Genomic DNA, 116,151 nt, shown 5'->3' with positions numbered 1-116,151 from the left:
ACCAAGTAGTTCCGCTCGCATTTGCATTTGGTGAGAATGAGAACTTAGACAGTTGGTATTGGTTCCTTGAACGAGTGAAGGTTCAAGTTGTTGCTGCACGTCCAGATGTGTGTATTATTAGTGATAGACATGCAGGTCTGCTACAATCAATACTGAAATTGCAACGTGGAACTGCGACAACGCCTCCATTGTGGCCCGATGTCCAAAACAGGTGATGCGTTAGGCATATGGGTGCAAACTTATATGACCAATTCAAGAACAATGATCTTAATAACATGTTTAAGAGGTTGTGCATCCAAAATCAACAGATAAAATTCAATGCATTATGGCAGATGCTTGATCAGTTGACTGCAGAGCTAATGAAAGTAAGGGCATCAGGAACAAGCACGAGTCAGGCTGCAGAGGCTAGGGATTCAATTGAGAAGGCATTTTCACACTAGATTCGAGGTGCACCTAAGGAGAAATGGTCATTCCTTTATGATACCAACGGAATACGGTATGATATTCAGACAACGAATCATGCAGAGTGTTTCATTATGGTTATGCATTCTTGTCGTGCCTTTCCTCTTGTGGGAATTGTTGAGTTCATCATGTATGGGTGCATGAAGTATTTCAGAGAGCGTTACATGGCTGCAAGCATAAACATCAGCAACCCCCAAATTTAGTTTTGCACAAGAGTGACACAATATATGCAACAGATGATTGAAAAGGCCAAACTGCACCGCGTCATATCGACAGGTACAATGGAGCATAGATTTGAGGTTCTATGCAAGGATAGAACTGGTCGTGGTATCCGTAGAGATAGGGTGGTACATGAGAGTTTGATTGCAGTAGATGACAAAGCCTTCTGCTACTGCATGAAGCTTAAGTTATTGCATTTGCCATGCTCGCATCTCATTGCGGCATGTGCAGAGTCTGGGTTGCAGCCAGGAGTATTTGTTTCACCTTACTTCAGCAAGGAAGCAGCTGTATCCACCTGGGGACATGAGGTATACGGGATTGGAATAGTGGGACCTTTCATTCAGGATAATGAGGATAAGATGTTTATTCCTTATCCAGCCACTAAGAAAGGGAAAGGCCACCGTCAGACACGTCGTATTCGGAATGGTATGGATGAGTCCGAAGCAAGCAAGGCACAAAAGCGTTGCAGCCAATGTGGAGCATTGTGTCACAACTACAAAAAGTTCCTCAGATTGCACTTCACGATGCTGCTGACGTCGGTCCTTCCGGAAATCCCAGAGATGGAGCACCTCCTACGTTCAAACGATCATCGGCGAGAATTGCTCGTGGAAGTCACTCGGTGTCATGATTCACCAGTGTGCAGTTTGTACCTATATACTAATCGTGTGTGGAGTTTGTATCGAACATATCTGTAATGTAATATATAGTAATCGTGCGTCCAGTTTGTATGGAACATATCTGTAATGTATAAATATCGTGTGTGGAGTTTGTATCGAACCTATCTGTACTATGTAGTAATCGTGCGTGAAGTTTGTATCGAACCTATCTGTAATATATAGTAATCGTACGTGAAGTTTGTATCGAACCTATCTGTACGTAGACGTAGACCCATGGTCAGGGCCGCTGCAGGCCCACCGTAGCCTTTGCCTCCCCACTCTCCGGCGCGGCTGCCGGCGTTGGCTACGCCGTCGCCGCCACGCGGGGACCGTCGGGTCCGCACGGCACAGGACCTTATCCATCCGCGGCAACACCGGCTTGTTGGGCAGCCGATCGACCGAGCCGGCCCGCCCCACCCTACAACTACAAGCTAGGCGGCTTCGATTCGAGGAACAGCAGAGCATCGCGCAAGTTGTGTTTGTTTTCTTCCATAGAAAGGGCATTGCAGCTGCAGGCAACAGTAGCTAGTACATCTCAATTCCGGAAGGATCAGTGGGCCTCGACTCGACAGTGACGCTACGCTCATCTGTGCAGGTGCCCTGTCACATCCTGTCGCCGTGTGGCTGCCTTTGTGTTTTCAAGCACGTGCATATGTTACTGTTGCTTGCCTGCATATATATATATGTGTGTGTGTGCAGGGCAGGTGCCCTTTTTCCTTTGTACCCATACACGTAGAATTTGCCCTTAAAAGCATATGCTCTCGCTTTGCCAGTCCTTTTGCAGACTAGAGCAGGAGGGAAAGAGATTTTCATGCAAATTCTTGCAATGCACAAATCTAATGCAAATCCAACGTTGAATCACATAAGGGCACGTGCACTTAAGGACGATTTTGATTTTCGGTTTGTACCGTACCCGGCTACATAAGAATTTTAAATCATCTTGGGGTGCCCGGCCCTGCTAGGCTAGCTACCTACCTTGCCCACCACTTCTCTTGGGCTATATTAAGATGCCTGAATGAGCTTGGTTAAGTGTTCTCTCATACTCCCTCCATTATGAAAGGGTATTTTTGCAGATAGATTATGAAAGTAGAGAAAAGACGCGTGTACCACTCATTATTAGTGCATTGTTCAGTTAATCAATTGCTTAATTCTAGTGCTTGCACCAAAACCAATGAGATTAGCATATCTTTGTTACTCCACCGGCCCATCGTAATTGATTTTTTTTTTACAAAACTAGCACCTAAACCAAGAAGATTATCAAATCTTTTTGTTCAAAGGACTCTACGATGCCTTACATTTGGGTCCACATTTTAAATCCTTCAATGCCTTACATTCCAGGGCAGAGGAGGTAAACAACTGCGTGGCATTCTCAATACAACTCCACTATTTCGTTACGAATTGATCAAGGTAGACCTTATGTGATGTGAACGGTGAACCCTTGTGACCCATCGAGACACGTGCTACGTTAGGATCCATTCCTTGGCCATACCACCGCTAGAGAAAGGTGTAGCACTAGCTCAGTGAATAACTTTGTCTAAAAAGCTTTGTTTAGTTTCGGGGCTAAACTTTAGACCATGTCACATAAAAAAGAATTTTGATATTTATAAGTATTAAATAAAGTCTAATTACAAAACTAACTACAGAATCCTAGAGCTAAACTGCGAGACAAATCTAATGAGGTATATTAATCTATTATTAGCGGATAGCAATGTAGCATCACTGTAGCAAATCATGGATTAATTAGACTCATTAGATTCGTCTCGCGAATTAGCACTCATCCGTCAAAAAAGTTTTATAAATAGATTTTATTTTATATTTCCTAAATAATAATATTCTCTTTGATGTGACAGGAACTAAAAAGAAGTCCCTGCAAACAAACAGTGTAGAATTGCGACTAGAGAACCCATTGTTGCCCCCTAATAACCTATCCTACGACAAACTGAGCAAGGTAAACCATGTATATGATATGGACCACAAAAATTGAAACATGTGTCCATATGATTGATTTTATCGATCGAAAACAAAGGTGGTGCCATCTTTGCACCACTCAAAAGCGTGGACATATGTACGGACCATATTTGTGGATATGATTATGAGCTGTGCTTTTGGATCTTCGTTCCATGAGTTCCAAGATGCTAGAACATGTGAGAACATATTTTGTTTGAATCATCTTGAATTAATTCATCTTATTATGAGCTCCATGAATTTGGAATGTTTTCCCCTGTTCATCCCTCATGTAGGTTTCTTTGAAATTCGTGAAATCAGTGATGGTCCTTTTTATCTTGTTGGATGGACTTTTCTTCGTTCTATCTTTTTGCACAAGTTGCACTGGTCATATAGCTAGTGCTCTTTCCTTTTTTTTCCTCAGAGGAGATAGTTGATCAATTGGATTTATACTTTATATTTCAGATTAGATTGTGAGGATCTGAATTGGGATTTAACAAATGAGAGGTTTGTTGACGAAAAATTAGTGTTGGTCATTCAATAAATTGATTGGGACCTGTTAATAATTAATATATTAGCATAGTTACTTTGTTACCCCTCTTTCTTGCATGTACACGGTGATCACTTCAGGATTGGCTCGGCTAGTTTGTTGCTGTTCAATACCTATTAATGTTGTTCAAAGAGAGTGGTTAGAGCCGAGCCAATCTAGATGAGATCGCCATTCCTGTACTCCGCACAATGCATGCTCCCTACTTAGACTAACAAAAGCACGGTCCCTAACCAGGGTTCAACGCTTCCCAATTGGTTGCTTCAAAGGAGCTACTATATATTCATCCCAGTCTAGCTGCTTGTTGCTCTTTGTTGTATACTCCCTCAGTCCCAGAGAGATTGTTCATTTAGCCTTGAGAATTTGTCCCAGAAAGACTGTCCATGTAGCTTTCAGATCTGTCAACAGTCCCACCTGTTGATTCCAATAAATTGAATACTCCTATATGGGTACTTAAAAATAAAAGCATTCTCCCACCACAAACACTGTGTCATACCTTTTCCCAGGTGAAGTTAAACATATACTATGACAAGGAAAAGCACCTTTTTGTTTGCTAAGCGCCACTTTAATTAAGAGCTTTGGTTGGATGACCCTTGGGAGACTTTTCGGTGCCTGTCACCCATCAAGCACGCGTTTGGCCTGCACGAAAAGATCGCCGTCAACAGCCGGCCGGGACACGCACTCTGCTCAGGCCTCCGCCGAAAACGACGCCCAAGCGCATACGCCTCCACATGGGTACGGAAGGTTAGTTGCCGGCCAGTCTCATTTATTTGGCCTCTACCGCTAGTTTAAAGAAAGCTCAAATTACTACTCTTCGTTCCAAATTGTAAGATGTTTTAGTAAATTTAGATGCATAATTTTTACTATGAATCTAGATATAATGTATATCTAAATTCATTGTAAAATCTATACATCTAGATTTGTCAAAATGATCTTCATTTTAAAACGAAGTGAGTAATTAATTTATCTGATTATTATACAGCACAGTTGCACTCAATAATCAACGCCGGCAGTTGGAAGAGATTCCGGAGCCCCACGATGGAGCGAGCCGGCACACGGCACCAATGGCCGCACTGTACGTACGTCACCGTAGCCAGCATGTCTCCTTTCCTACTTTGGAAAGCACACAGTTAGCTGTAGTATGCAACTGCACTTTGATGTGCATGCACTTAGTGTGTGTCGGCGGACTGAGTCGAATTTGGAGTTGTATTATTTAAAGGTGAGTCTCAAATTTTAGCCTAGATAATCTAAAGATAGGATTCTAAAAGGATTAGATTCCTACTTATACTATTTTAAGTTAAAAATATATATGAGCTAAGTTGAACTGCGGAGAGAACACTAGGTCATGATCTATTACCGTTCCTCTTGCTGTCTTGCACTGATACTGTAGAGCTGTACATTTCGATTCCGGGACGCACACGGTCATTTGCCGGCGGTAATTGGTGGAAGTGGCTTCAAATTAAAATAATACAAATAAGACAATCGATCATCTTTGCTATTTTTTTTGAGAAAAAGGTTTCCCGGCTTTATACATGGACAAAGTGTACAAAGTTCAGGTAATCCACATAGAGTTCAGCGTAGTTCCGGTAATCGTGCAGCTAAAAATCATCTTTAGCATAAGATCCTGGTTTGCACTACTTCTTTTGTCACCGAACTCTCAACACCAAGTGGCATAATCAAGAACTCTCCACTTTGTGTATATATGTATATGTATGTATGTACGTACATTTAATTTACTGCTCATCACGACATTTAATTTCAGTTGCATGAGACGAATGTACACTACTAATTCAGCTCCACAGAAATTAAACATCAAATTATTCACCGAGATCGATCCAATATATATGCACAGCACAGGTAGCTGAAACCTGACCTGCGGGCAGATGATATATAGTAAGGTAGCTCGGTAGCTGCTAGGTTACAGCTGTGTGTGCTAGCTAGAGGACGGCGAGCCGCCGGCAGCTGGGTCGTCGGCAGGAGCGGCGGTGGCCTTTGCCTGCAGCGACTGGAGCTGCGCCTTGCCGGCCAGGCCCCGCTGCCGGATGAAGACGCGGTACTCGTCGAACGTCATCTCCGGGTACAGCGCCGGGCGGCCGGGCGCCACCAGCTCCGGCATCGGCGCGATCGGCAGGTCGCTCCGCGGGTTGTAGAAGAAGGCCATCGACAGCCGCTCCTCCGCCGCGCTCACCGCCACCCGGTGCTCCACGCTCTTGTACGCCGCGTTGCTCAGCACCTGCAGGCATATGCATGCGTATTTTAATTAGTGCCAGTGACACCAGCAAGTCTGCAACTGCCTTGACATACAATAGTATTAATTAGGGGGCGTTTAGTTCTAAAAAAAAGTTTGCGCAGTATCTGTCACATTAAATTTTCGGATACATGCATGGAGCAATAAAGGCAGTTGAAAAAATAACTAATTACATAGTCTAACTGATTCATACGAGATGAATCTAATGACACTAATTAATCTATGATTGGACATTAATTATCAAATAACAACGAAATGTGCTACACTACTCAAACCCAATTTTTTTCACCAACTAAACACCCCCTTAACTAATATTGCTCAGCATCTGAATACATGCATGGGTGCTTTTGCATACTTGGATCTTTAAATTAAGCTAAATACTTAAAAATTATAGCGCATATGATGGATGGGTTAATATTATTTATTTGGGACTTCAATTACATATTCACCGACGACAGAGAGTTAGGCCGCTATCTGCGATTTGTAGACCACCGGAGTGCTGGCAAGGAGAGCTGCCATGGAGGACCTCTCGAAGCTCTCGCAAAAAGCCCCCTCGAGAACCTTGTAATCTTTTGTTTATTTCTTCTGTTTTGGCATATCTTTTGTTTGATTAGAACTGCCCTTTTACTCCATGTAACATTTAAACCCCTATTTCGATATCTTTAAATCTCAATCATAACCGCTTAATTGTTTTAACTCTGTTTCTATTGCAATAGATTCGTATTGATGTAGCTACAAGATAGCGGTGACATATATCATGGTACATGTCTTTTGGATTTAATTTAAATATAATTCATTGCATATTTCGAATTAGCTTTTCGAATTAAAAGCTAATTAGATTTTTTAAATCACGTGCGTGTCGCGTATGCTTCTATGCTAATATCTCATCTCAAAAGAGCTAAAATTGGTGAATTTTCTCAACTTTTATTGAGCCACGTCATTTTTTCCCCCTCACCGTAAGATCTGAGGCCAACGGTTGACACTGCAAGCGCGCTAGGTCCTCTTGCGAACTGCGATTGCCACTAATTTTTGATCGCTCACCACACAATTACCTATACCCTATGAGAATCGTTGCATCAGCGGAATGCTAACCGACAAGAGAGTCCATCAGACTAGTCCGCGAGGCAAAATAATTCAGATATCTCGGTCTTCAGATGGATGATGGACTGATGGGTTGAGCAATCAAGGCTGCCGCCTGCCGGTAGTCCACTAGTCCCACGTGCACGGACCAGCATTTTTGTAAGGGAATCGTGGCTCAGGGCCTCTCACAGATCAGCTACCTGATCTATGATAGCAACGGCACTCGGATGGCGGATGCAAATCCAAACAGACACACATCCAGTCTAACAAGATGCCGTACGTCTCTGGCTCCCCTCCCTAAAAATTTTACATCCCAGAATCTTGCTATTTATGAGCATTAAATAAAATCTATTTACAAAATTTCGTACACAAATGAGTTGTAAATGGCGAGATGAATCTAATGGACCTAATCAATCTATCCGTGCAAAAAGTTTTGTAAACAAACTTATTTAATATTTCTTTATTCTTTATTCCTTTTGTAAACAAGTTTTGCAAAAAGCAAGATTCTTTTTCAAAAAAATTAAAGAGGAACTAAACACAACTAACTCAAGCTAGGAGACAAGTAAGTGTCTCACCCTCACTCCCACTCTCACCTTTGTCCATGGACCATGGTCCATGGGTCCATGGGTGTACCGTGTACATGCTATGCATAGTGTTCACCGTCTCACAGGACTGCTGAATCTTCATGATACAGTTGGATAGTCCATTAGCTATGAGTCCTTGCGTTCCATAAGCCCGATGTAAATCAAGGATTATGAGAACATGCACGTGCATCGGGGATCATCATCATGGTTTCCTTTTTATTTAATTTCAGCAATTAAAGGACCGAAAAGTACCTACCTTTTCTCTCTTGGGGTCATCAAGATGGTTTTTTCCCAAGGAAAGGAATGAGATTTATGTTCTGATTTTTATAGTATGTAGAAAGTTAATCCCTCCACCAAAATGTAGAAGGTTTAGTTTCCCATAAGTTAAACTTATCTAATTTTGATAGCGGTTATAGGAAAAACAAAAGGCACTGGTGCCTATAAAATCAAAACTAGTTATTAGTCCACAATTAATTATGTTTTGATGAGTAGTGCATTCATTTGGTATGGTACGTGCATGTTAGTATTTTTTTTACATTTTGAAACTAAAACCCTTCATACATCTTACATGTTACGGAAGTACATGAGGTATCAATTTCCCATACATGGGTGAAAAAAATGAAGTCATAAATGGTGGTACCATTCAAGGATGATAAAAGTCTTTATAGATATAATATATGAATGATGTATACTGTGGAAAAAGGTGGCGTTTTTGGTTATGTATAGTCAACATATCAGATGCTGCTTAGGTGTATATTGTTATGATTGAATATCTGAGAATGTATGGGCATATTTATTTGTTTTGTAATAATATGATTTTTCTATGGTACTTAAATGTATTATAGCATGAATCATCTTTTATATTGGAAAAAGTAATGTTATAAATGATGGTCATGTGTTTTGGTGTGATAGATGTTGGTACTTTTCTCTATACCTAGAATAATTTTACTTAATACAACTATCTATATGTATACTTTTTTTAGATACAGGGAGCAGAGACCAAGTTTAAAATGTCTTAAGGGATGCTGCTACTTTACTTTGAAAACAATCGGCTTATACAGTGCTATCTGGGCGCCCGAGATGCTCATGTCCCTTATGGAGCCATTGACGCGATCCATGACAATTTGAACCAACTATTCTAAAAAAAAAAGACAATTTGAACGAACTCGATTGGAACCGGACACTAGCTAGGTGTTATTTTGCGCCCGGGTTAGGATCCATTTGCTAAGAATAGGAGGACACAAGGGCATGCATATGGCCGATACTTTTTATTATTTTATAAGGGCATGGATATACTAACTTATAGCTAGATACGGACAGGTCTTCTATCGGCTATCAGATTTTTTTTGAACGAAATTATCCTGGTCCAACATTTTTTTGGAATATTTGCACTGCGAGGTTTCATGCAATAGAAAAACAACCCTTATCTCTATGGGATTCGTCCTTTTGTCGTGAGTCGTCCTTGAGTCCTGACACAATCAACCAGATTCGGCGACCCTTTGAATGGATTCTTGTTCCATCCAGTGGATGCTAATGGTCCAGGGACACGTGTCGACGCCCGGCACAGCCTTGCGCCTTGCATATTTATATTTCTCTTGTTGTTTTTTTGTCACACAGTGCTTTGTTTTTTTATTTCTCTTGTATTCCGTTTGCTTCTTACTTTGCTCCAAAACCACATGTGTTTCTTTTTTTTTTACTTTTAGCAAATAAAATGTCAGCAGTGATGATCTGAGCAGCAGTTGTTAAGTTGGAATTTATTTGTACCACGTGCAGGTACGGTTCGTATCGACGTGTAGGAATTGAACGTCGTACCTGGATCTGGTCGCCTATGTTGAAGATGAAGGCATCGGGGACGGGGTCGACGGTGATCCACTTGCCGGCGTCGGGGCTCCTCACCTGCAGGCCCCTGACGTGGTCGTCGACCAGCAGCATGGTCATGCCGCCGGGGTCGGAGTGCGCCGCCACGCCGAGCGTGAGCTCCGGCTGCGGGCACCGCGGGTAGAAGTTAACGCGCATGCACGCCCCCTCGCCGCCCTCCCCGCCGAACGCCGCCTGCAGCCTCCCGGCCTCCAGCCCCAGCCCCGTCGACAGCAGCCGCATCACCCTCCGGCACAGCTGCACCACCTCCTCGCCGTACTCCTCCGTCGCCTCCCTGCAACACAAACCAACCACCATGTCCCGTCGTGTTCGTGTCCCACATCAACTTACCATCGGCGCGGCCGATGTGCTTCGTTCAACAGAGCTAGACGATGATCGAGGTACCGTAGCGAGGCAGGGAGGGACGGCCACTTGTCGTGGCTCTTGAGGGACGGCGGCAGGAGGTGGAGGAAGTAGTAGTCGCCCCAGTCGAGGGGGCCGCCCTTGGCGGTGCCGAGGCGGCTGCCGTAGCCCTCGTACGTCGCCGGCGAGTTCGCGTAGCGCTCGCGCACCTCCGCGGGCTGCCGGAAGAAGCCGCGCCACGCCGCGCGCGCGCTGCGCAGCAGCTCCGGGCGCACGCCGTGGTTCACCGCCTGGAAAAATCCCCACTCCCGGCACGCCGCCGCCACGGCTTCGGACGTCGCGTCCGCGTCCGGCATTGACAGGTCTACCACCGGGATGTTCGGGCCGCCCCCGGCGCCACCGGCGGCGGCTGGCGAGAGCGACGGCCGCTCCGACAGGGGCTTCACGTAACGCTCCGGGATCGTAGCGCCGCAAGTGTCCGACACGGCCTGCACGCGCACCACGGGCTCCGGCCAGCCGGCGCCGCCGTTGAAGCAGCTAGTCATCGTCGGAGCTAGCTAGCCAGCTGCTGGTGTAAGACGACGACTACTAGAAAGACCCGGCCCCCTGCCTGCAACTTAAGTAGCTTGCTTACACACGCATGGCATGTGATGATATATAGTAGTTGCAGTAGTTGAACATATATGGCCCTGATGAGATGAATGGTAATACCATAATTTACCCCCTTTTTATAAAGGATAAGGGAGAGACGACGCCTTTCCGATCATCATTGGAGCGTGGAATATAAAATTGCAGCTAGTGGGCTTGAAAGCAACATGCATAGGGAAAATAGAAGCACGTGCTCAAAAAATAATAGCGTGGTACAACATGAAAAAGGATTAGCTAGAGAATAGTAATTATATGCTAGGATCTTGTGGACAGAGCTACCTCAGCTATCATGTTTAATTCTTGGCGTGTCACAATGTATTTATGTACTTCATCTAATTTCAAGTATAAATATAATAATTAGGACTTTTTGGCACCTTTGACCATCAGCATTTAAAATTTCATATTGACTGCGCTCTCTTGGATTCGTCATGAAAAACAGTTTCAATATATATATAAATTTTATTATAGGTAATATATTTTTAAAAGGGAAATTTGTCCACATCACACCGCGAATGCGTGATTTTGTACAGCACACATCCCCAAACTTGATTTAGTATCCAGCACATCGAGAAAGAGTACCTTGGTCTGTTACACACCACACTAAATAAATTAAACATTTATAGCTCAAAGAAGGATGAAAAGATCATTTTACCCTTGGGCCCACATATTATCATTTTCCACACACTCATTTGCTTCAACCTCTCTTTCCCTCCTACCTTTGCAGCTGCTTCGCTTCTGTCGGCGCGAGGGTGGAGGCATGCGACGGCTACGGGAGTGGAGGCCGCGACCACGTCGCCTGTGGAGGAGCCCATGACGCGCTCGCCCGTCCGTGCCCATTCAGCTCCATCCGCCTGCGAGGCACAGTTCGGCGGCGGCGAGGACCGGCAGTGAGGCAAGGGCCGGCGGCGGCGCGGGGCCACTTCATGTAATCAGCATAGAAGAATCACTTCTCTCTAAGAAATTGTTTGGCAGAGCTCCTGCTGAATTCCGCAGAGAATCAGTTCTGGGAGCTCTGCTAAACACACTCTTAATTTCATCGCTTGTTCAGCCGACAAAAAGTGCCGGAATCTTTAGCTAGTTTCACATTGACGTTAATTTGAGAGCAAAAAGGAAGGCATGTTTTGCGTTCTCTTGCACCATATATATGCAAGAGCATTTTCAGCACGGCAACAGGGCGAGTGTTACTAGCGTGCTATAGCGCTCTCACTCGCGACTTTTAAGAGCACAATATGCACATAAAGCAAGTATTCTAGGTCACACATTGGGCCGAACAACAGCGCTTTGTTTGCAACACGTACGACGACAACCCATACTGAATTGTGACGTGGAGTGAAAAGTCCTGCCTTCTTCTTGGACGGCAGGTCCTATCCTAGGTTAGAAATATATATTATTAACTTTTCAAAGAAATATATTATTTGGTTTAAAAACTCAAACTTTGAAATTTATTTACAGCTTCCATATTTATCTACCTGGCAGTTTATTGCTAGCTAGCAATGATATGTCATGTTTGCTAGCATAGACGAATAATAATTCTGGCATATTTAGCTGTAGCTTGCATATATTATTTTACGTTTTATTCATAATAAACTGTGAACACTAATTCAGGATCCAAGTTACCATATATAAAATGGCCATCCATACCTCTATCAAATAATAACATGACACTAGAATCGTACATCAGCTCTCTTCTTTCAAAGCATTAATTAGATGTACGAAGTAAAAGCATTGCAACATATATAGCTATGTTTTGGTATCCTTAATGGACAAAGATTATGGAACGTATTACTACCTGAGGTTATAAAAAAATAGAAAAAACGAAGAAGCATTATTAAATTCAAATTGAAGGGGCACAGAACACCTGCTCTTAATTAGTGTGGTTTTAGAGCGTCTCTAGCAGATTAGTCATCTCTCATACACTATATATTTTCTCTTTCCATTATCACCGATAATACTTTTTTACATTTTTGGCAGCCAGTGTTGTAGCAAATTACTAAACGGATAGGGCAGATGAAGGAATTCCCCTACATTTGAGTAAGGAAGAGGGGTGTTATGGTAATCACTAAAAATATTTTAGTATTAGAGATGGAATTCGTAATATGGTGGAGCACCTTCTATTACCAAAAGGACAGTTTTATAGTATTGGAGAGAGGAAGAGTAATATGTTGGAGATGCTTTTAGCGAGGTTAGAAAGAATATATGCACTCACGAGTGTCTGGATATGGTATTCGTGTGTGTGGCAGTGACGTAGTGTGCTCCATCTATCTGTAATAGAAAAAAAATAAAGGGGCACAGCACCATCATCGGTTGCTGCCTCCTTGACTCCTTGTTCCTCTCTGATTGGTTGTTTTATTTCCTTACCTGTACAGTAGCTAGCCCGTTTGGTTAGACTTCTCCATCTCTTTGAGCCACATATGCACGTGGGCTAAATAAGGACCCTTTGGATCTAGCTAGCTAGCTAGCTAGGTCAAATATACGGAACCTTAGTTAATAACTTAATATATATACCGATCTACTCCCTCCATCTCACAAAGAGTACGTTTTAGCATTTAAATTTTGTCCAACAAAAGAATACTATTTTTTTGTAATGAGATTCATTTAATTAAAGTAATACTAAGTACCAAGAAAGCATTGCATAGGAAAACACATAGAGTGAATCAAATATTTAGTAGATATTAATTTTATAGTTCCAATGCATATGCATTCATTGAGGATAAAAAACAAATAAATAACACAGTTTTCAATCATAATTGGTAGAAGTAATTAGGGGCAACAAAGTCATTTCTTTGGATGAGTAATGTGTCTGAAATTTTCTAAAACTATACTCTTTCCGTGACGGAGGGAGTAGTTAGCAATCAAGAAAAATGACAGAACGATGGGAAAGATGTTCCCCGAGTGTTGATCATTAAGTTGGGTCTGATCCTCGAACCAGGGTTTGAGTAGATGAGTTAATTTTGTGCTCTCAAACCACGAGAGACACATGGGAGCGAGGGCCATAGATAAACTACACATCTTTATATTAAGAACAGATAGACGAGGACACAAAGTTGAAAGGTTTAGACGTACACATCCGCACCCCTCAACCAACGTAGTTATATATAGGGCTCAGTTCCTTTAGCTAAGATATGACTTTCTACAGAGTATGTATATTTTTTGCAATTAGCGTCGTCATGATCACTGATGTCTTCCCCTAGATACCATGAGCAATCTTTCTTTCGTAATATATATGCAATAATATAATCGATGGATCATTTAGGTGTCACACCTCTCTCCACAATATTTTCACATGAATTATCAAGTTTCTTTCTCTAGAAGATCCACTTTTAAAAAGGAATTTAATTTATTAAATTGCAGCCTGTTGCATCATTTAATTTCCATCGATTTGATTGACAGATCAAACAGGGTGGATATGTGTGTGTTAGTTGTACGTACATGTGAGTCTTACGACGCTGAAGAGCTAGTAGGAGGGCTGAACTGGTACTCCTAATGGAAGAAGGTCAGACTCAGAGCAATATATAATCCTTCAAATTGGAAACCTAAACGTTTCCTTTCCGAGAAATTTTAGAATGATTGAAAAATAGGAGCCGTCCATCTGATAAAATCTTACGGTAGTGAAGGTAGAAAATATCTAGGATAAAGTACCTGGTACTTCCAAAATATAGGACCAAGTACCAAAAGGTGGGGTCAAATACTAATTTATTTTAATTTTTACAAATACTTTCCATAGATCAACCGCTAGAAAAGAGTTTATAAAACACATATAATGAATTTATAAAAGTGGGGTAAAATGACTATCAGATCAAATCTAAATTTATAAAACCTTTTGGAGGGATATAATGAATTTAGATGAATCCATTTTGCGTAAAAAGACATATGTGACATTTAAAATCTTGGAATTAAAAAATTCATCAAATAGGCTACTTTTGAAGATTATCTGGATTTGTAGTGCACATAAATACTTTCCAACTATTATACAAAAGTACACAATATTCCTACATTTTGATGACATAATTTATAAGATTACTTTACATGATAAATTATAAAGAAATATAACTTCTTTAAGAAAAAAATTAAAGTTGTTTCAGAAAAGTAAATTTTGAAATAACTTCAAGATTCTCTAATTAACTTATGATTAAAGATAATTTTAAAGTTATTTCATGTCATGATAGGATTATCAGGTATATTTTTATATTTGTTTGGAAAGTAATGGTGTGTCATAAAAATTTAGATATGCTTCAAAAGTAGCATATTTTGGTGAATTTTAATTTAAATGTCAAATATGTGTTTTTGTGCAAAATGGATTCATCACCATATGTTATATCCGTACAAAAAAGTTCATAAATTTTGAAGGTTATTTAATAGTCGTTTTAGCCTAGAAAAAGAGAGGGAAGAGCCCACATGTACTGTTCATGTGAGTGAGCTGACAGAATTGATGAAAATGTCAAGTAGAATGAAAGATCAACTTAGTGCCAAATAAGGAAGTTGAAAATTTTTAGTGTCAAATAAGTAATTCTCAACTTTACCAGTGTTAAATAGGGAATTTTCTCTTTCTGTTTTGCACGCCATGATAATTAACTAGCTAGTTTTCTATCCTGACGACAGTGTTAAGAATTTAGTAGGCGTGACTGGTCACTTGAACTACTCCCGGCCCATTCACGCATGGCAGGCTGCTGCTAGCTAGCTGTGTATAATGATCCACGTGTTTCGAGTAATCATCGCATTAAGGTTCAGGTCATGAGATAATTAGAACTAAATGACCTTCTGTTTGAAAAGGATAAATAAATTATATAAAAAAAATTGGCATGCCATATTGCATCAACTTTTCCCCCAAAAGCTTAGTATAGCTAATATGCATATCATTAATTAACGTACAGAACATCATTTCTTGTCAATCTATAGCGTCTCTTTGTGGTGCCAATAGATATGTGCCACTATTTATGATCGGCGATGAACATTATTTGACACGAGCAATTCATTAATTGTAGATGACGAGGTCGAATGATGTGACGCTGGAAATGTGGCCGACACATGATTTTGGTTTGCAGCTATGGATGCAACTCCTAGCAAACGCGTCATAAGCCATAAGCAACAGCTCGATTTCTGGTCTCTTCGTCAGTACTATGGCCCTGTTTGGATACCCTATGTTAGTGTTAGTTTGTGTTAGATCAGAACAAATTAACACTTAAATATCCAAACAGATATGTTAGTTTGTGTTAGATGCAACTAACACCCTCCAAAAAACTAGCAGCTCTAAGAAATATTTTTTGTGTTAGTTTTGATGGGGTCCACAGAAAAAAGGGGAAGTCCCACACACTCTCTCTCCTCATTCAGATCCCTGCGCCCACACCCAACCCCCCCCCCCCCCCAACTCGTTCGCGGCCGCTTCCTGGCATGCGCCTGGCGCCGCCCCCAACCCTCCATGGCGTGACCGTCGCCGGCGCCGCCGCCCCAACCCCGCCACCGGCTCCCCCCAACCCCTGAAAGCATCTAGGCCCCTAATTCGAGTTTCGGTAATTAATGATAACGGTTTGTGGATTAACAATTTCATTTGAGATAATGAGCATATGTTGATCCACGGATGAAAGGGATTTGATTGTGAACGTATGGAGTTTTGGAGATGATGTGCAAAGCTCGAGCTCAAGGCAAATGTATCAAATAGGGCTTTTGCAATTTTACCGGTCATAAGGTGTTTAGTGGATGAAAAATGACCGGATTTGTTGGATAGATAGTCGTACTATCAAGAGGGGTCGTGTACTCGTGCTTGACGGGTCTTTAGTGCCATTTTGCACAAAATGTCTAGATGCATGCATGAGGGCTAACGACGTTTTGAAAAAGTTTGAAAAAGATCAAGTTTGAGAGCTGACTGCCTAAGTGCGGACAGTCCGCCCCGGGGGCGCGGACGGTCCGCCCCCGTACCAGAGAGCATGTTTGGCTCTGGTGAAAATTAGTTTTGCTGGCGGACAGTACGACCCAGTTGTGCAGACGGTCCGCCACTCTAACTCAAAAATGTATCAGAGAGGATGTTTCTCTGGTTGAAATGATGATCTGTGCGGCGGACAGTCCGCCCCTGGGGTGCGGACGGTCCGCCGGCTCTTTAACAAATTGTACCAGAGACGTCTTGGTCTCTGTTGGTTTTCAAGGTTGAACGGCGGACGGTCCGCCCCTGGGGCGCAGACGGTCCGTCGGTCTTTTTCAAATGTGACCAGAGACGATGTTTGTCTCTGGTGGATTGGAACATATAACCGCGGATGATCCGCTAGGGCTCCAACAGCTAGTTTTGACACACAATGATTGCACTCTGACTCACTGGTTTATAACAACGGACAGTCCAGTTTTTGAACCGCGGACGGTCCGCAATTTCACAGAAAAGAGTGTAACGGCTAGTTTTTGAGGGGATGGCTATATATACCCAATGCCCGGCCATTGGGTGACTCTCTTGGCCATTTGGACTACATTCTTGACACTATAGAGCTAAGCCACCCCTCTCACACACACTTGCTTAGAGATTGCATATTTGAGAGTGTGAGAGCATCCTAGTGCATTGCATCAAGAGTTTGAGCGTTGTGGCAATACGGAAACTTCAAGCAAGCGTCATCGACTTGTTACTCTTGGGAGTTGCCGCTGCCTAGACGGCTTGAAGAAGAGGATTTCGAGGAGCACCTCCAAGGAGATTGTTGAGGAGCCCCGATTTCGATTGTGAGAGGTCTTGTGCTCACCTCACCGGAGTGGTGAAGAGCAACTCTAGTGGAATCGAGGTGTGGAGCGGTTCCTTAATTCAAGCCGGCTCAAGATCAAGAAGTTCTTGATAGAGGAGCGGTTGATTCTTGGAATCCACCTCAACGTGGATTAGGGGTAACTGGCAAGTCATCGATACCACGGGATAAAATCTTGTGTCGGATTATTGGGTGACAAGACAAGTTTGGTTATTTCTCTTGCTCATTTCAATTCTTGCATTTACCTTGAGCATTTTACTTTACTAGAGCTTGATTTGTATCTTATCACCCTAGGTTTTCAAATCCAAACTAGAGATAATGTAGTATGACATAGGGCTTTCCTTTGTTACTAATTAAATTTCTCTAGTATTTGTGGTTTTAGTTTTTAAACCGCCTATTCACCCCTCTCTAGTCGGTGTTCTTAATCCTACAAGTGGTACCAGAGCTAAGTACTTCATTAATTGTGGATTTAACCATCTTGGAGAAGAACAATGACAAGTGATAATGAGATTCATGTTAGGAAGCCACCGTTCTTTGATGGAAATAATTATGATTATTGGAAGACTAGAATGTCGGCTCACCTCAAGGCCATGAGTAAAAAGTTATGGAGAGTCGTAAGTGATGGATATGTCATTCTAGACACAAAGAACTTGACTCCCCTAGATGAGGAAAATGAGATACTAAGTGATCAAGGGGTAAATGTGCTATTTAGTGCTCTTGATGCGAGTGAATTCAATAGAGTCAAGAGCCTCACAAATGCAAATGATATATGGAAGAAGCTCATGGAAATTCATGAGGGCACATCAAGTGTAAAGGAGGCAAAGCTATATGTGCTCAAGGGCAAATTTAGTGAATTTGCAATGAAGAAGGATGAGAGTGTAGCCGAGATATTCAACCGGCTAAATGATATTGTGAATGAGCTCAAGGGGCTTGGATTTGAGGTGCTGGATGCAGATTTCAATCACAAATTTTTTAGAGTTCTTCCGGAAAAATATGACACCATTGTGACCTTGCTTGTGAGGTCAAATATGAAGACCGCTACTCCCACATAAATATTAGGAGAAGTGCTTACCCATGACATGTTCAAGATGTCTCAAGATGAAGCTCATGGGGAAGACATTGATGAGAAAAAGAAAAGTGCGGCTTTCAAAGCTCAAGATAGCAAAAATGAAGAAAAAAGTGGATGCCAAGAAGAAGAATCGGATGAGGAGATGACCCTCTTTTTCAGGAGATTCAATAAAATGATGAGCAAGAAGAACTTTGGCAAGAGAGGACAATCATCAAGGAAAAATCCTTTTGTTGACAAGACTTGCTTCCAATGTGGTGAAGTGGGTCATATCATTGTCAATTGTCCAAACAAGAAAAATGACAAGAACAAGAATGACAAGAAAAATGATGAAAAGAAGAAGAAGTTCATCAAGAAGAAGAAGAAGAATGGTCAAGCTTATTCTGTTGAGTGAGATTCCGATGCAAGCTCCGATGATGATGATGATGATGATGACAAGCTGTGACATCCCAAAGTTTTAAAATGCTAAATAAGAAATATTAAATATGATTTCATGCTTAATAAATAAGAAAAATTCAAATTATGCATTTCTTTTGGAAAATAATATATGTGTATGTTTGAATATGCATGTGTATGTATGTGTGTCTATGTGTATTTGAACACAGGTCAGAAAATCTAAATAATTTTTTAAATGTTGCTCAAATGGACTTTTGCCCAAAACCAATGTTATAGGTTTTCGAATGACGAACAATTTTCGTGTTCAAAGTTTTTTGAGTTACCACACAAAAATGGAAGAAACATTTGAATTTCGAAGCGTATAGGACATTTTCAAATGCACTCAAGTTTCAAATTTTATTTTTCAAACCATTGCTCAAATGAACTTTTTCCTAAAATGAAAGTTGTAGATCTCGAAATTTTAAGCAAGTTTGGTATTCAAAAGTTTTTCGTTTGAAGCCATGAAGGAGAAAAGCTAAGTTTACGAGCTGGATTTTGGAACTTTGAGTTATTTACAAACCTGCCATCACCTCCATCTCCTCTGCTCACGCCGTGGTGACGCTGTTCGCGGCCGGCGCCGGCCACTAGTCTGCCACGCACCGTGCCCCAGCCAAATCCACCTCGTGCGCCCCCGGTTCCTCCCCGAAGCCTCTCGACCTCGCCACGCGGCGCCGTCTCTCGGCGCGCACGCCGAGGACGGCCGCTCGCTGCGCCACGGCAACGACGTGCCGAGCCGGCTGACCTGCGCCCTCGCCACTCTCCTTCTCCTGTTGCTCGCACATCACGCGTTCCCGATCTCCCTCTCCACTCCCTTCCCATCCCCGAGCCGAATCGAGATCTCCCCGGCGCTCAGGAACGTCGCCGCCGCGAGCCATGGCCGCCGCCCCTTAGCAGCTCGCCGTGGAGCTCCCCTTTGCGACCCCCTCCTTCCCAAACAGAGAGCACCACCACCTCCTCCGACTCCCGCTGGTCCTCCCCGTCCCGACCTCGCTCGCTCTTAACCGCCAAAGCGCCGCCGCCGGCGTGCGCCACCCCCGTCGGAGCCCCTGCTCCGTGGCGCCGCCTCTCCGCCCAAGCACTGACCAAATCAAGTTGCCCACGGCCTTCTCCACTCCGCACTGAACCTTACCGGCCCGAAACCCCCACCCATTCACCGCCGGTGAGCCACCTCCGCGACACAGCATCGCCGCCGGCGCTCGTGGTCCCGTCTCCTCTGGCCATCCCGACCCCAACCGCGACCACCGGGAGGTAGCTCTCGAACTCCTCTTCATTTTCCCCAACCTAGCCCTCACCGCCGGTGACCTTGCTCACTGGAAAAGGGCCGGCCACCACTCCTCTGTTCCTGGTCCGACCAGGGACCTCCAGTTAAAAGAAACAAAAATTCCAGGGTCTAGTTTGTAAAATGTACTTGAACTTCAGACAACAAACTTTGAAAATTTGTATAAAATCGTAGAAAAATAATAAAAATACAAACTAAACTTTTTTGGAATCCTTAGATCAAAATCTACAACTTTTGTTACAGTCACATGTTCATATTATGCTTCTATTTTAATCTAGGATAAAAATTAGATTAAATAGCACATAAATGTATCTCATGTTGTAGTCATGAACCAAGGCTAGTTTTTGGACTGAAGCTACAAACATGAAGGATGAGCTCCATGTAAAATTTTCATGCCCATAAAATAATTTTAGCTATGGGTTTTACCTAGAACTTGTTCTAGGCTTGATTAGATACTACGTTTTTGTTAATGTTGTTTCATACTTGTGCTAGTGTTGAGTTTGATACAGTAGAGTTATGTTGTCTCATAGATGTCCCAGAAAAGGTTTGAAACTTTTTTTTACCCCTACTTAAGCTGCTCATATGATTTTAGACATACATAAATACATTAATTCCAGATAAATGGTATATTGCTCAGAAAAATATGAAAAAATTACCATTGGCTTATCTAAGATAGATGTTCATTCTAGTAAATTTTTAACTTTATATTCTTTACAAAACAGAAGTTACATACAAGTTCTTACTATGATAGATCTAAAATATTTATTTTGTTTCTGATGTTTTGCTACACATCTTACCATGAAACTTATACAAGCCTTGATATGACAATATAAATTCTACACAAAAAGTTTAGGATGTTTTATTTAACAATAACTAGCCCAAATAATGATGCTTATGCTAAGTTAAGTAAATGCAATACTAAATTTTACTAGTTTTCACTAACTAATTGTTTGCGATAGATTAATCAAGATAGCTTGATGTGCTCATTCCTATGAGATGCTTGAGTGATGATTGCGTTAAATAACTTTAGATGCTTATGTTAGTGTGTTGTACCTTATGAATGCTTTGAGTGTTGCACTTCTATGCAGTCATGCATATGCATTGTTGCATTTCATTTAGATACGATAGATGAACCACATGAAGGATGTGACGTTGGAGCCGAGCCAGAAGACGGTGAATGGTGGACACATCTAGAAGATGGACGGATGGATCCCGATGTGCACAACCAAAGGAAGATACTCTCCGAGTGGCTATCCTCTAACTAACACTGACCTAGTGTTAATCCCAAGCAAGCCCCGGAGCATGTCCTATCTATTTTAAATTTATGCAACTTATTATTCCTATCTACTTGCGCATATAAGTTTAAAGGAGTTACTTGGAACCTTAGCTGCATAATTCCTAGGTACCTATGCTTGAAGACTAGTATGTGTAGGTCGCTAGATGGCTAGACTAATGGTTCGGTAGAAGTCGAGTGATTTCCTGTCACTCGCGAGAATTATAGGAGTTGAATGTCTACTACATACTGCAACTATAAGGCTCACGAGCGGGGCTATGGTACTTGTGATGCCCCGTCGGTTTAGTGAAAGATGATAAGGCCACAGTGTGTGGTAGTGGTGGTTAAGATTTTGAACGTACTAACCACATGCCGAGAAATATGGTAATCGGTAAGCTTAAGTACCTGATCGACCCGGCGAGTAGACTTTACTTTCACCCTCTTTGAACTGGGTTCACATGCGGCCACATGCGGGTACAAGAAGGCGCATGCCGGGCATGGATTCTTGTAGTCGAGGTGGGTGACCCTGATCCACAACCCGGAAAGAAAGGGGAAATGTTGCACGTGTGACTCTGGGAGTAACCACGTGATGTGTGGTTAGGTCTGCCTTGCAAGGTTAACAAATTCGATTCGAATCGTCCGCTTCTCACGGTTTGGGACTGCTTAATACTTCTGCCACATAGAGTAAGAAGTGAAAGATGGTGATGATGAATATGGCTGGTTGGATGATGAAAGATATTTGTTTCCATCATGAATGCTATTGGATAGATTCTCACATAGAATGGTTAATTGAACTAGAACCTGAAAGCTAAAATCAGAAATTAAGGATCTACTTAGCCTTAGTCGGGTAAGCCTTGCTGGGTATTAGTATACTCAGCCTTACTTGTGGCTTTGTTTTTCAGGTGGTACATCTGAGGCTGTGGTTGACATCATGTATGGGCTTCATCATGACGTCTTGTTTCGTCGCTAGACTATCGTTCGTTTTCCATCAAAATCGAATTCTGTTGTACTTTTATAGTTTCAAACTCGGTTTGTAATAATAACAATTCAGTTTCATACTCTGTGCTGTAAAATTTGCGGAATGTTACACGCTCTGGACTGCTTTGTCGATCCTGTTTCAAGTGGTTTAATCGGGATTTTACCCGACAGCACTGCCGGATTACTCCGTTTTAAGTGCGTGTTAACCCTGGTTGCCATTTCGGTGATAGTTAACGCACTTAAGCCGGATTAATTTAGGCGGGGCTGCCACACAAGCCATCCAAGGAAGTTGCCGGGATCGCCATCAAGGAGGCTCCATCACTCTTCTCCACACCACATTGTCTTATGGCAAAGGGTGGTGCAAAAGTATTACAAGATGATGATGAACTTGAAGAATTTTCATATGATGATCTTGTAGACATGCTCAATGATGCCGGTGAACTTGTGATCAAGGAAAAGGCAAAGTTGAAGGACTTAGAGTTGAAATATGGTTCACTCCAAGCTTCCTATGAGGAGGTAAAGACCTCTCATGAGAATCTCAAAGAAACTCATGAGAAGTGTAAGGAAGCTCACAACACCTTGCTTGATCACAAGGATAAGGCTAAGTTGAGCATGGGAGCTAGTAGTGAAACTTGCAAATCTTGTCATATATCTAGCTCTACTAACCCCTCATGTAGTACAAGTGAAAAATCTTCTTGTGATGAGTCACTTGTCTTGGAGAATGAGAAATTAAAGAAGGAGGTGATTTGTTTGACCAATGATTTGAGCAAGTGCTATGATAGTAGAGCCAAATTCAACCATTATTGGTCAAACCAAAAGTTCACCTTGAATAGGCAAGGTCTTGGTTATATCCCAAAGAAAGACAAGAAGGCCTTTTATGAAATCAAGACCGTGTTTGTTAAGAAAGATGGACGGCCATATTGTGAGAAGTGCAAAAAGTTGGGCCATAATGAAAAGAATTTCCCCAACAACAAAGCCGTATCCTTTGATTCAAGTTATATTCTTATGAAGGATTCTAAGGGTTGTGTTAGTGCTAAATATGTTGGGTTGCCTATATATAGTGCTAAAAAATGTCATTTGGGTACCTAAAACCTTGGTCACTAACATTCAAGGACCCAAGAAAATTTGGGTACCTAAAAGAGTTACTTATCTTTTGTAGGTCAGTTACAAGTCCGGAGGAAGACATTGGGTGCTTGATAGTGGATGCACTCAACACATGACCGGGGATCCAATGATGTTCTCCTCTCTAGATGATAATGTGGTTGGTTATAGTGATATCATCTTTGGTGACAATAGCCGAGGCAAGGTCAAAGGAGTTGGTACAATTCCTATCTCAAGTGATCATTCTCTCTCAAAAAGTATTGTTGGTTGATTCTCTCAAGTTTAATCTCTTAGCGGTCACTCAACTTTGTGATTTTGGCTATAAGTGAAGTTTCACTAAAGATGATGTTGTAGTGACTAGCTTGGATGGAAAAGATAATATCTTTACAGGATTTAGACATGATGATGTATATCTTGTGGATTTTGCTACAAGAGAAGCAAACTTGTCTACTTGCTTGTTCTCTCAATCATCTTTGGGTTGGTTATGGCATAGAAGACTTGGTCATGTTGGCATGGAACAACTCAACCGACTCTTGAAGCATGATTTAGTTGTTGGCTTGAAGAATGTGAAATTTGAAAAAGATAAGCTATGTAGTGCATGTCAAACCGGAAAGCGAGTTGCAAATGCTCATCCCACTAAGAGTATCATGTCAACCGAGAGACCATTTGAATTATTGCATATGGATTTATTTGGTCCTACAATATATAGAAGCATTGGTGAGAATTGCTATTGTCTTGTGGTAGTGGATGATTATTTAAGATATACATGAGTTTTCTTTCTTCATGACAAGGCCGATACATATGACATATTCAAGAAATTCATGACAAGGGCCGAAAATGAATTTGAGCTCAAGGTGAAGAAAGTGAGGAGTGACAATGGAAGTGAGTTTAGAAACACAAGAGTTGAGGAATGGTGTGATGAGAAAGAAATCAAGTATGAATTCTCAACCAAGTACACTCCGGAACAAAATAGTCTTGTTGAGAGAAAAAATAGAACCTTGATTGATATAGCAAGATCAATGCTCTCCGAGTATAATGTTTCGGATAGTTTTTGGGCCGAAACAATCAACACGGCTTGTCATGCTTCTAATAGATTATATTTCCATAGATTTCATAACAAGACTCCATATGAGTTGCTTATTAGAAGGAAGCCAAATATCTCATATTTTAGAGTGTTTGGTTGTAAATACTATATTCTCAAGAAGGAAACTCGGTTATCCAAGTTTCAAAGTAAATGTAATGAGGGTTTTCTTCTTGGATATTCATCTTGTAGCAATGCTTATCGGGTCTACAACAAAACTCATGGCATTATTGAAGAAGCCTATGATGTGGAGTTTGATGAAACCAATGGGTCTCATAATGAACAAGAGAATCTTGATGATGTGAGAAGTGATGATTTGAGAAATGCTATGAAAAATATGACAATTGGTGATGTTAGACCAAGAGAAAAGGATGAAGATGGTCCTTCTATCTCTATTTGGGTAAATCCTTCAACTTCTATCTCAAATGATCAAGCACAACCAATTGTACAAGACTCAAGTAATGATGATGCTGAAGTACAAGATCAAGTGGGTTCATCTAGTTCACCTTCTAAATCAACTCAAGAGCCCATTGCTCCTCAAAGAATTCATCATGTTCTTGCAAAGGATCACCCGGTGGATCAAATCATGGGTGATATTTGTAAGGGTGTCCAAACTCGATCTCGTATTGCTTCATTTTGTGAACATTATTCTTTTGTATCTTTTCTTCAACCTAACCATGTAGATGAAGCATTGAGAGATCCGGATTGGGTGAATGCTATGCATGAAGAATTGAATAATTTCACTCGAAATCAAGTTTGGGATTTAGTGAAGAGGCCCAAGAATTACAATGTTATTGGTACTAAATGGGTCTTTAGAAACAAGCAAAATGAAGATGGAATGGTTGTGAGAAACAAGGCAAGATTGGTGGCTCAAGGCTTCACTCAAGTCGAAGGTTTGGATTTCGGTGAAACTTTTCCTCCCGTTGCTAGATTAGAAACTATTAGAATTTTATTAGCTTATGCTTGCTCTCACAACATAAAACTCTTTCAAATGGATGTGAAAAGTGTCTTCTTGATTGGCAAGATTAGTAAACTTATTTTTGTTGAGCAACCTCCCGGTTTTGAAGATCCTAAGAAGCCAAATCATATATACAAACTCTTAAAGGCTCTTTATGGTCTTAAGCAAGCTCCACGAGCTTGGTATGAAAGATTGAGAGACTTTCTTATTTCTAAGGGCTTCAAAATTGGTAAGGTTGACACTACTTTGTTCACTAAAGCAATTGGTAAGGATTTATTTGTTTGTCAAATTTATATTGATGGCATTATCTTTGGTTAAACTAACCCAAGTTTATGTGAGGAATTTGGTGAAATGATGTCTAGGGAATTTGAGATGTCCATGATTGGTGAATTGAGTTTCTTTCTTGGACTTCAAATCAAGCAACTCAAAGAAGGCACTTTTGTGTGTCAATCTAAATATGTGAAGGATATCTTGAAGAAATTTGGTATGAAAGATGCAAAACCAATCAAGACTCCTAAGGCCACCAACGGGCATCTCGACCTAGATGAGGGAGGTAACCCGAAGGACCAAAAGGTTTACCGTTCTATGATTGGTAGTTTGCTTTATTTGACCGCATCTAGGCTCGACATCATATTTAGTGTTTGCATGTGCGCACGATTTCAAGCCGCACCTAGAGAATGTCATTTGACCGCCGTCAAAAGGATCTTGAGATACTTGAAATACACTCCAAATATTGTTTTATGGTATCCCAAGGGTGCTCATTTTGATTTGGTTGGATTTTCGGATTCGGATTATGCCGGGTGCAAGGTTGATAGGAAAAGCACCTCCGGTGGTTGTCAATTTCTTGGAAGGTCTCTTGTTTCTTGGTCTTCAAAGAAGCAAAATTCCGTGGAGTTTTGGTGTGCACAACTATTATGGATGAAACAAACTCTTCTTGATTTTGGTGTGAAGTTTGATGAGATTCTATTATTGTGTGATAATGAAAGTGCCGTGAAAATTGCAACTAATCCGGTGCAACATTTAAGAACCAAGCATATTGATATCCGTCATCATTTTCTTAGAGATCATGTGAATAAGGGTGATATCAAGATTGATGGTATTGGCATGGATGATCAATTACCGGGTATATCTGCAAGTTGAGAAATGAATCTCAGTTTTGCAAGTTGAGAAATGAGCTCAATATCATTGACTTCTCAAATGTGGCTTGAAAAACTAGTACATATGGCATGTGGTTCTTCTATGCATCACTTGGTTCATTTTTTCTGAATTTTTGGGGCTTTTTTTAGCCATTTATGAGTTTTCATGATTTAACTCGATTTATTTTTGATTTCTTATTGATACTCGCTCATTTGAGGCTTTGGAAGGTTTTCATGCAAGTTTTGAGATTTTTAGATTTTTATATGAGCAATGATCCCAAATTGAAGTTGAAATGGTGAAAATTGGCAGAATTCAGACTTATCAGATTTTTGGTAGCGCGGACGGTCCGCAGGTAAGAGGCGGACGGTCCGCCGTTCATGGCATTTGTTCACCAGAGACTCTGCAGAGAAGTTTTCAGCCGCAAAGTTATAGTGGCGGATGGTCCGCCAAAGGACCGCGAACAGTCCGCAGGTCTTCGGTGCATCCGGTTGGCTTCGGATACACCGAAGGTGTGTCCTCTGAGCAAGTCGCGGACGATCCGCCATTGGTCCGCGGATAGTCCGCAGGTGTTGAGAAAAATTGATCAGAGACTTTCAGTGGGGAATTCAGTCGAAGATTATAGCGGCGGACAGTCCGCCTGGGTATCGCGGACGGTCCGTGCCAGCGCAGAAATGTGGGGTCGGGCTGCCTGACTTATATTTGGATGTCCCTTTCTCCTTCCCCACCAAACCGCACATATCCACCCAAAAGCTTCCTCCTTTCTCTCTCAAACACGTGGAAGGAACCTTCAAGGGGGAGGCCTTTTGTCGTGATTCCCGGACGGTCCAAGCTCATCCCCGGACTCTTCTCAAGATTCTCCATCATGTCCTCTCGGTATTCCATTGATTCCTCTCATTATATTTATGGATTTCATCATGAAAGAGGCTAGGGTTTGGGGTGCTCTGATCTATTTTTGGGCCATGGATTCTTGAAAACACTTGGGGGATCTTGTTCCTAGTGATGAGGAGATGCTATAGTTAAAATTTGGTTGGTTGGTTTGAATCAAAACTCAAATTGTGGGTGAATCAAGTTTTGGGGCGATTTTGTGCTCTCTGCGCATGAACAGATCCATCGCGAACAGTCCGCGTTAGGCTGGCGGACGGTCCGCGGTTATGCAGATTCAGCACAAAGGACGCAGACAGTCCGCGGTATTCTTGCGGATGGTCCGTCATTACATAGAGTTGCTGAATTTTGTTATCTTGTGATGATTTGATGTGACAATATTCTTATACTTAAACAATTATGTCTTATGGTTAATTCTTAATCTCAGACCACCCAGGAAGATCCAACAGGCCACTACATCAAAGATCAAGAAGGCTAGTGCATCCAAGAGGCACAGGGACAGTGATGACTCAGATGATGTGGACTATGCTCCAAATCCCAGTGACTTAGCGGCAGCATCTTCAGTGGGTGATGTTGGTGATGAATCTTCAGAGGAAGATGCTGAGGGAGTTGAGGATGATGTCACAGATCTGATGGGGCTAGATCTACCTAGCAGACAGTGGACAGCTGAAAGTTATGCAAATGCAAGAGCAGTGAATCAGCTCAACATGCCTCGGGACATCAACATTCTCTATTTAAAAACAAAGGTATAAAAAGATGCTTACTTTGGTCATCTAGTTAAGAAAAATTTATTCAAACATCAGAACATAGATATAGCATATATGAGATCACAGCCAGTTATGTCTGCTCTAGTTGATAGATTTGAGGCTATGGGGTTGGCAAATTTCCTTCAGCATAGATGTGATTGGAATGAGACTGTTATTCGTCAGTTCTATGCCACCCTAGAGATCAACATAGTAGAGGAAACCTTTTGGTGGACAACTGGGAAGAGAACCTATTTTGCTACATTTGCTCAATTTGCTGCTGCAAATCAGTTGGATTATGAGTCTATCACTAGTGAGCAAAGTGTGAATGTTGTTTTGGAAAATCCACTTGATGAGAATGAATATCCCATGTACTATAAGCCTGCAAATGTTGGTATTGCTAGGAGTTTTAGGGGTATTCAGGGTCTTAGACATCATTCTGCTGTCATAAACAAGATTGCTAGAGTCACATTCATGCCAAAGAGTGGCAACAAGGACAAGATAAGAGGCCTTTATTGGAATGTGATTTCTCATGTGATGAATGGGAACAGAATAAATGTCATTGCTCTTATTATGGATCAGCTGGCAGATCTGAGGCTCAACCTTGAGATGAACTTATACTTTGCACCTTATATTATGTCTATCATCACGGCCAAGATTAGTTTTAGAGGGATATGTGAGTGCAAGCACACTCCTTTCAGGCCGTTCAAGAATGACACTGCTTTTCTCTTGAGGCCCTTGACTCCTTTCCCTGGAGATGATATGGATGAGGGAGAACATGGGCAAGATGATGATGGTGATAGTGATGATGATGCCCATATGGGTGCAGCTGTAGCACAGCATGCCATGCCACCTCCACAGCCTCCAGTGCAGTAGCAGTGGGCTCCACCAGCTGGCTACTTTGATCCTTATTTTGCATCCATGCAGCAGAGCATGTCTTCTCAAATAGCGGGATTGGCCAGCCAGATGCAGAGTCAGATGACCCTTGGCTTCCAGAACATGCAACAGCAGATATTCCAGCCTATGATGGCTCAAATGCAGGGGGTTCAGGAGAGTCTTCACTCTGACATTGCAGACCTGGACTCACGCTTTGAGGATCTGCCGTCATCTGAGCAGTTTGAGCAACTTGAGCAGAGATTTGACACATTCAGCACAGCTTTCACTAGGTTCTCTGATCACTTCTACTCAGTGTTCCCGGCTCCAGTGCCGCCTCCGGAGTTCTACCGGCACCAGCCGTTCTACCCACCGCCACCGCCTCCGCCGCCGATGGATTGATCTTTTAGGCAATTGATGCCAAAGGGGAAGATGGACCTTTGGAGTGCTTGGATCTAGGGGAGCTCATGGACTTCGCATGGAGATTCTTCTATTTTGCTTCCGCTTGCTACTCTTGCTACTTGTGTTGAACTATTTGTCTTGCATTGCACGTTTGTTTATTCTCTTGCAAGGAGTTGTGGCTTGTGATGAACTATGTTGGCTTGTAATACTCTTATGGTTCATGTTTATCTTGTGGTTTGTTGAGGTTGTGCTAATCCTGTCATATATATATATATATATATATATATATATATATATATATATATATATATATATATATATATATATATATATATATTGTATTGTGTTGCCTCGATTTCCACTTATAGGGGAAACTCCGTCAAAAATTTTCAAATTTCATATATATGTGCTCTTGGTATTCATTCAAATTTATAAGCACATATCAAGGGAGAGTTCTCTCTACTCATCGAATTTAGGTGAATTTATTCATATCATATTCTGAAATTTTCAAGAAAAATGAGTAAGTTCTTCTAAAGTTCAATTCCAAGTCTACCTTATGCCTTGTGTATAAAGTTGACTTAACACTTTTTATCACTCCAAAATTAGTGTTATCATCAATTACCAAAAAGGGGAGATTGAAAGCATCTAGGCCCCAAATTCGAGTTTTGGTAATTAATGACAACGGTTTGTGGATTAACAATTTCATTTGAGATAATAAGCATAGGTTGATCCACGAATGAAAGTGATTTGATTGTGAACGTATGGAGTTTTGGAGATGATGTGCAAAGCTCGGGCTCAAGGCAAAGGTATCAAATAGGGCTTTTGCAATTTTACCGGTCATAAAGTGTTTAGTGGATGAAAAATGACCGGATTTGTTAGATAGATAGCCGTACTATCAAGAGGGGTCGTGTACTCGTGCTTGACGGGTCTTTAGTGCCATTTTGCTCAAAATGTCTAGATGCATGCATGAGGGCTAACGACGTTTTGAAAAAGTTTGAAAAAGATCAAGTTTGAGAGCTGACTGCCTAAGTGCGGACAGTCCGCCCCCATACCAGAGAGCATGTTTGGCTCTGCTGAAAATTAGTTTTGCTGGCAGACAGTCCGATCGAGGTGTGCGGACGGTCCGCCACTCTAACTCAAAAATGTACCAGAGAGGATGTTTCTCTAGTTGGGCTGATGATATGTGCGGCGGACAGTCCGCCCCTGGGGCGCGGACGGTCCGCCAGCTCTTTAACAAATTGTACCAGAGACGTCTTGGTCTCTGTTGGTTTTCAAGGTTGAACGCGCGGACAATCCGCCCCTGGAGCGCGGATGGTCCGCCGGTCTTTTTCAAATGTGACCAGAGACGATGTTTGTCTCTGGTGGATTGGAACATATAACCGCGGACGGTTCGCTCTTTGGGCGCGGACGGACTGCTAGGGCTCCAACGGCTAGTTGTGACACACAATGATTGCACTCTGACTCACTGGTTTATAACGGCGGACAGTCCGGTTTTTGAACCGCGGATGGTCCGCGATTTCGCAAAAAAGAGTGTAACGGCTAGTTTTTGAGGGGATGGCTATATATACCAAATGCCCGGCCATTGGGTGACTCTCTTGGCTATTTGGGCTACATTCTTGACACTATAGAGCTAAGCCACCCCTCTCACACACACACTTGCTTAGAGATTGCATATTTGAGAGTGTGAGAGCATCCTAGTGCATTGCATCAAGAGTTTGAGCGTTGTGGCAATACGGAAACTTCAAGCAAGCGTCATCGACTTGTTACTCTTGGGAGTTGCCGCTGCCTAGACGGCTTGAAGAAGAGGATTTCGAGGAGCACCTCCAAAGAGATTGTTGAGGAGCCCCGATTTCGATTGTGAGAGGTCTTGTGCTCACCTCACCGGAGTGGTAAAGAGCAACTCTAGTGGAATCGAGGTGTGGAGCGGTTCCTTAATTCAAGCCGGCTCAAGATCAAGAGGTTCTTGCTAGAGGAGCGGTTGATTCGTGGAATCCACCTCAACATAGATTAGGGGTGACCGGCATGTCATTGATACCACGAGATAAAATCTTGTGTCAAGCTTGGTTATTTCTCTTGCTCATTTCAATTCTTGCATTTACCTTCAGCATTTTACTTTACTAGAGCTTATTTGTATCTTGTCACCCTAGGTTGCAAACCCAAACTAGAGATAGTGTAGTATGACATAAGGCTTTCCTTTGTTACTAATTAAATTTCTCTAGTATTTATGATTTTAATTTTTAAACTGACTATTCAACCCTCCTCTACTCGGTGTTCTTGATCCAACAACCCCGCCGCCGGCGACCGCATCCCCGACGCCGGCCGTAGCCCCCAAACCCGCCGCCGCCGCCAGCAATCCGCGCCGTCGCCCGCATCCCCGCCGTCGTCCGCAACCCCGCCAGCGTCGCCCGCAATCCCCGCCGCTGACCCCAAACCCGCCGCCGACCCCAACCACGCCGTCCGGCGCGCAGTGGCGAGGCGGGCGTTGAGGTGGGCTGCAGAGGCGTGCGGCGAGGCGAGTCACGTAGCGCGGCGGGCGAGCACGGCGCGGCGAGGTCGGCGGCGGGCGGAGCTTGGCGAACGGGCAAGGCGCGGTGAGCTGGCGGGCGGGGTCGGGCGGGGGCGCTCGCGGCCGCTCACCGCCATGCCGCGTCGGCGGGGGCGGGCGGCGGCGCTCGCGGCCGCCCTGAGCTCGCGGCGCGCGCGACCGCTCGCTGCCATGCCGCGCAGGCGGGGGCGTGCGGCGGTGCGGCCAGCAGAGCGGGCGCCGCGGCACCTCCTCGCGGCCTCCGCGCTCTGCGCTCCCTCCGCGCGCGCTGCTCGACGGCGATGGAGGCCGGGGGCGGGTGGCTCCGCGGGGTACGGGCTGCTGCAGCGAGGAATGCGGCAGCGAGACGGCGAGCTGCTGGGCCGGACCGTACTGAAGCCTTTTTTCCTTTCTCATTAGTTCAGTCCATGATCTCTGGTCCGTGATGTCTTTTGTCCCTCTGGTGTACGTATTTAATCCTGGTTTCTGTAATCAGGATCGGGAGTCCGAGACTAAATGCTCAGCCCTTTGGAATAACTAACACTACTAGAAAAATAGCCATTCATCTTACTTAGATTAGTACTGGTTGCTTTAAACCCGGTACTAATACTAATTTAGTACCGGTCCTATAGCACAGTATCCTCCGGAGCCATTTAGTACCGGGCCATAACACCACCCGGTACTAAATGCCACAATTTAGTACCGGTTGGTGTTTAGATCCGGTATTAAATAGCTCCCAGGGGGCCCCAGCCATTTAGTATTTAGTACCGGGTGGTGTTATGGTCTGGTACTAAATGGTCATGGTCCAGTACTAAATAGTCCGTCTCGGTTACTTCAAAAGGATAGCGTCTCTTATGTACACACATGTGATGTGTGGGTGGAATGTTAGAGCAGACCATGCGCGAGGCCACAGGTCACGAGTTCGAAACCCAGCGTACACACATTTATTTGGGCACATTTTTTCAAAGTGGGGATACATTTAGCACCGGGCGGTGCGACCGATACTAAATGGATGCCCATTTAGTACCGTCCAGCTAGTACCGACTGCGGCAACCGGTACTAAGAAGGCTCGGCCCTTGGCTAAAAAATAGTCCAAACCAACCCAAACTCTGCAATCCATGAGACTTGAACCTAAGACCTCTCCCCTCGCGCACAGCTTGATTTCCACCTCACCTACACAACACATGTGATCTTAGTTGAAATACCTTTCTTTTAAATGAACCAGTGGATGACCCTTTAGTCCGGGTTGGTAACACCAACCTGGACTAAAGAGTTACCTTTTGTCTGGGTTGGTGGTACCAAACCAAACTAAAGGTTTGGGCTCTTTAGTCCCGGTTGGATCCACTAACTGGGACTAAATAGCCTTTTCATCCCCTAACTGTTAGAACCGGCACTAATGTCTATTATTAGTCACGTATCCAATACTAACCGGGACAAATGTAAAGGATCAAATATCCTTTTCTGTAGTAGTGATATACATACAAACCACATGAATGTAGGTGGAGATAAATACTGGCTGTCGTTGCACAACTGATGTATAAATTATTTTGCAGTTAACCGATCATCATGAGCGTTTCACACCAGGCCAGGTGGTAGATTCACACCAGCGCCCAGGCGATCACGTACTGAAGATCCACAACTGAAAAACAAGCGGCGCTCTGAAATGGCCGCAAATATGCCACTGGAACAATAAAATTTGCACGATCTATAGTGCCAGCAATCTCTTGCAATCTAAGTTCAGTCCCTTATGCCTCCTCCCTATAGATATATAGGGCAAATATTAGCTAGTTTAGCCCTTAAATTTATTAGGTCATGCACTCATGACTCATGCATATGCAATATGGTCTAGATTATCTGAAACAAATCAAAAAAAAGCTTAACATGTGGATCATATCAAGTGGATAATGTACTACTACCTCGTCCAATTGGTCCCTCGCAAGTGCGCGTGCAATAAGCCAATAACCAAAAGGAGCTAGCTAGCGGTAGCTAACTTTAATTTGAGCTTCTCTCTGATATGACATTTTATGCCAAACGGCTTAAACAATTTGCAATAATCTTGACGAGATCCTGCACGGAAGAATCTCGGCGCAGCTTCTTCGCTACCTTTCACCACTTCTCGTTTATTTGCGAAAATTCAAAGCCCCAGCTCACGCTAGCTGCCAGAGCCAACTACTTCTGCTTGTCGATGGTTTGTTTGAACTTTGAAGGGGAGTTGCTAGCTAGCTAGACTAGATTGTAGTTCGAACACTCCAACTGCCGCTGAACGAAGAGACACGTCATCAGATCAATGTAACCAGCACACGCATGGCATGCCATTCTTTGGTAGCAAAAAGTAGACGGAACGTGTCACACCAGGCCAGGTGGTAGATTCAATGATGAGGATCGAGATCGGGACACAAGTCACAGTGTCACACGGCATTTTGGGCGAGCACGGCAAATATATCAAAACGACAGGGTTGTTGTCACGCACATGTTTCAGACTTGGATGGGCGAAAAGAAAAATATTCAAAGGTAGAGCTATCTAGGTGTGATCCTCCCCGCGTCCTAATCTGGCCAACTCAACGCCTGTGCTCGCAGCCCAACTGGTGCCTCTTTTGACTCCAACCAGATGATCTCCGATGTCGACACCATTGACAGTAGTGCCGGCCCCAGTAAAATAGCTAGACACAGTATCATTCATGGTATCGTCCTTCTGATGCGATGCTCGTACGGCGGTTTGCCTTTTTACAACAGTGACCATGATTAGTCGTCCTTGCTTGTTAAAAGATAAGCTAATCCATCTTCTTCCTTTCTCATATTCATCATCAAACCACGCGAGCTGTTGATGTACGTACTACATAGGCCACGCGTAGCAGATTAGCAGGGTAAGCTCTTCTTTCGGCAAAGAACTCCAGCCAGCACCACATAGTCGCCACGCATACATTAAGCCTCTATGAGAAACTGAACCATATTGACAGCATGTACCATTGTGCAGTGGCATCGTTCAATAATTATGTGACGATGATTGCAAATGACATTATATTGCCGAGAATATTGGTTTTCTGGCTTTCTATATATGTTGCATGAGCATGCATGTTCAATTTTATGCATTTCTTTACGGTTATAACTGATGATCATATATAGGTGGAATCATTAATGGAGTTGAGTTTTGAGAGTGACACAAAAACATGTCTTTTTAGCTCATGAGGTGTAGGTGAACAGATGCTATACATACATGACTTAGGCGCTTAGACCATGAGGATCGGATGGCATGTGAAGTTATGGGCAGCCCACATTTTTACTTGCGCAAGCTGATAAAGTGAGCAACAAGAATGTCTTTTCATAACACGTAATAACGTACTGATCGATAGAATTTGCCACGGGCGTGCAGCATCTGCCCCCCGCGTCCAATACAAGCTACTCCGTGCTACGGATCGAGCGATGTCCTGTCTATCCCCCGGCCCGTTCGTGCGTCGGTAGTGCGCGCACACTCGACGCACGTTCAGGAACGTTTGTCCATCCATTCCCTTTCCCTAGCTCTACTAGAGTGAGTGCCCACTTCTGGCAAGAACGCACACGCACCGTCCACTCTAGAGTGCCCTAGCTAGCTAGCTACTAGCTGGTACAGTGTTACTAGCTACCAGTAGCTCGTAGTGGTCTAGCTCGGCGCTGACGCACGCCTTACGCCGCCCCCTCGAACGTGCGCCCCCGCGCTGTCCGCACGGCGCCTCGTGCGGCCGGCCTGCCGTCCAACTCCAGGGCATCACCATTCACCACAGTATGGACTATGGAGCAAGTGGTATCATCTCTCTCTCCTGTCCTGGACCAGCGCGCGAGAGCAACGCCCGCGGACGTCTCGCGCGCGCGGAGCCACACGACGGAGCCCGAGGCAGGGCCGGCCGGGAACGGCGCCATCGGGCGGGCAACGTGCGGCGCGCGCCCGCGCCGGGCGCGTGGGACGATTATTCACATGTCGACACGCCCGCCCGGACCGCGACACCAGTCGGCGACGCGACGCGCGCGCCGCTGGCACGGCCGCAGGCCACTCGCGGCGCACGCGGCGCGCTGCACCGAACCTGCCGCAACCACAACGTTTCCCCCGGCGTCCGAGATTTTTTTTCTTCAATTGGTCAGGCACGCCACGTTTCGATCCCCCAGGCCGGCGGCAGCTCCGATATGAATACACGATCCGGTTCCGCGCGCGTGCTACAGCGCCGAAACATGACGGTGCGTGACTAGCTAGGAACTTGTCGTGGAGCGCTACGACACCCAGGGCATAGGCTGTCAGCGCCGATATTCACTGTTGTTTGGTTTCTCCAGCCAGCCAATAGTATTTTTTTCTCCCACAGCTTCAGCACCAGCCTCCAGTCACCAGCCAACCAATAATATTTTTCTATCATACCACTCCAGCATCAGCCACCAGCACCAGCAAAATGAACAGAGTGATTGAGGTTCAGTTTCCCCCGGCTCGCAATTGCAGGACAGACAGGGACGCCATGCGTTTGCGTGCTCCTTCTCGCCCCTGTCAAGACAATGGCAGGTTTATTACTTTTAGATTGCACATGGGAAATGCGTCGGGAGGTAGAGAGGCACATACCGAATGGCGAATGCTCACGAGTCAATTTTCCTCCCTTTTTCCTTTAAAGATATTATTCTTTTTCCAGGGGGTTGTTTTCGGACCTTTTAGAAAGACCCTGTGGCTGTACTGTACAGATCAGTCCAACCAATCTTTTGGTCCAACAGGATGGACAATTGCCACAGCAAAGTAACTTGGAAGTAGAATTATTATTGGGCCCATTTGAGCATACATGACGAGTGGACAATAGAACAGACCTATTCCGACTAGTTGCATTGGTTTGCTCAAGCAGTACACGGGCTTCTTTTAGCCCGCCCAAAGATTCCCAAAGTCCTTTCCGCCTTCCTCAACTTTGGACCGAATTTATTTTTTCTCCCTAGATCACAAAACCGGTTATTTAGACTCCTCGAACTTCCGAAACTATTCGCGCGACCTCCTTTGAGCGGTTTCAGGGTGAGGTGGCAGCGGTTTTCTCTTTTTCTTTTATATTTATTTTGATTGAATTTTTGAAAAATCATAATAAATTATAAAAAATTATAAAATAGAAAATACAATTTTATTGGAATCCACATGAGTAGATTTATGCAGTGAATATATTATATAGTATAATTTAGTATAAATTTTTTACTGTAATTTTATATATATACTTTTCTGTAATTAATTTATAGATACAGTTTTCGTTGTCTAATTATGGTGAAATTTTTATGGTGGGCTAATCATTATATGGTGAAGCTGTAGTAAAAATTTTATGATTATAGGATCATGTATGACTGAGATATAGATTTATCTAAGTTTATCTATTGATTCGTCTAAATTTATCTAAGTTTATATAGATAAATCTATATCTCAGTCATACATGATCCCATAATTATAACATTTTTACTACAGCTCCACCATATAATGATTAGCCCACTATAAAAAATTTACCATAATTAGACAACAGAAACTGTATCTATAAATTAATTACAGAAAAGTATATATATAAAATTACAGCAAAAAATTTATACTAAAGTATACCATATAATATATTCACTGTGTAGATCTACTCATGTGGAGTCTAACAAAATTGGATTTTCTATTTTATGATTTTTTGTGATTTAATATAATTTTTCAAAGATTCAGTCAAAATAAATATAAAAGAAAAAGAGAAAGCCGCTTCCACGTCACCCTGAAACCGCTCAAAGGAGGTCGCACGAACGGTTTCGGAAGTTCGAGGAGTCTAAATAACCGGTTTTGTGGTCTAGGGAGGAAAAACAGATTCGGTCCAAAGTTGAGGGAGGCAGAAAGCACTTAACTCAAGAGAAACGATACAAACTGGGCTTTGTAGACACCACCGTCTCCGGCTGTAAACTTGCGACTGCGATGGATACTGGGATAGCTAGATAGCAGGCCAAGCCGGCCGGCCGCCTGACAGCGGCGCTTCCCGGTTCTAGTTCAAGCCTTGTTTAGATCCAAATTTCAAAATTCTAATTTTTTTTGTAAATCGTCTGCATGGTGTATTAAATATAGTCGAAAAAATTGCATTACACAAATGAACTGTAAATCGCGAGACGAATCTAATGAACCTAATTAGATCGTGATTAGACACTAAATTGCTATAGTAAAGCTATAGTAAATATATGCTAATGATAGATTAATTAGGCTCATTAGATTCGTCTCGCGGTTTACAGACGAGTTTTGTAATGAGTTTTATGATTAGTCTATATTTAATACTTCAAATATGAAAATATTCCTTTTCAAAATCGGGGAACTAAACACACCCAAACATTAGAAACGTTGCCGCGCCCTTTTGAGTATTGGGCCACTGTTTCTATGTCGATATGGCTTGTTAGCCTGTATTGGATACTGTTTTTAACTAGAAATACGATAGCATATAAACAGTAAGACTAAGATGTAAGAGTATATCACAGATAATACATTAGTAGAGTTAGGTCTGAGCATAGTTTATATTAAATTACATATGATGGATAATGGTACATGCAAAGTAGAAACATAAGTGTATATATATAACTGAACAATATCTTCATGGTCAGCTTATCATTATCCTCTATATCTTCTCGATCATTGGATTTTGCAAAATACGGATACAATGGAAATGAGTGATGGATTCATGATAAACATATTCAACCATTTAGACACTTCTACTTTGTGGCCATTTTGAATCATTCACAAGTTTCAACCATCGTGCCATTTTGGACTTCATTTTCAAAATTTTAAAGTACTTTCTAATATGATTAGGTGTTCACATTGCATTAAGGACTAGATGACAGCTACAACAGGGGGCTTTTTAAAGATCTAGAATTGCTTCCAAGTTTTAGAAACCGCACATTTTAAAATTCTATTTCAGAATCCTGATTAACATATACCATCATTTTGAGGTGTATGGAGCAGTGAACACTTGTAACAAGTTTTAACCCAAAACGATGTTACTTTTTAACCTTTCTCCAAAAATGTCTAGGTGACCACTCTGTTTTGTGTACATAACAGTCATAACATTTAACCCTAGTCTGAAGTCAGAAATAAATTCATACATCTGGAGTGCAGCGGCTCACTAGCTGCTCTCTATTTCATTTTTGTGGCCACCTATATACATGCCGGGGCCTCTTCTTGGTAACAGGCTAGCTAGATTATTTAAAGCGTTTCATGGTGACCTAAGAATCCTTTTTCTTGCCGCAGGGGTAGTGATCATGTTGTGTTTTTCTTCGTCGCTGCAACTCCCAAAATCCACAAACGCATGCGTACGAAGGATACGAGAAGAATACAGACCTAGTTGTAACTTCTGACTCAGTCTTGCCAGACGTAATCTGGATACGAGTCCCACAGGAAGACGAGATACGAGAGAGACTGCCAACGCAAGAGGCAGGAACGAGACATGGCTTTTTCAAAATCGGAACGAAAGAGGAAAAGTCCCGGTGCCGTGGTGGGCCTAAGGTTTTCCGCGGCTGAACAAGAAAGGTATTGAACGATAGATGTGTGTGAGATGTAGGCAGTAGGCTTTTCCCTTTTCATTTTCTATTGCGTGAAAGAAATGAGGACTACATAAAGGCAGTCGCTGTCGAGACGTATACGGAGCTCAGAATTCAGGTACACAAACTTACCAAAGGTACGGTGAGGTGACGAGGTTCAAATATACGGAGTACCTACTATTTCTATAGGATTGCAGCGATTCAACGAAGAATTGCTTCTTTCTACCATCGCCTTTCCATGTTCGGATAGTGGTTGTTCCTTGACCCAGAAATGGTCGGCCCGGCGCACGGCTCGCGGATCACGCGAGAGGCGTGTCCACCCAAAACTGGTCGCCATCCCTTCGTTTCCGATTCGACATGGAGCACTTCGCGCGCTTCTTGTTTCGGAGGGAGCGCTCTATTTCTGGCCGCCGTCGTGCGCGTCGCTTTGAACTGGTGCCTGAACCGAACGGCAGCCACACCACCACAAGATAGGGTGCAGATTTTTCAAGGGCCAGAGGAGCGCGCGCTGGATTGGATCCTGGCCAGTGGTCACTGGTCACAAACGACAGGACCCCACTTGGATTGGGATGGATCCCACCGGGACTCAACAGCAACTGCCACCACTACTCAACCTCACTGCTCACGAGGACAGCAAAACCGTGACAGCGATGGGGGGCCTTTTCCAAATGCTGGAAAACGATGGCTGCAGAGGAGGCGCGTCCGCTCTCTTCCCCTCTTGCCATCGGAATACAGTGTTACTGGTTCCCAGCAAGTATTAGCGTCTTGAGTATGCCAAGCAAGGCACCTCGCTATCGCATAATCAGGCTCATGTCGCGCTCGGGACAGCTGAAACATCAGAGGCACAGAAGCCTTTTTACAAAAGATACATACAGACACTCAGAAAGCCTTCAGGTAGCTAAGCTCTTTTTCCGCTCTTTACTGTAATATACCTCTTGTCCAAAGAATCACATGTTTGTTTTGTTACATAGGAGGTCGCCTCCGTCTTCCATCATTGGAAAGAATTACATTTACCCTCTTTTCTGCATGAACAATACTTTGCCAACTTACATTCTTGAATCGACATATCATTGGACTCGGGCACACCAATCAGAGGTCCCAGGAGGCTGGTCACGTCTTCAGGCACAGCCCCCTGAGAAAAATGAAGAATATGCTACTAGCTATGGTTTATATGTCAATCTGAATTTTGTGCAGAGGTGTTCATCATCTTGTCAGTTTGGTAGTAGACTACGTCTCCGGTATCGCTAACATAGTGGTCTTGCTTTAAGCTTTCCGACAGCACCCCAAATAGATGCAACGGTAGAGGACCTGACTTCTTTGGTTCTTTGTAGTACTTGCCAAGCACTGGTTTTGCTGCCTCAGTCTGCAGGTGATCCAAAAGTAACATGACTTATGGTCTAGCCAAAAAAAACTTAAAAAGAAAACAACAACAATAGGGCTGGCAGGCAGACTCTTACCGCCTCAATGAGATGGTAATGCGGGATTTGGGGGAAAAGGTGGTGGATGACATGAGTTCCAATGTCATGATGGATATTGTTGATCAATCCATAGTCCCGATCGAGCGTCGTCAGTCCTCCACGAAGATAACTCCATTCCTAATAGAGCAAAAGACAATGTGGTATCAATAAGCAATCATCAAAAGGAAAAATCAAGATAGGCTAATAAATGAAGAGCACTTGATAACCTGAAAGCAAGTGAAAAGTATATAATAGGCTGAGCTAGCAATACTCTCCGGTAGGCGACAAAAATAGGAAGTTACATCATTTCCCCTTAAAAGGACAACAGGAGAAACTGACATTTTTGTTCTATACTTCCATAGCATCCTCCAATTAGATCTTATTACTCCAGAACGTGACGAATGAAAAGCTAGACCTTTGATTCGTAAATGTCCACCACTAGGGTTTCTCTGACTCAAGGTTTCACGGCCACGTTGGCCACTTGCACACCCCCATCTTAAATATCAGGCTATCACACATGTATATACGAGCAATAACAGATAAGCTAAAGAAACTAAAGGCAGGTGGTGTAATGGGCAACAGCTGGTTTTATCCAAGATAAATCAAAAAGTGTGCAAGTCATTGCATATCTAGCATTTGTGGCAGGATGTGTCCTTACACACTTTCCAAATTTATAAAGATTATTGTGATTCTGCAATCCACCAATGCATGCTGACTGCACCTGTACTCCTTGCAAGAGTTTGCATCATCTCTAATATGCAAGATACTATTATAAAGGACCAAGCGCCCTGATTTAGTTGAGGTTCAGGTAAACATTTAAAAGCTTCTAACAAAGCAAAAAATGGTTTGTCCCCTAGTTTTTGAAGACTTCAATTATATTGAAACATTAACAAATTGGAAGACTGCATTGTTAATATTCACCTTTCCACGGTACCAAGGAAGCTTGTCTTCGTGGCCATGATGGTGCAAGTATGTGACCATATCCAGCCAAGCAACAAATACCTATAGACACCAGCGGCAACCACATAAGTTCTCCACCACCACACACACCCCACCCATTCAAATTATCATTTCACAGAACATGAGCCTAAAACTGAAGACACGTCGCTCTTACCAAGTATGGGACAGCGTAGAGCTTTAGCATCTGAATAGGCCCCATCACAAAGGTCAGACCAGCCAGAAGACCAACCATAGCCAGCCAGGATGCGGTCGACGTTATAATGTCCTTCTTTTCATTAGGTTGGAACAACTCACTGCTTGGGTTGAAGTGTGATCCTGTCTTCCCTGGACTCCTTTTGAACTGCATACCAAACATGAACCCGCAGAGCAGGAATTTAGCACCAGCACCACGTTACAAAGCAAAAACATCGAATTCACATGACATCGATAAACACGCTCTTAGCCTCACCAAGTATAACGGGAATGCGAGCAAGGGGAACGGCATGGTGAACCGCAACTTCTTAGTCATAAAGTCCAGGCTTTTGTACAGCCTCTCTGGCAGCTGCAAGTTATCACAATTGGAGAAACCATCAAGCACAATTCATCGGCATGCATCATCTGCATAACTGCCCTCCTGAACTCACACGAAGAGAAAGCAACAGGAAACCTACCGGGTGCCAGGACTCGTCCTTCTCGACGTGGCCGTGGTTCTGATGGTGCGTCCTGTGGCTAATCCTCCTGCAATTCCATTCAAAGACAGCATCTTCCTTAGCATCAAGATAATTCGGGCCGGAAACTAGCAGGCAGAAGAAACGTATGGGTAGCAAACATCATACCATCCGTGGTATGGGACAAGAATGGAGGAATGGAGTATGTGGCCGACTACGCTGTTGAGCTTGGGGTTGTTTGAGAAGCTCCCGTGTCCACTGCAAACACCAGGCATGCGGCAGAAGTCAAAGAGCCGAGCTTTAGGCTAAAACTCGCGTGAAAAATGAAATCTAATGCAATCTGTAGCATGGCGCCGTGGCGGTCGAGCCGTACCAGTCGTGGCCGAGGACGAAGAGCGCCCAGAACATGGTGCCCTGCGCGGCCCAGTAGAGCGGCCAGACGAGCCAGCTGTCGAGGCGCGCGGCGGCGGCGGCGAGCCCCAGGACGACGACGACGTCGCGGAGCACGTAGCTAATGGAGCGCCAGGGGTCCTTGACCCAGCAGTGCTTGGGGATGGCCGCACGGATCTCAGCCAGCCCGAACGGCGGCGGCGCCCCGGGGTCGAAGTCCCCGCCCGCGGCCTCCTCCTCCTCCACGAGCGGGGCGCTCCTCCTGTCCCCCTCGTCGACGGCCGACGCGAGGCGCGTGGGCGCGGAGACGCGGAGCGCCCAGTCGCGGTGGATGGCCGCGGCTGCGGGCCCGCGCGGCAGCGCCGCGGCGGAGAGCGCGGCGGGGGGCGCCGGCGCCGCAATGGCGCCCCGGCCGGCGCGCAGGCGGAGCGGCGCGAGGCCGCAGCACTCGGAGAGCACGAGCCGGGCCATTGCCGGCGGCGGGAAGTGGGGAGGAGGATACGGGTGGAGAGGCCTGGCTGGATGGAATGGACGGCTATTGGCTATGGCCTATGGGCTATGGCTACTAGTAGTCCGTCCAGTCCACCGCAGCCGCTGCCACGGGATCCGAGATTGGGTTCCCCGGGTGTGCGGTGGCCGACGGGCTTGGCTTGGCAGGGCAGGGCGACGCTGAGCCACAGAGCCAGGGTTCTTTATACCGGCGCGCGGGGGAGGCCCGTGCGACGCGCCGTGCGCGTGGTGGCGAGCCGGAGCTGGAGCCGGAGTGGGCGGGCGACGGACGGATGGATGGATGCGATCATGGTCATGTGCACGTCGCGATGGAGAGGGCGCGAGTCGCGCGACGCGGTGCGGTTGACTCGGACCCGGGGACTAGCAGTAGCAACACGAGCCGAGCTCAGACTCGGCACGTGTGAATCGTTGAGGGTCTGGACGGAGCCAGGGGGCTTCATCAGTGCCGGCGGCCGAGCCTGCTTTTTAAAATTTTAAATTCGTGTTGACTGGCCCCGCGATGGAGGAATATAACGTCGGTCTAAAAGTGTCGTGTAAAAGAAAGTCGTGTGCGCTCGTGTGGAAACCAGCACTAAACTAAGGTGATAGAGTTCAAGTAAGACGTAAGGTAAGCATGATTTTGCCTCGTAACTTCGTTTTTAGTTTCTCTGGCGGACGGAGGCTTTTATTTGTCAAAAGGAGTTTTTAACGACTGTGGGGTGGAGTCGAAGCCGAATCTAACGAACTGGTCAGTTGTTTCGGGCTACTAGTCTCAAGTCTGTCTGTGCGTCTGTGCGTCTGTGGGAGGTAGAAAGATTCTTCTTTCAGCAGTGCAGAGGCCTTTTTCTTGATCCATGGCATGGCAGTCAGTGATCCTCTCTACAGTAGTCCTGGTCCTGGAGGAGTCCATACCATGGCATGTCACACTACTTGGCTGGCATCGAAGGCTCATAGAGAGGCCATACCATGGCATGTCACACTACTTGGCTGGCATCGAAGGCTCAGAGAGAGGCGAAAGGGGGGCGACTCGTGCTCCCGCCGGCGTTCCTCTCCGCCTCTGGCGGCCTCTAGGCCCTCGGATGGGTGGGGGAACGGCGATTCTCTTCCCGGCGGTGTAGATTAGGTACTAGGTCCTCTAGGTCTAGATTTCCGGCGGCGGCGTCGAGACGGCGTCAAGGAATAAGGTCCTCTCTAGCTCTTCCCCGTCTTGGTGGTGCTTCGCTCCGGCGCCGTCAACGAGCGCGTGGAGGTGGGGGTTTCCCGTGTGGATCCCCTGTACAGGAGTTCGCGGCGGGCGGCTCGTCGGGAGGTAAGTCCGCTGAACTTTTGCTCAGTGGATCCAGGGCATGCTGTGGGTTCTGTGGAAGTTGGGTGGCCGGTTCGAGCTCGAGCATCCCTCGGCGGCGTCGGTTGTCGACGGCGAGCGCGGATTCGGGTGCTGGGAAGCTTGGGGCGCGGCCCCGGTCGATGGGCGAACGCGGAATGCTTCTTCTACTGCGACTCCACTCAAAGCCTCCGTGCGATGGGGCTTCTCCAGATCCATGGCGGCTCGGAGGTTTTCGTTGTCGGTGGTCACCGGCGGCGGCAATCTCCGGCGATGTTGGCAAGAAAAAGAGTTCGGGGCCTCGTTGTAATTTTCTTTTTCCTTTGGGACTCCTTTGCAGTTTGGTTGGGGGCAGTTGCTCCTGTATCTTTGTCATGCGTACTTGTATTCGTACTCGTATTTATATGTTTTTCTTATCTAGTAATACAGGTACGTGTTCTATAAAAAAAGAAGGCTCAGAGAATGGGCGCTCTTCAATGCACGCCTCCGTCGCGCAGACTGGTCGATGGTCAAAATCGGTCATCCCCCGACTCGCTCTCTGGTGGTGGTGGGCCGACCTACCACATCGCGTTCGGATTTTGAAACGATCAGTCCGCACTGTAAAGGTCTCTGTTTTTTGTTGGATCATGACAAAAGAGCTCCATTTCATCCTGTTTTTTTTCGTTTAGTTTAAGGGCGACAGAGCTTTTCAAAAGTTTAACGGCAACAGGCTCGCAAAGTCTCATTGTATGCGCAGCAGAGCAAGTCAGTCAAACAACTCCAAACGTACAACATGTGTCCATGCCATGTGCGAGCATAAAAGGCGTTGGACACGGCTAGTGGCCGTCTTAGTATCGAGTCCCCATTTTTCCCACTCTAAAAAAATCCCCGTTTTCTATTGGACCTGCGTTCCGTACAGGTTGTACCCGCCTGCGCTGATCAAGTTCCGATTCTTTTTTTTCTTTTGAAACTGGTCGATCTGCATGAACTGTGATGCTCAAAAAAAGAGTTCCATCAACTGTGTGGATAAATTATAATGCATGTGAGGTTTGTCCAGCAAGTTACACACGACTCGTGTAAATGAGGTCAATACCATTTTAAGAGTGTGCACTAGTAGAAAACACACCAAAAGTCCACTCTAAAAATACCAGAATAAAGATGAACCGGTACCTATGCGTACCAATACTTTTAGGGTGCATGGGACCTATGGATGAGCCTTAGGTACCGGTTGGTAACACCAACCGGTGCCTTAAGAGCTTTAGGTACCGGTTGGTAACGTGTTACCAACCGGTACCTTAGGCTCATTTATGAGTTACTTCAAAAGGAAAATATCTATTTTTTCATCAAAAGTGATGTGTAGGTGAGATGGTAAGAAAGATACACGTGAAGACGAGAGATCTTGAATTCAAATCCCACCCCCAACCACTGCTCCTGCTTGCACGCCCGCAATTCACTCATTCTCAACTCTCCATGCCTCGTCGTTATACGATAAGATGTGAAAGGCCAATCTCAGTGGGAGGGTCATTTAAGTCTCATGAGCATTAAATTTGTTGATACGATAGAAGAGAAAGAACGGGGAGTATCATAAGATGTGAAAGGAGTGTCATCACTATAACACTCCTCCGGCTTGGTTACTTAGTTCACAATCAGTCTAGGTAACCGTATCATAACACTCCCTACTGAGAATGTCCTAATAGTTCGTTGTTATACGCTATGGCTCAACTAGCAGTCATGTGCGCACTCAATAAAAAAAAGGCGGGAGCAATATGTTAGACTGATGGTCAGCTGGGAGAGCAATAGTCATGCGATGCTTAAAAGGAAGGAGATCTTTGTGTTTACATAGTTGTAGTCACTCATTATTTTGTGTTTTACTCTCAGCATCAATTCACTCTCTTTTGGATATTTTATGGCTGCAAACCGTGTTATTTCCTTCTTCCTTTTTTACTTTAGTAGTGGTTTTTATTTGATTCGATATTTCAAGCCACACCTACTAAAATATTTAATAGCATATATGGCTTGACAATATCTAGGGGTTGCAGATGCCATTCAAAGAATAGTACTACTGTTGTTAGAATATTTGCATGAGACATTGTCATAAATTTACGTAAAAAATATTGCTATACTGGGTTTCTAATTTATGCTTGGTATTGGTCAGCTTCTTCCCAATTTCCGCATGCTTGGGTCTTTTTTGTTTGAACAACCAATACTCGATGAGTGTTTCTATTGATATATCCGGAAAATACAAAGTTATATCTCTGGAAGGACATAACTATGCAACAAAAAGAAAAAACATATGAAAAATAAATACCGGCGAATTGGATCGAGATATCAACGTGCGCTGAAGAACTCAACTCAAACCACTCAGGTCGGATTGGAGTATCGACGCAAACCGCACGACATAACTCCACGAGATACCTCTGCTTCGTGCATGGTTGGGTCTTTTTATCTATACTTAGAAGATGTCTTTATTGTTGCTATATTAGGATTCTATATTTATGTATTTACACTTGCTATGTTATGCTATATTTACTGTATATGGATCTGTTTCAATTTAAATTAAGAAACTGATGATACGGTGCGCAAAGCGCGCGTTATGTTAAATTAAAAATGACGTGACCGTGAGCGGACGGGAAGCTCGTTGGGTGCATGTGGAGCCGTGGAGCAGGCGCGCCCACGTCGGTGGGCGCGGCGCATACGGTGTCGTGTGGAGATATTTTCGCAGGCGCAGCCCAAGTTGTTGGTCGTCGGGCGGGCGGTGCCGAGGCTGACACGGCCGGGCCCGCATGGGAAGGGAATCTGTGCATCGGAGCTTTCTGTTGCCATGTGGGCCTGGAGGTGGGCTGTGGGCTCGGACCCGGCCGGATCCTATTCCGTGGCCGGAGCAGGATCGGAAACAAATCCGACCGGTAGGGTGCCGCTTTGATTAGGCTGGCTCGTCTTCTTTTTGCGATTTGAGAACGTGCCTGAGCACTGGCTCGTCTCTGAAAAATAGCAAATAAATAAAAGTAGTATATACTAAGAATGTTTGAATTTAAGGTTTCGAAGATATTACTCCGTCTTAGCCCTACGACCAAGAGCACGGCTCGCCGTTTGCAAGGTGCCCGGCCGACTCCTTTCGCGGAGGTGCGGTGAATGTTGCCTGACCGCGACTTCATGGTACGTGCGACCAGAGCGCGGCTGGCAACCGGCGGACGGGCGACGGCGAGCGCCCGTACGCGCCGACGTGTCGTAGCACGGCGGACTCGTGGCCGCAGCGCCAAGCCCGCGATCCGTGGACAGGAGGAGACGACGTCGCGCTCGGTAGTCGGCGGCGTGGACTGGGATCGGGTGGTCGGCGCTGGGACACGGCGTCCGCTGGGCGCCTGGGCCCCAAACGCCCGCGGCCCCGGGCTGCAGAGTGCTTATCCCCCATGTGGCTCCGGGCGGCCATCTGATTGGTGGTCGCGGTGGAGGAGCCGGATTTTTTCGGATGGGGCTCGGCTCCGCTCGCCGGTTCCGCCAGGATTTTCGTTCTCCCCGTTGGCCCGTTTGCACTGCACGGGACACGGGGACAGGCAGCGAAAAATATTATAAGCGCCAAAACTAGCCTCTGTACTACGGAGTAGCTTGCTAGCTCTTTTTTTGTAACCTCAACATTTGTACATTGTTGTCTTCTTTATGCAATAAAATTCAGGCACCCTAAGGGGTGTCGTAGTTTCTTAAAAAAAAAGCCTCTGTGTCATGAGCCGAGCTCCTCTTCGTTTTACTATTCATTTATTTTTATGAGAAGAGGACTTTATATCTGTTCTGACTTCTGAAGTGTTGTCGCGTTTTGCCTTTTTGCGGTGCTGAAAACTGCAGTAGTAGGGAGAACCGTTTTGTTTCTTCTGTTCCTCTTTGTTTGTCAGTCGAAAGATCTTTTCTGCTGACCTTAGTGCAGGACAATTAGGTTAGGAAAATTAATTGTCGTCGCTTCTAGAATACGCGAAAGATCTTTTCTGCTGACCTTGCTTAGTGAACAATTTGAGGGTGCGTTCAACCAATTTCTCCACGCCCTATGCAACTATGCAAGCACACTATATATTCAATCTACTCCGTCCATCAAATTGCTTAAGACTTAAGAGTGAACGCCGCATGCAGATCCTATACGTACCCAGTTTATTTCTTCCAGTAAACAATCAAATTGCTACCGGCAGCTGCAAGAGTGAGCTGACGTCACACTATCGCTAGCTTGGCTTACGGCCACTACGCGCTCCGATGTTCATGTGGACGGAGAAGGGCCGGGATTAGTTGCGGCGGTGGTATAGCATGCATCAACATCACCGTCACCGTGCCCGGTGCGGCCTTGCTTTGTTCGGTTGGTCATGCCATTGTCCTTTCCCTCTCGGGGCGACCTGCATGCGCGCACCGGAGCCCCATTACACGCACCCACTAACCAAGCGCAATAATTTAAACATGGACTAATACGCAGGAGATGGACCTTGCTCGCGAGACGCGGTTGTGGCCGGCAGCAGCCACGCACACGAGGTCCTCGTGGTCGATCGGCGTCCGGCAGGAATATCTATATGTATCTATCGTTTCGGTGATTTGGTCCCCTCCTCCCGGCCCGTCACCTTCGATCAGCAGCGTGATACGGGGCAGTAGGGTATGACGAATTGACGACTAGCTAGCTAACCCAGTACCCTGATGAACCGAACCAGTACTGGTTCATTTTTAAGACCACCAGGCTACTAGTCACTCTTTTCCGTTTGGGAATTTGTTTGTTTGGGTGATGTCCTGGCCGGCCTTTTTCAGTGTAGTATGCAGGTTGGTGATTAGACGAAGCATGACTAAACCAATCCTATCGTCCCTGCTGTGAGAATTATCGTTTGCCTTTGCTTGCTTGTGTTTGTGTTTGTTCAGAAGAGAATAACCTGCGAGTCTGTCCGTTCATTCTTTACCTGGAAAAAACCAGCTGGGCCGCCTAGGCTAGGAGGAAGAGAGGAGACGGGCTGGGCCAGCATTCTCCTCCGACCGCAGACCTGACACGGATCCGTTGCCGCTGCCGTGTCCTCTCCCGGCGACATCCGTTCTACACTTCTACCGGCGATTTCCTCGTGGTCGCCTGGGGTTTAATGATGTCGCCGGCCGGTTGCCCGTAGCCGTAGCATCGGAAAGCTCCGATCCCGCGCCCGCGGCGAGTCCGGGGTTAGCCGTCGTCGTCCATCCATCGGGAGCCATACTGATTAGTAGTACTACTGAATCTATACGACGGCAGCGGCAGGTCACACTCACACCATCGGGAGGAAAAAAACACATGCTACTGCTGCAGGGACGGTGCGAGGTGTGTAATTGAACACCGCATCGCTTTTGCTTTCGTTCGGCTGGCTAGCTGCTACGCTACGCAACACCTTGAATGCAGAGCACAACGGATGCTGGCGGCGATTCAATGAACGTGACCGAGCAGAGAGAGATCAATGGCGACGCTGCTGCTCGCAAGTCAGAATGATCGTGATTATGCAGGGAGGAGCGATGAAGCCGACGGGCGAGTTACAGATGATACGTGGCGTCCCGCTGGCTGTTCATGACTTACCTACTCCCTCACGCAGCCAAGCAGACCGTCGTCGCGGACTCGGATGCGTTGCCGCGACGCCGATGAGTCGCTGGTGCGGGACACGCAGCTCGCGGGCCCACGTGCCGGCGACCCAACGTCGCGGCGGCGTAGCACCGAGCCGGCGAGCCCCGCTCCGTCGACGTCGAGGCGCTGCGTGAAGCTACAGTACAGGCAGCAGCGCGCACATCCACAGGCACACAGCCGCGCCGGCCGTGGGATCGTCATCACTTCCACCATTTCTTCTCCATGTTTATCCTGATCTGCTGGGCGAGGGTGGCGAAGTTCTCGGCCTCGCTCTCCAGCTCCGCGGATTGCTCCGTGATTCTCTGCCCACAGCGAGGATGGCGACGACGATGAGCTACCATGGCTGATAGCGCCCGTAAACACGGGGAAAGCAGAAACTTTCTACTTCGAAATGAATCATTTACCGCGAGTTTCTCCTGCCGCTCCATGAGCTTCTGTTTGGTGTGCGCCGCGGCGGCGGCGGCGTCCTGCGGCGTGCGACGGAGGAATTCAGTCAGAGACAGAGTCCGGTAATGCTGGCGAAACTGTGCTGTGGAGAGGAAATTACCCCTTTGAATTTGTACTTGGTGAGGATCTCCTGGGTGCTTTTCTTCCTCGGCGTGTGAACATCGCTTGATCCATCATCGAACAGCTGCTCTCTCTCCGCGTCTGGCGATTGTAGCAGGCACTGTGAGTGATTAGGAAACGAAAGGAGAGCCAGCCGTGCGTAGCATCACCTTCGCAACTGCATGCTGGGAACGAACCATTGCCGTACCTGCCTTGGTCTTGGTGTTCACAGCGGACGTGGACGGAGGTACTGGTTTTGTCGACGGTGCTTTGTCGTCGACCTTGGTGTCATCTGCAGCGAATTGTGGCTTGGCTCATTGGCTGAGTATGCGCCGGGGACAAGTACAAATCAAATCGAGATAGAAATTGCAGAGAAAGAGAGGCAGAACCAGTTGCCAGTTCCTGTGTTGGGTTGTTTCCCATTGACAACTCAATAGGACCGCGCCCTGGGCTGTTAACTTAGTTTTTGCACGGCGTGAAACTCTCGAGATCACGTGTTTCCTCTCTAATCCTCTTATGAGATCGCCAAGAACTCAAGCTGGTACATCCAAATCGTGCACAAGGACCAGCAATGAGTACAGAAATGATCCTCTTAATGGGGAGAGAGGAATGCAAATTCAGATCGATTTACCTGCAACCGAGGACGGACGCGGAGCAATGCGAGGACGACAGCCTTGTTCCGATTCGTAAAATGCCACATAACGGAGGTCAGTTTGAGCTCCTGATGCGGGTAGCAAAGCAAAGAGATGAAAGAGATTGGTGCAGTTTTGTGCTTGTAGCCACATTTAGACACCTTGAAATGTGGCCTGCCACAAGGGGTTGGTGCTCTTATTTTTGGGCAGGGTAGCACAATTCCAGCTTGCTCTTATTTCTGACGTCCATAGAAATAAGAAATCGCACAATGAAACGGGGAGGAAAGCGTTTTGACTGTCTTGTCCAATTGAGGTAAAAAGGAGGAAAAACAAAACTTTTCACAGTACAAATTTCGCCGATCATACAAAATAAAGTACATACAGCACTAATTTCTGAACTTTGCGCATATTGAAGCACAGAACAATCGAAACCCCGTTTTGCAGGCATGAATTTTAAAATAGCATCGCATAGCCTTTTTCTCTGCACACGTCGGGTTGCGAGACGGGCGGAGGTGTCTTTTTTTTAGCATTATCAGCCACCGCGGGAATGGTATTCACTTCCCGCATCATACAAGATCTTTTTTTTAGCATTATCAGTCACGCATGAATTAGGAGATACAGTTCATCATTATTCACATTCATATAAAGAACAAATGAACTGTGCAGTCTATTTTGGGGTTACAAATTAGCTTGAGTTTACAGGACTAGAACTGGACAGTCTAATATGTTGTTAGTTAACTGTTTACAATACCCGCACGCCCGACCTGACTCCTTATCCTTATTTAACCTACTCTTCCAAACAACATTCTAATCCTTTTTATCTCTAATTTCTAACATAAGAGCGATTTGATTAATGGAGAAAAAAAGACCAGGAATTAGATTAGACCACACAGACGGGGCCTAGAGCAAAACTGTTTTCCATTTGCTTTCACCAAGGCTACTACTCCCACAGTCAAGCCCGCACAGATAATGGAGGAGATCAAGTGTTGTGCATTGCGTCCAACTGCAGATAAGATGTAACAATGAATATAAGATTTTGAAGTATGTGCAACTAGAAATAATATGACCACAACTCAGGTAAGAAGCATGACACTAATGAAAACCTCTTAACTCTTAAGACAAGCAAAGCAGGCAAACCTTGACTGAGAGTGAAAGTTGTTGCCGTAATTCCACCAACTATGATTGCTGAAGCCACAGGAAGATACTGCAGTACGTTTTCCAACAATTGCAAAAGTTGAGATGAAGAACAGAGTTTTCTAACAATATATAATTCTTTTTCTGAGAGGATGTTGTTTAACCATATAATGGTAGTGATTCCCATCAGTGAAACAAAAAGGGCCATTACTAAGGCAGGGAAAATATTAGTTAATTACCGAAGCAGATTCAAATCCACCAGTGTGAAAAGGAGAAGAGCTGCCTTGGCTGACTGTATAATAACCGCTAATAAGGTCAAGGGCATCCTGAAGACAAATGATGAAGGATTAAAAAGGGCACAACATAAGTATAAATTTTGTCAGATAAAAAAGGCAAGATAAAGCAGGAGGATGTCGGCATGACTAATCTAGTGTAAGTACAGGGAAAGATAAATTTATTAATAGAAATGGCTGCAAAGTTGTATCCAAATCAATATATCTCACACTACATCCTTAAAAAAGGAAATGATGACATAACTCATGCTGCATCGTGTGAAGTTTAGTTACACTCTAACCGAGGTGCAACAGAAGTGCATACAAAATAGGCACAGAGGACTGATTGCTGATAGGACTAGAGCAACTATTTGGGAGCGATATAAGTTCCCTAGTAAAACTGCCACTTACTTGTCTCACTCCGTCATGAAAATTATTTAAATAATATCGTGACAGGGCACTAACGCCATCTTTAAGCAGTCCAGGTAATGTCTGCCTTCCATATCTGTGTTACATTGGCAGTTGCCATGCAAGTTAGATAAGTTCCACGCACAGCAGTGCCACAATTTACTCACAAATTATTGAGGTAGTGAATGCTAGAAATTACCTCACTAGATCCCCTTTCAAAGCATAAGAACCAGCATACTCCAGGCTTAGCTCATCACCATGCTCAACCCATACTGCCAGGCAAGATCACAAGATATGTAATTATGTAAAGAGCAGTCTAATTATTGACAATAAATTTTCATCGTAAGAATTAGCTTACACTTTTTGAATATGTCATTAATATCATCAGACATAGAAATGCTTTCAGACGATGATAACGCCTCCATCCGCTGCAATTGTGTATCCAATGATTTTCTTGCAAGGAAACTCTGTAAAGCAAAGAAATTAGTAACAATCATACGAGATGATGAAACCCATAGCTCATTAACACATTTTAAAAACACATGTGTAGTCTTTTTATTCTGTTGTCCGGACATGTGATGGCAACACCACTGACTTTCCTATTAACATAGGCCTACACCAGGGATCAGCATTGAGCCCTTATTTATTTGCTTTAGTGATGGATGAGGTCACAAGGGATATACAAGGTGAGATCCCTTGGTGTATACTCTTTGCTGATGATGTGGTGCTAGTTGACGAGAGTAGGGCATGGGTTAATAGGAAGTTAGATATGTGGAGACGCACGTTAGAGTCGAAAGGGTTCAGACTTAGTAGGACCAAGACCGAGTACATGATGTGCGATTTCAGCGCGACTAGGCATGAGGGGGGAGACGTTAGTCTAGATGGGCAAGTGGTAGTCCAGAAGGATACTTTTCGGTATTTAGGATCGGTGCTACAAAAGGATGGCGACATTGATGAAGATGTTAGGCATAGAATTTCAGCTGGCTGGTTGAAATGGCGGCAAGCTTCTGGCATCCTTTGTGACAAGAGGGTGCCACAAAAGCTAAAAGGCAAATTCTATAGGACAGCAATTCGTCCGGCGATGTTATACGGTGCTGAATGTTGGCCTACAAAAAGGCGACATGTCCAGCAACTGAGTGTAGCAGAGATGCGGATGTTGCGGTGGTTTTGCGGGCACACAAGGAGGGATAGAGTCTGGAACGAAGTTATTCGGGATAGGGTCGGGGTGGCACCAATTGAGGAGAAACTTACCCAGCATCGGCTGAGATGGTTTGGACATGTCCAACGAATGTCTCCTGAGGCGCCGGTGCGTAACGGAGTTTTTGAGCGGGTCGATAATGTAAAGAGGGGTAGAGGTAGACCTAAACTGACGTGGGATGAGTCGGTTAAGAGAGACCTTAAGGATTGGAATATCTCTAAAGAGATAGCTTTGGATAGGAGCGCTTGGAAACTAGCTATCAATGTGCCTGAACCTTGAACTTATTTCTTTCGGGTTTCATCTCTAGCCTACCCCAACTTGCTTGGAAAAAAAAGGCTATGTTGTTGTTGTTGTATTGATCATTAGCATTGCTTCCAGCTGCATGCTCTGCTTAGACCAAAGGAACTATTGAGGTATGAGTGTAGGGCACACCTTTGCCCTATTTTCATGTAGAGATGCTCATTAGGCAGTACTAGTTATGTTAAGACATAGTGGGAAAATACTAAGGTCTAACTAACATGTATCAGGAAGAAATAAATTGGAATAGAAGTACATGACTATTAGTGAAACTTGGTTCATCTTTCATGCCTGTGGACTCTAGAAAGAGCTGCTGTCTGCGCAAGTGGGGCTGGGAGAGGATAAACTGTGGAAGCAAGATAAGAATGGAACGTAATGATCAGATGGTATCTAAGTCTAGATGACAGGGCTCACTGACAGATGAGCTTTAGAAAAAAATTAATGCAGCATCGTGGGAGATGGTAGTGGAACCCTTTTCTGTAGCGATAAATGGTTGCATGGTAAATATGTAAGTGATCTTGCTCCTCTGTTTGGGCATGTGCCAAAGAAAATTGCAAATAGGAGAATATTCAGGAGGCATTATCACATTCGTGGTGGTTTACCAACAGCAGCCTTTATAGAGTATCTTCAGCTTTTGGATGTGCTATAGGAAGTTGAGATCACACCTGGAGTGGAGGATCAGCCAATATGGACACAATACTCAGGTGAGTTCACAAATCACAACTAGATCAGACTACACATGTTTCTTCGTGGGATCGGTGGAATATGAACCTTGGAAAGAAATTTGGAGGACATGATGTGGTTAGCCTCATTGAATCGTTGTTCGACTGCTGATAGCTTGGCTTGATGCTGTCTTGATCATCCTGAGCGCTGCCCACTTTTAATGTGCAGCATCTGCTAACTTCCTGTGCATCCACCAGGAGTGTCTGGCTTTCTGTTCTATCTTTGGTTGGGCTGCAGCAACTAACTCCAGGACCTGATGATCGGGTTTTCACCAAATGGTGGCATCAAGCATTGCAGCACATTCCTAAACATCATTGCAAGGGGTTTAATTCTTTGGCAGTGCAGGTGGCATCATGGATATGGAAACACAGGAATGGTTGCGTGTTTGAAGGGGCATCACAAAATCAATATCATCATGCAAAATATTAGAGACGATGCCATGTACCACATGGCGGGTGGCAAGGGCCTTAGCAGCCTTTGGCCATGAGCTTTTTGCCTAGTTGGTCGTGGGTCAAGTTTTGTTGGTCTGTAGCAAGTTCTCATGTAATTAGTATTTCCCTCTGGGCGCATGGGTGTAAGGGAGTGTGCGCACATGTGTATGATTGTTCTTCGTTGACTCTATTTTTATTTCTAATATAATAATGTACAGTTCTCGAGACAAAAAAAATAGTGCAGTTAGTGGGTCTGATTTGTAAGATATTATATATGTGTGAAGTGCTACCAAGATATACCCAATTAAACGTTTTGTGAAAACAAGAACATTACTTTCCAAATTAAAACATAGAAGTAAATGCGAACCTGTGTTACATTTGTTCGGTCCAGGCAGTCAATGCAATTGGACCTAACTACACCACTTTGCTCCAACAAAATCTCACCTTTAGAGTTCATAAGAAAATATCTGCTCAGCTGGCCCAGAAAAGAATCCAGAGCAAATTACTTGCCACAGTTAAACCTTAGTTAGAATCAATCTTAAAGTGGTATGTTGAGGAAAGAAGTTAAGCATGAAACGTTGGATATTTCAAAATTACCCTTGTTTCTGAATAGCTCCCTCAATTTGATTGTAGAGAACTCGCAAATTATCAAAGTTCCCTCCACGACAGACATGATGGAAATCAAAATGCACGTACCTGTAGATGGAATGGCCACATCCGGCATATATCTTATACACTTTATGTAAATGTTAACCCTTGGGGGGAAAAGGTAATAATTTCATTATTTGTAATATCTGAAGCCAATTGAGTGACACTTGTGATGGAGGGTGAGGCGTCCAGTGCTTTGACTGACAAGTGGGTCCACTAAACATGGGACCCGGGTGAAAGGCCAGACCATCTTAAGCTGCCCAGCCAGGAGGAGAGACAGGAACACAACTGAACTGAAATTGATCGTGCCTCTACTGTTCATCTTCTCCAACGGGCTCTTCTATTGTTACGGAAATTACCTGTGGCTGCCGATGGTGAGAACGTGGATCGTGAGGAAGATGATGAGCACTCACCGGACAGAAACCCCATGGCTGCCGATGAGGAATTGCCATAACACCAGAAAAGCACATTGGAGAAGACAATGGTAGAGGGGATTCAATTTCAGTTCAGTTATGTCCCTGTCTCTTGTCCTGTCGTCCTGGCTGGGCAGCTTATAGATCGTCCTGCCTTCCACCTGGGCCCCATGGTTCGTTAACCCACTTGTCAGTCATACCACTGGACACCTTGCTCTCCATCATGGTTGTTACACATGAGTAAGCATTTCCATGAAACATAAAATAACCTGACATCACGAATTCTGGCCATTTCAGCAGCAAATGCATTGCTTAAATCTCCTTCATCACCTCGCTGCAAGTAACAACGAATTAGATGAACTATCGTCTTTCCTCAATGGCCAAAAAGAATAATTGTTTACAGGATCCAAGTTAGTGTACCAACTGCCAGCTATCAGGTAGGAGGATGACTAAACTTCATTCTTAAATTGCCATATGGAGTACAAACTTCCCTATATTTCGGATCAAATGAAACTTGGATCTAGTATTACTTTTAAGAAATCGTAGAAAAATGTTCACATATATGGCATATGTGCTTTCCAGGAAGACAAGATGTTTTAATCACCATTTGTTTCAGTGTTCATTCTACTAAACTTGCATGAAATCAAGCAAAAGTTCTTCCCTTTAAACATAATGCAAGTTGGCACTAGTAAACATAACATAGATAATGTTTTTAATAATTTAAAATACCGATACTACCAATTTTCTTAATCAAACAATGGTGTGATACATCAGCTCGTATGCAAAACTTACTTTATCAGTCAAGTCAATAACAATTGTCTCGCCGTATCGTTGAGAAAGATCATGGAAGTGGCGTTGAATAACCTTTGGCTGTATGCAGTAGTAGTTTGAGAGAAGTCATCAGGCTACATTCAGAAAGTGGCCAGTATGTAAATCATTACAAATTCTTACAGTTTCTTCATGTTCGATAATACTGAGCCGTGGTTTGTAGCTCAAATCCACTATTTGCTCCCAGAGAAGTGGAATAGAGCCTCGAACCTAACACAGTAACATGGGGATTGTAAGCTTGTAAAGCATTGGAGATGGGACACAGTATAACTACAATTGAATATTTATTCATGATATATGCTACACACAATGCATTGTATATTTGTATCAAAGAAAAAAAGACTAATTATCAGATTTTAATGGACCAATAACCAATTTGAATTCTAGTCAAACTAGATGGACAGTGGAAACCCATGGCAATTTCTAGAGGTCCTATATCATTTGAACATAAATTGGAAAAAAACTATTATCCTATACTAAATTAAGGGAGAGAAAGGGTCTTTTCAGGGTGTAACAATTAGAAAAGTTTTTGACCAAACTTCAGTCTTGACTAGTTTAAATATCTACGATTATTTAGATGACGGAGTCAGATGTCATTTTTCATCTTGAGTTACACTTCATTAGTTTGCATGTACTGAATCCAAAAGGCATCAAATGACATAGCACTGGTGAAAAAAGTCACAAATCAACTGATAGGCTGCATTGTGCCTGCTCATCATCATCCAACAACACACAGTTTCATTCCTTATATCATCAAGCCACCTGTATAAATGAGGATGTGAGACCTTCGTACTCAACCAACTGTTCTGTCTCTACAAAATTTGCTGTGGCACCTTCAAGATTTGCACCCCTTCTCCACATTCTTGTTCCTTCAATGAGTGCATGACAGTGCAATACAATTCAGAAATATCATCATGTTCTATAAGTTACTCATGTTTCAAGAAATGGCAGCAAAAAGGGGGCAAAAGAAAGTGCAACCTAGACGCCTGTTGCATCTTCTTGAGAACAATGTTATCCTGACAGGTCTATCCTTCAAGGTAAATTGCGCTGACTGAAAACGTAAAATAGTTAAGGACAAACAAGTCCCTGGCCATGTTTATCCTCCAATGGAGGAAAAACAATGGGAATAGCATGTTACATCCTTCTAATTTGGATAGCAAGGTACATAAATCAATGTTATGCATGCAAAGCAAGTATACACACCACCAAGCAATAAAGATACGAAAAAATAGAATGTAATGAAATTTTCTGAATTTTTTGGATATTTCCTTGTATCAGTGGGATGATGAACTCATCAAGCTGCAACAAATTATCCAGAAAAAAGTGAGAACATAAGCAAGGAGACAAATCCACAAAACACATATTTCAATCCCTTAATAGACGTTTACCTTAGCTTCAATAAGCTCCTCTAACAAATTTTTGTTCCAAACAAAACGTGGATCAGCCTGAATAAAGTGAAAAAAATAGTAAGCACAGTGATACCTATCTGGAAATTGGAAAATCGACAGACTGGGACAAAACTGTAACGGACATCATTCCTTATCCGGACCATGTGCGCAATTGCAATAAAAGGAAATGTTTTCTTATGAATTTTTTGGTAGCATTTCTCATGCTCAATGCTCACTTCAAAATTCCTTAGCACATCAAATTTCAAACAATAATAACAGCAAAGCTTGCATTAAAATTTATAAATATAATAAAAATCATGTTTTCGATAAAGCATTGCAAATGCACAGATCAAGTCCATCAAGTCCTTTTCTAGTATTAGATACAACTGATTGAAAGGGCAGAGAGCCAGAGACCATCAGCAGCATGCTTAGATAAGCTCAATCAAGAATTGCTAGTGGTAGTTCACAATGCAGATGGAATACAGTGGGTAAATTCTGCTAGTATGTGATACATTTCAATGTCATATTTACACATCACAGGTCATTACACCATTCAAGCTTTGATTTCTCAAGTTACAAATGCATTTCTTTAAAATTGCAAATGCATTCTAGTCTACTAGTTGGATCACATTTCTATTAAAAAGTGCATGTCTAACTGTGAACAAAAACTAATTAAGCCACAAAGGTTTGGAGACCATGGGACATATGAAATGAAATCCGAACCTGCTTCCATAGTGGTTTATGTATCCTCCCAGCAGCCAACTTGGATGCCCTCTGCAAGCTACATAATGATAGTGTTCATCCCTACTAAATTTGGTGTCTAACGAAGGCACGAGAGTGGACAGCATCATCACATGCTTTCCATCTTCTCAGATGCCAATCCGGTGTAACAAAAAAATGACCATAGAGACCATCGGTGGATGATACAGTCATATATCTACAACCTATTAAAAGGTGCTCGACAGATCCTCCATCCAGAACATACTAGTCATTTGTAAGGAAAAATGAAACTAACAATCAATCAATTAGATTTGTCATCCATTAATATGAGCAGCTATGTACAAATTCCAAGTAGAGAACAGAATTGTCGTGACAATATAAGGCCCCAACCCCAATCCCAATAACTTGTATGATTTAAAGCATGTTAAGTGAAAAATTGTCATAGGGATGTGCAAAAATACTGCATAATTGTTATCAGCATGTTAAGGTGATAAGTGTTTCATAGCATTATTGAGATACATGCATGAAGTAGTACTTACTTTAGCGTCAAATCCCTGTCATACGAGTAGTACAGTCCACAAGTAGTTTCTGCAATTCTCAGGAGAGACATGAAGTACGCCTCATCCTTTTTCTGCAGGCAGATTGTACAGATACTTAAATACAGTAACCAAGTAAGAAATACAACCAGCATTAGTTTCTGACCAAACAATGTGAGTGGCATGCTAATCGATAATGTTTCCATACTTCCTGTGAAGTTAAGTACTTTATTGCCTCATTGCAGCACAAGAATTTCATTGAGTTCGCATGGTATACAGGAGAACCCTGATAACAGCCAGCATCTTTTCGGGAAGTGATGACGAGTACATAGCTTCCTGAACAAAGATTCGCAGAGTAAGAGGTTTACACCGTATAACTTTAATTCTACTTATAGGAAAATTAGCAGTGCTAAAGTGGAAAAATATATAAATAAGATACAAGCTTGATTATTCTGAGGTCCTGAGCAGCTCAAAGAACATCAAATCCTTGAATGGGTAGAACTATTTTATTGCACAGCCCTGTTATACTGTACTATACAACACAAAGTACAGTTAGTGCAGTGTAAATGATCTTTAATTTGCAGTTAATTTTTTGCTGGACCTAGCCAGTTTAATTTATCACTCCTTGTTTCCAGATTCTGTTGCTACTATGGCACTCTGCTGCCTGAGCAGTGTATAAAAACTATGTCCAAAAAAATTATAGATGGGTGTCAGTGAATGTGGCAATGATAGCATATCAGTTCATACTATTGGCAAATTTCTAGTTTAGAATATGCTACCAATTTATTGGCTTATTGCTAAAAATGAAATCATAGGTGCAACTGTGCAAGAGTACTATGATTTTTAATGGAAGCTTCCTTGAAATCCCAACAACATCTTTATGCATCGCAACTACTTCTAAACATTATTAATCAGCATCCGTTTCGAAAGAAAACATTAGCAACTAGCAAAACGGGATTCTGTGTTAACCACTAACACCAGTACACACCGTATAGTGTATGAATCCCACAGTGAAATTAAAAACTAATCAAAAACACATCCAGGGGTGTAGCCAATCACTCCATTTTGCCTCCAATAATTTTAGTATGCACAGCAGTGGACTGCACTTTATTCCTTTTCTGTTAGCTTTAGAACTTTCACATTCTGTTGACCATTAGATGCGTTGATTTGGCACTGTGCAGCAGGTGTGAAGTTGATTAAACCGCGTTATCAATCAATAGAGTTCAAAATCCATCTAGTCTAGCTGTAATGCAGCAACACATAGCAGAGTAGCTCATAGTTCATACAGCAACAAATTTCTAATTCAGAACACACTGAAATGTAATATATTGCCAAAAATGGAAGTTCGTCTGTGAAGCATCAAACAGAGCGGCGTTTCATGCATTTTTAACTAGGGCTACTGTACTACTTTACCTTAGGACTGAGTGCCTCTCGAGCCGTATAAACAAGCTCAGGTTAATAAGGTTGCATTGCACAATATAAGTCAATAACCATTTCAACGCTGAATGTGGGTAGACAGTCATTCCATGTTGTTGGTTCCTTGGAGCATAAGTAGGAACATAAGGCAGTTGAATCCGCTCCACAAGTGCTATTGATCAGTGATCACAGCAAATGAAAGCACTAGGCTGGTGCAGAAAGCACAACAAAAAAAGGGAAAAGTCCTATTTTCAACCCTTAACTATCACGATCGTCCGATTTTCAACCCTGAACTCCAAAACCAGACATCTTGCACCCTCCAACTATCGAAACCGTGCAAAATACACCCCTAAACCAAATCCACCCCGGTTTTCAGCCACGTCACCCGTCCACGTGGCGCCAATGGCCACGTTAGCTACCCTCTCTTCTCTCTTTCTCTCACAGACAGGTGGGCCACCACCTCTCCTCTCACTGCTCGCTGCCGTCACCTGCTCTGTCTTCCTCCTCCGCCATCGCAACCACCGTTCGCGAGGAGGGGGGAGAGGGAGAGGGAGGGAGGAGGGAAGAGGAGGGGGCGGCGCGCGCCATGGCCTCCGCGAGCTCGAGCCCGCCGCCGCGCCCGGCGCGCGCGAGCCGCGGAGGGGAGGGAGGATGGAGGTGCGAGCTGCCGCACCGGAGCTGAGCTCGAGCTTGCGGCCCGCCGAGGCCCCCATGGGACTGCCGCCGTCGGGCCCGCCATGGTCCTCCGCTGCGTGCCTCCGCCCCCGCCATGGCCGCCGCTGCGCGTCTCCGCCTCGTCATGGCAGAGCTCTGCGCGCCCCTCCGCGTGGCAAGGAGGCGGCGGCGGCGGCGGGCCGGATCTGACCACCGCGCCCGGCCGTCTCCCGCGCGCGGACCGGCGAGCCAGCTCCGCCACGCCTGGCGCTGCGCCTGGCCGCCGCCGGCGCGCGGGCCGGCGAGCCAGCTCTGCTGCGGCCCGCAGCCGGCACGCGAGCCAGCTCCGCCGCCTGCGCAGGGAGGAGAGGAGAGTGAGGGCCCGCCATGGCCCCGCAGGGAGGAGAGGAGAGTGAGGGCGGCGCCTGGCGCTGGCGAGAGGGGGTGCGAGGAGCGGCGCTGGCGAGGGGGGGTGCGAGGAGCGGCGCCGGCGAGGGCGTGCGCCGGGAGTTCAGGGGGTGCGAGGAGAAAGACAGAAGAGAGAGGAGAGGTGGTGGCCCACCTGTCTGTGAGAGAAAGAGAGAGGAGGGGGTAGCTGACGTGGCCATTGGCGCCACGTGGACGGGTGGGTGACGTGGCTGAAAACCGGGGTGAATTTGGTTTAGGGGTGTATTTTGCACGGTTTCGATAGTTGGAGGGTGCAAGATGTCTGGTTTTGGAGTTAAGGGTTGAAAATGGACGATCATAATAGTTAAGAGTTGAAAATAGGACTTTTCCCAAAAAAAATATATGATCGAGGTGGCTCGTGAAATTAGGTGACTCACCGGCGAGCAGCCTGATGATGCCGGCCACCCCGTATATCCTCGACACCTTGCAATCGCTCCCCGCCGCGGCTTCCTCTGCACGAGAACAAAAGCAGAGGTGACGATTAGGCGGGCCACCAGCACCTCGCCCGCTCGCCGATTGGCGAGCCGAACACCAAAACAACACAAACCCGAGAGCACGCCGCGACGCTTCGCGCGACGACACGCCCGGTTGAGGTGCTGCGAGGCTTAGGGGCTGACCCGGGGAGAGGGGCCGGATGGAGCCCCCGGAGCGGGCGACGGCGAAGGCGGCGCCGCCGTCGAGCGAGCGGATAACGTAGCGGTCGCGGAACTCCCGCAGCTCGAGCTCGCGGCTGCAGGCGCCCGGCCGGAGGGGCTCCTCGGCCAGCAGCGGTGCTTCGTCGGCGGCGGCGGCGGGCCTCGCCATCGGCGAACGAGCCGCGTGGTGCGGGGCGGGGACTTGGTCTCGGATCCAAACCGCGGGCGAGAGAGAGCGGGACCCCAGTCGGGTGAGGGAACGAACAGGCGTGTAACGTGTTGCTGATCTGGTATCGCATGTGGGCCAGCTCCGGAATTACTCGGTGGGGCCATGAGTAGGTAGCCCAGTGAAAGGGGCCCAGGCCAACGGCGGGATGCGAATAAAGTGCATGGCTGTGTTTGGGAGGGCTCAAGCTCCGCTTCCAAGACCGGCTTCTCCATGCCATTTGCCATTTGCCAGCTCTGCCCTCAGGTGGGGCCTGCTGAGGCGCGAGCGGCGGGGAGGAGGAGCCCGGCCAGCGGCGGTCACGGAGAGGAGGTGGTCATCGGCGGCGCGGTCTGCGAGGAGGTGTGGGGAGGAGGTGGCCAGTTCCCGAGCCGCAGCGCGAGGTGTGGCTCCGGAGATCCCTCGTCACCGCTGGAGCAGGTCGAGGAGGCGGAGGACGCGGCGGCGCCCAAGCCGACGCGAGGCGCCGGCGGCATCGGACGAAGTCGAGGCGGCGAGAAAGGTCGACTTGAGGAAGATGTGACCGGCGGCGGCCGCACGGAGGAGGTGGCCGGCGGTGGCCCGTGGGGTGCAGAGGAAGAAGCGATGGGATGAGGTGGCCAGCGGCGGCCCGTGGGGAGCAGGAGCAAGAGGCTATTAGGAGGAAAGAGAAGGAAGAAAAGAAAAATAAAAAGAGAAGAAAAAAGAAAAAAAATAAAATGAAAAAAAAGAAGGGTATTATGGACATTTCATCTTTTCTATGTATTTTAAACAATCCGAATGGGCTATTTTGCCAAACGTTTTTCAAAACAACTCCAGCTCCACTAGAGAAGCCGTTCCACCATAGGAGCCGGAACCGGAGCCGTTTTTGGAGGAGCCGGAGTCCTGCCAAACTGTTGGTGATATGCCCAAGTGACAATCCTAACAATATGGATTAAAAGCTCACATGGATATTGATCCATGAGCAATTAGGGGTACTAATGGGCCTACTGCTACAGTGTTGATCGGTAAGGAGGAGACGATATGTTCGTGACGTGATCGACTACCTCCTCTACCTCGACGTGCGACTATGTTGGACGAGTCTACTCCAACGCATCTTCCGTTGCGCTGCATGTCGAGAGGTAACATTCCAACGCATCTTCCGTTGCGCTGCATGTCGAGAGGTAACATCCATAATTATCTCATTATATGAAATTCATGATGAACGTGATAGAATTAAAAATTCTTACAAGCATAGCGTTTTCGTTTCCCAACACAAACAGACCCCAAGTACTAGAGGGTGTTTCGCGGCGGCGGACGAGCAGCCGTGCATCATTGCACGGTGCGCCGTGGACCCGTGCCGCACTCCGCACCGGACAACAAGCATCTCTTGGTAATTTGACGTGTTTAGTTCTTTTTGCAATTTTTTTTCAAAAGAATCTTATCAATTTGAAGCACTAAATGAAGTCTATTTACAAAACTTTTTGCACAGATGGGTTGTAAATCGCGAGACGAATTTAATGATGCTAATTAATCCATGATTAATTAATAATTAGCGGATGGTTACTGTAGCATCAATGTTGCAAATCATGGATTAAGTAGGCTCATTAGATTCGTCTCGCGATTTACAGCCCATCCATGTAAAAAGTTTTGTAAATAGACTTCATTTAGTACTTCAAATTAGTAAGATTCTTTCGTAAAATTTTGCGTTTTTGTGTTTACGGGGTGGGAACTAAACACGACCTTGGTCGGTTTCGGCGTGTGACTCTGCGGTCACGTGCAGCTTTCGGTCAGGGAAAAAAAAAGAGCGGCTTGTGCAATTCCATAATTATCGACGTGTTTGAACTGCGTCACGATACATCGTGCATAAAGGTGTTGTGTTGGTTGTTTGCATTCTTGCAGTTGATTTGTTGTCTGCATTGTCTGCCTATTGCACTGGCACTGCATCGCTGCTTTCTAATACGTACAGCATGTGCGCTTACGGCAGCTTGGTCCGAGGGAAACGAAGATTTTGCCCACACCCACGGAACCTGCAACCTGGTTGAGAAAAAAAAATCTTACACCGTTATGGAATAGGTTTGATAACTACTGCAGCCAATCAAATATACGCTGATTGCATAGATCGAGCCACAAATCAGTCCTCATAAACTCGTCCTTCAAAAAATTATAGGAGGACGACATCATCTGCACTGCAGTAGCTGCTTGGTTAACAAGGCATGTAGTTGCTTGGTTAACAAGGCATGGCAAGTTCTGGTTTGGTTCGTAGTAGCACACCTAAATCTACAATGAAATCTTGCATGGAGTACTAAACAAAGTATATTTGAAAAACTTTTTCACAAATGGGTGCAATTTTGCACAACGAATCTAATAAGTCTAATTAATTCATAATTGGCTTCAGTAATGCTATAGTAATCATCATCTAATCATGCAGTCAAATGACTCATTAGATTCATCTCGCAAAATAGTGCAGGGGGTTGTAAAATTTGTTTCGTAAACTGCTTTTATTTAATATTCTTGATTAATGATTAAAGTTAAATATAGTACCCTATGCTACAAAACCAAACAAGAAAGTCATGGATAGCCAATCTTTGGTTACGCATACTGCAGCAAATCATGGTAGCCAATCTGGGAAGAAAATCAGGATGTGTTTAGTTCACAAAAAAGTTTGGGTTCTGGATACCATAGCACTTTAGTTGTAATTTGGTAATTAATATCTAATTATGAATTAATTAGGCTTAAAAATTCATCTCTTGCCAATCAGTTTAACTATGTGATTAGTTATTTTTTCAACTGTATTTCACGTTTCATGCGTGTGTTTGAAGATTCGATGTGATGTGTACTATAAGAAAATATTTGGGAACTAAAGAGGTCTCAGTTCTAATGTGAGCCCGATTTGACATCCATTAAGGCTAGGCCACGTCAAGCAAAAAAGACAAGCCCTGTCCCAAACTAGTGGCTAACCTAGCTGCTGTTTGTTTCTAGCAGCACTTTTGTAACCCCCTTGTTATATTAAAAAAATCTTATCATTAAGAAGTATCAAATAAAATTTATTTATAATTTTTTTCGACGGTTGAGTGCTAATTCTCGAGACAAATCTAATGAGTCTAATTAATCCATGATTTGTTACAGTAACCGTCGGCTAATTATGAATTAATATATCATTAGATTTGTCTCGCAGTTTAGCTGCAGGGTTCTGCAATTAATTTTATAATTAGACTTTATTTAATACTTCTAAATACTAAAATTCTTTTGGATGTAACATGGGTCACACGGAATAAGGTTTGAAGTGCGTGCAATCTCTTTATTTCCGATTGTTAAGTTGAGTATAATCTGATCTATTCTTAATCCAACGAGCAAAATACACTGGATATTGGATTCAAGTGCTAATATTCAAAATGCTAAAATTTATGAAACCGAAGGTTAAAGTAGCATCCTACTCCACTCTAGCGAGAGCGCAGCCGACGAGATTCGGAGTTCTCCTCTCGCTCCAAAAAATACTAAAATTTAGCACTAATTTATTTAAACGGGAGTGCTAATAGTGGACTAACTTCAGTCAGAACTTAAAATATTTTAGTAAGAATATGGATACTTTAATTGATGTTAAAATTCAGCACTCAATTTTAACGCATCTAAACAGATATTTACCCTGAGGAGGAAATTTATCTGTAGGTGGAAAGAACAACAATCTTTTCCCTCACGCGAAAGCCGCCAACGCTGAAAGCCTACCTGCTGCCTGCAGCGGTGCAGCATTGCAGCCAGCAGCACTCACTGCCGTACAGAGCACAAGTACTGCATTCCCAATTCCCAAATACGTATCATTATCACTAAATACAAAACACTGTTTTTTAAAAACAATAGAAAGAACCAAAATACCGCAAAATTTCCCCTTAACCACCCTTATCTTCTGTAACTAAAGGAATCAGCAGACTTAATGCCCACGTTAATCAGTCCTTAATGTACGCGTCACAAACGGCACGTCTTTGCAAGAGACCTACCCTGGCCGCCTCTACCCCCTCCGCCTTCTCCTCGACTCCTCCGACTCCTTCTCGTATCGCGGGGCTACAAGTCCAACACCGCCGCCCTCGCGGCCTCGCCACCCAACTCCCACAAAACCTGACCCCACCCAGCCACCGGGCGCGCAATGGCGCGCGGGCCGGCTAAGAAGCGGCGGCGCGAGTCGTCGCCCCCTGCCGCCGACGCGGCGAGCGGCGGGAGGAAGCTCCTCACCGGCGAGGACGTCGAGGTGAGCGCCATCTGCACGGGCTGCACTGTCGATACGGACGAGGCCTACCGCATTGCGGCCGAGGGCGGATGGTTCGCGGGGGACGGGCTGGGTGCTTGGGTTTACGATTTCTTGGGTTTTGCGATGCTTAAGGTCGCCGCTCATGAGCCGGGTCATGATCAGGCGATTTTTGGGTTAATCTCGATACAGAGCATCGTTCATCGGATGGTCGCTAATGCTTCCAGGCGGTTAGTGGTTAGAAGTAGCATGCTTTTTTTTTGTTAATCTGCGGTGAAGTGGGTGCTTAATTACATGTGTCTAATTGGACCCCGGAGCTTTTTATTGGGTGGTTGGAGTGATCTCATCTTATTGGTGCGTAAATGCTGACAAAAAAAAATCGTATCTTTTGGCTCAAAGCAATGCCGCAGTGAGCCCTGCTTTATGCACGTGCAAATACTGTAGTTCAGAATCTTAGCGTCTTGTTTCTGTCTCCAGTGACATTGAGTTCCGGTAGGATTATGACCTCCAAGCAAATGTATCAAAGATTGCATTACCTCTCGCTCTTGAGCTATTTGCCGCGGATAACAGTTGCATTCATCCAGTCCATTAATTCCTGCCAGTTGGGCAGTGTTACAGTAATTAGGTAGGAATCACAACCCAAAATAGGAAGTGATTCATCGCCATATGTATGGATTGAATTTGACCTGCCAATGAACCGGTGATGTTTTACTATGCCTTTAAACACACCCCTGGTGTTTCCTTTAGAGTTGGATCATCCATTCATCCAGTTCATTGTTTTCGTGACCCGCTGATGATTGTGGGATACGCCAACCCTGTTTTTCTTTTGCACTGTTACTGCCACTATGCCTGCCCTTATATTGTGGATGGAAGCGCCAGACCGTTATTTAGTGATACCTCTCTCTTCTGTAGGTGCTCAGTTGTGATCCAGGTCTATGTGGTTCGTGGCATCAAGCTGTTGTTATTGGTATTATGGACAATGCTCGCACTGTAAGATATATTGATTTCGTTGACGAAAATGGATTGCCTCTTGTTGAGAATGTTCAAGTGTCAGATGCCATTGATGGCAAGTCAAGCATGACTGGAGAACTCATTCGTGGGAATGTAAGGCCGATGTGTCCACACCAACCATTGCAGGTATCGGATGCAAGCTATGGGCTATGTGTTGATGCATTATGGGAAGGGTCGTACTGGGAAGGTGTTATTGTTGATCATGCTCAAGGATCCATGGAAAGGAAAGTCTTTTTTCCTGATGAAGGTGATGAATGCATTATTGGGGTTGATCAGCTACGTCGTACTCAAGACTGGGATGAAGTTACAGGGAAATGGAAACCACGCGGAATCTGGTTGTTTCTCCAGATGCTTTTGTCACATGAAGAGAGTGATGGTTTACCTGTATCAGTCAGGCAGATATGGTTTGACTTGAGATCTAAACCTTCTTTTAGGACTGATGCCAAAATGTGGATGTTTGGAACAGAAGCTTTTTGGGAGAGATCACTTGCAGACCTCATCGCTGAATTACGGTCTATATGTTTCAGGCCTACCCTGGATGGATATCAAGTGGAAAACTATTCTACATTGTTAGAAGGTTCAGACCCAGTGGCCTTTCAAAAGGAGAGAGTTGAGACCACTGTCTTGGATAAACTAGATCCCATTCCAGCTGTTCTCTTCCAAACCTTGTCAGAATACATCTCATGCTACCGCAACAATAAAAGGAAAAGTGCTCTTGTCAAAAAGGAGTTGGCAAAGAAACACCTTAAATCTTTAGGTTGGACCATGCTGGATGACAGACGTAAGAACAAGTTTTACATCTCACCTGATGGCAAGCGGTTCCCATCTTTTCTAGGAGCATGTGAGGCATGTTTAGCATCAAAAGGAGCAAATGATGACCAACATTGTCATACGAATAATTTGCTTCTAGATAGTGCTAGTGTGGTGCCCAAAAATTTACATTACGCGCCAACCAGCATGGATCTCATCTTCACAGAGAACAAGTCCAATGATAAATTGATAGAAACTTCATCAAGACATTGGGAATCAGTTCAACTGGATGCACAATTCTCCCCGCAGATAGCTTCCCTTCTTGCAAATTACCAAGATGGCACTACTGTTCTACAGAGACGCATCAACAGAACTCAGAGTTTAATGTTAAAGAAGCATCTGCTGGCACTGGGTTGGAGTATTAAGTTCAAAGTTGATGAAATGGTGCAAGAAAATGGTCATCGCAGATATTTTACAAGATACAGGTACGAGTCACCTGATGGGAAGACTTATGCTTCTGTCATTCAGGTAATATGCAGCTTCATAGTTGGAAGTGGCAAACAAGTTGATGGAAACAGAGTGGATGGTATAACTGGCAAGTACAATCATCGGGCAGCACTAAAAGAAGATGTTCATTCATCAGTGTCGACAGACCTGGCAAGGCTCGGTAAACGTAAACGAGAGGATAAATTTGGCGCCCTTGGAGAATACATAGACTATATGGAATCTGATAAGCAAAACTCCAGAAGAAGGAAACTGTTGAGGTCAAATGCTAAAGAGTTTCTCAAATCTGCTGGATGGAATTTTTGGCTAAAGGAGAAGTCTAGCAACAAACTCGAGTTGAGGTATGGTGCTCCACATGGCAAGTCCTACAACTCTCTAGTGGCAGCATGTAAAGGATATCTTGAAAAGGAACATCAAGAAAACAATGATCAAAGCTTTGGAATTGCCGACAATGATTCTACTGATGGTTCTATGCATCCATCCAAATTGATAGCACTCAGTGGTCAGCTACGGGATTCAAGCAGAAGACATGATATGCCAGTTTTGGACAGATGTAGTAACATATTTACCTTCTCTACACGTCATGGAAAGTCTAGGAAAAGAAAATCATCATTAGTTCCTCTGACCTGCACACCAGTTCTCTATTCAAGACATGGACGAGTTCTTCCAAGTGAGCATCGTGCAAAGACAATTTTTTCTTTGTTGATTGAGAAAAATATTCTGGTACCAAGAGATAAGGTTACATATAAGCAAATAAGTGATGGACCTGGGATAAAGGAAGGCTCTATTGGTAGAGATGGAATAAAATGCATGTGTTGCAATGAAATATTCTCTCTGGAGAATTTTGAGGTTCATGCTGGGAGCAGTACTCCATTACCTTCTGCCCATATGTTTTTAAAGGATGGAAGATCCCTATCACAGTGTTTAGTTGATCTCATGGGTGGAAACACGCCCAGAGATTCATTGCGTGTGCGCTTGAAGGGAAGAACTTCTGAGCTGGAAAGTGATTCAATATGCTCCGTGTGCCATGATGGTGGGGAAATATTACTGTGTGACAATTGTCCATCATCTTATCATCATGACTGTGTCGGTTTGGAGGTACCCCTTCACCCCTAGTTACTTTGCCTCAAGCTTCTATCTTCGATTACCTCCATTGTTGCGAGATTCCATTAAGTAGACCGGCAACATGACAGTGTTAGCCATACACTTCTCCATTTTCTTTAGTTACATGATCATTAGTATTCAAGCGCCAACCTATATGATTGGTAGTGAGAACTTGCAATAAATTCTCTCTTTTAAGCATGTGGAGCATGTGTCTAAGCATCATAGTTTACCTGATACTATTTCAATATTAAGTTACCTGATACTATTTCAATATTTCCTCAGTTCTTATTTCTCCATCAGTTTTCCTTTCCATGCCGTTGCTTGTTTGAAGAACAATATTTCAGTAGCAATCTGCTTTTGTAGGGAATTCCTGAAGGAAGCTGGTACTGCCCATCCTGCAGATGCAGTATTTGTAACTTGAGTGATTATGATCCTGATACCAGCCAATTCACGGAGAAGACAATAGTGTACTGTGATCAGTGTGAACAGGAATGTATGTATGCTTATTTCAATGTATATCAATACAATGTTCCAGATTTAGTTTTTAGACTTGCTAATTTTGTTCACCTTCTTTTGATAGATCATGTCGGTTGCACTAGAAATAGTGGCCATGAGCTTATCTGCCTACCAGAAGGGTGTTGGTTTTGCAGCAGTGGATGCTCAAAGGTATCACTTGATCAAAAATGCTAATTTTTACCCCGTATAACTTTAGGATAGAATTTGAACTTGATTCATTCTCATTCTCTTTCTTCCGGACATTAAATGATTCGTTCTATTGTGCAGATATTTCAACATTTGCAAGAACTCATTGGGAAATCAGTTCCAACTCCAGTTAAAGGCTTATCTTGTACTATCTTGAGATTTTACAGAGAAAAAAGCAGTGACCATGGTCATTATGATGATGCAATAATGGCTGAACATTATGGCAAGTTGTGCATTGCGCTTGATGTTCTTCATGAATGCTTTGTTACTATTATTGAGCCTCGCACAGAGAGTGATATTTCTGAGGATATTGTCTTCAATAGAGAGTAAGAAATGCTACTGGACCATTTCCGTGCATCTGTTTTTATTTCACTTTCCATTTTTCTTGTATTAATTATTCTTCATAGATGTACTTGTGACTTTTCTGCGATAGTTGATATTTTATTTTTACATTTGCAAAGAGTTGAATCAGCAGCATTTTATTAAAGGTTACATATTTTACTGGATTGTGCTAATGGAGCTACACTAGCTGTAGTTTTGCAACGCTAGTCAGCAAAGTTGTTGACTTATTTTTCTTTACCGTTTTCCCCTTCCACAGGCTGGTGACTTTGTTTAAAATACCTGTGGTTTTTAGTCTATTCAGCACGGTTATACATGTATATTCTATTTTCATATTATACATTTAGGTATATATTCTATTTTCATATTATACATTTAGGTATTTTTTATTGATGTTTCTTTGTCGTTATCTAATGGTATAGCGTACACTGCTCTGAGTTACTTCTGTATACTTCACAGATCGGAACTCAGACGACTAAATTTTAGGGGATTCTACACGATACTTCTCCAGAAAGGTGGTGAAGTAGTATCTGTCGGCACTTTTAGGTAGTATGCCTCTGTGGTCCTCCGTAGAAACTGAAACTTTTGTTAAGCATTTTTATCCATGTCCAATTATTTTCTTTCCTGATTAGGATATGCGGCCAGAAGTTTGCTGAACTGCCTCTGATTGGTACAAGAGTTTCATATCGTCGACAAGGGATGTGCCGACTTCTAATGAATGAACTGGAAAAGGTTTGAACATATTAAATATATTTTAAACCTTCTGCGATGCTATTTCAGTTTAAATATGTAACAGAAGCTTAAAAAAGATGTAACAAAAGCGTTTACATTTTACTCTCAAATACTCATGCCATTTCCATGTTGTGTACTCAACTACTGAACTGCTGATTAATTTACCCTCTTTTTTACTTGCCAGTTGCTTTTGGACTTGGGGGTAGAGAGGCTTCTGATACCGGCAGTTCCCGAACTTCTGGAAACATGGACAGGCTCATTTGGTTTCACAGTGATGTCGAACTCTGATAGGATTGAGTTGGCAGAGAACAGCATTCTCAGTTTCCAGGGAACCACCATGTGTCAGAAGGTTTTAAATATTGCATGCAACAATCTGCAAGATCAAAATGTTCCATCGATGTCCAACTCTATATGTGACAAGGCTGTAGATATTGCATCCACTCATTCAGAAGTGTTGAATGGAACAATGATGTCTATTAGTATCGATAGAACGACTACATGTGACAAGGCTGTAGATATTGCATCCACTTGTTCAGAAGTGTTGATTGGAACAACAAGGCCGAACGCTGACAGAGAATTGGCTGAAAACTCCAGTCCCTGTTCTCTCGGAACCGGTTCGTGTCAGAAGGTTATCAGCACGCTCGGTCGTCCAGAAGGATTGAATGGTCTATTTCCCATTCTCTTTCTGTTGATTGAGCACATGCTAGTTGATTCTCTGAGCACACATCTAGAAGGACATTAGTTTCTGTGATATTTAAGCTGAAAAATAGTTTGAAAAGAAGTATTCTTTTCTTTTTTTAAAAAAGAACAAAACTCCTCCATTCTACATGGCTAATGCGTTCTCTGCATTTGATGTGGTTGACTGACATTTGATGTGGTTGACTGATTGCACATATTTATGTATGGAAAAACAATGATTTTTTAAGGAGGAAAAACAATGATGAACTTGCAAATTATTTAAATTTGCTCATGGTTTGCATGTGTTTAATACAATTCTTACTGGTGATTTTTAGGGTTTGACTACCAAGTGCAAGACAGTAGCATCATTGCTGAGACAATTGAAAGTGATTTTCAAGAAGGCACTTCAATAGCGATAGAAGAGATGGGGCAACTGGAAACGGAGCTGGTGGCCCAAATTCAGAATAACAGCGCTGAAGAGGGCATTTGTTCCATTGATGCCCAAATTCAGAATAACAGCGGTGAAGAGGGCATCTGTTCCATTGATGCTCTGAAAAGTATGCCAGAACCTCAAGTTGGTTTGGCAGTCGAGCAAGAGCTGGTACTGGAAACTCGGAATAACAGTGCTGAAGAGGGTATTTGTTCCATTGGTGCACCGACTAGTACGCCAGACCCTCAAGTTAGTTTGACAATGGGGCCGAACCTGGTATTGGAGATTCAGAATAACAATGGTGAAGAGGGTATTTGTTCCGTTGATTCTCTTACTAGTGCGCCATTTGGTGTAACAGTAGACATGCATGAGCAACCATATGGCAGGTATGGTTTCTTCTATTAAGGTTAGATAGAGTTAGTTAAAAAAAACTCCATTTGTGCTTGCTTGATTGGACTCAAAGAGGTGACATATAGAATTTGCATACTTTGTTGCATCTCTCCTAACTTTTCAACCAACCTTGTTATCAGGGCCACTTTAGGACAAATGCTACATGTAATTGATCGTAACAAATAAGCAAGTATTAATGATGTATTTGGGAGGAAACCAAAACAAAACTGCAGTATAACCTGTCAGACATTCCATTCTTCTTGTTGGCAATCTGGTTTACTATCAATATTCACTCAGTGAGACAGCATCATGTTTTTATAAGAACTAATGATTTGTCTGGTAACTTAATTAAAAAAATTATTTACTGCAATCTTTACATGGACTTGCATATTTCCTTTACTGTGTACTTATTGTGCTCCATTTCTAGTGCTGGTGCAGATCAGTGCAGCGAGAATTGCACTTTGACTGATGTGGCCCAGCCTGTAACAGTATGTATACTCAGAGTAACTGATTGTGTTTTGGTAGCTGCTTGTCTCAGTACTGATAACACCCTGCGTTTTGCAGCAAAATACAGCTCCAGGATTGAAATACAAGTTCTCAGGAAAATGCTACGAGCGAGTCAAAAATGGTGCTCGTCCGAGGAATGTCTGGCTTAGAATCTCCACGAAATGATAACCAAGGGTGGATCCTCTGGAGCTGTGGATGTAGGAGGATATGGATTTTGAGAAATAAAGTCTGAGCCATCATCGACTTGGCCTTGTCTGTGCGCCAGTCGGAGCTAACATAACCTGGCTATGGAAGCCAAGCAATCGTGTAGGATGTTGCTTCACAGTGTAAAATAAGGAGTATCAAGCTGTTATAAGAGTTTAACATACTATCCAGCTACAAGGAAAAGTAGAATATGTTCTCTCTTTTTCTGTGGATGGTTTTAACCTTGAAAGCTGGTATTATCAGTACACGTTACATGCCTCTGTTGTCGATCTCTTTCAGCGGCTGTAAACTGCACGCCCTTCCCTTCCTTTTGATTCACTAGACTTTAGGGGCCAGCATGGGCTTGTGGGTTTTAACATGGCTGGTGGTCTACTGGTCTGTTTGTGGTGAGGGCGATGAGCTAGCTCATTTTCCTTATCCATCTGGTGCAGGGTATGTTCTGTTTCCTTCCTCCCCTCTGCCCGGCCCGGGCCTGCGAACTCGGTGCAGAAACGTTGCGGGAGGTGTTTCCGGGCTTCCGGCCCCAATGGCCAGGCCGCTAGGGGGACCAGCTCGAGCACTCCATTTCTGTGGGAAAGAAAAACAGTATGTAGTACTACTACTACTAGTTGCCTTGTTCTATTGAACCCGTGTCCGTATGGGTGGGTAATAGGGGGCCCAGATTACCTCGATGCCTCGCCAACTTCTCGAATAAGGGTGTGTTTAGATCACTTTGCGTGTTTAGAAGGGAATTTTCAATATTTGAAGTATTAAATATAGACTAATCACAAAACTAATTACAGATCTCGTCTGTAAACTACGAGACGAATATAATGAGTTTAATTAATTCATCACGAGAGCATATTTACTGTAGCATTACTGTAGCAATTTAGTGTCTAATCACGTCATAATTAGGCTCATTAGATTCGTCTCACGATTTACAGTCTATTTGTGTAATGCGATTTATTTTTTGACTACATCTATCTATTATATTATTAAAGGAGTGTTAAAAGAAGCCATCACGTTCGCTGAGAGGGTCTAAAAATTCCTACGTTAATCTAAAAAAGAGAAGGATTTACACCGTTAGATTTTATGAAGATCTAATGGTTCAAACTAACTCAAGAGTTCATATCAAATACGATTAATAAATATCTAATTTCGGATTTAAACATTTAAGAAAAATTAAGACATGACAAAGAGTCCATGCCTAACACGATTAGTAAATAACTTATTTCGGAATTAAAAAAATAAGGAAATCAGGGCTTAACCAAAGAGTTCATGTTGAATACAATTACTAAATAGGCGAATTCAAATTTATAAAATTTATAAAATTAGCATTAGCACTCGACAAAAAAAATAGCCGAATAGCTAAATTAAAACCTAAGAGTATAAAATTCTATTACATTATTAAGTAAGTGTTAAAAGAAGCCATCACGTTTGTCGAGAGGGTCTAGAAATTCCTACGTTAATCTAAAAAAGAGAAGGATTTGCACCATTGGATTTTATAAAGATCTAACAGTTCAAGCTAACTCAAGAGTCCATATCAAATACGATTAATAAATAGATAATTTTGAATTTAAAAAATTAAGAAAAATTAGGACATGACAAAGAGCCCATGCCGAATATGATTAGTAAATAGCTTAATTTGGAATTAGAAAAATAAGAAACTTAGGACTTAACCAAAGAGTCCATGTTGAATACAATTACTAAATAGGAAAATGACGATGCACACAGTTTTAGATATTGCAATCTATTGCAAGACCATTGGCACCTTATGATTGTCGCCGGTCAATGTGAGAGAAATATCCGCTGAAGACCCAATGCTTCCTCCAAACAAAGATTATCATCATAAATGTTGCATATTCCTGAACAACTTCAGTTATACAAACTAATCTGATGGTGGTCAACGAAGATACATGATTTTGTAGGCATACAAATAGTTCCATACAAGTAATAATTGCTGGGATTAAGAATAAAGCACTAAAACCTACATATAAATGTGACTATCATTAGCTCAATCTAAGTAGATGCATGGGGGAAAAATCAGAAACTTAGTTGTGTGAGGAATCAAATAGCATAAATAATTCTTAACATTATTATCCCTGTCTAATCTTCTATAAATACATGAAAAAAACACTAGGCACAGAACACAAATGTGATCTATACGTCTAAAGAAGTATAGAGAAAGAGAATAGAAAAGGATAAAGAAGCAGCAAGGAAAAATGAGAAAATGGGGGCAAAAGAAAAGGATAAAACTGAATTTATTAGTTTAGTCTATAAATAATATTATTAGTCACTACTATATTATTGTATATGAAGTTATGTTATTTACCAAAGTCAGCAGGAGAGGCCCCAACTTATTTTTAAAAAAATAACTATTTTTTGTCAAATCCATGATTATTTTTATTTTGCTCCCATGATGAGTCAGATCTAGATATGCTAGATGCTACGTAAGTGCTCCAACAACTACACTAGATATATTTTTACTAAATAATAATTAAAATATTGCAAGATACAAATCGAACTCCAACATCTAAGTTACATATTGTTGGCAAACATAACTAACACATGCATATAAATATATTTCATAACTACTTATAAAAACTTTATATAAATACAAATATGTAAAGTAGACATCCATATTCAAGGTGACCCCAAATTAATTTGAATCCTCAAATTTAGATTTTCTAGGTTAAAGTACTAAAATATGCAACTATAATATAGAACAAAGCAACATAAAAATTGATGATTGTATGAACTCCTATGCATTGAAAGTTGCTGGTAGTATTCAACAAGAGCAAACGAGAGGTAAATAAATTACGAAATACATCTCTTTGGTCAATGTAAATTTTTTTAAAAAAATTAAAGAAAGAACTAGCTACCCGCGCTATTAGCGCGGACCACCTTGCTAGTTTAGTACATCATGCAAGTGATTTACATAAATTTTGTATTTTGTGTTTTGGGATCTAAAAAATGCCTAAATTCGAAAGACGGAAAGAGCATTGGGGCCCTTCCGAAGCAGATTTTGATGGAGTTGGAATCGTGGATTTTATAAAGCTGTGGGTTGAAGAGAGAAGAAGCTGAGAGCACATCCTTTTCCTTTTGCCTGCCTGCCTGCCGCAAGAAAAGCACAAAAAGTCCTCATCGCCTTTGTGAAATTTACCCGTAATGTTCTGTCTTCCTCGTGAAGCCATGGCGCATATCCTCATCGACAGTGAAGTGGTGGGCATTAAAATCTCGTCCCCTCTTTACAAATTCTCCATTTACAGTTGCGCAGGGAGAAATCACTGCCGCTACTCACTCGTGCTTGGCATGGTTACCGTTCCAGTGAACACTGGCACCTTAAAAAATGCAACACTGGAGCTGCCCTTTCATAGCAGGGCAGCAGGACAGAGACAATCACCGATCCGACATGGAACATGTATCCTGTCAACCTCAATCCACTCTGGCTGTGTTTAGATCCGTAAAATGGTGGTAAAAAGGGTTACATCGGACACTGTAGCACACTATAGCATTTTTCGTTTGTTTGTGATAATTATTGTCCTACCATGACCTAACTAGACTCAAAAAATTCGTCTCGTCGTGTACATCAAAACTATACAATTAATTTTTTTATTTACCTACATTTGATGCTCCAATTTGATGCTCCATGCATGAGGCAAGAGATTTGATGTGATAAATAAATAGTAAAATTTGGAGAAAGAAATTTTAGAACTAAACACAGCCCCTGCCATTTCGTCACGTTTCCCCTCAGAAGGCGGACCATGTAAATGCCAGGTTGCCAGGCGGATGCCATCCTCCCTAGCTACATGCACGCGGACACAAAGATTCCATTTCCCTGAGCGCACGAATTCCAAGGTTGGAAATCCATCCCGTGCACCTGCGGCGGCGTACAGCAAAGGGCAGAACGACAGATCGGCAAAGGCAACGAATCCATGGATTCCAATTCCATACCAGCCGCGCAAACTACTAGGGCGATCTCGACCACGCTCACGTGAGCTCCAGCCGATCGAGCGAGCGGCAACTCTCTTGGCCTCACCTGCACACCTCCTTCCTCCTCGCGACCCAGCTCGTGATAGTTAGAGCAGCTAGATTACTTGCGGCGGCGGCTGCTCTCCCCTCAGCAGCTGGCCTCGTGATTACAGATTACTCGCTCGATCCATCGATTGATCGAGCGGCGGCATAAACTGTAAAGGGGGCCATCAGAAAGCAAGGCGCCTTTGCTTCCGCTTTCTCTTTCTAATCTTTGTCGCCGCGACCACGTCGATGCCGCCGTTCGGTGGGAGAAGCGGCGGCGTCCTCGCCGCCGTCGCGTTGTCGGTCTCCGTCCTCCTGCTGCTGGCGCTCCCGCTGCCGGCAGCCTCGGCGCGCGGAGCCGGGCCGGCGGCGCGCCACCGGCGCGACGCCGCCACGCCCGGCCCGGCGGCGAGCTGCGACGTGTTCAGCGGCAGCTGGGTCCTCGGCGACGGCCTGGCGGCGTACACCGGGTACAGCTGCTCGCTCATCGACGCGGAGTTCAACTGCCAGCTCTACGGCCGGCCGGACTCTGACTACCTCCGGTACCGCTGGAAGCCGGCCGGGTGCGAGCTCCCGAGGTACGTGCCGCCGATGATCGAGCGCTGTCCATCGTGCCATCATACACATGATGATAGCTTGAGAGAGCGACCGTGCCAGCAGGTTCGACGGCGCGGACTTCCTGACGCGGATGAAGGGGAAGACGGTGATGTTCGTGGGGGACTCGCTCGGCCGCAACCAGTGGGAGTCGCTCGTCTGCCTGCTCCACGCCGCCGCGCCGCAGTCGCCGGCGCAGCTCGTCTCCTCGGACCCTCTCTACAACTACAAGTTCCTGGTATGCGCACGTACATGCACGCACCGCCGCCGCAGCTTTGCTGGTCGTCGAAGCGATCACCGGGCCGATTTAAGTTTGGATACGTCCGTCCGTGCAGGAGTACGAGGTGACGGTCTCCTTCTACCGCGCGCCGTACCTGGTCGACATCGACGCGGTCCAGGGGAAGCGGGTCCTGATGCTCGACGACATCTCCGGGAACGCCGAGGCGTGGCGCGGCGCCGACGTGCTCTCCTTCAACTCCGGCCACTGGTGGACGCACACCGGCGCGATGCAGGGGTACGCCGGCGATCCTCCGGTTCGGTCGTGTAGGATCAGACGCTCTTCGATTTGCTCTGCGCCGAGAACTGATCTCCGCGCGTGTGCAGGTGGGATTACATGGGGGAGTCCGGGAGGTTGTCCGAGGACATGGACCGGACGGTGGCGTTCCAGCGCGGCCTCACCACCTGGGCCAACTGGGTGGACCTCAACGTCGACCCGGCCAAGACCCGCGTCTTCTTCCAGTCCATGTCGCCCACGCACTACAGGTATCGCTCGCATCTCTCCCCCGTGACTCCATGAGATGATGAGCCGAGCCGCCCCCATCTCTCTATGGGCACTGCCATAAGGCATGTGCAGTTGTGCACTTGTGCAGGCACGTGCGCGCGCGTGTCGTTGCGTTTCTTGGCGTCTAGCTGAAAATTGATCCATTTTCCGTTTGGGCTTTTGCGCCGCGGTCTCTGGCTGGAACAAACAAACAGCTCCAAGGAGTGGCCCAACCCGGTGTCCAAGAACTGCTACGGCGAGACGGCTCCGGTGGTTGGGCTCAACTCGACGGCCACCGCCGGGCAGCAGGCCTCCACGGGCCAGGACCAGGTGATCCAGGCCGTGCTGCGGGGCATGAGGAGCCCCGTCCGTCTCCTCGACATCACGGCGCTGTCGGCGATGCGCAAGGACGCGCACCCGTCGGTGTACAGCGGCGATCTCACGCCGGCGCAGCGCGCCAATCCCGGCGCCGGCGGCTCCGTGGACTGCAGCCACTGGTGCCTCCCCGGCCTCCCGGACACCTGGAACCAGCTCTTCTACACCCTCCTCTTCTACAAATAATTGTAGCGGGATACAGCAATTCATCCACATTGTTACATGTCAACCATATCTGATTTTTTTACGGCGCGTTGTAAACTATCATTAGTGTGAGTCGTGGTTTCATTGGAGTAGTATGTAAGCTGCTGTTGGGAGAAATGAGTATGCACGTTGACATCAACTATGAATGTTACAATTATTAAAATTGCTGAGAACCTAAGGGCACGTTTAGTTCCTGGCAAAATTTTTTGGGAAGTTTTACAACACTAATTAGGAGTATTAAGTATAGACTAATTATAAAACTAATTACATGGATGGACGGAAATCACGAGGCGAATCTATTAAGCCTAATTAATCTCTCATCAAAGATTGTTTACTGTAGCACACCATTGTCTAATCATTGCATAATTAGGTTCGTTGAATTCGTCTCGCGGTTTCATCCGAGGGTTATGGAATGGATTTGGTTAGTTGTCCACATTTAATATTTTTAATTAGTAGTCAAACGTTTGAAGTTATTGTAGCGCAGGAAATTTTTTGGGAACCAAACAGAATCTAATTAAGAGCGTGTGACATTTAGACAGCGGCTGACTACATGTTTTTGCCATATCACGTAAGGCACTAATATAACCACCTAATACTCCCTCCATCTATTTTTCTAGGGCATATGAGCAAAATCAAATTTTCTAGATATGTAGGGCGCAGCCCCTCAAAACCGCCCCATCGGCCTTGGGACTTAGAGCAATTCTAAGAGATTCTCTATATCCATCTCAATTGTTAGAAATAGAGATTTTGGTAAAAAAAACTCCAAGAGCTTCTCTAAGTGGTTATCCAAATATGACATTATCTATTTTGAATTTCTCGCTAGCCAAAGATAAATAGCGAAAATGACTCTAGAGTGTAAACAAGATATAGAAAAGCTGTTGGAGAGTGAAAATGCATAGAAAGCGATTTTTATATAGATGACTCTTCAAATAATGATTTAGAGAGTGAAATTTAAAAAGACTCTTGGAGATGCTCTTAGGCAGCCTGTACTCTCGGTAACCGAAACATGAAGATCGAATTTTGTAATTGGTGGTGCATGGTTCAAATCAAAGGGATACTGCATGCCTTCATGTAAAAATAACTGCAACGTGGCATAAGACCTAGCGTAGTTAAACACAGGCGCAAGACTCTATGGGCTACCTTGGTCTCTGGAGTACGAGCTCATACGCCCTTAAAAAATGGATGGAGAGAGTACAATATAGTAGTACTATTTAATTATTTTATATGTTCCCTCCGTTTTAATTAGTTGTTTTGGTCTTTTCTAGATGTATAGATTTTACTGTGCATCTACATGTATATTATTTTTAGATGTATAGCAAAATTTATAAATTAAAAAAAATAAAATAACTAATAATTTGAGACGGCAGAGTACCAGACAACTTAGAGTTTTGGGCAAAAGCCGTCTCTCTCGCCGCTAGGCTAAAAATGCTTAGCATGGAATCTTGGAGACGTCAGATTTATTATAACGTTTTGCATGCCTTTATTAAACAAATGTTTTTGACGGAGCTTTTAGGGTTTAGCTGGTTTTCATCATATTGGTTCAGTGTAAATTGTGTGTGGAAAATGGGGTGGCGTAAAGATAAGAGCAAGGCTTATAATTTAGCCTGCTGCTGACTTTCTATTAGTGCCACATCACTTAGAGCTCACTGAACAGCTAACTTGTATAAAGGTTCATTGTTGATATAGGCTCCATTATTAATATATAGACCATCTCATTTCCTCACAAGGTACTTTGGAACCTGTGTCTCAGCTGGCTGCAAGGTTGCAGCCCGTTTCTCCTCTCTCTCATTGCCTCTCTCCTCCACCTTAATGTGATGTGGTATCTCATGCAACCTGCTTAGGTGGCCTATAATACTTGCTCTAAAGTGACATCCACATTCTGTCATGCCCCCATGAACCTCGAAAATGGTAACAACGATATTGAGCAGCGGTTGGCAATTTTGGGTGCATTTTCTGTTACCAGCGGAAAGCACTTTTTTGGTTTTCCTTCGCTTTGAAGCGAGGACGTACAAAGTGTGATATATAGATTCCTGTTGTTGACAATGTTCATGCCACCACCAATCGCCTGAACTTTTGCAGTCATCAACTGATAACCGTCCTTTCTGAAGAAACTCACCCGATGGAGGCACAAAGGGCCACATGCATATGCACGTTTTCTGTTGCAGTAGTAACAGTGCAATTGCTTCTTTAATTAGGTGCCGGACAGTTCTGATTTCTTGGTCGTAATCATCAATTACTTGTTATGGACGCAGCACTCATGTGCCATGTTACCATAATTCTCTCAACTCATCTCCCGGTGAAGCGTTGATTGTCTGACATCATTTCCAGAATCTCTTCAGGAACCGGCCACATCATGGCCCCATAAGTATATACCGGCACCTGGAAGTCAATCAAACTATTTAGATTCGTGATACATGCTTGTTGTCTAGGTAGCATTCAATATTCTTGAAAGAAAAAGGATGAATGCATATACCAAATGTTTAAGGGGTATGGTTGTATATGATTTGTTGACAGGTGGATAATCTGGTTAGAACGGCAGGTTACATCGGTTTCTCGATATTGAAGTTTCGAATGATGAACACGAATTGCTTGGCAGTGATGTGTTGTCGTCCGGGTTTTGGTTTGCCAAGAGTTAACCCCATGAAAGAAATATGCTTTACTGACGTAATGCAACACCTGTCAATATCTATTATCTTATTATTTGGCCAACAAACGGAGCCTCCACGTTCGCTCTCAAGGCCTAGAAATTCACACGTTAATCAGAGAAAAATAGAAAAATAAAAATTACCCACCACTGCCATCATGATAAAACTAGCCTAAAATACCCCTATGTCTAATTAAAAATCACCCACCAATACCATTATGAAAAATTAAATATAAAATATCATTTAGCTATGTATCAGTTACAAACATATACTATTAATTAATAAAAACTAAAGCTAACAACAATCAAACAAAATAAAACGAAAATAAAAATGATTATATGCATAATATTATTAAAGCTCAAAAAATAAAATTGTTATTATAGGTAGATCATATTTGAATTGTTTTAACTAACAATAAGACATAATTTATGATAATAAACAGGGTGATGTATGGTAAAAAAAGATAGTATAATTTTTAAGTAAAAATACAACTACATGCAATTTTTTGAGTTTTCAATACTTTGCGCGGGCTGTACGCCTAGTTCTCTGTATATTCTAAGCCTCCATCATAAGATCGACCAATGGAATGTAAACCGTGGGCCTCTCTCAGTAAAGCATCGAAACAAACAGCATACCAAGATCTCATCAACAAACTGGTCAAACATCATATCGAAACCACATGTATTATTTTCTATCTCCTGGCCTTGCATGTGCTGAGTTTCAGTTATGTGTATAATCTTTTTTCCCTACTCTAAAGCTTTGAAGTCACCTCGCAATTACTTAAACCATCAGACACACACAATCGAGATGTACACATGAAAACAGGTTGACTACCTTTTTTTTTAGGCGAACCTTTAAAATATTCATGCCGGCCGTGCATGCTGTTGGTGTACCTCGTCCTTGCACTGCCTGCTTAATTAAACCTAGAAATCCAAGGACCAGGACAGATGCTACTCAAAATCCCAAATGCTGCAGGAGTGAGGAGTGCATGCACAATTCGATGAGCGCTGTGGGTCATGCAATGTGAGAACGAAGATGCCTAGACAGGTTGGTTGTCTCAAGCTTCAGTCAGCTAGCCCTTCTTCCGCTAGTAGCATGGAGCAACTTGCTGGAACAGTATCTAGATTTCTGCTACCTGCTAACCTTTCTTTTGAATGGACCATGGGCTGTATATACTAGCTTCAGCACCTTTTTGACAATGCAAAAATGTACGAATAGATGCCCAGGTTAGTTGTCTCTCCGAGAGCTCAACGCCAAAACGTTGCTTTTGCTTCACTCCCACTCAAGTTAGTAGAACAAACAGTTAAAATCAATTGCCAAATGCATCTACTTTAGCCCCACAGTGCGATTCACACTTGGTTCTATATATGTGATCTCTGCAACTGACCAGCAAATGTGGCCGACAAGCTGCGGCAGCCGACAACTGAAGGCTGAAGGCCTGAAGCCACCCTGCTGAGGCCGGCCTGCACCGAGCGAGCGTTGCCGCACCCACGTCGTAGCTGCGGTGATGGTGCAGATACCAGCGATGAAGAGGGTGAAGGGGCGGGCCCCGCTGTCAGTGGTGGTGGCGATCATCGGCGGGCTGGCTCTGGCGGGCATCATCTTCACCGAGGACCTCCGCTCGCTCACTGGTACTGCTGCCTCTAGATAGACTTCTACTGCTGCACGCACTGTGCTACTGATTTGCATTGTGCTTTTATTTAAAAAAAATTGCATTGTGCTGCAAATGTGCACGTGTTCGTTTGAACTATTGGAATAATGGCGCGTGCGTGCTCTCTTCAGAGATCATGGACAAGAAGAAGGAGAAACAGGAGGAGAAGCAAGCGTCGCTGCCGGCCAGGACGAGGATGATGAGGATGATGTTGACGCAGCCGGCCGAGGAGGCGACGCCGGCGGCGGCGGCGGCGGCGGCGAAGGAGGCGTTTGACCCCCGCCGGTGCAGCGTGACGGAGGGGTACTGGGCGTACAACTGGACCAAGAAGCTGCCGTACACGGACCAGACGTGCCCGTTCGTCGACAGGCAGATCTCGTGCCAGAGGAACGGCAGGCCGGACAGCGACTACCTCTACTGGGACTGGCATCTCGACGACTGCACTCTCCCAAGGTCAGCTCAGTGTTTGGTTGATTCAGCGGTAGCCTTATTTTATTTGTTTTCTTTGAAAAAACTATTTTATTTGGGTTTGGGTGGGATCGTTGCCACATACACGTAGAACGAGTCATGTAATGTTGGGAAAAAAATTACATCTGTCAGTCAAATATCATAAGGGGGAAATTGAAAACACATAAAGTCTCGTGGTGTTGGACGTCAGAAAGTGACTTGCAGGCAGGTTTGAAAACCACCTCTTATTTGCATTTTTGCAAAATTCCTCTGTTTTCTAAGGATCGTCATTGGTCACGGTAGTGGGTTTCTGTACAACGGGCCGAATTTGCCCCGGAATAAGTGGGCTAGTTTATATTAGGCCGAATTTAGCGGGCCGCTTTTCATCCGTGGATGAAGCAGGTTCGACCCCGCGGCGGTGCTGGAGAAGCTGCGTGGGAAGCGGATGCTGTTCGTGGGCGACTCGCTGCAGATGGGCCAGTGGCTCTCCTTCGTCTGCCTCGTCAACTCCGTCCTGCACTACACCGCCAGGACCATGGAGCGCAGCACCACCCTCTCCGTCTTCACCGCCACGGTAAGCCTTTCGCCGCGGCGGGCCCGACCCACTACCGGTGATGCCGCGCGCGATCTTCTTAATTCTTTCGACGGCGCCGGCCGGCCACACTTGCAGGAGTACAACGCGACGATCGAGTTCTACTGGGCGCCGTTCCTGGTGGAGGCCAACTCCGACCGCAACATCCGGCTGGGCGCCGGCGGCCGGGTGCTGCACGTCGACGCCGTCGAGCTGCACGCCAAGCACTGGCAGGGTGCCGACATCCTCGTCTTCGACAGCTACGTCTGGTGGATGAGCGGCGGCAGGATCAAGACGGTGTGAGTGATCGAGCCGCCGCGGCGGCGCTCTGCTCGGCCGTTAATTCGCCGGAGGTTACATGCGAGCGAGCCGCCGGCGAACACCAGTTTCACCATTGCGAGCTTCTTCCACAACAGGTGGGGCGCGTTTGGGGACGACGGGTACGAGGAGCTCGACGCCTGGGTGGCCTTCCGGCTGGGCCTCAAGACGTGGGCCAACTGGGTCGACGCCAACATCGATCCCAACGCCACCAGGGTCTTCTTCATGTCCATCTCCACCACGCACATGAGGTGAGCGAATTTTCTCCACCATGCCTGCCGCTCGAGCTCGACCAGTTGAGTTGCGGCGGCAATCCTACTAGTACTAACCCAGGTCGTCGTCACCGCGGCACCGCGCACACCGGCGATGAATATAATTTCCCAGGAGCGAGGACTGGGGCCGGGAGGGCGGCATCCGGTGCTACAACGAGACGTGGCCCATCACGCGGAGGGGCTACTGGGGCAGCGGCGCGGACCGGCGGATGATGGAGGTGGTGTCCGACGTGGTGGGCCGGATGCGGGTGCCCGTCACGCTGCTCAACGTGACGCAGCTCACGGAGCACCGCGCCGACGCCCACGTCTCCGTCTACACCGAGACCGGCGGCGAGCTGCTCACCGCCGCGCAGAGGGCCGACCCGCGGGCGCACGCCGACTGCATCCACTGGTGCCTCCCCGGCGTGCCGGACACGTGGAACCAGATCCTCTACGCGCACCTGTAGGCCTCTTGTACTGTATGTAGCTTTCCCTCCCGTACAAGTACAACACCAAGAAAGAAATTACTAGATCAGAGACACAGACATCAATCGATTAAAGAAAACATCTTTAGATTGATCCGTAGCTCAAGTCTTAAACAGATCGAGTTCAAGGACATCAACCCGGCACGCACACACATGTGACATGCCTCAATGGCTCGCTCGCTCGCTCGCACACGTACACGTACACATACACATACACGGACACGTTCGCTGGTGACAGCGCACAACACCACGTAAAAACAATAGTAGCACGTGTGCCACCGCACCGTGCCATGGCATCGGCGACCGGCTGACACGCCACACCGCACCTACTCGATCGTCGTCCTTATCCTTGAGCTCACAAAGTCACACCGCGATCGCGACGGCGACCTCGTTCCCGTTCGCCGCGCCGTGCCCGTTCGCCACGGCAACCTCGCCGCCGTTGACCGCGCCGTTGGCCGGGCCGTGCCCGTTCGCCACGGCCGCCACACCGTTGCCGTTGGCGTGGTCGGTGGCGGCGTCGTGGGAGGAGATGAAGCGGCCGGAGGGGTCGTTGGAGGCCTTCCACTGCTCCACCCACTCGATGGCCGCGGGCGTGCTGCACGCGATGCTCGGGCCCCACGGCACCGTTTCCCTCGCCGAGTCCTGCGTCACCGGTTAGAGCCAGACATCAGCAAACCGTCGCAGATTGTAATAACTAGACTAGAAGCAAAAGTGTCAAGAACTGCCGGCGTCAGGCTGAACCAGCAGTCACCTGAGGGAAGAGCCTCTCAAAGATCATCCTGTAGTAGTAGGCCTCCTTGTTGACAGGCGTGTTGTAGGGGTACAATTTGGCAGCGTTGTTCATCATTTCATCCGTGACCTGAACATGGAGGAGCAGAGCGTTGTTAGCCGGTCAATTTCGGAGAATTTTCAGGAGATGCAAACTGCTACGTACTACTTGTGCAGCTGAAGCAATTGTTACAAGAAAATCACCTGCTGCTCAGTGAAGGCCTTGAGGCCATCGATCCAGCTGTAGCCAACACCGTCACTGAACTGCTCTTTCTGCCTGTAGAGAATGTGCTGCGGGTGGAGAAATTGCACAAGTGTCAGTTCAGACTTCACAGCACAGAGCAAACCCAGAGTAATCTGAAAACCTTCAGAAACTGGCGGTTCCTGTTTTACCTTGGGCAGGTAAGGGTGCTCCTCGTCGTCGAACGCCTTCCTCATGACCCACTTCTCGATCCGCCCGAGACTCTTGTCGTACTGCGCGCGCGCCAACCAGCAACAAGACACCATCAGAAAAAACCAGGAGCAGCAGGAAACAGAGTCAGGAGCAGTCATCTTCTTCCCCTAGCTCCAACGCGTACCATTTTCCATTCGGGGTCCATGCCCATGGCGACGTCGATGAACTCCTTGTCGAGGAACGGCACGCGGACCTCCAGGCCCCAGGCCGAGGTCGCCTTGTTGGCGCGCAGGCAGTCGTACTGGTGCAGAGCTTTCACCTGCAGATTCTCGCGTCAGGGTCGTCGAATGCCAGCCATGCGATCGGACGGTCGGTCGGCGGCGCGCCGGCTGACGCGTGCGTACCTTGCGGCAGGTCTCCTTGTGGAACTCCTCCTTGTTGGGCGCGAAGTGGAAGTAGAGGTAGCCGCCCAGGAGCTCGTCGGAGCCCTCCCCCGAGAGCACCATCTTGACGCCCAGCGACTTGATCTTGCGCGCCATCAGAAACATGGGCGTGCTGGCCCGGATCGTCGTCACGTCGTAGGTCTCGTCGTGGTAGATCACCTCCTCGATCGCGTCGATCCCGTCCTGGGTAGAAAGAAATCGGCCAAAAAAAGATGGTCGATTTGCCACGCGTCAGCGTCATGTCCAAGTTCAGGGCCCAAAAAAAGCCTTAGGACTTTTTTTTCGAACAAAAGTTGGGACTTTTTCAGGCTCCGGTGTCACGTTTTCAGCGGGTTTTGAACATGTCTTGGATCATGTCAATGATGTTCTTTCTATTTTCTGTTACGTTTTTGATGCTCCATCTGATGGTCAGATGATCGAGGCCTGTCACTGTCCGTGCGATTTTACCTGTACGGTGAAATGGAACTCGTGGTGGATGGTTCCGAGGTAGTCCGCGACCTCTCTGGCGGCCTTCAGGTCAGGGGATCCCTGAAACGCGGCGGGCGAGAACCGAGAGCGTCAGCGCACACTCGCGGCGGCCGGCGGGATGAAATAAAGCGGTGGGCCAAGGACCGAACAAAACCTCGAGTCCGACGACGAAGGAGTGGAGCTCGGTGCCGAACTTCTTGGCGGCCTCGGTCTCGACGAGGTGGCGCTTGGTCACGGAGGCGACGAGGGAGGAGTCGAGGCCGCCGGAGAGGAGGACCCCGAAGGGCACGTCGGTCATGAGCCTCTTGACCACCGCCTGGGGAGACATGTCAGTGTCAGTAACGGACTGACAACGGCCGCGCGCCTTAAAGTTACCGCGGAACAGGACAAGGCTGTGGGCGGCGGCGGACCTTCTCGAAGGCCGCCCTGAGAACGAGCGGGTCGTACGGTGTCGACGGCACCTGCTCGAGGAACCAGGCCGGGTTGTACCAGCGGCGGAACCCGGCGGCGGCGCTGGAGTAGAGGTGCCCCGGCGGGAAGAGCTCGAACCGGACGCAGTCCTCGTTCAGCGCCTTCATCTCGGAGGCGAACCAGACGGAACCTGCAGCGGAAGACGGGACGAGGCAAAGATGGATCGGTCATCTATCCGTATCGTCGTGTGCGCGAGCCCTGCCTGTGCCTGGCTGCCTGCCACGCTTTGTCTGAATCCGGCCGCGCACATGCAGGGCGACGGGGACAGAAACGTGAACGGGCAGCGCACGGAGAGCCGGGGAGATGAGGGAGGGGAGGGGACGCCTACCGTCGCCGCCCCAGCCGATGTAGAGGGGGTTGACGCCGATGGCGTCGCGCGCGGCCATGTACGTCCTGTTGCGGGTGTCGTAGAGCACGAAGGCGAACACGCCGTCCAGCATGTCGACGAAGTTCTCGCCGTACTCCTCGTACTGGAGACGACGACGACGACGATGGCAGGGATGATAAAGAACACAGAAAGAAGGTCGGCATCAGCATGCTGCATGTGTTCTTTTATTTGCTTCTTATTGAGAAGAGAAAAGCGTGGCAAAGGCAAATTTGGCTGCTGGAAGTCTAGAACTCGGAGTGAAGAAATCTCTCTCTCTCTCTCTCTCTCTCTCTCTCTCTCTCTCTCTCTCTCTCTCTCTCTCTCTCTCTCTCTGCAACGATCATCGTTAGGAAAACTCTCTTACCAGAGGGATGATGACCTCGCAGTCACTGCCGGTGGTGAAGGTGTGCTTGCCGGTGAACTGCTTCCGGATCTTCTTGTGGTTGTAGATCTCCCCATTGGCCTGAAATCAAACCAGCGAGAGAAGCATTCATCATGGATCGTGGCATACGTATCGTGTGGCAGGTCGTGCCGTGTATCTGCCCGAGCTGATAGACCCCGCCGGCTCGTGTTCCTTACCACGACGACGACGGTGCGGTCCTCGTTGAAGAGCGGCTGGTCTCCGGACAGCGGGGAGACGACGGCGAGCCGCTGCTGGGCGAGGAAGTTGCCCTCGTGCTGGTACACCCCCGACCAGTCGGGACCCCGGTGCCTCAGCCTGCACACGCCACATGGATCACGTCCTCCGGGTCAGAATTATTCCAACACAACCACGCCGTACTAGTAACCTATAATAACACATACTCCCTCAGTCCCAAAAAAAATTACTAGTCTTTCTAGGATTCAAAATTTGTCCCAGAAAACAAGTCACCCTATTCTATTTAGAAAGTACATGTGCATGTAAAAATTAATTAGTGCCAAATATAAATAATATACAGGGAAAAACATGATCATTTTATTTTCTTTTTAATTTGTCTTAGAATTTATAGGATGACTAGTATTTTGGGATGGAGGGAGTAAACACACAGGGCGAAATGAACAACGAAGATTCCCCATTCCCGTGCTGTTTTCCAGATCGGCCCTTCTTGGTACTTCTCAGCCCCTAGCCCCCAGCCGCTCGATTCTTTTTTTATACTACTACTAAAAAAATATGCGCTCCCCCCGGGCAAAAAAGAGAAAACACCTCACCGACTACCAGTCCTGATTCTCCCATGGCTCTTTCCGGCAAGCTCAAGAACAATTGCCGGTAACAGGCCACATGTTTAACAGGCCCAGAACAAAACAGGCTCTGGAACCGTGGAAGCTACTACGACGAGCGGGAGGGTGCAATGGAGAGGGGGTGCTTGCCTGCGGGAGCAGGCGAGGACGCGAGCCCTCTGGGCCTGGGACTGGGAGCAGTCGGCGCACCCGAGCACGGCGAAGATGCCACACATGGCGGAAAGGGCACGGGGCGCGAGTGGCTGTGGGGAGGGGGAGAGAGGGAGAACCAAGCGAGCGCGCGTCTGGGGATCGTCGGAGGGAGACGAGACGGTGATGAGCGAGCTGCTCGTGTTGTGCTGGGATGCGGGAACCAGGAGGGAGTGGCCTGCCGTTTTATAGCCGGCGCGCGCGGCTCCGGGGCCTCGCGTCTGCGGCCGCGCGGGAGGCGGCCCCGGACACGCGGCGGGTGCCGGTTCGGCGGGCTCGGTGCGCGGCGGGAGCTTATCCGCTCGGGATGCAGCGCCGGCCGAGTCAGCGTGGGGCCCGCGCCGGCGTCAGCTCCGGGCGCGGCCGTCGGATCGCCGTCGGACGGCCGGGCGAGGCTCCGGGTGTGGGCCCGCGCGCCCGGCCGGTGGGGCCAGGCCGAGGGGCCCCGCCGGATTCACCAATGGCGGCCGGCCGTGCGCGTTGCTGCGGGGGATACGGTGGTTGTTAGTTTAGGCTGATTTTCCTTCGCGGGGAGAGGTGCTTTGTCGCGGGTGATGATGCAAACGACGCCATTATTGTGAGCATCTCGGGGAGGAATAATGTATCCGGACACGTAAGTTCATATGGTGGGAAAGATTCGCCGAATCCGCCTCCTAGTTTTTAATCTTCAACGGTGTTAAATTTTATTTTTTTGGGAGAAAATTTCAACGATGATAATTGGAACCCGGCTAAGCTACAAAATGGACGCCCGTCAGATCCCACACCACCGTCACAACACGAAGGAATCCCCACGATATGATATTATGTTATGTATCTAGACTAGATATAGTTTTTTTTTATGTATCTAGACATAGTGTACATCTGGATACATAATAAAATATATATATTTAGAAAATTAAAAAAATATAAAATATATATCTAGGAAATTCATAAAACATAGTAATTTGGGATGGAGGCAGTAGTCTGAATCTCAATAGTAGTCACTATAATTATTGCATCATGATTTTGGTGTCAAAATCGATCAAAGAACCGACTGTAACCTCATTGATGCTCTAAAGTCTTTTGTTTCAAAATTAGACTAATAAGATGGCCTAATTCATATAGGGAGACCAAGGCGATTATGGCCCTACTTCTAGGACTTCAGATTGTGATGAAGCTCAGAAGGGTGCAATATTCGGCTGCTCATGAGCTCAAAGCTAGTGAATATATGGATAGTGCATCGTGATTTGTGGTGTCATCAAGCTCATGTGTGTGTTCCAAGCTCTTAAGAATTATTTATAATATTTTTTCTAAGTACTAAATATAACACTCCTCCATTGTATAAAAAATTTTGAAGGTTAAAATTGAGGACCTAGTTTCTTCAATTTGTTTTCCATGTTTATTCATGTAATATAATTTGTGGATGTAGTGTGATTTATTTTCAATAGGGAAAAGTCTGGTCTACGTCCTCGAACTATCACAATAGTCCGATTTTCAGCTTTCAACTACAAAACCAGATAATAGAGGCCAGCCAACTGTCGAAACCGGACAAATTTGGCCCCTTAGGTGGTTTTGAAAGTGGCTTTCCATTTTGCAAGAATTAAAAATATTTAAATTTAATTTAAAAAATGCATAAGTAATTCATTTTAAATCAAAAAATATGACATGGTTATAAAAAGTTTTCTAAAAATGTAACGTTTCTATTGGTACTATATTTATTAGTTATTCAGATCCAAATTTTTTATGTTCATATTATTTGGTTGCTTGTAGTTATGAATATTATTTTTGAATAACTAAGATTCAAATTGAACAATAATAGATATGTTACTTTTTAGGAGAATTTTGGTACTAGTTTCATATTTTTCTGATTTAAAGTGAATTAGTTTTGATTTTTTATATTGAATTAGAATTTTTGTCGAAATCGCGCAAATTTGAGGTCCTATTGTCAACAAAAATATATGTATTTGGAACTGGGTTCCTAGTTTAAATCAAAAAGGAAATTTCACTGACGAATCCCCCTCCTAGTTCTTATATCCAAATTTGCCCGATTTCGAAAGTTGGATGGCCCCAGTTATCCGATTCTAAAGTTGAATGTTGAAAATCGGACTTTTGCAATAGTTCGAGGGTGTAATTCGGACTTTTCCCTTTTCGATATAATCTTCTTCACTGCAAAAGGGAAAGATATGAGCATCTACGCTGTATTGATTACTGTAAGTAAGCTCAAACCGACAAATTGGGTACTTCATGTCTCTAGAAATGGACTTGTTACATGCTTGAGATGCACATGTATAAGCCCAATCCCTAGCTTATGACTCGCAAATATTAGTTTCAAACTTATGAAAGTTTTTCTTTTATGGAACAGGAGGGGGTGATGAATCCCCTACTGGATATAAAGTTAGCCAAATAATTTATTGAGCAACTGATAGTTTTCCAAAACAAAACGAAGTGATCGATTCTGAAAAGAAAATACTGTGTGAATACCCAATAAACATGATAATCTGTCCTGTCATCATCACATGTCTATATATATTTATTTATTTGGGAACCTAATAAAGTCCGTTCGTCACCGAGTTAACTATTTGGAACACCGTCCAACCTAAACACCATTTACCTGACCCAGTTTGACATTAACCAACGCATCAGCAGCTGGTGTTCTGGCAAGTCCAATCATTGCAACGCCTAGCAGCTATAGCAAATTAATCAGCAGGGACCTCCGATCCATCCCCATAGGCGAAGCTCACTTAAGGCTCCGATCGATGCGTTTGCTTGCTAGTCAACAATAATCCAAAAAACCCGTACGCGGCGATGACAGCCGGCCGGGCTCGGCCTCTCGTCTACTTCCAGCGGTAGCCTGGTCCTCTGCACGAGAACATGTAGCTAGATAGATACAGGTAGATCGATCGAGCGAGAGCATTATTTTAGGCCGGCCATCGCCATCCATCGTCTGCTATAGCTTGTACTGCATGGACAGCTCGCTCTTGGCCTCACACACGCGTGCTAGCGGTCGATCGATGACGATGCTCCGACCAGGAAATTGAACGATCGAGCGAGCTCGGCATGCGTGCGCCGCCGCCGGAGTGAGCGAGCACAAGCAGAGGTTGTGTTCTTCCACGGTGGTTGCTCTCGGATGCGGCCAGCCGACGCTCCGGTGAGGACAAGGGCCGTGCATGATGGTAATGGAGTAATGGATCGGATATTCGGATGCGAAGTGGACGACCGGGGTACGTACGGCGCACGGTTGCGCAGGAAGGAGAAGCGCTGGCCAAGAAAAGTCCTGAAGCTTACAACTACGATCGAAACGCCGGCTATGGGATGATGGAGCTGCTAGCTACCAGAAGGGGCACTGTCAGTCTAGCTGCCGTAGGATGGCACAGGTTAGGGAATGCGCAGCGCTGCAACAACAAGGGGAGGCAGCAACAAGCATCCACGCCGGAATGGCCAGAGGCTATGGTTTATTTCAAGGCGCGCGCGTGCAAGATTTACATATATGCTATGTGTACTAGACCCTCTTTTCTGGTGAAAGGGATGTGTAGTGGTGCTAGCTAGCTGCCGGGTTTCGGTTGGATCGACATGCTTGGATTTAAGAGGCCGTGGACTGCTTTTCTCTCTTATATTTTTTGAACGTATCTCTTTTATTTTGGCCGAGAACGAAGTAGAGGAGAAATATAATAACTCAACTTAGTTCTTTTTTCATTGAAAGAGGAGGTATGTAGGAGCTCCGCCGATCCTGAATAAGCGGCCGATTACTGAAACCGGCAATGCGAAAACAACAACCAACAGCAATGACAAAACCACAAGCTAACACAACGACAATGCACGCTCGCTACCTCAGCTTTGTTCTTTGCCAACCTAAATAGAAAAAAAGAAGCTTTGTTCTTTGCTTCTTCCTTTTAGATAGGAAGCTAAGATTATTAGTTATTGTTACAGGGTGTCATCGTCCTCATAAGCACTACAAATAAAATTTTATTTTCTTAATAAAGTGGAGTATAGGTATTTTCACCTAATCATGATTGTTATCATCATTTTTAGCCAGTTGCAACATGAATTTTGGAAGTATGGCTACGCCCAAAAACTCATTGGGATATGTGTTTGGAGATTCATGGACACGACACACACCCCGCCCCTCCCAATGGCGGAGCGCGCGTGTGCGCTTCTTCCAATAAAACAGCTCTGCTGAGGGAAAGCCCAGCTCAATAAAACAACTCTAGTAGCATCAACATCTGAAGAATTTTGAATAGCTAAGCGTCTTTCATTTTCTTGCGAACAGTGCTTCTGAATTTGCACCTCCTCAGCCAAACATACTGAATCATCTCTGGACTTGCTTCGTCAGAGTATATATCTATCCAGACTTCGTCGTCGGCGTTTAAGTTGTCAAGCGGCTAGACAGAGGGCAGCTGATCGACAGGATGACGAAACGGTGAGCCCATCCTACATGCAGGCTCTGGAACTAACCCTAGCTAGCTGCTAGATAGTTCAATGCATGGCCACTGACTGACCAAGCTAGAGCGAGCAATGATCGGCGGTCCATGCATGTGGGTCGACGATCGCAGAGAATAATTGAGATCCCCATCCCTCCCTGTCGTCGGGAACCCACGCATATACTACCATTGAACCAAGAATCCGGATCGAGCTGCCCGTAGTACACTGGCGGTCTTTAATATCCACACGTTACAGGCTTTGCATTAGCCGCGGTCGATCCATTGCAAGGTCACTAGCTAACCCAGGCCTAGCTCGCTCCTTGGTCCCCGGGCGTGTACAATGACAAAGCACAGTGCTTCGTTGCGTTCTTCTTCTCCCTCTCTTTGTACTATGTTAGCTGCACATATATGTGCTGAAGTCGTTGCAAAGATGCAGTTACATTCAAAATTCAAGCCATGCATGTTGTGCCTGACGTGTCCGGGAAAAAAACAATACTTTTCTTCTCCCCACTTGTCAAAAAGGAAACAGAGCCCAGGAAGCTAAGAGCTAATTTACTTGACTCTGAGAGAGAGAGAGAGAGAGAGAGAGAGAGAGAGAGAGAGAGAGAGAGAGAGAGAGAGAGAGAGAGAGAGAGAGAGAGAGATAGAGAGAGAGAGAGTAGCGCCGGGGCATATCCTCTTCTTCCTCCGGCCTGGGCAGAAGGCTGATTCCTTCACGTAACCGCACTCCGTCCGCTCTCCACGATGACGTGGACCCCGGAGCCCCGCGGCGAACCAACGTTGTCCAGCCTATCTGGCTGGCCCAATCGCGGACGCACGTCCAACTCATCCTCCATCTCTCTCTGTGATCCCAAATAATTGGTTGTACTGCCATCGATCGGACGTGCAAAAAAGACATTGGGCACTTGGACTTGTATGCGTTTGTGCCTTTGTGGCGCCAACAAAGCGATTGGCAAACTGACACCCATGGTCGGAGACGCATATCCGGGCATTTTTCTATAGAAGCAACGAGAATCATTCTCAGATGCTTGCGATCAAGATCACCGAGATGGTAGAGAGAGGTGTATAGCTCGGTTAATGTAAGTTTTGACGAAACCGAACGCACATTATATTATCCTTAGCTTGTATATTATTCCATCCATGTGATACATGTTGTACTTATGACGTCGTGATAACAAAGAAACACGGAGTGACAACTAGTAATAAGACTAACTACCAATTGTTAGTAGGTGAGCAACAAGTAAAATCAAATTAATCCAAGTATTTTAAGGTGAGGGCGCATCATCAGCATGTGGCCACATCCAACAAGCTTTGAGGCTCTTCAACCACCACCAAAAGAAAATCTACTAGCTTGTGGCAACGTGGTATGCCCCTACAAGTGATTCATGATAGATGATCATGATTAAGTACTACTATGTACAAAAGATCTCCCTACCGCTTATTCGTCCACAAATGGCGCGCTTATCCATTCTACTCCTACTACATCGATAATGTGGTTGCTGGTGCTGCCCATTTGTGATGTATGCCATGGATCACGAGGAGGTTCGTGCGCGTGCATTGTTTATCCGTATATATGAATGAACAGATACTATTCGCCGGTCACATAATCTTTAATTTACCAAGAGAGCATTAGGTAGTATATAGAGCATCTGATCTACAGTTTCGATTAACCTTTCGCTTTATTGTCAGAAACAAACCCAATGTAATACGAGTATACTGACTAGCTAGTATCACTACGCATGTTCAATAATAGAGCTCGTTATTATTGTTTCTTAAGTTTATAAAAGACACCTATAAAATGACTTATACAATGTGTTGTCTCTCACTTTGTCTCTTCTAATGGACCCATGATCACTTTCTGTTTCTTTCTCTCTCCACTTCATTTACTTTCACTACCTATAAACATGTGAACAGCCTCTTCTCCAACTTTTTTCTTTTCTCTCTCTGCCACATAAGCCAACAAAGGGCTATACCGGAGGCCAAACCAATAAATGTCTTTATGTTTCGCGTGACCTACTCTGTTATCCCTATCATTGCCGACAGTGGCGGAGCCAGGGGGTGCAGGGGTGCTCGAGCCCCCTCGCCCCCTACCACCTTGGCTTCCATGGAAGCCCCCCCAAGCCCCCCCCCCCTACAAATTTTGTGGAGGAAGAAGAAGGAAGGAGAAAATTTTGAGGAGGAAGAAGAAGGAATGAGAGGATGGAGGATGAAGAAGGAAAGGAGAGCCCCCTAGCTCTGGATCCTGGCTCCGCCGCTGATTGCCGAGGTTCAGGGGGTGATTCCAAATTCCAAATCATTGCCGATTATTCAACCACCGCACTACGGGGGAAAATGAGCATTTGTCCAACACGTTAGCACCAGGTAGAAATTTCTGATCCTTGGAGTCTATTTAGTACCGCTCAGTAACATCGACCGATACTAATAAATATCACCTTTTAGTATCTGGCCCGGTACTAAAATGACACGGCTATTTAGTACCAGTCAATGACACCACCCGGTACTTAAGGGTGCCATTTAGTATCGGTTAGTATCTTGACCCGGTATTAAATGGTCCTCTACGGGTTACTTCAGAAAGGAAAGCATTGTTGTGTTGATCTCTCACGGATCTGACCCAAAGGCCAGATCGGGCTTGACTCCGCGCCCTGATCGGGGGCGCCCAACCTTACTATGGTTGGTGGGCCCCCGTCGCGCTGCGCTATTTAAAGGGGGAGGGGACCCCATGGCTCGATATCCAAAGTTCGCCGCCGCACCCGTCCCCTCCTACAGACCCAAACCCTAAGCCGATCTAGGGAGCACAGTGGCGACAGGAAGAACCTCCGACGTTGCTTCTCCGACGCGCCTTTGTGCCCCCATCGCCGGCTAGTGCCGTTGGCGACCAGAGGGCCGGCGTCACCCACGCAGAACCTCGCCGCCGCCGGACGCCCTCTTCTCCGACCCGGACTTCATCGCCGCCACCATCGACATGTCTTCCCTAAGCGCCAGCGCCTCTGCTCCTCCACCAGCGGCGGCCACTGGCGGATCTGGTTGATCTCTACCCCCCCCTCTCTCTCTCTCATTCTTGTACTAGAGATAGGAAAGAGCACAAGATCTACTTGTTGTTGTACTACTAGAACACATACTCGTGCCCGATCTGAGCATAGAGCTCGATCCTTGTATGAACTAAAGAATCCCAGAATCTAACATTGGTATCAGAGGCCGATCTAGTGCCTAGATCGGGTGTTTTTCGGGTCAAGAAGCATCTAGAAGGAGATGATTTCGATTGAATCCAGAAAATGCGACTCGAATTTCAGATCCAGAAATTCTTAAGAACCCTAACCCTAGCAAGAAGATATGGCAGCACGACTTAGCTGGCCTCTGCGCCTCACCTTCGCCGGCCCGTGTTGTCACGCGGAAGAAAGAACACCGAGCGCCGGTTTTCCCGGTGCACCGCCGCTCGCCGTCGCACCGCCCTCGCGCGGGACACGGCCAGAACCAGAACGGGGGCACTGTGCGTGGCCACCTCGACGGCTGCGTGCTCACCCTCGGGCGAGCGCGCGCGCCGGCGAGGGAGCCACTTCAGGGCCGCCCTCATCCCGGCACCGGTCGCCGACGAGCCGGCCCGCCAATCGCCCGGCGGCCGTAGCTCCAAGAAAAGGGGTGGGGGATCAGAACGAGTGAGTTAGGGTTTGGAGGTGTCGTCACCGGCCAGGGGTTTTGTCCGTGCGAACTGCGCGGCCGGCCGTCTGATCTCACCTCGAGCATATTGACGGCCAGGGGCGGTCGGCAGCCGCGTGGCCTAGAACCGGCCCAGGCAGGCGGCCAGCGCGGGCCGCTTTCCCGGCCCAGGCCCAAGTTTCGGCCTGGGCGTGGGGGCACGCTGCAGCGCGGGGTGGGCCGCGGGCCGAAAGAGGCCACGGGCCAAAAAGAAATTTGAGATTTTCTTTGTTTTTCTTTATTCAGAAGTGGTTATGAATTTGAATATATTTTGTCTAGAATTTTGAATTTGCACATAGTGTAAATTATTTAGAATCAAGAACACATAATTTTGCTTCTGAATATTTATAATTTTCACATGTTTCCGCTGCAAAGAATTATTATTGTTGTTTCTTCATGTTAATTTGAACCAACGAGATAATTGACATAGAGAAATATAGAATTTGTTCTTGAATTCAGAATTTTTAGTATATTATGATATTGTAATTTCTGACCAAAATTGATATTGCAATATTATAATCTTGTCCAGAAATTACATCATGCATTTTTTCTATCTCTGCCCAAAGGTGATTTAGATTTAATGCACAGAACATTGTATGTTTGAATTTTGACCATAGTTAAATTTAAATATGCAATTATTGTTATCGAAAATTTGTCCTCATTTTTTTGAATTTTACTTTCAGGCTTTATGTCATATGTGAATGAAATTCCAGAACTACATGGCCAAAATTATGGAAAATGGCACCAGAAACTAGAAATTGCTTTGGCAATGGCTAAGATAGACTTGGCTATCACAGTGCCAGCACCTAAAGAACCAGAAAAGCCCGTGCGGGCCCAGAATTAAGCAGACGATGCATGGGCCATTCGTGAGAAGAACCATGATCGTGCTATGATCCAATATGATATTGACAGGACATGTTGGAACACTTCCAACCGCAAGTGTCTGATGATCATCAAGGGGTCCATTTCAGACAATATAAAAGAAGAAATCCCAGAATGTACCACTGCTGCTGAGTATCTACAAAGGGTGAAGAGTCAGTTCACTGGCTCTTCCAAGGCCTATGCTGCTACTTTGACAGAGCAGCTTGTGACCAAGAGATATAACGGCGGTGGCATTAGAGAATATATTCTAGAAATGAGCCACATTGCAAATAAGCTCAAGACAATGAACATGCCCTTACCAGAAGTTTTTGTTGTTCAGTTGGTGTTCAAGTCCCTTCCCAAGGACTTTGGGACTTTTAGTGTCAACTACAACACTCAAACTGAAGAATGGAACCTAGAAAAGCTGCTTGCTATATGCATTTAGGAAGAAGACAGACTCAAGCACTCCAATAGTGGCCAACTTGTTTTCAATGTCCAGCATAAGAAGAAGAACTTGCAGAACAATAAGAACTACCAGAACAAGAGGTCTTTCTCACCTTGCAGAAATCAGAGCGAGAGTGGTCCCTCCAACGCACCTCAGCAGAAGGATTAGTCTAACTTCCCAGTTGATAAAGACCAGTGCCTGAAGTGCAAAGGGAGAGGGCACTACAAGAGGGACTGCCCCGAGTTTCTGAAAGAGTTGCTAAGAAAGGGTGAGGACACCATTACTTTTGTAGATGAATCCCTGTATTTAAGTTATGACAAATCCACTTGGTGGATTGATTCTGGTGCAACTACTCATGTTGCTAATTCTTTACAGGAATCAAGTATGAGGAGGACCCTGCCAAGAGGCGCAAGAAGAATTAAAGTTGCAAACGGTGTAGAAGCTGAACTCGAAGCCATTGCAGATTTTCAATTAGAATTATATAGTGGCTTTGTACTTTATCTTAGAGATGTTCTTTATGTGCCATCTTTGCAACGAAACTTAATAAGTGTGTCTAAATTAGATGATGACACTATTGCTTGTCATTTTGGTGATGGCAAGTGTGAGATACAAGTTAATTCAGAATGTGTTGGTCTTGCCTTCCGACAAGACAAATTATACTTGTTTTCATTATCTGAGAATGTGAATGTTGTATGTTCTGAGAATAAGAATACCTCCTCATATGAGAATGTTACTAAGAAATGCAAACGAATTGATGCAATTTCGTCAAAATTATGGCACTGTCGTTTAGGCCATATTTCGAGAGGGAGAATAGAGTGTTTAGTTAAAGCATCAATTCTTCCGCCGTTAGAATTTTCAGAATTAGAACAATGTATTGATTGCATTAAAGGAAAGTTTGCTAAGAAAATAAAGAAAGATGCCAAACGTAGTGCGGGAATTTTAGAAATAATCCACACAGATATATGTGGACCCTTTTCTGTCACTACTGTGGATGGCTATGATTCATTCATAATGTTCACAGATGATTATTCACATTATGGCTATATTTATCCAATTAAAGAATGATCGGAAGCGTTGGATAAATTCAAGATATTTAAAGCAGAAGTAGAAAATCAACATGATTCAAATATCAAGATAGTAAGATCCGACCGTGGAGGGGAGTACTACGGTCGGCACACCCCATATGGCCAAGTTCTAGGACCTTTTGCAAGGTTCCTTATGGAAAATGGCATAGTTGCCCAGTATTCTACACCGGGCGAGCCTCAGCAGAACGGAGTAGCAGAAAGAAGAAATCGTACCCTGATGGATATGGTAAGAAGTATGATGAGTTACTACACGCTACCGATTAACTTGTGGATGGAGGCATTAAAAACCGATATCTACATTCTTAATCGTGTGCCAAGTAAGTCGGTGCCGAAAACACCGTATGAATTGTGGACAGGAAGAGAACCCTCGCTTAATCACTTTCGTGTGTGGGGCTGTCCAGCTGAGGCTAAGATATTTAATCCAAACATTGGGAAATTAGATCCCAAAACAGTCAATTGGCATTTTATTGGCTATCCAGAAAAGTTTAAGGGATATCGCTTCTACTGTCCCGACAGACACACGAAGTTTATAGAAACAAGACACACTGCCTTCTTAGAAGATCAGATGATCAGGGGGAGCATGGTAGCCAGAAAAATTGATCTTGAAGAGAAGCGGGTATTCGTTCCCACTCCGATGAGTCAAGAGCCTTATTTCTCGTTGCCTGTGGTTGCGGCACTGATAGAGCAGAAAACTGCAGTGCCGACACCTGTTGTTAGTTCTCCTGACGTGGGAACAAATAGAAATGAGGACCCTGTTCCTCAGGACCAAAAAGAATCCGTTGCCATGGATGAGGGGGAGCAACAACAGCCTCCTGTGCAAGAAATACCAGTTGTAGTGGCTCCGGGTAGGCCACAAAGAATTAGAAAACCAGCTATTTCTGATAACTATGAAGTCTATAATAGTGAAGAAGTTCAAATGTAGTATGATCCCACCTCTTTTGAAGAAGCCATGAGAAGCGTGAATTCATCCAAGTAGACTGCAGCCATGGAAGATGAAATAAAATCTATGAGTGCCAATAAAATTTGGGACTTAGAAGAAATTCCTAAAGGAGCCAAAACAGTAGGCTGCAAATGGATCTACAAGACTAAATGTGACTCCAAAGAGAACATAGAAAAATTTAAAGCGCGACTTGTGGCGAAAGGCTTTATGCAAAGAGAAGGGATAGATCACAATGAGACTTTTTCTCCGGTCTCAAGTAAAGATTTTTTCAGAATAATAATGGCCTTAGTGGTACATTATGATCTAGAATTACATCAGATGGATGTGAAAACGACATTCCTAAATGGGGATTTATATGAAAATGTCTACATGGCACAGCCGAAAGGTTTTATCGTGGAAGGCAAAAAAAACTTAGGGTGCCGCCTAAAAAAGTCGATTTATGGCTTGAAGCAAGCCTCAAGGCAGTGGTATTTGAAATTTGATGAAACAATAAGAAAGTTTGGATTTAAAAAAAATGAAAAGAAAAATTGCATTTATGCAAAGTTCAAGAATGGAAAATTCATTTTCCTCATCCTGTATGTGGATGACATTCTGCTAGCTAGCAGCGATGTCAATCTACTACGGAAAACAAAGAAATTCTTGTCCTCGAAGTTTGATATAAAAGATCTGAGTGAAACTTCATTCGTTTTAGGAATTGAGATTCATCGAGATAGAAGAAATGTGGTGTTGGCCTTATCACAGAAAGCATACCTAGAAAAGATATTAAAGAAATATGGTATGCATAAGAGTAAACCCACACCTGATCCAATAATTAAGGGCGACAGTTTCGGAAAACATCAGTTTCCCAAGAACAAGTATGAGCTCGAACAAATGAATGCAGTGCCTTTGCTTCAGCTGTTGGAAGCTTACAGTATGCACAAGTGTGCACACGCCCTGACTTGAGTTTTGTTACTGGGGTACTTGGCAGATACTAGAGTAATCCAGGCATAGAGCACTGGAAAATGGTAAAGAAAGTTTTGCGCTATGTGAGGGTTACAACAGGTCTCATGCTGGCATATAGAAAATCAGAATCTTTAGAAATAGAAAGATATTCAGATTCAGACTTTGTAGGAGATGCGGATGATAGAAAATCCACGTCTGGATATATCTTCACTCTTGCAAAGGGAGCGATATCGTAGAAAAGCTCCAAGCAGTCACTCACAGCATCATCCATGATGTATGCTGAATTTGTAGCATGTTATGAAGTCTCAGGGCAGGTCACATGGCTTAAGAAATTCGTACCCGGATTGAAAGTGGTCGACAACATAGAAAGACCACTGAAGTTATGCTGCGACAATAAGCCAGCAGTGTTCTATGCTCATAACAACAAGTCGAGTGGTGCTGCCAAACACATCGACATCAAGTTTTATGTTGTTAAGGAGCAAGTCCAGGATCAAACAATTTGTCTAGAATATATCAGAACGAACAAAATATTAGCGGATCCGCTTACAAAAGGTCTACCGCCCAATGTGTTCAGAGAACACTTAGCCGGCATGGGGTTGAGGGAAGGCCTATGATTCCTGGACAAAGAGGGCCCAAGAATAAGATTCTGTTTCAGAACAGAAAGGTGATTTTGGCTGTTAATCTAACGGTAGTAACCATTATGACAAGGCACGCCCTGTCCACTGATCTGTGATGGAATGGAGCAAGTACATATAAAAAATAAGAAGAATAAAAAAGAGGAGATCAAGGGGGAGATTGTTATGTTGATCTCTCACGGATCTGGCCCAAAGGCCAGATCGGGCTTGACTCCGCGCCCTGATCGGGGGCGCCCAACCTTACTGTGGTTGGTGGGCTCCCTTTGTGCTGCGCTATATAAAGGGAAAGGGGACCCCACGGCTCGATATCCAAGGTTCGCGCCGCACCTGTCCCTTCCTACAGACCCAAACCCTAAGCCGGTCTAGGGAGCGCAGTGGGGACGGGAAGCACCTCCGACGCGCCTCTGCGCCCCCGTCGCCGGCCAGTGTCGTTGGCGACCAGAGAGCCGGCGTCACCCACACAGAACCTCGCCGCCGCCGGACACCCTCTTCTCCGACCCGGACTTCGTCGCCGTCATCATCGACATGTCTTCCCCAAGCGCCAGCGTCTCTGCTCCTCCACTGGCGTATCTGGTTGATCTCTACCCCTCTCTCTCATTCTTGTACTAGAGATAGGAAAGAGCACAAGATCTACTTGTTGTTGTACTACTGGAACACATACTTGTGCCCGATCTGAGCACAGAGCTCGATCCTTGTATGAACTAAAGAATCCTAGAATCTAACAAGCATCTCTAATTCTATTATATACTCACATGTGATGTGTAGCTGAGATGGTAAGGAAGGTTCGTGTGAGGCTTGAGATCGTGAGTTCGAATCCGAGGCTCCCGACAGTTCGCAAGGCCGGTGTTACCGACCGGTCCATTCATTTAATACGAACAACCGGTATCGGTTGGGCGCCCAGCACTAGGAGGGGTCCCCGACCGGTACCAGAGGTCAATTCTCTGGTTTTGCCGTCAACTCGACTGTTGCAGTTGAGCATATTCTCTGCTACAAGCAACCCCTTGATACCTCCGTTTGGAGGATCCCGCAAGTTATCTACGGTGACAGTGGTTAGCTTCTAACAACTTGTAACCATTCGATTCAGGCAAAGGGCAAGAGCCCATATATATATGCACGCCTTGTCTTATCCATCGACGAATTCCATCTCTTGGCGGTGAACCTGAGCATCTCTGGATGACACGCTTTGGCCACTTACTGAAAAAAAAGTATATAATAGTTATGAGTTGCACAAACAAAGTGCAGAATTGCTTCATCCATTTAGTAATTATAGTTATGAGTATATATATGACGGATCGGGGACGGTGCAGCTGGAGTGAATCAGTCAACAAGCGAGCCGTGTATGTTCATTTGTCTCTCTCTGTCTCTGACACCCTTGCTAAACATCCTAGTAGCTTGGCTCTAGTTGGCACAATATACTTGATGTCATTTACTTGTTTGAGACTTAACAATTACTCCTACTTGTTAAGCTGAGTATATGATGTCAGTTATTACTTGTTTGAGACTTAACAATTAATGGAGATATATACATTTCCAAGTCAACAACATAGCTCAGCTTCTTGAAGTAATCCTAACAATCAATAAGCCCCTAACAATTAATTATGGAAGGGATATGATAGTTCCGGCTTGATACTTGTAGCATATATTAGATCTGATGCAAGCGCACAATAATGCTAGATATACTCTCTCTATTTTTATTTACATGTTGTATTAGATTTGTCCTAAGTCAAAATTAGATAACTTTGATTATAGAAAAAACTAATAATATTTACAATAGCAAATTTGTTTCATTGAATCCACCATGAAATATATGTTGACAGTGCATATGTTGGTTACTATATGATTTTTGGAATTTTTCTGTAGATTTGATTAAAATTAGCTAAGTTTGACTTAAGATAAATCTAATACGACATGTAAATAAAAATGGAGGGAGTATGTTGGATTTGCAAATTTAATGTGAGATCTTAGTTGCAATTAATTGGGGAATAATGCAAGAGGGTAGCTATCTTTAGCTAGGTTTGTGCGTGCACCAATGGAATACGTACGCAAAGCTAATAAGGTCCGCACCAATGTATCCCATCAGCTATCTGCAGATTGTACGATTGCCTCTCGCTCGATCGGCTGATGCATTTCTGCCCCTTCCAGAAATGTGCGGGTGCGCTTCGGCACCAGAGATTTGCTACAGCTCGCTTCAGCGTCTCAAGCGCCGGCATTGTTGGATCGATCCAAGACGGAGGAACTGGAGGCCAGAAACCCGTATCACCTTCTTCACTCCGATCCTCAGCGAGCCAATCGAGCGCGACAGATCGATCTCGCGACACACACGCGTTTGCGATCCAGACTCATCACCATCCTCCGGACGATCGATCGAGATGTGGTCGACGTCGACTGCATCGATCGCTGGAGGCAGTGGCGGATCCAGACTAGAAAGGGAGGGGGGCTCAACTACACACTGTTCATCTTCAACCTTGAGCTTTCTTCAATGACAGAGAAAAAAAATCAAAGGGGGGGAGGGGGGCTAGGGGGGCTCCAATGGAGTTTCCGGGGGCAGGGGGCTCGAGCCCCCCCAGCCCCCTGCTGGATCCGCCTCTGGCTGGAGGCCACAGCCTCACTGGTCACCGCGCTACAGTCCGAACGGATCGGCTACGACTGGCCGTGAGCGTGCGGTAGCAGCTGGTAGAGGAGCCGAGAGGCGGCGAGCCGTGCACGCGGCCAGGTGCCGAACTTCGCGGGGGCGAAAGGCCGCGATTGCATGCATTGGCACTTGAAGGTGCTGGTGGCAGCGGAGACTTGTGGAAGGGCTCGGAGACCGGAGACGAGTTCGTCTCGACCATAACTTGGAAAAAAAGGTCTCGCCAAGATTGTTCTTTTTTCGTGGCGGTGAAAGGAAAAGGAGAGGACGCGCCGAGCTTCCGCTCCCCCCCCCCCCCGCGTGCAAGTTGTCGCAAAAAAGGTCTCGCCAAGATTGTTCTTTTTTCGTGGCGGTGAAAGGAAAAGGAGAGGACGCGCCGAGCTTCCGCTCCCCCCCCCCCCGCGTGGAAGTTGTCGCAATTGTTAGGGGTGTCGGCACCCGGCAAGAGAGCGAAACCGACAGACGCGCGCACGGCATATCCGTGGTTGATTCTTGGCTTGCTTATGTGACAGGATCGTGGTCCAAGAAGGGGTTGAATTGAGACTTTTTCAAATTTCTATCTAGTCATTAACCTAGACTAGTATTGCCCAATCTACAAATTTGAAATCTAGTCACTAGAGCATGCTAGCAAAAGGTCCTTAGGTAGGTAAACACACTATCATGATCATTTTGTCTAAAAGATTTCACACTAGCAAGATTCAAAACCTAAGCAATAGTTCACACTACCATGCAAGTTGTCCTAGTCGAACTACAAGCAATCAAAAGTAAGAATAACAACAAAAGGATTTAATTGCTTGAAATAAAAGTAAGGGACACGAGACAATCAGATTTTTCCCCGTGGTATCGAGGAGTTGACGCTCCCCCCTAATCCACGTTGAAGCACCCACACAAGGGTATAGCTCCCTTGCTTCACCAAAGAGCAAGTGATCACTAAGAATGCTCCTTCTCCATCTCCGGAACAGCGAGCTTCACACCGTGTACAATCTTCTTGTCTTGGGGCTCCCACAAACTCCAAGAGCTCACCAAGAACCTCCCGATCACCAAGACCGGCTAGGTGCCGTCAAACACCAAGAGTAACAAGCTCCTAAGTCTTCACTTGACCTACACTCAGTTGGCCCTAGCTCAAGCGCACTTGCTATACTTGCAAAGAATGAATTCTTCAAGGTTGAAGCACAAACAATGTACTAGATCTTCTCTCTTTTGCTCAAAGCACTTTCTCTTCTTCTCAAGGGTGCCTCAAGTATTCAGGATGTCAAAAGACAACTGAAATGAGCCAGGGGGTGCCCTTATATAGAGTGGAGAGGGTCATATGGCCGTTGGAAGTCCATTGCAAAAAAACCGTGACCACCGAAAGAACCGACGGGTTAGATTGTGAAAGCATCGGTTCAACCGGTCTCTCTGTGTCCAATTAGTAGCCATTGGGGTTCTGACACAGTATCCAGGCTTGCGTCATTGCACCGGTGCATGCTCTGTAGGGGCATCGGTTCAACCGGTGCTGAAGAGGTTCGCTGATCAACTCAAACAAACTCTCTGGAACATAGTATATCCAATGCACCGGTGCTGGATTCTGAAGCGTCGGTTCAACCGGTGCTGAAGGCGAGTTGAGGTCCACCAAAACATGCTCTCTGGAACATAGTACTTCTAATGCACCGGTGCTTTGCTTGGGACCATCGGTTCAACCGGTGCTATAGGGATTGCTGATTTGATTTCTGCTGGCATCCAGAGAGATAGACCGACAGGGCGTCGGAACTTCCACCAAGAATCGGATGCTCCGATGCTATGGGCATCGGTTAAACCGGTGCTGCCGTTTTTCTTCGTTTTCAACTGAATTGACTTGGATTTTAACGTAACTTCGATTGTTTCTTCTTCCAAGCGTTGTGTTAACTTCTATTGATCATCTTTGGCTGTTTTTGAGCGAGTGTGCAAGATTTCTAAGGCCAACTCAATTTTGGTCAAGCTACTAACTCATGAACCCCTCTTAATAGTACGGTCAAGAACTAAAAACTATAAACCCTAGCTAAATCAAGTGTCTTTCATCTCCTTGTGACACTTGAGACTAGAAAAGTCCTTAATCTTTAAAATTGAGTCCTTGTCACACATGGTTGTTCCGAATTTAGGGGTCTCCTTTCACATTTCATATGAGACTAGACTAATCATTGATTTTTCCTTCAAAACACACGTTAGTCGCATACGGTTGTCATTAATCACCGAAACTTATCATTAGCATCTATCGGCCTAGATGTGCTTCATTATGCCAAGGACGACACTGATGCTGCAGTGTTTTCGTTTGTCATGATGATACTCGTAGGTAGGTGGATCTAATAGTTAGATGGAATTATCTAGGTAGGTGGAGGAGGCAGCTAACTGAAAAATTATTAATTACTTCCTCCATTATAAATTGTAGATTATTGTAAAATTTTAGACATCTAAAATTACACTATATATATATGTATATTTAGGTATACTAAAAATAGAAAAGCTATAAAATGGCCTATGTATAGAACGGAGGGAGGGGTACAAAACTGATTGGCGCTAGTATGCATTAGAGTCCTATATTAATTAGTTAAAACTAACCTATCAATCCGTGCTCCCGCACGGGCTAATTAAAATTAATAGAAGAATGAGGTCAATAATTATAATAAAGTATCTCACGCTCTTTTTCATCAATTAAATATTCTAACACATACTCTAAAATATATATTTATTATTATTTAGTTAAAATAGATTTCATTTTGCATCCCACCTAAAATATATATATATCATTATTTAATTACAATAAATTTCATTTTGCATCACACCTCCACATGTATTCGATATATATATTTAGTTGAACTATTTGTTTCTTAATTGGTAGTCTTATCTTTCCATCATACATAAATACATAGTAACACATCGCGAATAGTATTTTATATAAACAATAATATTAGTAATGATAGACATTGTAATATAGATTTTTATATTGATACTTAAATATTTTACTATAATTATAAAATTTAAATTCAAATTTAGGAGTAATTTAACTTCTAATAATGATATAATTGGATAATTTATATGCAATTTAGGTGTCTGTTTGTATTATATTGGCATAGGTGGGTAATTTACATGAAGATTAGGGGGTTACTTTACATTTTTTTATAAGAAAATAGTCTAAATTACTACCTGAACTATGACCAAAGTCCAAATAACCCCCTAAACTATATCATTTGGTACAATTTACCCTTTGATGGAATTTCTCTTTTTTGTTTCTCCACACACAAGTGGAATCTTAAGTTGGTTTTTTACAGGATGATAGCGACATCATAATGTATTTTAGAAAAATATATCATCATTTTTTCATCATTATTTGATAGAGTAAGATATTTACTAATAAATTCATTCTTGAAATTCAAATTATATAAAACATATTGATGAAAAATTCATAATATATTTTATTAAAATGCATTGTGATATCCACTACCACCATGCAAAATTTTAAATTAAGATTTAACTTATATGTGGTGGAATAAAAAGAACAAATTTAGTTAAGGGGGTAAAATGAACCAAAGGACATAGTTTAAGGGGTAAAACGAACCAAAACATAGTTTAGGGGGTTATTCAGACTTTGATTATACTTGAGGGGAGTAATTTGGACTTTTTCTTTTTTATAATGGCATAGGTGGTTAATTTAGATAAATATTTAGGGGGTTACTTTAGTCTATTTTCATAATGGCAGAGGTGGGTAATTTATAAGAAAAGGTAACAGATGTGATGGCTATTATAATTAGAGTTGTTAGATTGATGGCTAGATATTTTTGATTTTTTTGAGAATTTATAGGATTTCTCTATTTTTTAGACTGTCCACCTAGGATCGGCTCATGTGGAGACTTCAATGGAGCCTCCAATTAGTAATAATAAGATTAGCTGAATAATTATAACTCGGTGGATACAAGCAGACTAGTAGAAGCGAAAGCGTATGTAGCATAGTGGTTACAAGAGTCTCGGGAGTCGGTAGCACCGTTCTGAGTTTAACTTATTGTGGTTTAATGGTGTTGTGCTTTAGGTGGTTGGCGACGTTTCCGTCGACAGCTGGGCACATGTGTTTACTTCGTCAATCTTAAAAATTTGCTGGCTCAGTCTTCAATCATAAAAATAGAATTTACGTACGTGCATATTCATAGGGATGTAAATGTGCGTGAGTTGGGAGTGTCTGAGTTATGAGTAAATTAACATATCTAAAATTCCATTAGAGAAAGAGTAAAAATGTTTGAATTTATAAGAGGGCTGGAGTTGCATCTAAAAATCACCTATTTCCAGCCCTAGTGGGCTCTGCCTCTCCCGATTTGGCCCATCTATTGATCTATATGACATCTCAGATTCTCAGGTCCCTCAAAAAAAAAAAAGGAGCTTGGCCGGGCACTGGTCTTCCCCTGCCCTATTTCTGGCACGTTGAAACTAGAAACTGCAGCGTCACCTCCAGTTACGAGTCCTCGCAAAAATTTACGCAGCTCGATCAATCTGACGATTCCAAGATTAACTCCCGTCGCCAGAGAAAAAGAAAAGGCGAATCCAAGATGGAAACTTAAATGTTGTGTAACTATCGCATCCGTCAAAAAGGAAAGCGCGCGCGCAGCACTAGAGCCTACCATCGTCGTCTTCTTCCTCTGCCAGGATCGGAGCTCGGTTCCTTCACGTAACCTCATCCCAATCTAAAAAGCTCGCGTGGACCCGGCCGGAGCCCCGCGGCGAACCAACGCTGCATGTATGTCGGTGTCCCACCACCTACCCGGCTACCCCGCCCAGCTGCCAGATCACACACCTCTCCCGATAAGCTCCTGCCCTACGGCGCCCCGACATGTCGCGATCGGCCATTGGATCGGAGCTCCTACCACTCGTCTGCCCACAAATGGCGTTGCTTATCATCCGATCCCCAAAAGAATAGCTTATCTTATCCAACGTTCAATACCAGCAGCAGTTGCTGTCGTCCGCGCGTGCGATGTGTTGGAGTTGGACCGTGCATCACGAGCGAGGAAGAGCAGCTCTGCGTCCATAGTTTATCCCCTCCACCGATTCGTCACTAATTGGGGAGTTCTCCCGATAATATACATGCATGTGTATGTATATTATAGATCGAAAAGCATCATCACAAACCATCGATCGACGCGTCATGATGCTCTCCTGATTCTCGACTAATCTTTTGCGTAAGTTGTAGAAACAGGCCCAATAATTCACGATTGGTCAGAGTCAGAGCTTGTTTTTTTAATAAAAGACTCCAATAATGCTAGCTGGTCTTTGCGCATGGTGATTTCACTGAACCAGTGGCAGTCCCAATTCACTTGTATGCTAGCTTAAGGGAGCTGGAAGCGAAAATATATTTGCCTACGAGTTTGGGTTGAGCATATGTGTACTGGATATTCTCTACAGCCACTTGGTATGTCCGTTTGCAGGAGGGCAACCTCCCAGTTGTACATGTTGCTGCTGTGATAGTGGCCTTGTTTTAACCATTGAGTTGAGGCAAAGGGCAAGAGCACCTTGTCTAGCTATTCCAATTATCCTTGTACTATGCATACGGGCATCTGCGAATGCCACTTCAGGCAACATACTGAAAAAAAATAGGAGAAAGTTCCCAAAGCATAATTAACTAGTAATGGTGCACAAGCAAAGTGCAAAGTTGCTTCCCATTGGTATATACATAGTAGGAAATTAATCACGGCAAGCACAGATCGGTGTGATGGAGCGAACCGGTCGACCTCTAGCCGCGTCAAGATCTTTGGCTTCTAGTTGTGGATGCCACTTTATTTCCTCAGACAAAATAGTACTTGAGGGTGAAACGATCCGAGTCAACAAAATAGCTCACCTTGCCATGCCAGAACAATTTCTGCAACGCACTCCAACTAATGCCCTAACAATATATAAACATCAGACGAAAAGGGGCCGGGCGTGCGGTGCTGAATCAGCCTGACAATAAAAGATGAAATTATACGACAGGGATGACAGGTCCCCGCTTGACAATTGGGCCTTTTTATAGCGCAATCAGATCTATAAACCAACATCTAATCGATTCCATGATAGGTCAAGCGCAATTTACAAGTTCTAGGAAGTGATGCAACTTGTTGCCGCCACTTGCAGGCTGAATTATCTGCTCGAGCTAGCTGTGCATCAATGATGCATGGTTGACGCAAGTTCCGTGCCGGCGTCCATCAGCGTTCTGCTTGGATCGGAGGAACGAGGGCCTGAGCTGATGCCTCTTCCAGAAATGTGCAGACAGACAGACAGTGATGCAGAATGCCTGTGCTTCTGCCACCATACATAGGTTCGCTCCGAACGAACACGTACGGCACATTTCAGCGTCCCAAGGGTCGCTGTTGTTGGATGGAAAGCCTCTATCTGGAGGTAGGATGCTGCGCTGCAGGCCGGACAAGTAACCGGCGACCGATCGTGTGCACCCGGACGAAGCGCCGCTCTGATCCATCGAACCTAGCCGCGTACGCGGCGAAGCGCCTTTGTGGCGCCGAAAGGTCGGTTGAATTCATAATCGTTCGGAGGACGGAGGGAGGCCGATGCGATCGAATGTGCGGTCCCTGCCTGCCTGGCATTTGGAACTGCAGGTGGCCGCGACGGTTTGGAGGCGTTCAAAGGCCGTCGTACTTACTAGCTCTCGCATGGTTGTCGCTTGCCCGGATTGTCGTTTTTGTGGTGATGAAAGCTCAGGAAGAGGAAGCTTCAGTTCTCTCGTTCGCTAGCACGGTAGATTCGTCGGCGAAGGCGGGCATATCCGGGGTTGATTCCTGGATCCTGGTCGCCACGCTGAAGAGGATAACAGAGTTTTTTCTTTTTTAAAACGAAGCAAGAGCTGCCAATTATCTATACTATAAATAAAAGTTGAAACAACTGAAAACAATTCTCATCAAGATTAGACCCACCGTACTCCTCACGGAGGCTCCACTTGTCAGGCCAAAAAGTTTGACGAAAGGGAGGGGGAGATTGATTTCGTCAATGTTTTCCACCAAAATTCTATTACTTTTACACTAGTAATTTCCTATACCCACCTCTTGTATCCATATATTACTTTTTTTAGCACACACATACTTCTTTTTGCATATTCATTGACCCATAATTCACGTCATTTTTTCTTTTGGAAGGATAATAATTGATACCATTGTTTATGGAAGGAAAAGGTAGACATGTATTAACGTATTACTTTCTTTTAGTATACACGTACTTTCCTTTGCACATATATTAACCTATAATTTACGTCATTTTTTCTTTTAGAAGGATAATAATTGACATCATTGTTTATGGAAGAAAAAGAAATACGTGTATTATTTTTAGAAGAAAAATAAATGGCATCGCTGATTGATGATTTTGGAAGGATATTAATTGGCATCATTGTTTTATGGAAGAAAAAGAAAAATATGTATTATTTTTTGAAAGAAAATAAATAACATCATTGCTTGATGGAAGAAAAATTAAATACATGACTATGGCACATACATCTTTCCTAGTATTAAAAAGAAGAAAAACATCCAGACTGGACACAACAATAATAATAACATCACCACCGGCCAAAATGATCGCATAACTCCTCTGGAGCTCGGCACAAACAATAAGCGCTTGGATTGGAACATCAATACAGCTGCGCAAGTCAACTCGACTCCATATAAAACCACCACGTCGTCTACCACTACCCAACAAGAAGCCGACAAGAAAAAACCTCACAAGCACCATGTGTCCAACGATGTCCCACGCCAACTAGCCGCTCTGGCCACCGCAGTCCGCTGCAAGCAAAATAGCCACCACAACTCCTTCACCAAGCCGCAATCATCTTCAGATCACGCACACGAGATCGCTGATCTTCCAACTCCGGCCATACGTTGGTGGAAGTCAGCAGAGGAGTCCATCGCACCACACCGAAAGAGCCACCACCATGCAGGCCCCCTCGTGTCGAAGTACTGCTACCACACCATGCACACCAAACATCCGCAGCACCACCCTGGATCCTAGAACTCCGAGATAACTCCACGCCAAGATCGGTTCGGGATGTCGACCCAGGCCTCAACTCAAACGAGTGGGGGTCGCGCTTCATCCGACACCGTACACCACTCCTCGGACACCACCTTAAAGTGCACCGGGGCCTCGCCACTCCCGCTGCTAGACTCTCCAAGGATGCAGACTTCTTCACCATCGAGGGTGGCATAGTATTACCAAGCCACTCCAAAACCCTACCTTCGTCGTGCCGACGCTGGAATCTCAATTGCACCACCTACGCAGATAGAAAGTCAACTCATCCCTGCTGCCCAGGTTGGATTAGGACATCAAACTAGGTCTGAACTCACTCTGCCCTGTCGATTGGGTCGACGATCCATCCCTGTCGGATTGGGTCCTCAACTCGTGCCACAAGCAAAGAGAAAGAAAAGAA

General features: G+C 45.0%; 8 protein-coding genes across 10 annotated transcripts; 3 read left to right on the top strand and 5 right to left on the bottom strand.

The window, feature by feature from the left end:
- Positions 1-5,500: 5,500 nt before the first annotated feature.
- On the bottom strand, positions 5,501-10,668 carry LOC120692009 (probable 2-oxoglutarate-dependent dioxygenase At5g05600). Its single transcript, XM_039975224.1, has 3 exons — positions 10,003-10,668; positions 9,553-9,892; positions 5,501-6,061 (listed from the first exon to the last, which is right to left on the bottom strand). Exons 1-3 carry the CDS (start codon positions 10,503-10,505, stop codon positions 5,762-5,764), a joined length of 1,143 nt encoding a protein of 380 aa, XP_039831158.1. The 5' UTR covers positions 10,506-10,668; the 3' UTR covers positions 5,501-5,761.
- Positions 10,669-40,466: 29,798 nt separating this feature from the next.
- LOC120689735 (omega-3 fatty acid desaturase, chloroplastic-like) lies at positions 40,467-43,691 on the bottom strand. The gene is made up of 8 exons (XM_039972130.1): positions 43,009-43,691; positions 42,804-42,893; positions 42,639-42,705; positions 42,437-42,529; positions 42,143-42,328; positions 41,950-42,030; positions 41,029-41,166; positions 40,467-40,934 (listed from the first exon to the last, which is right to left on the bottom strand). Exons 1-8 carry the CDS (start codon positions 43,494-43,496, stop codon positions 40,746-40,748), a joined length of 1,332 nt encoding a protein of 443 aa, XP_039828064.1. The 5' UTR covers positions 43,497-43,691; the 3' UTR covers positions 40,467-40,745.
- Positions 43,692-50,253: 6,562 nt separating this feature from the next.
- On the bottom strand, positions 50,254-51,739 carry LOC120693005. The gene is made up of 6 exons (XM_039976408.1): positions 51,591-51,739; positions 51,349-51,497; positions 51,168-51,251; positions 50,961-51,061; positions 50,818-50,880; positions 50,254-50,715 (listed from the first exon to the last, which is right to left on the bottom strand). The coding sequence occupies exons 2-6, from the start codon at positions 51,380-51,382 to the stop codon at positions 50,614-50,616; spliced, it is 384 nt and encodes a 127-aa protein (XP_039832342.1). The 5' UTR covers positions 51,383-51,497; positions 51,591-51,739; the 3' UTR covers positions 50,254-50,613.
- Positions 51,740-52,199: 460 nt separating this feature from the next.
- On the bottom strand, positions 52,200-63,993 carry LOC120693001 (phosphoinositide phosphatase SAC8-like). 2 transcript variants are annotated; one of them, XM_039976406.1, is made up of 20 exons: positions 63,722-63,993; positions 63,482-63,556; positions 60,796-60,923; positions 60,591-60,682; positions 60,055-60,112; positions 59,332-59,388; positions 59,209-59,242; positions 58,922-59,002; positions 58,706-58,812; positions 58,067-58,153; positions 57,908-57,985; positions 57,385-57,449; positions 56,652-56,750; positions 56,422-56,521; positions 53,764-53,872; positions 53,605-53,677; positions 53,409-53,502; positions 52,965-53,051; positions 52,729-52,795; positions 52,200-52,594 (listed from the first exon to the last, which is right to left on the bottom strand). In XM_039976406.1, exons 1-20 carry the CDS (start codon positions 63,906-63,908, stop codon positions 52,467-52,469), a joined length of 1,806 nt encoding a protein of 601 aa, XP_039832340.1. In that variant the 5' UTR covers positions 63,909-63,993; the 3' UTR covers positions 52,200-52,466. The 2 variants fall into 2 exon arrangements, with proteins under 2 accessions (XP_039832340.1, XP_039832341.1); XM_039976407.1 differs by lacking the exon at positions 63,722-63,993 and having other exon boundaries at positions 60,796-60,919; positions 63,482-63,505.
- Positions 63,994-67,978: 3,985 nt separating this feature from the next.
- Positions 67,979-75,774, top strand: LOC120692400 (increased DNA methylation 1-like). Of its 2 annotated transcripts, none has more exons than XM_039975676.1 (11): positions 67,979-68,166; positions 69,076-71,526; positions 71,896-72,025; positions 72,113-72,198; positions 72,316-72,560; positions 73,033-73,119; positions 73,206-73,305; positions 73,490-73,970; positions 74,319-74,799; positions 75,242-75,291; positions 75,368-75,774. In XM_039975676.1, exons 1-10 carry the CDS (start codon positions 68,065-68,067, stop codon positions 75,270-75,272), a joined length of 4,194 nt encoding a protein of 1,397 aa, XP_039831610.1. In that variant the 5' UTR covers positions 67,979-68,064; the 3' UTR covers positions 75,273-75,291; positions 75,368-75,774. The 2 variants fall into 2 exon arrangements, with proteins under 2 accessions (XP_039831610.1, XP_039831609.1); XM_039975675.1 differs by having other exon boundaries at positions 75,231-75,291.
- A 3,541-nt stretch (positions 75,775-79,315) lies between these two features.
- On the top strand, positions 79,316-81,582 carry LOC120690301 (protein PMR5-like). The gene is made up of 5 exons (XM_039972899.1): positions 79,316-80,088; positions 80,171-80,342; positions 80,440-80,618; positions 80,708-80,866; positions 81,080-81,582. The coding sequence occupies exons 1-5, from the start codon at positions 79,760-79,762 to the stop codon at positions 81,423-81,425; spliced, it is 1,185 nt and encodes a 394-aa protein (XP_039828833.1). The 5' UTR covers positions 79,316-79,759; the 3' UTR covers positions 81,426-81,582.
- A 3,882-nt stretch (positions 81,583-85,464) lies between these two features.
- LOC120690300 (protein trichome birefringence-like 3) lies at positions 85,465-87,911 on the top strand. Its single transcript, XM_039972898.1, has 6 exons — positions 85,465-85,719; positions 85,871-86,192; positions 86,589-86,760; positions 86,857-87,056; positions 87,174-87,326; positions 87,460-87,911. Exons 1-6 carry the CDS (start codon positions 85,596-85,598, stop codon positions 87,791-87,793), a joined length of 1,305 nt encoding a protein of 434 aa, XP_039828832.1. The 5' UTR covers positions 85,465-85,595; the 3' UTR covers positions 87,794-87,911.
- LOC120690298 (asparagine synthetase [glutamine-hydrolyzing] 1-like) lies at positions 87,876-92,371 on the bottom strand. The gene is made up of 13 exons (XM_039972897.1): positions 92,070-92,371; positions 91,302-91,440; positions 91,087-91,185; positions 90,684-90,825; positions 90,295-90,485; positions 90,039-90,200; positions 89,864-89,944; positions 89,378-89,599; positions 89,158-89,292; positions 88,973-89,053; positions 88,784-88,870; positions 88,563-88,670; positions 87,876-88,453 (listed from the first exon to the last, which is right to left on the bottom strand). Exons 1-13 carry the CDS (start codon positions 92,153-92,155, stop codon positions 88,175-88,177), a joined length of 1,812 nt encoding a protein of 603 aa, XP_039828831.1. The 5' UTR covers positions 92,156-92,371; the 3' UTR covers positions 87,876-88,174.
- Positions 92,372-116,151: the final 23,780 nt, after the last annotated feature.

This window comes from Panicum virgatum, chromosome 9N (assembly GCF_016808335.1).
Source record: "Panicum virgatum strain AP13 chromosome 9N, P.virgatum_v5, whole genome shotgun sequence".
Classification (NCBI taxonomy): Eukaryota; Viridiplantae; Streptophyta; class Magnoliopsida; order Poales; family Poaceae; genus Panicum; species Panicum virgatum.
The sequence above is the reverse complement of the archived record's forward strand: the minus strand, read 5'-3'. Positions and strand labels throughout refer to the sequence as shown.

Excerpts from the sequence above, each read along its gene's own strand:
- LOC120692009 (XM_039975224.1), bottom strand. The coding sequence starts at position 10,505 with ATGACTAGCTGCTTCAACGGCGGCGCCGGCTGGCCGGAGCCCGTGGTG. Across the intron at positions 9,893-10,002 it reads TCCCTCCCTGCCTCGCTACG|GGAGGCGACGGAGGAGTACG; the intron begins GTACCTCGATCA and ends TTTGTGTTGCAG. Across the intron at positions 6,062-9,552 it reads ACATAGGCGACCAGATCCAG|GTGCTGAGCAACGCGGCGTA; the intron begins GTACGACGTTCA and ends ATATGCCTGCAG.
- LOC120689735 (XM_039972130.1), bottom strand. The coding sequence starts at position 43,496 with ATGGCCCGGCTCGTGCTCTCCGAGTGCTGCGGCCTCGCGCCGCTCCGC. Across the intron at positions 42,894-43,008 it reads TTCGTCCTCGGCCACGACTG|TGGACACGGGAGCTTCTCAA; the intron begins GTACGGCTCGAC and ends TGGTGTTTGCAG. Across the intron at positions 40,935-41,028 it reads ATTACCATCTCATTGAGGCG|ACTGAGGCAGCAAAACCAGT; the intron begins GTAAGAGTCTGC and ends GATCACCTGCAG.
- LOC120693005 (XM_039976408.1), bottom strand. The coding sequence starts at position 51,382 with ATGGGAAACAACCCAACACAGGAACTGGCAACTG. Across the intron at positions 51,062-51,167 it reads GAACACCAAGACCAAGGCAG|ACGCGGAGAGAGAGCAGCTG; the intron begins GTACGGCAATGG and ends TACAATCGCCAG. Across the intron at positions 50,716-50,817 it reads AGCGGCAGGAGAAACTCGCG|AGAATCACGGAGCAATCCGC; the intron begins GTAAATGATTCA and ends CGCTGTGGGCAG.
- LOC120693001 (XM_039976406.1), bottom strand. The coding sequence starts at position 63,908 with ATGGCGAGGCCCGCCGCCGCCGCCGACGAAGCACCGCTGCTGGCCGAG. Across the intron at positions 63,557-63,721 it reads CATCCGGCCCCTCTCCCCGG|AGGAAGCCGCGGCGGGGAGC; the intron begins GTCAGCCCCTAA and ends GTTCTCGTGCAG. Across the intron at positions 60,683-60,795 it reads AGTACTTAACTTCACAGGAA|AAAAAGGATGAGGCGTACTT; the intron begins GTATGGAAACAT and ends ATCTGCCTGCAG.
- LOC120692400 (XM_039975675.1), top strand. The coding sequence starts at position 68,065 with ATGGCGCGCGGGCCGGCTAAGAAGCGGCGGCGCGAGTCGTCGCCCCCT. Across the intron at positions 71,527-71,895 it reads ATGACTGTGTCGGTTTGGAG|GGAATTCCTGAAGGAAGCTG; the intron begins GTACCCCTTCAC and ends CTGCTTTTGTAG. Across the intron at positions 75,292-75,367 it reads ATGTGGCCCAGCCTGTAACA|CAAAATACAGCTCCAGGATT; the intron begins GTATGTATACTC and ends TGCGTTTTGCAG.
- LOC120690301 (XM_039972899.1), top strand. The coding sequence starts at position 79,760 with ATGCCGCCGTTCGGTGGGAGAAGCGGCGGCGTCCTCGCCGCCGTCGCG. Across the intron at positions 80,089-80,170 it reads GCCGGGTGCGAGCTCCCGAG|GTTCGACGGCGCGGACTTCC; the intron begins GTACGTGCCGCC and ends CCGTGCCAGCAG. Across the intron at positions 80,867-81,079 it reads ATGTCGCCCACGCACTACAG|CTCCAAGGAGTGGCCCAACC; the intron begins GTATCGCTCGCA and ends ACAAACAAACAG.
- LOC120690300 (XM_039972898.1), top strand. The coding sequence starts at position 85,596 with ATGGTGCAGATACCAGCGATGAAGAGGGTGAAGGGGCGGGCCCCGCTG. Across the intron at positions 86,761-86,856 it reads TCTCCGTCTTCACCGCCACG|GAGTACAACGCGACGATCGA; the intron begins GTAAGCCTTTCG and ends CCACACTTGCAG. Across the intron at positions 87,057-87,173 it reads GGCGGCAGGATCAAGACGGT|GTGGGGCGCGTTTGGGGACG; the intron begins GTGAGTGATCGA and ends CTTCCACAACAG.
- LOC120690298 (XM_039972897.1), bottom strand. The coding sequence starts at position 92,155 with ATGTGTGGCATCTTCGCCGTGCTCGGGTGCGCCGACTGCTCCCAGTCC. Across the intron at positions 90,201-90,294 it reads TCAGGGCGGCCTTCGAGAAG|GCGGTGGTCAAGAGGCTCAT; the intron begins GTCCGCCGCCGC and ends ATGTCTCCCCAG. Across the intron at positions 88,454-88,562 it reads TTGAGAGGCTCTTCCCTCAG|GACTCGGCGAGGGAAACGGT; the intron begins GTGACTGCTGGT and ends CCGGTGACGCAG.